This window comes from Heterodontus francisci, chromosome 11 (assembly GCF_036365525.1).
Source record: "Heterodontus francisci isolate sHetFra1 chromosome 11, sHetFra1.hap1, whole genome shotgun sequence".
Taxonomy (NCBI): Eukaryota; Metazoa; Chordata; class Chondrichthyes; order Heterodontiformes; family Heterodontidae; genus Heterodontus; species Heterodontus francisci.
Genome location: NC_090381.1, coordinates 104,224,814 through 104,368,992, shown reverse-complemented (window position 1 = coordinate 104,368,992; position 144,179 = coordinate 104,224,814). Strand labels below are relative to the sequence as shown.

Here is a 144,179-nt window from a genome sequence, read left to right as displayed (position 1 = left end):
ATGTGCCCCCCCTCCGCCTCCCCGCTCACTGGAACATAGAAACATAGAAAATAGGAGCAGGAGTAGGCCTTTCAGTCCTTCGGGCCTGCTCTGCCATTCAAACAAAGAACAAAGAACAAAGAAAATTACAGCACAGGAACAGGCCCTTCGGCCCTCCAAGCCTGCGCCGATTCAGATCCTCTATCTAAACCTGTCGCCTATTTTTTAAGGGTCTGTATCTCTTTGCTTCCTGCCCATTCATGTATCTGTCTAGATACATTTTAAAAGACGCTATCGTGCCCGCGTCTACCACCTCCGCTGGCAACGCGCTCCAGGCACCCACCACCCTCTGCGTAAAGAACTTTCCACGCATATCCCCCCTAGACTTTTCCCCTCTCACTTTGAACTCGTGACCCCTAGTAATTGAATCCCCCACTCTGGGAAAAAGCTTCTTGCTATCCACCCTGTCTATACCTCTCATGATTTTGTACACCTCAATCAGGTCCCCCCTCAACCTCCGTCATTCAAAAAAGATCATGGCTGATTGTCTAATTCAGTACCCTGTTCCTGCTTTCTCCCCATATCCCTTGATCCCTTTGGCATTAAGAACTTACTTAACGCTTACACATAACAACTAGTTCCTAGCTAATTAGTTCCTAACATTTCACAGATAGTATAACAATATATAACATATATAGCAGGTTGTAACCTGGCAGAATGAATCAGTCAGGATGGGCTAGCTGCTTTTTCTCTGTCCACCCTTTCCCTGTGTTCTTATGCTTGAGCAAACTGACCTTGATTCACAGTGCAGGGAGTTTGGTTCACTTGCTGCAGACTAATATCAGAAGCTTTGAGAGATTACTGTCAATCTAGAATTTTTGAAAATGTAAATACTCAGAATTTGTGTCACCAAAAAGACAGGAAGCGGTTGCAAAATGTATCCGAAAGCAAATGACTCACTCGCTAACTCGTCTCACATCAGCACAAAAATAAATTACTGTGCTGTGGCTGTGAATTTAGAGCTGCTTTGCACTGAGTGCTGGTCAACAAGTGATCAGCATTGTGATTCGTTTACAAATCATAATTTATGTCGTTTGACAGCAATTTAATATCCAACAGTCCAGCAATGAGTTACAGCTAGAAATGTTAATTTCATGCTAGAAATGGCGACTAAAGGTTTCAGGGCTTCAAATTATTCCTTAGTACCGATGGGTGACAGCCTAGCATCACTGTCAGCCATTCTCCTATCTGCTATTTTAACAAAGGTAAGAAATGCATGCCCAGACTTTAGGCCTGTTTGTCAGGCCTACTAAGTCCTTAAGATGGCAGGCAGGAAGCATGTGCATCAGCAGCTAAATTGGGGAACAGCATGAGGCCTCCTTTACCCATGCCTGAAAGTTTTGTATATGCAGTTAAGGGTCATGTTTATAGTCCTCTCTCTAAGATTGAGCTACCCTGAGGAGGCAGCCCTCAGAGAAATAGACCTCGAGATCCATAGCACCAAAGAATAATTTACCTCCCTCACTGTCCCCCTACCGACTGCCATTGTACCTTATTCTCCACTTCCCCTACCCCTCACTCCCCACTGGCTTCGTCTATCCTGGTGCTAGGCCCTATCCTACCCTGGATCCTGAAACTGAGGGGCACTGTAATGCTTTTATAACCAGGGCCGAGGCCCAAAACCGGGAGCCTTGGGCATCTCCATTTTGGTGCAGGGTATTCACCTTGCACCCTGTCCATCACGATGCCACCCTTCCCCACCATCCCCTGCTCCCATCCCCAAATGGGTGGTCCTGAATTTTTGGGCCCCCGTGTTTTCGGCAGGTTAAGATCTCCACTAAGAATACATTGGGTGTTCATCAGGTGTCAGTGCTTTTAGCCTTTGCACAGTGGGTTCTGATAAAATGACAAGCTTGGGCTATAATTAGTGTCGTATGAAAAGCATTGATATTTCTTACTTATAAAGGACTTAACACACAACATCTGTTGCCATGAATGTACAGATAGATAGGAGGCCATCTGGCAAACTAGCTGAAAGCAAATGTTGTGCAGAAAGCTGTCTCATGAGTGTTAACAGAGCATTTGTTTTTACAAAGTGTGTTTATAATGAGGTTGTTGTGTACATAATATAAAATGTAGATAAAACAGTTGACAAAATTAAATTTTGATTTGGTCCGTCAGGCATCTGGTAGTTCCAGAAACCCTTCGGCCATGTTTGAGAATCTTATAGCAAATAAAAACTGAAGCATCTCCTTACCCAATATGCTGGGCACTCTTTATTTCTTGCTCTCTCTCTTTGTCTCTCTGTCTCTTGTAGGTAAGCCTGGGCAGTTTGATTTTAATCCACTGTAGGTCAAGGAAGCCATTTTAATACTAACATGTGACTAAAGAAGCCATTTTATATCTTGTATTAACTACTAAGTAGTAACCAGTCATGAAGCAGTAATGAACCTTGATTGAGTTATAAGTAATGAATCAATAATCGTATTAGAAAGAGTGGCTTGTCATTTAAAGTTTAAGTTTAATTACTGTACGTTTATTTGTCTGTGTGAGAAAGTGCAGTTTCAGCTAAGACTGTGCAACACTGGGATAGTACAACATGGCCTTGCAGAGTCTGGCTTAGTGAATAGATAAGCTGTTCAAAATCAGATTAAGAGACAGTGTGAAGCATCTCCATTGTATTCCTGTCTGAGATACTTAGGTCAGGTGGCCACTCGAGAAAAACATGATTCAGAACCAATCAAATTTACCTAGCAACAGCTAGAGCCAATTATTAAATTAACAATAGTCTGACACTGAGGTGGTGTGATGGTTAACCAGGGGTTAAAAACCAGGGCTCCATAAGGGTTCATTGCCAGCAAAATTCTGAAGATTCTCTTGCCAAGATTCAAGTGTCAATTTCAAGTCGGTTCAAGTCCGCGACGGAGCCTTGAGAAAGTGAATCCTGCCCTACACTTCAACAGACTGTGCAAACTGGCTGAAGCTGTACAAGTCATTGTCCTAACTTTATTAAGTATACCTCTTTCCTTTAATAAACTTTCTAAAATTTACCATACAAATAGTCTTGTTTTTTGCCTTAATTGGTTAAGTCTTGCATGAACAAAAGTACATTTATTAAGTCACTTAGGAATTTCTGGCAAATTGGCTGAAATAAATCAGGAAATTAATTAAGTTACAGATAACAAAATTAGATAACACTCTTCCTTTGTTCTTTTCTTTCTCTCCCTCTCTGTCTCTCTTTCTCATTCTTCCTCTCTGTCACCCTCTCTCTACTTCATTCTTTCTTTCTCGTTCTCTGTCTCTCTTGCTGTCTTCTCTCTCTCTCTCTATCTTCCTCTCTCTGTCTCTGTCTTTCTCTGTTGGCCTCTCTCACTCTCAGTGCCTCTCTTTCTGTCTCCCTCTTTCACCATCTCTGTCTCTCTCTCTCGCTATCCCTCCCCCCTCCCCCTCTATGTCTCTCTCTGTCCCTCCTTCTTTCTCTCTCTCCCTCTCTTTCTCTATTTATATCTGTTCCTTGTGCTCTTGATCTCTCTCTGTCTCTCTCTGTACTGCAGTGACAGCTCAAACACCTAAGTCCAGATGTTTCATGTGAAGGTTGGCAAGAGTCAAAGTTTGGGGAGCCTCAAGTGTCTACAAAGCTAGAGTTAGGAGTCACATAGCTGACAGAGCACATCCTCTGCACATCCAGTAAGGAGCACCTTGCCCATTAGACATTGGCTTGTAGCGTTACTGTGAATTGAACAGGGAAAATCCCAGCTCCCATCGACTTCTGATGAGTGTATACCGTAGCCTTAAGCTTGAAGCTATAGGAATACTTAGTAGAATTGGCATTCAACATAAGTTATTATTTTGCAGTCAGCGCTGGGAGAGGTCAGAGGCAGAATTCACAATAGCTTTCAGGGCACTATGAGAACTTTTGATTCATTCAATTCTTTCTCTTCAACATCATAGCTGAGCTTTTCTTTCCACTTAACCCGTCTCCCATCTGGTGAATCTGTGCTGTACCTGATATATCTTCCCTGAGGTCCGGTACCCAGAATCTCTTGGGAGTGCAGGATTTGGGAATCACTCCACTGACATAGGTGTATGTTTAAACCTGAGTCTGTCTGTTGTTGATGTTCATGTTGGCAGCTTTCAAAGCTGATTACAGCAGATACTGCTGACAGAATCAGCAGAGATGAGCACATGCTGCTTTCAGCCTTTACCCCTACTGCTGGCAGCTGGGAGCTGCTGGGCATTAGCGGAGTGTCAGGTGGATGCACAGGGGAGCTTGGTGCCAGCAGAGGAACTGAAGGACATCCCCATCCACACTGCTGCAGAGGAAATTCCACACCGCCAGCGTTTAAGTCTCTTATTAAAATAAAGCAGAAAATTCTGGCCTATTTCCCAGTTACATAGTTGCCAACCTCCCCCCTCTCTTCCCCTCACCAGCAACCCAGGATTTACCTGGACTCTTCAGGAATTAAAGATTCATCTTTTGGGCATTACTGCAAGCAAAACCCAGGGGAAAAAAATCACTGGGGAATTTTTAAAAATTGCATGTTTTTATTTTCTTCAAACACTTCTGTTTGTTCGTTAGAAAAATATTGGAGTTGGAGAAAGGAGCTGGTTGACTGACAGTCAAGAATCATCCAATCAAATATTTTAGAGTCTTTTTGCTTCCAATTGGCTGTTGGAATATGGGACGGCGTGTGGATGGATGTGTTGGGTGCCCAATGGCGGGAGAGTGGGGGTTGGGGTGATTAGTGTCAGGAGGTCATATGATGAAGCCTCCAGAAATCTATTCAATTGAGAGTAGAGCAAGAAATTATTATAATCTGCCATTTTCTATAATCAACTGGCAGTTGTTGTCCATTCTGGCAGATGGCAGAGGCTCCAGTTGAATTTAAGTTGTTAATCTATGTAACAGTGCTGATTAACTTGTTGAAGTTGATGTGGAGTTGAGGTGTCAGCTTCCCCCGCTGCCTCCCCAAAATTAACATAATTAAAATGTATAATTATCCGAGAAGGACCAGGGCAGCAGTTGCATGGGAACACCATCACCTCAAAGTTGCCCTCCAAGTCACACACCATCCTGACATGGGAATACATCCAGCACACCGACTGCAGAAGTTCACGAATAAGGTCCATCACCACCTTCTTAAGGAGAATCTAGGAATTCGCAATAAATGCCCACCTTGCCAGCCACACTCACATCCCCAGAATTGATTTTTATGAATTAAATGTCAAAAATCAAGATTGCTTTGGGGTGTTAATGTCCCCCTGAAGCCCTCTGTAAAGAAATCTCTCACCATGGGTCCTTACATCACCTTTTAGACCTTTCCAAAACTGGCTGGAGCACGTGTGTCCAAGATGCCTATGTATCAGGCCTGAGATTCCCAAGGCCTGCTACTGACATGGAGAGTCACTTGCTAGGCTGTGTATTCCGAAATCACCTACATGTCCCCCATGAATTTTCTGTCGAGTCAAATGACGGGGATTGTGCTTGATTTCCCGATACATGCTCTGAACAAGAGAGGCCCTGCTCCAGACCGATATGGTAGATCCATCAATCATTAGGTAGGCCTGTCAATCAACTGCGACTGGAAAATCCTACTAGATTAAAAGAGAGAGCCTTGCCTTTATACAGCACCTTTCACAATCTCAGGACATTCCAAAGTACTTAGAGCCAATGAAGTATTTATGAAATGCTGTCACTGTTGTAATGTGGGAAACATGGTAGCCAATTTATGCACAGCAGGATTCCACAAGCGGCAAGGTAATGACTGGACAATCTGTTATTGATGATGTTGGTTGAGGGATAAACATTGGGCAGGTCACTAGGGAGAACGCTCCTGCTTTCCTTCAGAATAAGGCCATAGGATTTTTTTTATGCCCACCTGTAGAGAGCCTCACTTTAGCATCTCATCAAAATCATGGCACCTCCCTCATTACAACATACTGGAATTACTAACAGAGATCATGACCTCAAGACTCAAACCCACAAACTTCTGATTCAGAGACAAGAGTACAACCACTCTGCCACACTCTGTTTCTAGCAGCTGCTACCTGTCCCCTTTTGAAAGCTTCAATTAAATCTGCCTCCACCACACTCTCAGGTAACGCATTCCAGAACCTAAACAATCACTGCATAAAAAAGATTTTCCTTATGTTGTCTCAGGTTCTTTTGCCAATCACTTTAAATCAGTGTCCAAGGGGAAGGAATGTCTGGCTAACCTCATTTATTGACTTTTTTTGGCTTGCCCGAATGTTCCTAGAGACACAGCTATAATCACTTGTCATGGTATCCATCCCAGCTACTGTTATAGTTTTAGAGCTGCTTCCTGTCAGCAAAACCTTCTTGCATTTCTCAATTGCTTACTGGAAAGGGCCAGCACTCCTTTTTAAACCTCATGTCTTTTTTTAATAACATTTTCTTTGGATATTTAACCCATTTACACCAGCTTTATGAATCAGTGCCTCGGTAGGAGAGGAAGTGACAAAGAATGGGAGGGATCCAAATCATATTGGGAGAAAGCAGTCAAATCAGATTGGTCACAGTGCAATAATTGCACTGCATTGTTTCAATACTTTTAAGATATGTTGACATATATATGAGGGTGTTGAACCATAGTTATTAGTTTCCCAATATCCTGTTCCTCATCAGAAAAGTAGGACAGCAATGAAATATTTTGAAACATTTTCATTGCTCAGAAATGTGACACAGCAAGATAGCTGTAACTTTGTAAAATTTCATCATCAGGAAGTGGTATCTGAGATCCCAGTCATACATGTCAAGCAACTGACGTAGATATTCTGTGAAGAAAAACTGTTGGACATTCAGCCTATAATTAACAGATTTTATCATTAGCAATATATCATGCAGAGAATTGCCTGCACAAAATCAATAGGTAAAAAGACTGAAGAATTACAAACTTTCTGAAAAATTATGGAAAATTTCTGGGTGCTGCACTTTGGGGAGGAGGTGAAGGCTTTGGAGAGGGTGCAGAAAAGATTTATGAGAATGGTTCCAAGGGTGAGGGATTTCAGTTACGTGAATAGATTGGAGAATCTGGGATTGTTCTTAGAGCAGAGCAGATTGAGAGGAGATTTGATAAGAGTGTTCAAAATCATGAGGGGTCTAGACAGAGTAGATAGGAAGAAACTATTTCCACTGACAGAAGGGCCGTGAACTAGAGGACACTGATATAAGGTGAATGGCAAAAGAATGGCAATGACATGAGGAAAAGTTATTTTACACAGTGAGTGGTTAGGATCTGGAATGCACTGCCTGAGCGTGTGGTGGAGGCAGATTCAATCATGGCTTTGAAAAGGGAATTGGGTAAACACCTGAAGAGAAAAAATTTGCAGAGCTATGGGAAAGGGTGGAGTGTTGGACTAGGTGAGTTGCCAAATGGCCTCCTTCTGTGTTGTAACCATTCGATGATTCTATGGGCTGCATTTTAAGGAGCCTTTGACGTCAGGATCTGTGGCGGGGGTGGCGGGGGTGGCCTGAAGATGGCCCTAGATGAGGCCCGCCATGGACCTTGACGCCGGCACGGCTCGGCCTGATATTACTGGAGGCGGCAAGGCCTTGTGGCGGACCCCTGCCGCTCGGTGACGGGACCACAATCTAAATATATAAATAAATTAAAATAATTGAATTAATGAACCTTAATTAATTAATCCTCCTGAACTCCCGCCACATTCGTCAGCCCAGCGGCCAGCACTGCCTTGCCTTCAGATCCCCGTCTGGGTAAATGAGGCAGTGCACTTGTGGGGGAGGGGAGATTTGTTTATCAGTGCAGGGATGAGGGGAAATGAGGTCAAATCAACCTCATGGGTGTAGGGGATGGTGGGAAGGGTTGAAGTTGAAAGTTTGTACAGTTGGAGGGGGGGGAAGGTCAGATGGTAAAGGTGAGTGGGGGGGGTGGTGGGAGAGGGGCAAAAGAGATGTTATTATTTATTTCAATTCCATTTTGTAATATTTAAATTTCCCGGTAGGACTGACTACACTTTAAAGATGGCGCCAGCGCCTGCACAGAGGCAACTGACGCCATTGCCGGGGATGGACAGCCTGCCCCCTCCGCGTGATTGGGGGTATGTGGCAGGGGCGGGGTAGGGGGGCGGACGGCCTGCCCAGCTATTTAAACGAGCTGCCATACTTGGACTCATGCCAGCTGTTTGGCATGCGGCCCACACGATGTTTTTCGCCCGCTGCCAATTTTGGCAGGGGGTTTATAGAATTCAGCCCTATGATTCAATTCTATGTATGAAAGAATTGGCATTTATAAAGAGCCTTTCAAAACCTCAAAATGTTCCTACGCAATTTACAACCAGTGGAAGTACCTGTGAAGTGTAGTCACTTTTGTAGTAAGAATAGCAGCAACCAATTTGTGCACAGCAAGCTCCCACAAACAGCAGTGAGATAAATAGCCAGAACATCTTTTCTAAGGTATTGGTTGAGAGATAAATCTAGGACAGGATACTGGGAAGAGCTCCCCTGCTTTTATTCAAATAGTACTGCGGTATCTTTTGCATCTACCTGAGAGGATGAAGTCTCACCTAAGTCTTGCATGGATTTAAATGAATTTTGCTGGCAGAACAGTTAAGAAATTTGATTTGATTTGAATAAATTTAATAAATAAAATTGACAAGATTAGTTCTGATCAAGGAGATGTATTCAGCATTTTTAATCTCAACCTTCCATGTTAAAAATGTGAAGCTCTTTCAAACAACTGAAGAGGAAAGCACAGGATCATGAGGCATGGAAAAGTGAGCAAAGGGCCTTGGGCAGATCATCACTATTGCTACTACTTCTACGTACCTGTACCTTGCCTTCTCGCTGCAGTATCATAGCTGGATCATTGCAGTGCCCAGTACACTAGTCTCAACTGCCGTTGCCTGGCAACCCATCCCAGATTTTGATATTCCCTTACATTTACCCTAAACCTCACCCTTTACAACCCTGAACCTGAGCCTTCCTGCTCTGCTGCACTGACATATGGGTAAGTACTGAGCAGTTCCAATTTATGCTGTCTTAATTAGACCAGGAACTTCAAATGTATTTCAAGGGATACGCAGTTAATGCACTTATCTGAAAGTCCTCTCATTCCTATTCATACAGAAGGGCTAAATTGTTTAAAATAAATGGGTTAACACCATAGAGGAGTTACATACAACTGCATTTGGAGAAAAACTCGCATTTATATAGCGCCTTTCTCAACCTCAGGATGTGCCAAAGCACTTTACAGCCAAAACAGTACTTTTGAAGTGCAGTCATTGTTGTAGTGTAGGAAATGTGGCTGGCAATTTGCATATAGCAAGGTCCCATAAACAGTAGTATGGTAATGAGCACACAGTCTGCTTTTTAGTGATATTGCTTTCCCCTACCCTTTTTTGAGATAGAGCCATGGGATCTTGTACATCAAGCAGGCCCTCACAGTTTAATATACTATCTGAAAGATGTCACCTCTGACAGCACAGCACTCTCTTAATATTGGATTGGGGGACCAACCAGAATTGGTTTGCTCAAACTTCATGGAGTGGGACTTCAACCCACAAACCACAGCCAGAGCTAACATTGCCAAGAACATGCTAACGGTGCCCCATTTCCCGGCACCATGTATTCAAGGTCTAGATTTAAAAAGGGGAAGAGGAAGAAAGCTGCAGGGAAATTAAAAAGCAGAACTTGAACTATTCACAGGAATGCAGTAAGATTTGTTGACAGCTAACCTTCCTTATTAGGGCAAAAAGAATACAACCAAACTTAAAAGACTGTAAAATGGAAATGTGTAAGTATTGTTCCTCTGCAGCTGTTGTGAAATCTTGTTTACTGACTGTCTTATTTGTCTGGAACCTGCCCCCTTTTTATTTTGCTGGTATATTTTAGTCAAAATCAAGCAGCTTTCTTTTTCATGATGTGTGGATTCTAAGGAAAAGCCTGCAAGATACTCACTGCAATGAAGGAATAACTTAACTTTTAAAGAGAAAATTAGCTGTCTAGTTAGCTCTGGACACTGATCAGTTTGTGCTTCAGGCATGGGGCTGTGAAATTTGTACATGTGTCTGCGTGGTTTTGACAATTCACTAGCTTTTCTTTACTTCTCTGCAGCATATGGCACTCCTGATATGGTGTACCCTGGTAACTGTTGCTGTGTGTGGGTGGAGACTGCACTGTTGACCACACTGCTATTACTCAGATAAATAGCAGTGCAAGAAGTCCTGGGGTGGAAGTAGAGCTGTAATTGATTTCAAGCAGGAGGATAGACGTCAGCGAGCAGCTGTCCAACATATCTATTCACTTCGAGATAACCTGAAACGTGAGTGTTGGCTTTTACCCTGTGTTGAATATACCATAATGTTAAGTAGGCTGCTCTTTTGAACTCGAAAAGGATTGCTGATTAACTTGTATTATTGATCGTTGGAAGCTGGACGCTGACATGGATTTTAGAATCAACGACTCTCACAGGATCGAAGCAGGACATTTGGCCCATCGTGCCTGGGCTGGTTCTTTGAAAGATCTTCCGTATAGTCCCACTTCTCCTGCTGTTTCCACATATTCCTGCAAAATTTACCTTTCCAATTCCCTTTCGAAAGTTAGAATTGAATCTGCTTCTGCCACCCTTTAAGGCAGTGCATTCTAGATCATTATAATTCACCTTGTAAAAACAAATATATCTGCTCATCTCCCTTCTGGCTCTTTTGTCAATTAGCTGAAATCTGTATCCTTTGGCAACTGAGCCTCCCATCATTGGAAACAGCTTCTCAGGTCGAACTCAAGTGAACTTGTCTTTGTTTCTGAAATTCAATGTTCCTCACCTTTCTGGAATGTTCCAGAAGCCTGTATTTTGTCATATTCTTTCCTACTAGACAGCTTAACATTTGTTTTGAAATCGCGATATGAGTAACGAATGACTTAACATGTATCGTGTGGCATGCCATTATCAGCTGTGGCATCCCACTTATTTTCAACATCACAATTAATAAGCAGAACAGCGGTTTCCATACAAATGGCTTTGTGCGCTTCTTAATATTGACCCAGCTCTGACACCAGCTCTCCCAGCTGTTAGATCGCATTGTTGCGACGACGACAACCATTTTACATCTGGAAAGCTGGTTAACTGGCCAAAAGCTGCAGTGAAAAGACTGAAGAGAGTAGGAGGGAGAGCAGAGGAGGTGCATCAAGATGTCCATGGTTAGATGATGCCAACCTTGGCTCCAGCGGAACCTGTTGGCTGGGGGAGAAAGCGAAGACCGAGTGAAGTAGGAAGTTTCACAATCTCAAGGTCCTGGTAAAGAATGTGTTAAAAGCATCAGCTCCTACTAAATCTGTGACCTCTACCACCCAGAAAGACAAGGGCAGCAGGTGCATAGGAACATCTCCAAATTCCCGTCCAAGTTGCACACCATACTAACTTGGAAATATATCGCCTTCCCTGCATCGTCATGGGGTAAAAATCCTGGAACTCCCGCCCTGGCAGCACTGTGAATGTACCTGCAACAAATGGACTGCAGAGGATCAAAAAGGTGGATCAAGGGATGGACAATAAATTCTGGCCTAGCCAGGGATGCTCACATCCCATGAGCAAATGAAAAAAAGGGATTCTGTCTGTCAATATCTCCCCTTATCGGCACTAAAATTTAACCAGCTGCGTGTTTAACAGGGTTGCCTCTCTTCACCTTACCTAAGCTTCTGACCAGTTACTGGAACCATTGGCGTGTTCAACACTTTGCCACCATTTAACATTGCACTTTGAACTAAAGTGCTTGGAAGCTGAGAGAACATGAATGTGTGATGACTGCTTCAGTCACTACAACTGTTAGAGTTGTTCTAATCCGCAAACCCAGTTGTTGAAGGATAGTACAAGAGCTATTCTTTACTCGGTGTTACATTTACTTACAGAGTGAAACATTACAAGCTTTCACCACCTAGCTCAACTACACCACAATTTCAGTAAGTATCTCTTTATATGTGCTCAAGTGAAACCCCAATTAATGCCCTTCACCTACATATTATTAAACACTGTTAATAGACAATTAACAAGAGAAACCAGCTGAACACTTCCTTCATCTGGGAACTGGGTGATACAGTGTATTGGATCTCTGAGATTTGGGTTCTGCTCCATTCCAGACTAATGAGATGAAAGTCTCCTCTCTGTCAGATATAAGAGCTGCCAAGAGTTGGGATAGTTTCAACGGGTTGTCTTGGACCTATGATACAAAATTGTAATTATGCACCAATTCACTCAGTGAGGCCACAAGGTGAGGAATTGGGAAAAAAATACGTGAGGAGGTAGGGGGTGCATGTTCTTGGGTGAGAGATAAAGTGCGATGTTACTACAGAGTCGAGAGGGCTTTATGCTATATCTGGTTTTACTTTACTTGACCCTGTTTGATGTTGATACTGAGTGCCTGAAGTGGGATTGATTCCATTTCCCAGGATTAACCTTCCTCACCATGCTCTGTGCAACTTGTTTCTTTAAATAAAAGTAATTAATTGATATGTCTGAGAGCTGTGAACATGCATTATGTAAACACAAATCTTTCTTTCTCATTTAACATAAAGTAAAGAAATTAAGAAATTACATTTCCATAACATCTTACAGGACATCCTAAAGTGCTTTACATCTAATGAAGTACTTTTGAAGTGTGGTCACTGTTGTAATGTGGGAAACAGAGCAGGCAGTTTGCACACAGCAAGCTCCCACAAACAGCAATGTGATAATGCCAAATAATCTGTTTTAGCAACATTGATTGTGGGATAAATATTAGCTGGGACAGAGGGGAGATCTCCCCTGCTCTTCTTTTGACATAGTGCTGTGGGATCTTTTACATCCACCTGAGAGAGCAGATGGGGCCTGTATACTGTACTGGGAGTGTTGGCTTGGATCAGGTGCTCATGTCTTTAGATTGGAGCTTGAACCCACAACCTTCTGACTCAGAGACTGAAGCATGACTGGCACATATATTACTGGTGACTAATAAAATATCTGATGCTGTTTCCAACAGAAACAAGAAGATGCCGACCACCGCTGTCCCTCACGAGAGTTCTACCATCCCCAGCACATTGTCCATGAATGCATCAAATGGATCTCTCTGCCCTGTAAATGATGAGTATAAATACTTGGTCTACTCCACCATGTATAGCATTGTGTTTGCAGTTGGCCTGCTGTCAAACATATTGGCTCTGTTCGTGTTCTACCGCATCGCTAAGAGGAAGAATGCCACCACTGTCTACCTAATGAATCTGGCTGTCGCTGACCTCCTCTTTGTCCTCAGCCTTCCCTTGCGGATTGTCTATTATCTTAGAAATGGTGACTGGCCATTCAGAGATTTTCTGTGCCGGATCTCCACCTACATTTTCTATGTCAGCATGTACTGTAGCATTTTTTTTCTGACTTGTTTGAGCATATCTCGCTACTTGTCCATTGCGCACCATGCAAGGCATCAAAGAGTGTTCACTTTCCGGCGATGCATAATAACATGCGTCAGCGTCTGGATATTTGTATGCGTGACAGCAGCACCCTTCCTCAGAACAGGAAGCCAGGACTTCAACGGCAAAATCAAATGCTTTGAGCCTGTGCACGTGATTTCCTGGAGTCGCATCGCAAAAATGAACTACTTTGCACTGGCCATTGGATTCCTCGTCCCTTTCACAATCATTCTCATCTGTTACTCTCTGATAATAAAGCACTTAATGGGAGTCAGTTGGGAGTCAAAGCGAGTCAAAAGGGACATTGCCATGATCATGTTAGTTCTGGGGGTGTTTTTTGTCTGCTTTCTTCCCTATCATGTGCAAAGAACAGTGCACTTGCATTTCCTGGTGCACCATCACAATAACTGTGACCTTGAAAACATCCTGCGTAAGTCTGTTGTGGCTACATTGTGCCTGGCTGTGGCTAACAGTTGTTTCGATCCCCTGCTTTACATTTTTGTGGGGCAAGGATTTAGGACATTTGTTAAAGCTTGGCTGAAGAAAAAGGAAGCCAGTACCATGTATAGCTCTTCCAGTAGCAAGCTTTTCGTTAGTGTGTCTTTTGTTCAGCAGGGCAGGGAACTGGAGCTGTCATCCACAGCACAAATAAAGGCAAGCCAAACTTTAATCGATGGAGGAGATATGGGAGACCATAATGTGTCAAGTGAAGCAGAAAATGTATAGAACACCAAGCAAAACAGTTCGCAGTAACTTCTCAACATTCTCCATCATTCTAGTTAGATTAGGAGAGAATTTTGTTTTTGGGCAGGGCAATCAAGGCTGACAAAGATCTTGTAAAAAGTGTTTTTAGCAGAAACCAGCAGTGTAGCATGATGGCGACAATTGAGAGAATTTGGATTTTTCCACAATTCCCCAGATGCCCACAGACCAATCTTGCCTGTACCGTCAAACAGAGGTGTCAAGACGTGTGAGGTGAGGGGGAGGAGGAGAATTTGAATGGACTGCCATGTTCTATTGGTCGTACAGCCACATAAGCAGAGGCCGTGGTAGGGTGTGGCTTTACAAAGAAGGAAGACCAAGGTAACTCCTTAATCGGATACGTTAAAATGCTTTGAAATGTAAAAAAGACTAACACATAAATACTTTTCTCTTACCTGTCTGGTCATTCTCATGTTTCAGCGCTCCAAAGATATTTAATCAAATACCTTTGTTGACCTTTTAAAGAATTTTTTCAACTGTGTTATGAGGAAAACTCACTATGTGCTTTTGTTATAAGCTATACAAGGCCAGGAGTTCCAAGGTTGAATACCCTGTCTGTGGTGATGCTGCTGATTGCCACTAGCAGTTGGGTGGAAGAAGGTGAACATGGACTATAAATGTCAGCATAGACCTGTTGGGCTGAATGGCCTGTTTCTGTGCTATAATATCAATGTAATTCTACGTATTGCTATGCAAAAGTGCTACCATCCACAAGTCATTGCCAGACATTGGGGGGGTGAATAAGTTACAAATGAAGAATGAATCATTGTCTAAATGATGTGAGGACTAAGGACGGAGGAGAAATGACAAGCAGAGCAAAAGGAGCCCAGACCCCAAAAACATTAGTCAGGCCTACACCACAGAGAGGAACAAACAAAATGAAAACATGTCATTCTGTCACAGAATTAAACACTGTTGCCCTATCAGCAGTATGCACCAATTAATGATGTACGATGTCCAATCAGTGCCTTTTTTCTGAAATGCTACAAATGTAACTGAAAAAGTATTATTTTGTATAATTGTGACACAGATCATTACTCAATTATTTAAATATATTGTCAATTTAAAAAGATTGATGCACTTTTTTCTAATTGTTCCTGTAATATGAAAGTGTCATGTATTTGTTTTATAAATGTGACATCTAAAATATTGTTGCTTCCTTGTGTAATTTATTATATAGTTTTATCAGAAAGGTCATAGACCTGAAAAGTTAACTCTGTTTCTCTCTCCAAGGATGCTGAGTATTTCCAGAACTTTCAGCTTTTATTTCTGAATGTTTGAGTGACTGCTTGAAAGTTATGCAATAAAAATAGTTTCTGGACACAGACCACAGGGGATGAACTTTGATTTAGGTGTTCCACCACACAGGAGGGGTGTGAAACAGGCTGACAATTCGGTATCATCTGTTATGCACAGCTGCTGAAGTACAACTTCATTACTCCCGCCCCTGCACACACATTCCTTTGCAGCTCCGCACTCCTTTCTAATTTGATATTACTGAGCTAAATAACATACACCACACTGACAAGAAGAGAAAAGAAGTATAAGTAGAAAGATCAGGGACTGCTAAAGACATAATTGAAAGGTAGGAGGCTTCTCGAGGGAGGGACAAAGATGGCAGGGTGGATAGTTTGAGGGCGTTCCAGGGTGTAGCAACACAAGTAGATCAGATTTTTGTTTTTTACATAGAATATACAGCACAGAATCAGTCCAACTAATCTGTGCTGCTTTTAATATGCCACACCGGATCTCCTCCCATTCCAACTACTTCACTTCAGCCTTGCAGCTTGGGTCTTGATTGTGCATTATATGAGTGTCTTTTTTTCTCCTTTTTAGCACATTCGCATGAATATCCCTGTTGGAGATGTTGACTTCCAGATGAAATGTTAAACTGAGGACCCGTCTGCCTTCTTGGGTGGACATGAAAGATCCCATGGCATTCTCTTAAGAAAGAGCAGGGGAGTTATCCTTGGTGTCCTGGCCAATATTTATCCTTCCACCAACATCACAAAAACAGATTATCTGGTCATTGTCACATTGCTGTTTGTGGGAGCTTTCTGTGTGCAAAGTGACTGCCACAGTGACGACACTTCAAGAGTACTTCATTGGCTATAAAGTGCTTTGGGTTGTCTTGCGGTCATGAAAGGCATTATAAGAATGCAAGTCTTTTTTTTCTCTCCTATGTAAGAATATTATATATTGTTAAGAACTGGTATTGTGTCTAAATACTTTCTAATGAATAATAAACTATTTTAAACAAACTTGAAAGCTGAAAACAAAAGCAAAATACCACGGCTGCTGAAATCAAGAATAAAGACAGAAAATGCTGGAAATGCTCAGCTGGTCAGGCAGCATCTGCAGAGAGTGAAAAACAAAGTTAATGATTTAGGTTGATGACCTTTCAATGAAAGTTGAAAAATTGGTTCTGACACATTGGCCGGAATTTTACACCACCCCAGTGGGTCAGATGGTGGCATGGGGGCGGCGTAGAATTGAGCGGCAGGCTCCGGGAGGCCTAACCGCCCCGATTCCGCATCCAACCAAGTTTATGGAGGTCCGGTGGGGGGGCGAGGGGTGAGAAGCGGCCCGCCTGCCCGAGGCCAATCAAGACCCTTAAGTGGCCACTTAAGGGCCCTCACCCGCCTCCACGGGTATTTTACCCATGGAAAACAGGTGTGACGGGGACGTGAAAGGCCGCCCAGCAATAGCTGCCGGTCTTTCTGCACCCCGGGGGGGACCCTGGCAATCGGGCACAGGGTGCCTGATTGAGGGCCGCCCCCGCCTCCCAACCCAACCCCGGGATCCAAGACAGCCTCCTCCCCCCAAACAACCACCCTAGCCTCACCAGGGCATGACCAATTGCCCTGGTGAGACATCCCAAACTTACCTTCAGTCCTGGCTCCTTGGTATCCTCCTTGATCGGCTGGGCTGCAGTTCCAGCAGTGGCCACCGCTCCCGATGGTGCTGCTCAGACTAAGAGCTGTCGGTCTGCTGATTGGCCGGCAGCTCACTGAGGCGGGACCTCCTCCCTCAAGTGGGTAGAAGTCCCGCCTCGGGCCAATTAAAGCCTGGGTATCTGTAAAATACGGGACGGAACCCCAGGCTGGGCGGAAGCGGGTTCGGCACCGACATTTACGTCGGAGTCCGGCTCCTGTCCGCCCAATGTAAAATTCCGGCCATTGTGGATCAAAGGGCTGAACATGCTGATGGGAACCACTGTGTCGGGCGCTCATATTTAATCCATAAATGCTGTCAAATTTCAGGGCATTAAGTTTCACTTGGCAGAATATGTGATGAGTGAATCTTTCCTTCAAGGGCTTTGAAAGTGCAGAGTTTCACAGAAGTAGAGAAAAGCAGGAGAGAAGAAAGAGCATTTATTGAAATAATAGCACTCCTGTTTTTCCGGGTCCACAAGGAAACCTGAAATTAACATTAATGACTTACTCACCTTCTGGCCCACAATACACCTCCTAACAGGTCTGGCCTGACGGAGAAGACTTGTCACTGCTCCCCAACTCAGGATCCAGACTAAAATGGCAGATCAGGTCCCGATGATAAAATGGAAGACAAAGGAATTTCACATGTGCTGACCACTCGTGCTGGCACAGTGTCATTTCAAGGCCCTGTTCACTTATCAGAACAAATAGAACAAAATAAGGTTGAAAGCACAGCTGTCAAAACCAGGGTGGTGATAAGTTTCCTGTTTATTTATAAGGGTGCAATATATTGACATCGGGTTCATTTTAAACTGCAGAAAGTTAGAATTGGCAGCCTTGGGACAGGATAGGGACATATACACTGATATGGACACCTCCTGCTCCACCAGCAGAGTTAAATATCCAAAGGTAAAATCTGAAGCAGGAGAAGACGCTTCTAACTAACCATTGAAGGAAATTGAGTTCCAAAGGAGGCAGCTGAGTGGGAAATTTACACAAGTATTTACATAGAATTACATTGAATGCACAGCACAGAATCAGGTCACTTAGCCCAACTGGGCCATGCTGGGGTTTATGCTTCACGCGCGCCTCCTCCGACCCGTCTTTATCTCACCCTATCAGCATAACCTGCTCTTTCTACCTCATGTGTTTATCTAGCCTCCTCTTAAATATGTCTATGCTATTTGCCTCAACCACTCCATGTGGTTGCAAGGTGCACACTGCAACCACTCTCTGGGTAAATAATTTCTTCCTGATATTAGATATTAAACTGTACAGAAAAAATAAAAATGTGGGACATCAGTTCAAAATGTGGCAAAAATGTGGAACCATTAATGAGTTAGATGACAGCAATGAGGACAGAGGGCACTGAAGAAAAGTCAATGGCAGAAACCTGACAGTTCCTCACATACAGGTTAGTTAATATTAAGAATAAGCTTTTGAGAAGGGCAATAGAGACATAAACTCTGTATTCATCTAAGACACTGTGGATATTCTGATAGGAAGATCCCAAACCAACTCTATTGTCACTCTCTATTCACTGGTATACATACAGCACTTGTCAACAGCCCCTGCCAGATTTTCCACTTCCCTACATCAAGATCAGTAGCATAGCTGCATTTAAGAAGAAGTGAGATGAGTACATGAGAGGGAAAGGAATAGATAGAAATGTTGACAGGGTGAGATAAAGTAAGGTGAGAAGAGGCTTAAGTGAAGCACAGACATTGGAATGGACCTTTTGGGCCAAATAGCCTGTTTCTATCATGTAGACTCTATGCACATAGCTCAGTCCCACACTGGTAGACAAGGGAGCCCTTGATATGTAGTTTTATTGGCATAAGGTTGAATCATTTGCCCAGACACAATCCAAACCACAAGAATGACTTGCACTTATACAGCACCTCTCACGACTCAGGATTACCCAAAGAAATTAAATGATTTTCAAGTATAGTCACTGCTAATTTTTTTTATTCTTTCATGGGATATAAGCATGACTGGCAAGATTAGCATTTGTTGCCTATCCATCAGTACCTTTGATCACTGAGTGGCTTGCTCGGCCATTGCAGAGGACAGTTAAGAGTCAGCCACATTGCTGTGGGTGTGGAGTCACATGTCGGCCAGACCAGGTAAGGACGGCAGATTTCTTTCCTTAAAGGACATTAGTAGACCAGATGGATTTTTATGACAATCAATAACAATTTCATAGCACCTAGCTTTCAGTTCCAGACTTGTATTAATTAATTGAACTTAAATCCCACCAACTGCTGTGGTGGGATTTAAAGCCATGCTCCCTGGGCTTCTAGGTTACTCATGCAACAATATTACCACTACACTACCAAGTCACCTCGCACCATCGAGCAAGTTCCCACATGTGATAATGTTCAGATAATTTTTTTTGTGTGATGTTGATTGAAGGAGGTTCTGATGAAAGGTCAGAGACCTGAAACGTTGGGCTGGATTTAACGTCGGGTGAACGGGAGCTGGCCACTGATGTAAAAGTCGGTGGCGAGCCTGCTACTGCCCGGCCCGGGGATCCAGCCCGCATTTTATGGGTCCCGGGCTTTAACTGTTCCAAGGCGGGACTTCCACAAGCTTGAGGGAGGAAGTCCTGCCTCATTGAGCTGCTGGCCAATCATCTGGCTGGCAGCTCTTAGTCACAGCAGCGCCACCGGGAGTGGTGGCCACTGCTGGGACTGCAGCCCAGCTGAGTACATGGAACCAGGAGTCCAGGGAAGTTAGGGTTGCCTCACTGGGCTAATTGGTCAGGCCCTGGCGAGGCAAGGATGGTCGTTTGGGGGGAAGGGGGCATCTCAGGTCCTGGGGGTGGTTGGGGAAGTGGGGGTGGCCCTCAATCGGGTACCCTGTGCCCGTTTGTCCGCGCCCACCCCCCCACCCCGGTGCGCTGAGAGGCCACTAGGTATCACTGGGCGACCTTTCACGTCTCCCGGACGCCCACTTGTCACAGGTAAAATCCCCGTGGAGGCGGGCGAAGGCCTTTAAGTGGCCATCAAGTGGCCACTTAAGGACCTTGATTGGCCTCAAGCGGGCGGCCCCCCACCCACCCCTGCCCACGTAAAGTGGGGCGGAGGCAGGAGCGGGTCGGGAAGGCCTCCCAGAGCCCCCCTCTCAATTTTACGCCACAATCCGGCTCGCTTGGGAGGCGTGAAATTCCGGCCGATAACTCTGCTTCTCTCTCCACAGATGCTGCCTGACCTGTTGAGTATTTTCAGCTCTTCCTGTTTTTATTTCAGATTTCCAGCATCTGCAGTATTTTGCTTTTATTTAGGAAGATGGAATAAATATTGGCTGAGACACTGGGGATAACTCCCAGGCTCTTCTTTGAAATAGCACCATGGGATATGCATACTCACTTGACAGAGCAGCCAGGGTCTCAGCTTAACTTCTCACCAGAAAGACAACACACTCTTGGTACTGCAGTGGAATATCAGCTGAGAATTTAGCACTCAAGCTTCTGGAGAGAAATACTAGAATCCGCAACTTTGTGACTCAGAGATAAGAGTGCTATTAACTGAGCCTTGGCTGATGCTCCAAAAGGTGATGCCAATACAGAGTTAAAATAAAAAGAATGGTGCCAACAGTTTCACATATGAAGACAATGGTGGACTTAAATATTACAAACTAAGCAATGTGATCTTAGTGCTGCACGCACTGCCTGCAGGTCAGTGAGAATGAGGAACTGGAGAAGGTGACAGGAACCAGCACTCAATAAGGCACAGACTTTATAAAGAACAAAATGTTGGGTAATAAAAACAAGAAATGCTGGAAATACTCAGCAGGTCTGGCAACATCTGTGTAGAGAGAAGCAGAGTTAACGTTTCAGGTCAGTGACCCTTCATCAGAACTCATGATCTCAGTTCTGATGAAGGGTCACTGACCTGAAACGTTAGCTCTGCTTCTCTCTTCACAGATGATGCCAGACCTGCTGAGTATTTCCAGCATTTCTTGATTTTATTTCAGATTTTGAGCATCTGCAATATTTTCCTTTTATTAAAGTGTTGGGTAAACCAGTTCTAGTTTGGGAAGGAAGAAAAGCCACAAGTCATGTGCTATTTTCAACATAGTGACATCAAATAAAGTGGCACAATGATGGGAAGCCATGGTCACACAACACACAGGACACCTATGTGAACAAACCTGTTTAATCCCATGAGTGTTGTTACGACGAGGTGAGAGAGGTGTTTAGGGGTCTTTTACTGTCTTCACCTGGTCTTATTGTAACAGGGTTTGATTTTTAAACACACTTGTGTTTTGAGCTCTCCCTTGGTGAATCCTTGTTCACCACTTTCCAATTATAAGGCAAAGAAATGAGCACACCAGGTTTTCTTAGGTTTAAAGAAGAAAAGTGAAATTTATTAAAACTTAAACTTAAACTCTAATTCGGTTAACGCCTACGGATATACAACACGCCCACGCTAGCATGTACATGCCATACGCACCTGCAAATAGGGACTGAAATGAGAAGTAAAATAGAATGGAAAGATTTGAGGCAATCTCTGAAGAGGGTTTTTTTTACTGTGCTTCGAGCTCGCTGTAGGGTCCTTGATTGTAGGTAGTCTTGCTTTTCGTTGGGGCCCAGTATTCATCTTAAACATTGTTCACTATAGGAAACTTTTCTTTCTTAGGGTTCATATGGCTTTAATGGTTTCTGAAGCTGGTGAGAGCGAGATGAGAGCAGACAGGAGAGAGGTCTTTTTCAGTTCAGGAGCAAACAGCTTTCTGAGTTTCTTTCTCTCAGCCAGTTCAAATTCAAACAGCCAGTTACTCTTGTGACTAAACTGGCCTGACCAGGTCTTCTGTGTATTGGAGAAGCAGGGACTGGGTCCTTTTGTCCAGTGCTGTCTGCCAGCATGCAAATGTCTTTCCAGTCAGGCGCTTGGCAATTCCTTGTGCGAGGCTCTCTTTTCTTCCCAGCCACAATTTTATGTTTTAATGTTCATGTGGTGAAATAATGTGTGCCTCAGTCTTGGCAGATGGTGGGGTGGGGGGGCGGGGGTGGCTGCATGACAATGTCTCCAAGCATCAATGTGCAGCTTGTCACTTCTGTAAAAGTATAAACTCCCGATTGTTATCAAGCATTAATAGGGCCCCACTACATTTAATGTAGCTCTCCGCAAATTCTTAGTCTTTATAGCTTCTATACATGCTTGAGGTAAAGATATTTTTCTCATTTTGTGTGTGTGTCTTCATCAAGTTTAAGGATGATAGTGCTGGTGAATGTAATTTGTCACATTCCAGGTACCTACCAGCAGGACTAAGAGCTGCAGCTTGATGCAGAATAAAACTTCCTCTACTTTGCCCTTCAGAGACGCACCAATCCCAGACCAACACCCACCACCTAACTACACCTTCTTGTACCTTGATCAAGTGGGAAATTATCCACGTGTGATCCCTTTGTGTGAGAGATGTTTGCTATTGACTGTGAAGTGAATGACATCTGATCCCCCAATCCTGTCTTCACCTGAAATCAGATGCGCATTTTCAGCAGTTGGGAGCAGAACAGAAATCATGGCTTATTTTCCCCCCACTATTACTGAAGACCTGTGCTCCAGAATTTGCCGCGTCCCTAGCCAAGCTATTCCAGTACAGCGACAACACTGGCATCTACCCGGCAATATGGAAAATTGCCCAGGTATGTCCTGCACACAAAAAACAGGACAAATCCAACGTGGCCAATTACTGCCACATCAGTCTATTCTCGATCATCAGTAAAGTGATGAAAGGTGTCATCGACAGTGCTATCAAGTGGCACTTCCTTAGCAATAACCTGCTCACTGACGCTCAGTTTGGGTTCCGCCAGGGCCACTCAGCTCCTGACTTCATTACAGCCTTGGTTCAAACATGGAAAAAAGAGTTGAACTCAAGATGTGAGGTGAGGTGAGTGACTGCCCTTGATATTAAGGCAGCATTTGACCGAGTATGGCATCAAGGGGCCCTAACAAAACTGGATTCAATGGGAATTGATGGGCTGAATTGCCTTCTTCTGTGCCACAATTTTTCTATAATTCGATGGTTCTGTAGAATCAAGGGGAAAACTCTCCGCTGCTTGAAGTCATACCGAGCGCAAACGAAGATGGTTGTGGTTGTTGGAGGTCAATCATCTCAGCGCCAGGACATCACTGCTGGAATTCCTCAGGGTAGTGTCCTAGGCCCAACCATCTTCAGCTCCTTCATCAATGACCTTCCTTCAATCATAAGGTCAGAAGTGGGGATGTTCGCTGATGATTGCACAATGTTCAGCACCATTCACGACTCCTCAGATACTGAAGCAGTCTGTGTAAAAATGCAGCAAGACCTGGACAATATCCAGGCTTGGGCTGATAAGTGGCAAGTAACATTCGCACCACATAGATGCCAGACAATGACCATCTCCAACAAGAGAGAATCTAACCATCTCCCTTTGAAATTCAATGGCATTACCATCGCTGAATCCCCCGCTATCAACATCCTGGGGGTTACCATTGACCAGAAACTGAACTGGAGTAGCCATATCAATATCATGGCTACAAGAGCAGGTGAGAGGCTAGGAATCCTGTGGTGAATAGCTCACCTCCTGACTCCCCAAAGCCTGTCCAGCAACTACAAGGCACAAGTCAGGAGTGTGATGGAATACTCTCCACTTGCCTGGATGGGTGCAGCTCCAACAACACTCAGGAAGCTCGACATCATCCAGACCATAGCAGTCCACTTGATTGGCACCCCATTCACCATCTTCAACATTCACTCCCTCCACCACCGATGCACAGTGGCAACAGTGTGCACCATCTACAAGATGCACTGCAGCAACGCATCAAGGCTCCTTAGACAGCACCTTCCAAACCTGTGACCTCTACCAACTAGAAGGACAAGGGCAGCAGATGCATGGGAACACCACAACCTGCAAGTTCTCCTCCAAGCCACACACCATCCTGACTTGGAACTATATTGCCGTTCCTTCACTGTCGCTGGATCAAAATCCTGGAACTCCCTTCCTAACACCTCACATGGACTGCAGCGGTTCAAGAAGGCAGCTCACCACCACCTTCTCAAAGGAAATTTGGGATGGGCAATAAATGCTGGCCTGGCCAGCGATGCCCACATCCCATGCACAAATAAAAAAAAACACAGGAATAATGGAGCCAATTGTATAATTTCTCCTGCCACCTTGGGTCAGAACAGTTGGGAGAGTCAAGGACAAGAAGACATAACCTTCAAATCAGAGCCAGGCCATTCAGGAGAGGAGTTAGGGGACACTTTTTTCATGCAAAAGATAGTGGAAGTGTGAAGCTCTTTTCCACGAAAGCAGTTGGTGCTGGTTTGATTCAAAACTTTAAATCTGAGATCAATAGTTCTTTGTTCTTTGGTTCTTTGTTCTTTGTTCAGTCATGGGATGTGGGTGTCACTGGCAAGGCCAAAGGGTGTTGCCCATCACTAATTGCCCTTGACACCTGAGTGGCTTGCTAGGCCATTTCAGAGGGCAGTTACGAGTCAACCACATTTCTATGGGTCTGGAGTCATATGTAGGCCAGACCATGTGAGGAGAGTAGATTTCCTTCCCGATAAAGGGCATTAGTAAACCAGATGAGGTTTTGCAACAATTGGTTGCATGGCACCATTATGGTTACTAGCTTTCAATTCCAGATTTTTTTTTACTAATTGAATTTGTTAATTAAGTGAATTTAAATTCCACCAGCTGCCCAGGGCATTAGTCTGGACCTTTGGATTACTAACTCTTCTTTCTTTGGCCTGTTTGTCTCGAGAGACAATGGGTAAGCGCCTGGAGGTGGTCAGTGCTGTGTGGAGCAGCGCCTGGAGTGGCTATAAAGGCCAATTCTAGAGTGACAGGCTCTTCCACAGGTGCTGCAGAAAAATTTGTTTGTTGGGGCTGTTACACAGTCGGCTCTCCCCTTGCGCCTCTGTCTTTTTTCCTGCCAACTGCCAAGTCTCTTCGACTCGCCACACTTTAGCCTCGCCTTTATGGCTGCCCGCCAGCTCTGGCGAACGCTGGCAACTGACTCCCACGACTTGTGATCAATGTCACAGGATTTCATGACGCGTTTGCAGACGTCTTTAAAGCGGAGACATGGACGGCCAGTGGGTCTGATACCAGTGGCGAGCTCGCTGTACAATGTGTCTTTGGGGATCCTGCCATCTTCCATGCAGCTCACATGGCCAAGCCATCTCAAGCGCCGCTGACTCAGTAGTGTGTATAAGCTGGGGATGTTGGCCACCTCGAGGACTTCTGTGTTGGAGATACGGTCCTGCCACCTGATCCAAGTATTCTCCGGAGGCAGCGAAGATGGAATGAATTGAGACGTCGCTCTTGGCTGACATACGTTGTCCAGGCCTCGCTGCCATAGAGCAAGGTACTGAGGACACAGGCTTGATACACTCGGACTTTTGTGTTCCGTGTCAGTGCGCCATTTTCCCACACTCTCTTGGCCAGTCTGGACATAGCAGTAGAAGCCTTTCCCTCGCGCTTGTTGATTTCTGCATCTAGAGACAGGTTACTGGTGATAGTTGAGCCTAGGTAGGTGAACTCTTGAACCACTTCCAGAGCGTGGTCGCCAATATTGATTGATGGAGCATTTCTGACGTCCTGCCCCATGATGTTCGTTTTCTTGAGGCTGATGGTTAGGCCAAATTCATTGCAGGCAGCCGCAAACCTGTCGATGAGACTCTGCAGACACTCTTCAGTGTGAGACGTTAAAGCAGCATCGTCAGCAAAGAGGAGTTCCCTGATGAGGACTTTCCGTACTTTGGACTTCGCTCTTAGACGGGCAAGGTTGAACAACCTGCCCCCTGATCTTGTGTGGAGGAAAATTCCTTCTTCAGAGGACTTGAACGCATGTGAAAGCAGCAGGGAGAAGAAAATCCCAAAAAGTGTGGGTGCGAGAACACAGCCCTGTTTCACGCCACTCAGGATAGGAAAGGGCTGTGATGAGGAGCCACCATGTTGAATTGTGCCTTTCATATTGTCATGGAATGAGGTGATGATACTTAGTAGCTTCGGTGGACATCCAATCTTTTCTAGTAGTCTGAAGAGACCACGTCTGCTGACGAGGTCAAAGGCTTTGGTGAGATCAATGAAATCAATGTAGAGGGGCATCTGTTGTTCGTGGCATTTCTCCTGTAGCTGGCGAAGGGAGAACAGCATGTCGACGGTCGATCTCTCTGCACGAAAGCCACACTGTGCCTCAGAGTAGACGCGCTCGGCCAGCTTCTGGAGCCTGTTTAGAGCGACTCGAGCAAAGACTTTCCCCACTATGCTGAGCAGGGAGATTCCACGGTAGTTGTTGCAGTCACCACGGTCACCTTTGTTTTTATAGAGGGTGATGATATTGGCATCGCGCATGTCCTGAGGTACTGCTCCCTCGTCCCAGCACAGGCATAGCAGTTCATGTAGTGCTGAGAGTATAGCAGGCTTGGCACTCTTGATTATTTCAGGGGTAATGCTGTCCTTCCCAGGGGCTTTTCCGCTGGCTAGAGAATCAATGGCATCACTGAGTTCCGATTTTGTTGGCTGTACGTCCAGCTCATCCATGACTGGTAGAGGCTGGGCTGCGTTGAGGGCAGTCTCAGTGACAACATTCTCCCTGGAGTACAGTTCTAGGTAGTGCTCAACCCAGCGGTCCATTTGTTTGCGTTGGTCAGTGATTATGTCCCCTGATTTAGATTTGAGGGGGGCGATCTTCTTGATGGTTGGCCCAAGGGCTCTCTTAATGCCATCATACATTCCTCTGATGTTTCCGGTGTCTGAGGCCAGCTGAATATGACTGCATAGGTGTTGCCAGTAGTCGTTTGCACAGTGCCTGGCTGTTCTTTGTGCAGTGCTTCTGGCTGCTTTAAGAGCTACGGATGTTACCTCGCTGGGGGCTTTCTTGTAGTTCAACATTGCAATGTGCTTAGCGGCTATGACAGGTTCCAGCTCTTCATTGTGAGATTGAAACCAGTCTGCATTTCTCTTCGCACTTTTCCTGTAGGTGGTCAAAGCTGACTCATAGGTGGTGTCTCTGATGTGGGCCCACTTGGTCTCAGCATCCCCTGTGGGAGTGTTTTGAAGGGCTGTTACAAGTGAAGTTAGAAATTTTTGTAACAGCTGTGGGTGAGACGTTTTGCTTGTGTTGATGCGTGGGCGGTCCTTCTGCTTGGAATGATGCAACTTCTTTGGGCTGCGTCTAATCTTGCTGCACACCAGGGAGTGGTCGGTGTCGCAGTCCGCACTGTGGAAGCTGCGTGTGATTTGAACACTGTTTAAGGCGGCTCGCCTTGTGACGATGAGGTCTAGCTGGTGCCAACGACGCAATCTTGGGTGCCTCCATGAAACCTGGTGACAGGGTTTAGTGTGAACGAGTTGGTGATGCAGAGGTTATGATAGGTACACAACTCAAGCAGTCTCTGCCCGTTCTCATTCATTCTTCCAACGCCATAGCTGGAGGGCCATGAGTCATGGTCGGCCCCAACCCTGGCATTAAGATCCCCCAGCAGGAATAGGTGTTCGGTGTTGGGGATGCTGCTAATGATGTTATGGAGCTCCTCGTAGAACTGATCTTTAGCTGCAGGTGGGGAGCAGAGTGTTGGAGCATAGATGCTGAGTAGGTGTACTGGACCAGAGGTGGTGAGCAGTCGGATGGACAGTATGCGTTCCGAGCCATTTGAGGGAGGCTCTATCATGCTGAGCAAGGAGTTTCTAAAGGCGAAGCCCACTCTATGCTGTCTTGGTTCTTCAGGACCCCTACCCTGCCAGAAGGTGTAGTCTTGCTCTGCTAGAGATCCACTCGCGGGGAGGCGTGTCTCCTGAAGTGTTGCAATGTCTACATTGAGTATACTGAGCTCGTTGTTAATGATGGCAGTCTTCCGAGAATCGTTGATTTGTGTAAGGTCTTCCGACAGGCCAGGACACTTAGTTCTGACGTTCCAGCTTGCAAAGCGAAGGGCTGGTACCTTCTTTCCTTTTTTCGTGTTGCTTGGTGCAGTGTTTCAGTCCACCTTTCGGGCGATGACCCTGAGCTCCAAGCACCCATTGAAGCAGGTAGACTGTGGCGGGACAGAACCTTATTGACCGGGGGCTGCCCGGTTTGAGGCGGGCGGTAGCTGACCAGTGAGGTGCGATGACCTCTCCCACCGACAAATGCAACCCGTGGCGCCCAGTTTCTACTCCAATTTATCTGGACTTATAACCCGTAACTGCTGCCTTCCGTGTTGTTTCAGTCGCTGTGAGGCAACTATGGAGTGACCTCTCCATGGCGCATGCCTGGGCAAATGTATGGAGGTTGAGAGTCGCCCAGTTGTCAAAACCCCCCTCTCGGCCTTTCTGGTGGGGTCCAAAGGAGTGCAGAGCACGACGTTTGGCACTGGTATGGCTGCAGGAACTGCCGGAACATGCCAAAGGTGACACATGACGGTCGACTGGGTTCCGCTCCGGATTTTCTGTTAGGGTTTACTCCCTTAGCCTTGGTCTCTCCCGAGACGCCCACAAGGCAGTGGGGTTGTTAGGGCCCCTACACAGGGGTAGGATGATGCCGGTGGGAGGAGGGGATGCAAGGGGGAGGGGTGGAGGAAGGGGGGTGCGAGGGGGAGCTGGGAAGGGGGCTGTAAAGGGGTGGGGGTGGTGCAGGGGAAGGGGGTGGAGGGAGTGGGGTGCGAGGGGGAGCTGGGAAGGGGGCTGTAAGGGGGTGGGGAGGGTTGCAGGGGGAGGGGGTGCCGGGGGAAGATGGTGCGAGGGGGCTGCTGGGACGGGGTTGTGAGGGGGTGCGCTGAGAGGGTGGAGCAGGGAAGGGGGGGGTGGAAAGGGGGGAAGGGGAAGGGGAAGGTGGGGTGGAAGGGGGGGGGGAGAAGGGGAAGGGGAGGGAAAGCAGGTGCAGATAATAAGCCATTTCCTCAGCCTCTGGAAAGACTCTGTGGCAAAAATGTTCGAGGAGTGGCCACCTTAACTGCCACATTTCCTACTGCAGCCAGTCACATCATTCACAGACTAAATCCATGGTGCAAAATCCAGAAAGTTGTGTTTTATATTCCTTTAAATGTTCTTGATGTGGTTTAAATAAAGGCATACCGCATTGCCGACAGTGCGTTGCAGATGCTCTCCGAGCCATCTCCCGCGGGCACTTTGAAGTTGTGGCCGAGGAGCCGTTCATGGATTTTCTGGGTGTTCGGAGCACCTTTTCTCAAGGCTTCCCTGGAGTCCCGCTGCTCCTTCTTCTCCTCAATGGACTTACCGCACGCTGTGGCCGCAGATACTCTGGGCGGTGAAGACAGCAGGATCGGAGATTGAAGTATCGATTACTGACTCAGTGTCATTAATACTACACCACCATCTTCCCCCAGTATCGGTAATTGTGACCATGAAACTGACAGATTGTTATAAAAACCCATCTGGTTCATTTACGTCCTTTAGGGAAGGAAATCTGCCATCCTTACCCAGTCTGGTCTCTAGGTGACTCCAGACCCACAGAAATGTGTTTGACACTTACCTGCCCTCTGAAATGGCCTAGTAAGCCACTCAGTTGTATTCAAGAAGGTGACTTGCCAGAACCTGCTGATGGGCAATAAATGTCGGCATTGCCAGTGATCCCCACACACTTTGAACATAAGAACATAAGAAATAGGAGCAGGAGTAGGCCATTCAGCCCCTCAAGCCTGCCCCGCCATTCAATAAGATCATGGCTGATCTGTCCCAGACCTCAACTCCTCTTTTGTGCCTCAACTCCCCGAGATTTCAAAAATCTATCTACCTCCTCTTTAAATACATTTAGTGACCTAACATCCACAACTCTCTGAGGTAGAGAATTCCAGAGATTCCCACCCTCTGAGAGAAGAAATTCCTTCGCATCACGGTTTTAAATATGTGACCCCTTATTCTGTAACTATGTCCCCTAGTTTGAGATTTCTCCACTAGTGGAAACATATTCCCAATATCTACCAAGCCCCCTTAAAATCTTATATGTTTCAATAAGATCACCTCTCATTCTTCTAAACTCCAATGAACAAAGGCCGAGCCTGTTTAGCCGTTCTTGATAAGCACTGGAGTGCTGACTTGGGTTGCATTAGAGAGCTACAGTGGAAGTTTGGTAACTGAAGATAATGAAGGGTTAATTTTATCTTAAATCTAATCCATCTTTTAGTTAGCAGAGTAACTTAACAGTTACTGTTGGGGTTGGAGAAGGTGAGTTTTTGACCAGCTTTAAACAGGGCTCACTCAGGCTCTACTTGCAGCTGCACCTTGTTAATTAGAGAATTGGCTTAAACCAGTTTTCAGGGGGCTAGAGTCAGTCAGTTTAAAAGTGAGCCATCTTACAGTGCTCACTTTGTTTGCATTGGAGTGCTGACTTGGGTTGCATTAGAGTGCTGCAGTGGAAGTTTAATAACTGAGGAAGTTCGGTAAGGAGGGAGCGAGGAGCTCCTTTCATTTCCTAACTGTCCTCAGAGTGAGGGGAGCCGAGAGCTTCCAAAGAGCACAGCTGACTGGGAGAAGACTCGGAGGGCGGAGTTCCGGACCGGTAAGTATAAAAAACTTACATCTGGTAAAAAATTCTGAAAGTGACGTCACAGGAAAGCTGTGACCTGATCGGCTGGGAGGGAATTTTTTTTTTACTGAATTTGAAAATAAAACATTGATGAAAATTGATTAAAACCCTAATTAACTAATTAATAAGTAGAGTAACTAAACCAGAGGGAGGGGATTACTGTATTTAGTTAGCATTTAACATTTATAGTAGGAATCGAGCACCAGGGACCATATAGTTAATTGTAACAATTTAATAAGGATTTAATAAGTATTTATTTATTTTAAATTAATTTATTAATTAGTGCTAGAAATGTCAGTTAGAGGGTTGAAGTGCTTCACCTGTGAGATGTGGGAGGTCCGTAACGCTTCCAGCATTCCGGATGACTACATCTGCAGGAAGTGTACCCAGTTGCAGCTCCTCACAGACCGCATGGATCGGTTGGAGCGGCAACTGGATGCACTTAGGAGCATGCAGGTGGCAGAAAGCATCATAGACAGGAGTTTTGGAGAAGTGGTTACACCCAAGGTACAGGCAGATAGATGGGTGACCGCTAGAAGGTGCAGGCAGTCAGTGCAGGAATCCCCTGTGGCTATCCCCCTCTCTAACAAGTATACCGTTTTGGATACTGTTGAGGGGCATGGCCTATCAGGAGAAAACAGCAGCAGCCAGAGCAGTGGCACCACGGCTGGCACTGTTGTTCAGCAGGGAGGGACAAAGCGCAGAAGAGCAATAGTTATAGGGGACTCTATAGTCAGGGGCACAGATAGGTGCTTCTGTGGACGTGAAAGAGACTCCAGGATGGTATGTTGCCTCCCTGGTGCCAGGGTCAAGGATGTCTCTGAACAGACAGGGGACATTCTGAAGGGGGAGGGTGAACAGCCAGAGGTTGTGGTACACATCGGTACCAATGACATAGGCAGGAAGAGTGATGAGGTCCTGCAGGGGGAGTTTAGGGAGTTAGGTAGAAGGTTAAAAGACAGGACCTCTAGGGTTGTAATCTCTGGATTACTCCCAGTGCCACGTGCCAGTGAGGCTAGAAATAGGAAGATAGTGCAGCGAAAAATGTGGCTGAACAGCTGATGTAGAAGGGAGGGTTTCAGATATCTGGACCATTGGGATCTCTTCCGGGACAGATGGGACCTGTACAAGAAGGACGGGTTGCATCTAAACTGGAGAGGCACAAATATCCTGGCTGCGAGGTTTGCTAGCGTCACTCGGGAGGGTTTAAACTAGTGTGGCAGGGGGGTGGGAACCAGAGCAGTAGGACAGCAAGTGAAATAAATGAGGCGGAACTAGTAAATAAGGCCAGTAAGACTAAGAGGAAGAGCAGGCAGGGATATGTTGCGGAGCACAGCGGGACTGGTGGTCTGAAGTGCATTTGTTTCAATGCGAGAAGTATAACAGGTAAGGCAGATGAACTCAGAGCTTGGATTAGTACTTGGAACTATGATGTTGTTGCTATTACAGAGACTTGGTTGAGGGAAGGACAGGATTGGCAGCTAAATGTTCCAGGATTTAGAAGCTTCAGGCAGGATAGAGGGGGATGTAAAAGGGGTGGGGGAGTTGCATTACTTGTTAAGGAGAATATCACAGCTGTACTGCGGGAGGACACCTCGGAGGGGTCGTGCAGCGAGGCAATATGGATGGAGCTCAGGAATAGGAAGGGTGCAGTCATGATGTTGGGGGTTTTCTACAGGCCTCCCAACAGCCAGCGGGAGGTAAAGGAGCAGATATGTAGACAGATTTTGGAAAGATGTAAAGGTAACAGGGTTGTAGTGGTGGGTGATTTTAACTTCCCCTATATTGACTGGGACTCACTTAGTGCTAGGGGCTTGGATGGGGCAGAATTTGTAAGGAGCATCCAGGAGGGCTTCTTGAAACAATATGTAGCTAGTCCAACTAGGGATGGGACCGTACTGGACCTGGTATTGGGGAATGAGCCCGGCTAGGTGGTCGAAGTTTCAGTAGGGGAGCATTTCGGGAACAGTAACCATAATTCCATAAGTTTTAAGGTACTTGTGGATAAGGATAAGATGGTAGTCCTCGGTGAAGGTGCTAAATTGGGGGAAGGCTAATTATAACAATATTAGGCAGGCACTGAAGAATTTAGATTGGGGGCAGCTGTTTGGGGGTAAAACAACATCTGACATGTGGAATTCTTTCAAATGTCAGTTGAGTAGAATCCAGGACCAGCATGTTCCTGTGAGGAAGAAGGATAAGTTTGGCAAGTTTCGGGAACCTTGGCTAACGCGGGATATTGTGAGCCTAGTCAAAAAGAAAAAGGAAGCATTTGTAAGGGCTGGAAGGCTGGGAACAGACGAATCCCTTGAGGAATATAAAGACAGTAGGAAGGAACTTAAGCAAGGAGACAGGAGGGCTAAAAGGGGTCATGAAAAGTCATTGGCAAACAGGATTAAGGAAAATCCCAAGGCTTTTTATATGTATATAAAGAGCAAGAGGGTAACTAGGGAAAGGGTTGGCCCACTCAAAGATAGAGAAGGGAATCTATGTGTGGAGCCAGAGGAAATGGGCGAGGTGCTAAATGAGTACTTTGCATCAGTATTCACCAAAGAGAAGGACTTGGTGGATGATGAGCCAAGGGAAGGGAGTGTAGATAGTTTCAGTCATCTCATTATCAAAAAGGAGGAAGTGTTGGGTGTCTTGCAAAGCATTAAGGTAGATAAGTCCCCAGGGCCTGATGGGATCTACCCCAAAATACTGAGGGAGACGAAATTGCTGGGGCCTTGACAGAAATCTTTGCATCCTCATTGGCTACAGGTGAGGTCCCAGAGGACTGGAGAATAGCCAATGTTGTTCCTTTGTTTAAGAAGGGTAGCAAGGATAATCCAGAAATTATAGGCTGGTGAGCCTTACGTCAGTGGTAGGGAAATTATTAGAGAGGATTCTTCGGGATAGGATTTACTCCCATTTGGAAACAAACAAACTTATTAATGAGAGGCAGCATGGTTTTGTGAAGGGGAGGTCGTGTCTCACTAACTTGATTGAGTTTTTTGAGGAAGTGACAAAGATGGAGGAAGGGCAGTGGATGTTATCTATATGGACTTCAGTAAAGCGTTTGACAAGGTCCCTCATGGTAGACTGGTACAAAAGGTGAAGTCACACGGGATCAGAGGTGAGCTGGCAAGATGGATACAGAATTGGTTCAGTCATAGAAGACAGAGGGTAGCAGTGGAAGGGTGTTTTTCTGAATGGAGGGATGTGACTAGTGGTGTTCCGCAGGGATCTGTGCTGGGACCTTTGCTCTTTGTAGTATATATAAATGATTTGGAGGAAAATGTAGCTGGTCTGATCAGTAAGTTTGCAGACGACACAAAGGTTGGTGGAGTTGCGGATAGTGATGAGGATTGTCAGAGGATACAGCAGGATATAGATCGGTTGGAGACTTGGGCGGAGAAATTGCAGATGGAGTTTAATCTGGTCAAATGTGAGGTAATGCATTTTGGAAGGTTTAATGCAGATGGGAAGTATACAGTAAATGGCAGAACCCTTAGGAGTATTGACAGGCAGAGAGATCTGGGCGTACAGATCCACAGGTCACTAAGTGGCAACGCAGGTGGATAAGGTAGTCAAGAAGGCATTCGGCATGCTTGCCTTCATTGGTTGGGGCATAGAGTATAAAAATTGGCAAGTCATGCTGCAGCTGTACAGAACTTTAGTTAGGCCACACATAGAATATTGCGTGCAATTCTGGTCGCCACACTACCAGAAGGACGTGGAGGCTTTGGAGAGGGTACAGAAGAGGTTTACCAGGATGTTGCCTGGTCTGGAGGGCATTAGCTATGAGGAGAGGTTGGATAAACTTGGATTGTTTTCACTGGAACGACGGAGGTGGAGGGGCGACATGATAGAGGTTTACAAAGTTATGAGCGGCATGGACAGAGTGGATAGTCAGAAGCTTTTTCCCAGGGTGGAAGAGTCAGTTACTAGGGGACATAGGTTTAAGGTGAGAGGGGCAAAGTTTAGAGGGGATGTGCGAGGCAAGTTCTTTACACAGAGGGTGGTGAGTGCCTGGAACTTGCTGCCGGGGAGATGGTGGAAGCAGGTACGATAACGACGTTTAAGAGGCATCTTGACAAATACATGAATAGGATGGGAATAGAGAGATACGGTCCCCGGAAGTGCAGAAGGTTTTAGTTTAGGTAGGCATCAAGATTGGCGCAGGCTTGGAGGGCTAAATGGCCTGTTCCTGTGCAGTACTGTTCTTTGTTCTTTGTAACCCCTTCATTCCAGGAATCAGCCTAGTGAACTTTTTCTGAACTGCCTCCAATGCTAGTAGATCCTTCCTTAAATATGGGGACCAAAACCTCACCAACACCCTGTACAGTCGTAACAAGACTTCCCTATTTTTAGCAATAAAGGCCAATGAATAAACAAAAGCAAGAGAAATCCAGCATTTTCTGTTTGTATTTTAGGCTATTAATTGAAAGTAGGCTGTTTGGGGCATTTTATCCAGCTAAATCAATGGGGTCATTTTTGGAGGAATATTTTATTCTGTAATTCTTCCACCTTCCTCTCCTGGGGAATGCACCACATAAACCCACGATCAGGTGAGCAAGAGAAACTTGTTTCACCTTCATCAGACCCAGCTTATCAAATCATTCCACAAAGCCCTGTCCTCCGATGCTCTTCTCTCCTCACCATTGTCTTTACTACATGTACTATTACATTCAAAAGCACCATTAGAATTTTCAGATATCTTTCTTACCATGTGTCAATAGTGGTCTATTGTGCTTTTTTTATTAGAAATGTACAGTAGGATAGAACTCTGCCTAATTCATGACGTCACTAGAGTGAATCTAACCATGACTTGGAATCATAGTATCATAGAATGGTTACAGCACAGAAGGAGGTCATTCGGCTGTCGTGTCTGTGCCAGCTCTCTGAAGGAACATTTCACCTAGTGCCAATCATAGAATCATAGAAGTAGAATCATAGAAAGTTTACGGCACAGAAAGAGGCCACTTGGTCCATCATGTCTGTGCCAGCCAAAAAACGATCCACCCATTCTAATCCTACCTTCCAGCATTTGGTCCATAACCCTGCAGATTACGGCACTTGAGGTGCATATCCAGATTCATTTTGAATGAGTTGAGGGTTTCTGCCTCAACTACCTTTTTAGGCTGTGAGTTCCAGACCCTCACCACCCTCTGGGTGAAAAAAGTTTCCCTCATCTCCCCTCTAATGTTTCTACCAATCACTTTAAATCTATGCCCTCTAGTCACTGACCTCTCTGCTAAGGTGAATAGACCCTTCACATCCACTCTATCTAGGCCCCTCAAAATTTTGTACATTTCAATTAGATCGCCCCTCAGCCATCTCTGTTCCAAGGAGAACAACCCCAGCCTATCCAATCTTTCGTCATAGCTGCATTTTTCTAGTCCTGGCAACATCCTCATAAATCTCCTCTGTACCCTCTCTAGTGCAATTACATCCTTTCTGTAATGAGGTGACCAGAATTGCACACAGTACTCAAGTTGTGGCCGAACCAATGAGTTATTCAGTTCCAGCATAACCTCCCTGCTCTTATATTTTATACCTTAGTTAATAAAGGAAAGGATTCCATATGCCTTCACTCCCCCATCTTCTCCCTGTCGGAAAATGTTCAATTAACCAGTGCAGGGCACAAGAAAAGATTCCCGGTATTTGTTTATGTAGGACACCCTGCTCCTTGTCTGAAGCTGAATGTGAGGAATTTTAGCACCCAGTAGCAGGTCTACTCCTGCAGGTTCAGTCAATGAGCTAGGCTGGCTAATCACTTATCAATGCCCTGAGGTACCATGGAGGTGTCTAGCTCAGACAATGAGTCCGCCAAAGATAATCAACATGATTCTAATTGCCAGGCATCTCACCTCCACAATCAACTTGACTTGACTTACCTACCCCAAAGAGGATAGTCACGAGTAACATGAGTGAGTGGGCAAGGATCTGGCAAATGGAGTATGATGTGGGAAAATATGAAATTGTCCATTTTGGCAGGAAAAATAAAAAAGAAGCATATTATCTAAATGGTGAGAGATTGCAGAGCTTTGAGATGCACAGGGATCTGGGTGTCTAGTGCATGAATCACAAAAGGTTTGTATGCAGATAATTAGGAAAACTAATAGAATGTTATCATTTATTGTGAGGGAATTAAATACAAAAGTAGGGAGGTTATGCTTCAGCTATACTGGACATCGTTGAGAACACATCTGGAGTGCTGTGTACAGTATTGGTCTCTTTATTTAAGGAAGGGTGTAATTGAGTTGAGAAGGTTTACTCGACTAATACCTGGAATGGGCAGGTTGTCTTACGAGGAAAGATTGGACAGGCTCGGCTTGTATTCGCTGGAGTTTAGAAGAATTAGAGGCGACTTGATTGAAACATATAAGATTCTGAGGGGTCTTGACAGGGTGGATGTGGAAGGGATGTTTCGTCTTGTGGGAGAATCTAAAACAAGGGGTCACTATTTTAAAATAAGGGGTCGCCTATTTATATTAAGACAGAGATGAGGAGAATTTTTTTTTCTCAGAGGGTCATGAGTCTTTGGAATTCTCTTTTTCAAAAGGCAGTGGAAACTGAGTCTTTGAATATTTTTAAGGCAGAGGAAGATAGATTCTTGATAAGCAAGGGGTGGAAAGTTATTGGGGGTAGGTGGGAATGTGGAATTGAGGTTACAATCAGATCAGCCATGATCTTATTGAATGGCAGAGCAGGCTCATGGGGCCAAGTGGCCTACTCCTGCTCCTAATTTGTATGTTCGTAACATGACTTGTTCTGCAGTCCTAAGACAAAACCTGGTCAAAAATGATGTTGAAAATAACTTTTGCATTTCAAAGAAGTGCCTCAAATTCCATTGAGGCCTTTGCTCAGTTCAATATTTATAACCAAAACCCACTTGAGGATATCCAGTCCAGGCTAGCCACAAACCACAAGTTATACAAATACAAGAAATGAAGCAGTCGCCTTGAATTTCATTTTTGTATTCTGGATTTATGCCACTGTATTGCTGTTAATGGGCTGAAAGGATGGAGGAAATTTGTATTCACATGCTGTTGGCTGCATTTGTGCCATTATTGCTGGAAGCACACATTTCCATGATCTTTTAGACAATGTAAATCTTAGGCCTGTCAGGCATCATTTGCGTGGTCGCACAGTTGAAGTACGCTGATGTTTCCTGGGTTTGCTCTCGGTGTACCTTTTAACCCTGGAAAACACCTGGTCCAGCAGCTTCCACATAACATGTCAAACCAGTGTAAGTGAAGAATTGGTGAGCTGAAGAGAACACCAGCTTCGCTTAACTTATTACAGTCATCTGAGGAACATTTTTTGAGCCCTTTCATCACACTGTTTAGCCACTGACATCTGCACTTCATTTTAACGTAGCATTTTCCTCTCTTCCCAGATAAAAATTTTGGAATGTCTGCCCAACCCCGACCCCCAAACCCAGAGTCTGATTGACTTTGGACAAGGGACGTCTTTTCCTCATGGGTGCACCAGTCTGTGTTGTCATAATGGAGGAACGGCAGCAGCAGTCTGTCCAAAACCAGGAAATTAGGCAGTGTGGCCAAGGATAGAAGTCCACCCTCCTCAATAATAAAAGTAAAATAACACAGGTGAGACAGTGGCGTAGTGGTAGAAGAAGATGTCCTGTGCACAAAAAGCAAGACAAATCCAACCCGACCAATTACCGCCCCATCAGTCTACTTTCAATCGTCTGTAAAGTAATGGAAGTTGTCGTCGATGATCAGTTTGGGTTCCACCAGGGCCACTCAGCTCCTGACCTCATTACAGACTTGGTTCAAACATGGACAAAAGAGCTGAACTTAAGAGGTGAGGTGAGAGTGACTGCCCTTGACATCAAGGCAGCATTTGACCGAGTATGGCATCAAGGGGCCCTAGCAAAACTGAAGTCAATGGGAATCGGGGGGAAAACTCTCCGCTGGTTGAAGTCATACCTAGCGCCAAGGGAGCTGGTTGTGGTTTTTGGAGGTCAATCATCTGAGCTCCAGGAGATCCTCAGGATAGTGTCTTTGGCCCAACCATCTTCAGCTGCTTCATCAAAGACCTTCCTTTAATCATAAGGTCAGAAGTGGGGATGTTCGCTGATGATTGCACAATGTTCAACACCATTCATGACTCCTCAGATACTGAAACAGTCCGTGTAAAAATGCAGCAAGACCTGGACAATATCCAGGCTTGGCCTGATAGGTGACAAGTAACATTCACGCCACACAAGTGCCGGCCAATGACTATCTCCAACAAAAGAGAAACTAACCATCTCCCCTTAACATTCGATGGCATTACCATCGCTGAATCCCCACTATCAACACTTTGGGGGTTACCATTGACGAGAAACTGAACTTGAGTAGCCATATAAACACCGTGGCTACAAGAGCAGGTCAGAGGCTAGGAATCCTGCAGTGAGTAACTCACCTCCTGACTCCCCAAAGCCTGTCCACCATTTACGATGCACAAGTCAGGAGTGTGATGGAATACTCTGCACTTGCCTGGATGGGTGCAGCTCCAACAACACTCGAAGCTCAACACCATCCAGGACAAAGCAGCCCGTTTGATTGGCACCCCATCTACAAACATTCACTCCCTCTATCACTGACGCACAGTGGCAGCAGTGTGTACCATCTACAAGATGCACTGCTGCAATGCACCAAGGCTCCTTAGACAGCATCATCCAAACCCGCGACCTCTACCAACTAGAAATACAAAGGCAGCAGTTGTATGGGAACACCACCATCTGCAAGTTCCCCTCCAAGTCACACCATCCTGACTTGGACTGATATCGCCGTTCCTTTACTGTCGCCGGGTCAAAATCCTGGAATTCCCTTTTGAACAGCACTGTGGGTGTACCTACCCCGCATGGACTGCAGCGGTTCAAGAAGGCAGCTCACCTTCCTAAGGGCAATTAGGGATGGGTAATGTTGTCCGAGCCAGCGATGCCTACATCCCATGAATGAATAAAAGAAAAATTCTGGAAATCTGGAACAAAAATAGGTTCTGATGAAAGGTCACAGACCTGAAACGATGGCTGGAATTTTACCTTCTCAAATTGGGAATTCTCGGAGGCAGCTGCAGTGAAAAATGGCGGGCGATGATGTCGGAACAGGTCCCCGACGTCATGATGCCGGATCGCCATGTTACGCGCGTCGGATGGCAGGTGAGATGGGGACGCCACTCGCCATCCGATTTAAAGCAATTGACGTCCAATTGAAGTGATTAGAAAAGCCAATTGACAGCCATTTTAGGTTGCCTGTGCCATTTTACGTTCTGGTCACAGATCACATGGTGGGGGCAGGGTAGTCGCACACCCAGCAGCTTTAATGAGCGGCAATCAGTGTCTCACTGAAGGATTAGATTAGATATGCAGCACTGAAACAGGCCCTTCGGCCCACCGAGTCTGTGCCAACCATCAACCACCCATTTATACTAATCCTACACTAATTCCATATTCCTACCACATCCCCACCTGTCTATATTTCCCTACCACCTATCTATACTAGGGGCAATTGCTAATGGCCAATTTACCTATCAACCTGCAAGTCTTTGGCTTGTGGGAAGAAACTGGAGCACCTGGAGGAAACCCACGCAGACACAGGGAGAACTTGCAAACTCCACACAGGCAGTACCCAGAATTGAACCCGGGTCGCTGGAGCTGTGAGGCTGCGGTGCTAACCACTGCGCCACTGTGTACTGGCATTTTCTGTTTTGTGCTTTATTTATCAGTAAATTCCAAAGCCAAAGCTGATATTGCTGGCTCACTAGGTCCCATCTGAGCGAGTAATACTCCTGGTAGGGCCACAGCTTCTGTGATTTATCCCAGGTAGGGGAGGGGGGGGTTGTGAATGCCTGTCCTTGCAGCAGGCAGCAAAAAGATGTCCCCTCTACATCTTTGGGGCATTGCTGCCATGGGCATTGTCCACTCTGTAGGAGGGTCCTCCAACGTGGAAGAGCACAAGGAGGGACAGGGGGACAAGTGGCCAAGGAAATCAGTGACCTGCTGGCCAGCTACAACCTGGTTATGGGGGATGGGCAGAAGGCCACAGAGTTCACCGGGAGCAAAGACATATGAGGAGACGAGTCTACCCAGTAGGCAGGGTGTACCAGCAGCGGCTGAGCTTCCTGCAGATGTCAGAACTCCAGCACCTTAGAAGACTGCGCCTGTCCCGAGAGACTGTCGCACCTCTCTGTCAGATGATGGCAGTGGAGGTCAACTCTAGCTGTGTGGGTGGCCATCCAATGCCAGTGGCACTAAAGGTCACAATCGCTCTGAACTTCTATGCATCAGTTTCCTTCCAGGCTTCCACAGGAGACATGTGCAGAATCTCACAATCAACAGTACAGTACTGCATAAGGGTGGTAACTGACACCATATTCAGGCAGGCCAACCAGTTTATCAAGTTCAAGACTGATTCTGCCAGTCAGGCCGAGAGAGCCAGAGGCTTCAGCGCCATCGCTGGGTTCCCCATGGTCCAAGCATGATTGACTGCACACATGTGACCATCAGAGCACTTGCAGGTCAGCTAGGAGCCTTCATTAATCGAAAGTGATTTCACTCGATGAATGTGTAACTTGTCTGTGACTACCATAAAAGTATATTGCAGACGTGTGCTTGTTATTCATTCTCCAGAACTCCCAGGTGCCAACGTTTTTCAACCACCCTGAGTGCCTGCAAGGATGGGGGATACCTGGCGACAGGGGTTACTCGCTGAAGAGATGTCTGATGACACCTGTGAGGAACCCACATAATGAGGCAGAGGAATGGTACAATGCGAGCCGTGCAATGCCCAGAGTCACTTTGAGCAGACCATCAGTCTGCTTAAGATGAGATTTAGATGCCTGGATCGCTCGGGTGGTGCCCTTCAGTATTCGCCAGCAAGGGTATCTCGCATTGTTGTCTTCTGCTGTGCCTTAGATAACCTGGTGCTGCAGAGGGGGGTGACCCTGGATGCCGAGGAAATTGTTCAACACGAGACACTTTCAGACGAGGAGGACGAAGGATTTGAGGAGGAGGAGGGGGCGCAGCCACTGAGACGTCCGGGGGAAGTTGTTGGAGGTTTGCAGGCGTTGGGTGCAAAGGAGGCTGGGGAGGCTCTAATACTCCGGCGATCCTCCTGACCTGAGGTTCATGAGCCATGCAGTCTGCCAGCGACTGACCTGTCAATCTAACTTCAGGCGTTCATGTCTGCTGGAACCCCAAAAGCACTCACCTGCAATCACTAATCTCAGCTGCTATGGTCCACCTTGCCCTCTGACAACCCAGGGTCCGTTGGTGCACCTCACCAAGTCTCCATCTCATGCAGAAGAAAAAGTTTGCCTCATACATCATCAGGTACTTGAGAACTTTAATAAAGTTTGTGGAAAGTTGCACAAAAATCAACATGGATCAAAATCACACCAGTGAAACCTAAGTGCAGTTGCAGTGATTTCTTAAATTGTTTCCAAGTGCTCAAGCGTGTCGAATTCCCCTCGCCGCCAGCGATGGCAGAAGCAGGTGGCTGATCAGGCTGCCCCATGGCTTGGGATGACCTTGGTGGGCGTCCTCTGGCTGCCCGAGGCCATGAGGGCCCCGGCATGTTGAGGTGACCCTGAGCAGTCTCAGGACCACCCTCTGTCATCCTGGCATTCTGAGGTGCTAGTGTCACTGGCAGAGGGAACAAGGAGCCGCTGTATGCATCAGGAGCGCCCAGAGAGGAGCCACCAGTTGCAGACTGCTGTTGCTCCTCTACCCTCACGAGGTTCATTTGGGCCTCCCTGCTGATCTGAGAGGGATGAGCACCTGGAGGAGATCCCAGGCACCTTGTCCCCCTCTCGCATTGCCACAGATACATGGAACTCACTGACACTGCGATGGTGTACAAGTCTCTGTGCATCTCCGGCAGGCACTTGAGGGCCTGCTGGAGCTGGCTCTCCACAGCACTCGCCAATCTGTCAATGGAGGAAGCCACTCACTCAGATGACAGGGACTGTGCTGAACTCATGGCCTGGAAGGACTCCTCCAAAGTCCAGGCCAGAGTACACTTCGTCTCTGGTAATTCTAACTGATCTCCACACACCTCACGCTGCACCTGCAGCTGCACCTGCAGCATCTACCAACAAATCGATGACCTCAGAGGTTCATCATTAGCATGGGGCTCAGTACTGGCCTGGCCTCCCACAGTCTGAGTGTCAGAGGCATTGGCCGATACTGCCTCTGACATTTGGTCTGGCATTTGTGCTGGCACCAGGCTGTGACCACGAATCTGAAGATGCAACCAGCCCAGCCGAGGTGACTGTATCTGAGCTGGTGCTTGGTGCGGGGAAAGGATGTGTCGCTGCACCCTCTGAGGTCCCCTCCTGCACCTCAGAAGTGAATGGATGTCCCCCAGATATGTCGCCTGGCAGCAGCTGTGACTCACCTGCAGTAGAAAACAGAATGATCAAGTCTGAGCGGCACTCCGGACTGAAGCACGTCATAGACTGCAGTCTGGCCACATGTCTGTGAGTTTGAACACATGAATAACCTTCATTGTTTGACGCCCATGCCCCCACACTCCGGGAACTCACCCTCCTGGACTGGTGCTCCGGCCTCACCATCAGCAACTGTGACCGGCCTCCATTCTCACCAGCCAGTAGCAATGCCTCCTCCACCACAGCAGTAAGAATGGCAATGATTGGCACTCCGCCACTGGTCCATGCCCTCTCACAGGCATTCTGGGCCTTCTTCTCCCATGACAATCATTTCAGACTTGAAGGAGCACCCGCTCATCCGTCTTGCTACATGCTGCCTCTGGGACTATTGTTATTCAAGTGGAAGGTTGGTGCACTTCTGCACCCTTGTGTGGATCAGATTTGCCTGGCATATGCCCCACGTCAGGGCTACAGCCATTCACCTCAGATGGACGGCTTCTATTTTGCAGCATCAACATCTGGATACCCACCCATCTGAGTAAAAGGTAACGAGGACTAAGACATGCCACTCACCCTGGCAGGGAGGTGAAGGTCGTTGATCCATGTCCTCCTCACAACCCCACAGCTGCTGACCTCCTCCTCAACTTCCATCCAAGCCTTCCTGGTGATCTGGGTAGGCCTCCTCCTTCTGTCTGGTGGGAAGAGGACCTCCCGCCTTGCCTCAGCCAAATGGAATCAGTGAACGGTGGGGCCACCCGGTTGGTTCTCTCTGCCATTACTGCAAGTGGGTTCTGGTCCCCCAAGGTCTCAAGTTGGTTTCAGACAAGGTCCGGTGGGTCTCCCCTTTGAGTCAGAGGACAGCTCCTGTTCCCCTCAGCCTGCTATATGTCAGCGATGTCACTCTTGCTCCTCCCACTGTACTCTGAGAAGCAAGCAGCATTCTCAGAGTCACTAAAGGTGCTGAGAGCCCTTTTAAATGGCTGTCAGCACCTTCTTCCGGCTCTTGCCCCGCCCCCACCAATGCAGACCTTCCTGCCAACGCACGCCTTTTCTATTCAAAAGTGCGCCGACGAGACGCTAATTGATTAGCTAGCATCGATCGCGGCGGACGCCGAGTGGGAGTGCCATCCCAGACCGCTGCCCCACTGGGTCGCATTAAATTCCAGCCGTTAACTCCGTTTCTCTCTTCACAGCTGCTGCCGGACTTGTTGTGTTTTTCCAGCACTTTCTGTTTTTACTCCCTTCCTCAAACTGTGTACAGGCCACACTGGCCTACAAGCACCTCTCTGTGCATTCAATCTGCTGCACCGCTGTTAGGAATAAAAGGTAATTTTTATTAAAGAATCTGTTTTATGTTCAGGACTCCATTTTGTAGTTCAAAGACAATTTTTGCAGAATCTGTTGAAATAGGTGATGTCTGTAGGACGTCAACAAATCAGCAAGTCATGTTGGAGTAGCTTCCAAACACTCACTGGTACCTCAGGCAAAAGGTCGTTGTCAGTGCAAGAGCCTAAATAATGAGTAACTGCTGAGCCCAATCTTTTCCTCACTTGACATAGTGCAGTGTTTTGTTTCTATTTGTTTGCGGGCTTTTCTGACTAGGCTAGCATTTGTTGCCCAATCTCAACTGAATGGCTTGTTAGGCCATTTCAGAGAACATTTAAGAGTCAACCACACTGTTGTGGGTCTGGAGTCACATGTAGGCCAGACCAGGTAAGGATGGCAAATTTCCTTCCCTAAAGGACATTAGTGAAGCAGATGGGTTTTTACAACAATTGACGATGGCTTCATGATCACCACTAGCCTAGTTTTTTAATTCCAGATTTATTAATTAAATTCAAATTTTACTAACTACCTTGGTGGGATTTAAACTGCTAGCTCCAGCATGTTAGCCTGGATTACTAGTCCAGTGACATTACCACTACACCACTGCCATCCCTTAAGTATGAGACACGTCTCAGTGGATAGCATTCTTGCCGCAGAGCCAGAAGGCCCTGGGTTTAAAATTCCACTCCAGAGACTTGAGTACAAAATCTAGGCTGACACTCCCAGTGCAAGAACGAAGGAGTATTCCATTGGCAGAGGTGCCATCTTTTAGATAACATATTCCTGTATTGTAATTGCCTTTGAAATTTGCATTTCCTACCTTACAGCAGCAAATACACATCATAAGTACTTCCCTGGCTTTAAAGCACTGTGGAAGGTCCTGAGGTGTGTAAAGTGCTGTAGAAATGCAAATCTTTCTTTCTTTTGACTTTCCAGGAATCAGTGGATAACAATCGACATTGGAATATATGCTGAAGGTATTCCCCTTCCTGGCTCAGGAGAGGTGCAGCCAACGGTAGCAACCAACTGCTGTTCTGGCTGAAATGAGCTACCTCAGAGCAGACCAGGGATTCGCCATGTGATTATCTAGGGTTGTGAAGCCTTTTGCAATACTGCACAGTTCAGGACTCAAGTACTAACAGGACTGGTCTCTTTTTGCAGGTCTAAATGGAGAAAATCTAACCAGACTTCAAAGGATCATTTGACCATCATTTTCCAGTCCTCCTGGATACAGGTGTGGTGCCAGAGGATTGGAGGATTGCTAATGTTGTACCTTTGTTTAAAAAGGAAGCGAGGGATAGACTGGACAGGCCAGTCAGTCTAACCTCAGTAGTAAGCAGATTATTGGAATCAATTCTGAGAGATGGGATAAACTGTCACTTAATCAAGGACAGTCAGCATGGATTTGTTAAGGGATGATCGTGTCTGACCAACTTGATTGAATTTTTTGAGGAGGTACCAAAGAGGGTTGATGAGGGTAGTGCGGTTGATGTGGTCTCCATGGATTTTAGCAAGGCTTTTGACAAGGTCCCACATAGCAAACTGGTTAAAAAAAAAAAGCCATGGGATCTAGGGAAATGTAGCAAGCTGGATACAAAATTGGGTCAGTGGCAGGAAACAAAGGATTGACGGGTGTTTTTGCAACAGGAAGGCTGTTTCCAGAGGCATTCCGCAGGGCTCAGTACTGGGTCCCCTGCTTTTTATGGTATATATTAACGGTTTGGACGTAAATGTACGGGGCATGATCATGAAGTTTGCAGACAACACAAAAATTGGCCATGTGGTTGGAAGCGGGGAGGGCAGCTGTAAGCTGCAGGAAGATATCAATGGACTGGTCGGGGGGTGGGGGGCAGAAAAATGGCAAATGAAATTCAACTTGGAGAAGTGTGCTGTAATACATTTGGGGAGGTCAACCAGGCAAAGGAATACACAATTAATGGGAGAATACTGAGAGGTGTGGAGGAAGTGAGTGACTTTGGAGCGAATGTCCACAGATCCTTGAAGATAGCAGGACAGGTCCATAAGGTGGTTAAGAAAGCATATGCAATCCTTTCCTTTATTAGCCGAGGTTTACAGTATAAGAGCAGGGAGGTTATGCTGGAATTGTATAAACTGAGGACTGTGTGCAGTTCTAGTCCTCATTACAGAAAGGATGGAATTGCACTAGAGAGGAGATTTATGAGGATGTTGCTAGGATTGGAAAAATGTAGCTATGAGGAAAGATTTGTTATAACCCGGTGAGAAAGGGGTCTAGGGTTCCCTCTCAGCCATCACCTGGTCTTACTGTAACAGGGTTTAATTTTAAACACGCCCCATGTTTTTACCTTCCCCTTAGTGAATCCTAGTTCACTAACTTCCAATTGTAAGGCAAAGGAACTAGCCAAACAGGTTTTCTTAGGTTTAAAGAGAAAATGTTGAACTTTATTGAACTGAAACTCCAATTCAGTTAACGCCTACAAATATGCGTTGCACCCACGATAGCATGCATACGCAATACACACGTGCAGATAGAGACAGAAAAGAGCAGAAGAAATAAAGTGGAAAAGTTTGAGGCAATACTGTTCTTTGAGCTCGCTGTAAAGTCCTTGATTGTAGGTTTTGCTTTTCGTTGGGGCCCAGTATTCTACTTAAATCTTGTTCGATGTAGGAGACTTTTCTATCTTGAAGTTCATGTGTCCTCAGTGGGTCCAGAGGCATGTGAGAGATATGGGAGCAGACAGCAGAGATCTTCTCATTCCAGGAGCAAATAGTCTTTTCTGAGTTCAAAAACTCTGTGGCTAGTTCAAAAAACCCTGAACCAGCCAGTTAGCCATGTGACCAGCTGGTTTAACCAGTCCTGGCTTTTGTGGATTGTATCACTTTAGTAGTCTCTGTAAGGCTCTTCCTTACATTTTCAATGTCTTGTGATCAAAATCCATTGTGGCTTGAATGTGTCAGGGAATGGTCCTTTTGTCTCCACAAACACTGTCTGTTAGTATGCAAATGTTTTTCAGCTAAGTGTCTGGCAGCCCTTGTAACAGGCCTTCTCTTCTTCCCAGCAAGTTTAAAATCAATGTTCATATGACAAAATTAATATGCCTCATTTGTTGGCAGGCGGGGGCCTGCGTGACAGATTGGATAATCTGGGGTTGTTTTCCTTGGAACAGAGAAGGCTGAGGGGTGATTTGATTGAGAAGTACAAAATTGTGAGGGGTCTGGATTGAGTGGATGGGAAGGGTCTTAATTATCTTAGTAGCGAGGTTAAAGTGATTGGTAGAAAGACTAGAGGGAAAATGAGGAAACATTTTTTTACCCAGAGGGTGGTAGGTGTCTGGAACTCACTGTCTGCAAGGGTAGTAGCGGCAGAAACCCTCAACTCATTTAAAAGGTGTCTGGATGTGTACCTCAAGTGCCATAACCTGCAGGGCTACAGACCAAATGCTGGAAAGTGGGATTAGGCTGGGCGGCTCGTTTTTCAGCCGGTGCAGACATGATGAGCGTAGTAGCCTCTTTCTGTGCTGTAAATGTTCGATGATTCTATGATTCATTTAACGAATTATGCACATCGGAAACAATATGCAACTCTCGCTATATGGCGATAAGGCCATCACTAACAACTTGCATTTATGTTGTGCCTTTAACATAGTAAAATGTTCAAAACATCTCATTGGAGAAAGAGAAGTTAGGTAAGGTGAGCAAAACCTTGGTCAAAGCTGTGGGTTTCTTGAAGGAAGAGAGGGAAGTTGAGAGGGGTTTAGGGAAAGAATTTCAGAGCATAGAATCAAGACAATTGATTATTCTCAGGATAACAACAATACACAGGGAATTTGAAATGAAGAAAGGATTTTTTACTCAAAACTTTATTTGTTATGTTGTGATACAAATAGGACAAGTGATCACATTACATTACATGCTATTCACAGTCATCACAAAAACAGAGAACAAGGTTAATACATAACATGGCACTTGATTATTATCCCATAATGTTACAGGTACACCCAGAGCACAGTGATAGTGCTAGGACAGACAATATATAATAGAAGGGGGCAGTAATTGTTGGTTTGAGGATGAGAGGTGAACATAAAGGATGAGGATACAGAGGTATTTGACTAGTTTTAATGATCAGACAAAAGGACAATAAGATTTTTGAAACAACGACATTTAGCAGCTCACCTGATGTGCAGGCAAATCTGCTCAAAGTCTGGGCATCAGAATCAGTTCTGGGCACTGCACTCTGGAAAGGATATATTGGCCTTGAAGTGGGTGCAGTGGAGATACACCAGAATAACACCAGGGCTTCGAGGGTTAAATTATGTGGACAGGTTGATAGACTAGGCTTCTATCCCTTCAGTGTAGAAGATCTAATCGAGGTGTTTTAGCTGTTTCAAGGATTTGCTAGGGTAGTTGGGGAGAAACTATTTCCTCTGGTGGGGGAATCCAAAACAAGCATTAAAATTAGAGTCAGGCTGATCAGGGATGATGTCAGGAAGCACTTCTTCACACAAAGGGTAGTGGAAATCTGGAACTCTGTCCCCCAAAAATTTGCTGTGGCTGGGGGTCAATTGAAAATTTCAAAACTGAGTTTGATAGATTTTTATTGGGCAAGTAGGTGGTCTAACTGAATGGAAGAATGGGCTTGAGGGGCTGAATGGCCTGCTCCTTTTCCCAGGCATGGGCGAGGTCCTTGTGCAGGATCCAAGTAATGACAACTTCCCTGTTCCTCACACAGTGATTATTCTTTAAATCTGTCATTTCAAATGATAACAAGCCCCAATCAAACGAATTTCAGTAAAGTTTACAGTTAAATACAATGATAATTGGGTGGAAAGAACATTTAAAAAAACACTTGCCAATAATTCACAGGTACAGAAGTGCCGTGGGAGTTTTAGTAGAATGCCAGTGGGACGTTTAAAGTTTATTTACAAATTCTTTCGCAGCCAGTCAATATAATGGCTCATCATTTTCTGACCAATGGCGAAATCCGTCGGCCACGTAATGAACATCAGGGCGCCGTGAAAGGAGTCCTCGTAATGCTCGTGCGTGACCTTGACGCCCGCCTTCTTCAGTCTCGTGGCGTACATGGCCCCGTCGTCCCGCAGCACGTCATACTCACAGGTTGCGATGTACGCCTGCGGCAGTGCCTTGAGCTTCTCGTCGCCCACCAGGAGAGGAGCGGCCCTCGGGTCAAAAACCCCAGGAACCCTCACGGAGGAGTCCACGTTCTCCCGATCCGGGAGGGTGTACTTGTACTCCTTTCTGAATTTCTCCGGCAGGAGGACACTCCAGTTTGCAAAGTTACTCAAGCCCCCTGATTCGAGGGTGGTGTGGCTGTTGGTCATCATATTCTTCAGTAGCGACTTGTCGCGGCTAAAATATTCACTCCAAAACCTGATCATTAAGGTCTTAGGTAGAATAGGCATGTTCTCATTTTGCTGGTAGGAAGGAGTTTCAAAGTCAATGGTCTGAAGTGCAGGGTAGATTAATGCTTGAATCTTGATCTCAACTTGAACCTCTGGATCCTCCTGGATCTGTAAGGCATTCCCTGCATTAATCAGTACTCAAAATTGCTATGTACAAGTATTAATGGACAGATATAAAAGCAAAATACTGCAGATGCTGGAAATCTGAAATAAAAACAAGAAATGCTGGAAATACTCAGCAGGTCTGGCAGCAACTGTGGAGAGAGAAGCAGAGTTAACATTTCAGGTCAGTGACCCTTCATCAGAACTGACAAATATTAGAAATGCAAAAGGTTTTAAGCAAGTAAAGCAGGGGGTGGGGCAAGAGATAACAAAAGAGGTGTTGATAGGACAAGGTCACAGTGAATAGCTGACCAGAAGGTCACGGAGCAAAGGCAAATGGTATGTTAATGGTGTGCTGAAAGACAAAGCGTTAGTATAGAGAGGGTGTGAATTGACTGGAAAGCACAAAGCACTCCAAGCACAAACATTAAAATTTTTTTAAAAACTGGAACAGTGGGTAGGCACAGTAGAAACAAACTAAACAAGCTTAAAAAAAACTATAACAAAATAAAAAGGTAACAAGAAGAAAAATAAAAAATAACTAAACATAAAAAGGGTGGGGGGGCCGTCATGCTCTGAAATTATTGAACTCAATGTTCAGTCCAGCAGGCTGTAGTGTGCCTAATTGGTAAATGAGATGCTGTTCCTCGAGCTTGCGTTGATGCACACTGGAACACTGAAGCAACCCCAGGACAGAGATGTGAGCATGAGAGCAGGGGGTGGGGGGATGGGGGGGGGGGGGGTGGGGGGGGGGGGGGCGGGTGTGCTGCTGTTGAAATGGCCAGCAACTTGAAGCTCGGGGTCATGCTTACGGAAATTTTTTAAAATTCATTCATGGGATGTGGGTGTCGCTGGCCAGGCGAGCATTTATTGCTCATCCCTAATTTCCCTTAAGAAGGTGGTGGTGAGCTCCCTTCTTAAACTGCTGCAGTCATTGTGAGGTAGGTATACACACAGTGCTGTTAGGAAGGGAGTTCCAGCATTTTGACCCAGTGACAGTGAAGGAACGGTGATGTAGTTCAAAATCAGGATGGTGTGTGACTTGGAGGGGAACTTGCAGGTGGTGGTGTTCCCATGCATTTGCTGCCCTTGTCCTTCTAGTTGGTAGAGGTCACGGGTTTGGAAGGTGCTGTCTAACCAGCCTTGGTGTGTTGCTGCAGAGCATCTTGTAGATGGTACATACTGCTGCCACTGTGCGTCGGTGGTGAAGGCAGTGAATGTTAGTGGATGGGGTGCCGATCACGCGGGCTGCTTTGTCCAGGATGGTGTCGAGCTTCTTGAGTGTTGTTGGAGCTGCACCCATCCAGGCAAGTGGAGAGTATTCCATCACACACCTGACTTGTGCCTGGTAGATGGTGGACAGGCTTTGGGGAGTCAGGAGGTGAGTTAATTGTCACAGGAGTCTAGCCTCTGACCTGCTCTTGTAGCCACGGTGTTTATATGGGTACTCCAGTTCAATTTCTGGTCAATGGTAGCCCCTAGCATGGTGATAGTGGGGGATTCAGCGATGGTAATGCGATTGAATGTCAAGGGGAGATGGTTAGATTCTCTCTTGTTGGAGATGGTCATTGCCTGGCACTTGTGTGGTGCGAATGTTACTTGCCATTTATCAGCCCAAGCCTGGATATTGTCCAAGTCTTCCTGCATTTCTACACAGGCTGCTTCTGTAGCTGAGGAGTTGCGAATGGTGCTGAACATTGTGTAATCATCAGCAAACATCCCCACTTCTGACCTTATGATTGAAGGAAGGTCATTGATGAAGCAGCTGAAGATGGTTGGGCCTATCCTTAGGAACTCCTGCAGTGATGTCCTGGAGCTGAGATGATTGACCTCCAAAAACCACAACTATCTTCCTTTGCGCTTGGTATGACTTCAACCAACAGAGAGTTTTCCCCGATTCCCACTGACTTCAGTTTTGCTCGGGCTCCTTGATGCCATACTCAATTAAATGCTGCTTTTGATGTCAAGGGCAGTCACTCTCACCTCACCTCTTGAGTTCAGCTCTTTGGTCCATGTTTGAACCAAGGCTGTAATGAGGTCAGGAGCTGAGTGGCCCTGGCGGAACCCAAACTGAGCGTCACTCAGCAGGTTATTGCCAAGCAACTGCCGCTTGATGGCACTGTTGATGACACCTTTGATCACTTTACTGATGATTGAGAGTAGGCTGATGAGGCGGTAATTGGCCTGGTTGGACTTGTCCAGCTTTTTGTGTACAGGACATACCTGGGCAATTTTCCACATTGCAGGGTAGTTGCCAGAAGGGAATGAGCAGAGGTGTTCTGCAAAGCGGTCACCCAATCTGCATTTGGTCTCCCCAATGTCGAGGAGACAACATTGTGAGCAGTGAATACAGTATACTAAATTGAAAGAAGTACAAATAAATCCTTGCTTCACCTGAAAGGAATGTTTGGGGCCTTGGATAGTGAGGAGAAAGGAGGTAAATGGGCAGGTATTACACCTCCTGCAATTGCAGGGGAAGGTGCCTTGGGAAGGGGACGAGGTGGTGGGGATAACGGAGGAGTGGACGAGGATGTTGTGGAGGGAATGATCCCTTGGGAATGCTGACAGAGGAAGGGAGGGGAAGATTTGTTTTGTAGTGGCATCACGCTGGATGTGGCGGAAGTGGCGGAGGATGATCCTTTGGATCTGGAGGCTGGTGGGGTGGAAAGTGAGGACAAGGGGAACCCTGTTGCGGTTTTGGGAGGGAGGGGAAGGGGTGAGGGTAGAGGTGCGGGAAATGGGTCGGACACGGTTGAGGTCCATTATTAATTGACAGATATATTTGTATAACAATACTTTGCAATCTTAATCACACATGATCATTTTCTTTGCTGAAAAGAAAAAGCACAAATCTGAAATAAAAGCAGAAAATGTCAAATATCCAATAAGCCCATCACGTAGAGCTGACATAACATTAACCTCACTTTTCTCTGTGCGGCAAGCTGTGTATCAAGCTTGGTTCAGTTGGTCATCAAGCGAATATAGACACAAGCCTCGCTCCAGACCTTTCTCATATAATCTAAACAGACAAACTACTGAGGGAGTTCTACTTTGTCAAACATGAATGAGATGTTAAATTGAGGCCCTGTCTCATTACATTGACATTACATGACACTATTTGAAGAAGTGCTGGGTTCTTCTGCTCCCTTGCCCAGAAACACTCCCACAATCTACTGTGCCTAAGACAGATTAATTGGTCATTTGTCTCAGTGTTGTTTGTGGGACCTTTAATGTGAAAAATGGATGCCTTGTTAGTGTCACTGCAGATCAAAGTAATTGGCTGTGTGAATGTTCTTTGGGACATTTCTGGGAAGTGTGCTTGGGCACTGTACAAATGCAAGTCTTTCTCTTTCAGATGCTAATGGGCCTGTTGACTATTACCAGCATTTTGTGCTTCTCTTTAACATTGATATGAGTTAAGTTTACTTATTGTCCAAATGGGAGCAGTTTGGATTGAACAGGAACTGGGTTAGTGCTTGGTCTACTTTTGTTCTTAATCTATACAAATGACTTCGAAATTTATTGGAAAAACCATCTTGAAATTAGCTGATGACACAAAGCTGTGGACACAAAGATGACACTGTTTAGTAAACAGTGAGGAGGACTGTAAAAGACTTTAGGAAGAATGGAGGGGCAGAGTTGTGTGGCAGCGAGTTCAAGCTGGTGAAGGTTGGGAGTCTTCAGAAATTTCAAAAATAACTCTCGCCAGATCTCAACTGGCATGAGTTCCACTGAGGCCTTTCAAAGACGTAAATGGCACAATTGCCGGAGTAAATCAGGAAGAGCCTTGTGACAAGCCCTCTTAACACTGGGAGGTGCGGGGTGGGGGGGGGGGGAGGGGGGGTGGAGTGGGGTTGGTCACTGGCAGAAGACCTGCCTATGGATCCTCCAACTAGGATATAAAAGGTGAGAGCAAATGGGGCAGAAACCTGGTGTAACTGGAGTCAAGCCCATATTCAACCTCTAACGGGCAACAATTGATCATTCCACCCTTTCCGGTTCTTGGAACTGCAGGGACAACATGCTTAAATACCCTTGAACTCATAAACTGTGAGATGAGAAAAAAAGTAGTTATGCATATTAATCTGAATGTGATACAAAATACTTGTGATACCAATGGCAGCAGTTTTGTTCGATATCTATATGGTGTTCATTACAAGACTGACAATGCCTATTTTCCTTATAGTTAACAACATTCGCATCATATTGTGCATATAATAATTGTTATGAATAATATGGAGGTGAACAGACCCAATAAGGGTGCTCCCTGTCAAAGGTCAACACGCACATTTACCATATTCCTCCACCTCTGGAAACAAACCAATTCTTTCATGGATACTTTGTGATGTTCATATTATTGAACAGTGTTCATTCTTTATCTGAAGTTGCCCCCATTCTCTCAATTACTTTAAATGGAGGGTTTCAATATTGTGTTACGAACAGAGGAAAGATAGAAACTGCGAGAACCTCGTTAAAACCTTATAGCAAATGGGATTCAGTACTATTGCCTTAAAGTCCCCAAGTGACAACCATTTCCAATTTCATGTTGCTTCATCCTCTCCCTCGTACAACAAAAATATAAAGTAATCCAAAGTCTGTTCCTTGAGTCTCATTCAGCACAGACTAAGACCCTGTCCCCTAATTACTGAAACAATGCCCAGCAGAGACAGCAGATCAACACAGGAATGCAACCAACAGGACCACTGGTGAGCAGCACCCTTTTGTTCCCCAACGCATTTGAATTGCAGAGATCCAGATCAAACATAGACTTGAACAGGAAAAATGTACAGGGCTTGGGGAGAGGGGCAGAGGAGTGGGACGAATTGGATAGTTCTTTTGAAGAACACGATGGGCTGAATGGCCTCCTTTTGTACTATATGAATCGACACCAAGCTAAGAAGAGCAGTCCCCAATTTGGCATGAGCCATGGGAGAATAAGTAAATGGTCCCTTTAGATGAACCAGTCATTTCAAAAATATTATAAGTTAAGCAAATCAAAAACATGCAGGGTTGAGAATTGTCACAAGCCATTGGTGGTATTTGAAACTGTACCTGTTGGGCTACTGCAGCAGCCAAATTCCCACCAGCACTGTCTCCTGACACAGCTACTCTGTCTGGATCCACTGAGTATTGTACCAGCACATCCCGCTGTAGGAAGTATTTCACCACAGTGTAAACATCATTAAACTGATCAGGGAAATGATGCTCCGGTGCTAAACGGTACCTGGAAAATAAAATGGGTGTAAGACATAGCTGATGCCAATCAGAACTCTGCACAGTATTGACAGGAAATATTACATGCTGGCTCTCTAGGGAATATCACTTTGGACTTGAGCACTTCATCATCTTTCTATTTAAAAAAACAAATTGGGCGCAAAGGATTCAGGATTCAGCCACCTCAGCCCTAAACTCTGGAATTCCCTCCCTAAACCTCTCCACCTCTCTCTCCTCCCATAAGTCGTTCCTTAAAACTGACTTCTTTGGCCATGCTTTAGGTCGCCTGTCGTAAAATCTATTTATGTGTCTCAGTGTCAATTTGTTACTGATGGCACTCCTGTGACGTGCCTTGGGATGTTTTATGATGTTACAGGAGCTATATAAATGTAAGCTGTTGTTGTTGACGATGATGGACTTTTGCATTCACAATTTGAATACTGTAAATGAGGACATATTCTAGCGATTTGAAGTATTGTGTGGTGTCCAGTAGAATGTTTTATGGAAATCTTACAGTCGATTTTCAACTTCCCACCTCAATGCAAAACTGGCTTTGTAGGTCAATTGATTATTAAAGAATGTGTATTCAATAGATACCCGAACTCGCTTGGGGCTGTGTGGCTGATTAACAGAAAATAGTAGATATAGGGAGTGAGCTAAAGACCATAATGTAGTGTTGATAGTCACATGATCTTCGTACATCCAGAGATTGAAAGAAGGATCAACTGACACTCATCAATTAGTTTGTTGAATAAAAATGGTAAAGATTTAATAATAAACGTAATACAATAGACATCTTTAAAATTTTGAAGGGGTTTGATAGTGTAGATGTAAAGAAAATGTCTTCCACTTGTGGTGGATGCAGGGGGGGTTGGAGTCCAAAGCTATGGCCCATAGATGGTCATCAATAAATCCAACCAGGAATTCAGGAGAAACTTCTTTAGCCAATGAGTGGTGAGAATGTGGAACTCCCTACCACAAGTAGTAATTGAGCATAGGTGCCTTTAAGGGGAAGCTAGGTAAGTACATGAGGGAGAAAGGAATAGAAGGATTACTGATGAATTAAAGTTGGCGGAGACTAAACACTAGCAGAGACCAGTTGGGTTGAATGACCTATCTCTGTCCTGTAGATTCTTTGTAATAACAAAAACTACATGTTAAATAAATATGATACCTGTCAATGTGGTAAAGCCGAGGGAAATATTGATATAAAGCATAAAGTGAGATGACAATAATAGCAAAATACTGCGGATGCTGGAAATCTGAAATAAAAACAAGAAATGCTGGAAATACTCAGCAGGTCTGGCAGCATCTGTGGAGAGAGAAGTAGAGTTGACATTTCAGGTCAGTGACTTTTCATCAGAACTGGCAAAGGTTAGAAATGTAATAGGTTTTAAGCAAATAAAGTGGGGGTGGGGGAAAAGAGAACAAAAGGGAAGGTGTTGATAGGACAGAGAGCCGGAGAGATTAACTGACACGGACTGAAAGTTCACTGACCTGAAACATGAACTCTGCTTCTCTCTCCACAGATGCCGCCAGTAAGAGCATTTCCGGCACTTTCTGTTTTTATTATCAAAGTAATTCATGACAACGCTACTTCATCGGACAACGTCATCAGGATGCGCCGCGGTGCGCACATGCGCAGACGGTCTCATCCCCCTGCGCATGCGCTGCGGTCTGGCTTACCAGGACCGCTTTGCGCATGCGCAGACGACACGGTACGCGAATGCGCACACAGTCTCCTCATCACTGCGCATGCGCTGCGGTCCGACCTGCCGGTAAGGTTGTGCGCATGCGCAGATGACGTCATCGCGTTATTTCGTCTTCCTCGCCGACGCGCCTGTTTGGCCTTTGCGCATGCGTCAAAGCTTCGGCGCGACTTTTTGAAAGTGGAAGGAGGGGAGGTTTCGTCGGGCATTTTATCTGAATTATTTATTCGTTTTGGAGACTTGCTTCATTTTTATTTGACACAGGAGATTGGTCCAAGGTAAGTTGCTCTGCCTTTGTAAGTTGCTCTGAAAACATTTCCATTGTCTGGGCCACCACATGTTCTCCAGTCCCTGTTGTGAGTTGCTCTGAAAACATTTCCATTGTCTGGGCCACCGCATGTTCTCCAGTCCCTGTTGTGAGTTGCTCTGAAAACATTTCCATTGTCTGGGCCACTGCATGTTCTCCAGTCCCTGTTGTAAGTTGCTCTGAAAACATTTCCATTGTCTGGGCCACCGCATGTTCTCCAGTCCCTGTTGTGAGGTCCTCTGAAAACATTTCCATTGTCTGGGCCACTGCATGTTCTCCAGTCCCTGTTGTGAGTTGCTCTGAAAACATTTCCATTGTCTGGGCCACCGCATGTTCTCCAGTCCCTGTTGTGAGTTGCTCTGAAAACATTTCCATTGTCTGGGCCACCGCATGTTCTCCAGTCCCTGTTGTGAGTTGCTCTGAAAACATTTCCATTGTCTGGGCCACCGCATGTTCTCCAGTCCCTGTTGTGAGTTGCTCTGAAAACATTTCCATTGTCTGGGCCACCGCATGTAGCAGGATGAAGGCACAGTGACTGTGATTTCTGGCGCCAAACAGTACACACTGCAGATACATGATGGCCAGGCTACCTGCAGCTGCATCTTCTCCATTCAGACTTTGTTGCCCTGCAAACATGCTGTTGTTGTGCAGAGGCATCTGGGTCTGCCTTTGGACAGGCTCGCCCCCAATTGTCGCTGGCGTGCATCTCAGACACCAACGACGACGACAGGCATGGCTGCTGCCATTGTGATTACAGAGGAACAGCCAAGGCCCCTCAGCCACAATGAAAAATACCGCTTGCTTTCAGATCAATTGTACCAGCTACAACAGGCCGTTCTGCAGAGTGGAACGGCAGCATTCATGAGGAGACTGGACTGGCTGCGGCAACAGACTCTCCGCTGGCAGCAAGGACTGGCTGATGAGATGGAGCCACTTACTATGCCCAACAATTGCCCGGAAGCACCTTCGGATGGAGGTGGCCGCGCGCTGGACATCAGTCACGTGTCACAAACCCTAAATCCTGAGCGTCTCACCCCCTGGCCTAATGATCTGATGGACCATACATATGCCTGCCTGTTCAAATCTCCACTTCCCCTACCTGCGGTACCCTCTCCTTGCTGCTCAGTTACACAGTCACCTGCTCCTACACCCATCAGGGCAGTGCACATGGACACACAGTTACCTGCTCCTACACCCATCGGGGCAGTGCTCATGGGCACATAGTTACCTGCTCCTACACCCATCAGGGCAGTGCTCATGGACACACAGCCACCTGTTTCCCCATCCGACGTTGAAACAACCATGCAGAGCCTTGTGAGACTCCGCAATTGCCAGTTGCTGCCTGTCAAGCAGAGAGGGCGTCCAAAGGGGTCAAGCACTTGGGGAACATTCAGCAAGAAGAGACTGAGCACTAAAAGAAACAAGCATGCCGTGTCCAGTGGTAGCAGAAATGTGAATGCTCTTGCTGTGAACACAACTGGTGATAGTAGTAGGCAGGATTAAATGGGAATGGATGGAAAGACGCACGAGTAACATAACCACTGGCAGGGAACTGCTGGGCTAAATGGCCAGCTTTATGTTCATAGACCAAAACAAATGTGCTTCTTTTCCAGCACCCTCACATCATTCATGTTTTCCCTGAGAGCAGCATTGAACCATCACGAGATAGGGGCAATAACATCATCCTGCCTCCTACAGCTGAGGTGGGTACTAAGTGATTCATTGGCGGTGTTATCAGTACATGCCTTTACCGCAGAACACAAAGCATGCTCAACAGTAATTCCATTGGAGGGAGGGAAGCTCTGACACTGATGTTCTTTCCTTATTTTCTTTCATGTAAAACGTGCCCTTGAGAAAACCATCCTTGACACTTAAGGACGGCATTCAAGCAAAGGAGGCAGTGCGGGAGAGGACGCAAGGATGTGATGATTCCTGCATCTGAGGTGGGTAATAAGTGCTTCATTGGCGACGTTATCAATTGGTGCCTTCACTGCAGAACTTAAAAAGGTGTGCGCAACAGTAATTTCAGTGGATGGAGGGAGGCAGCTCTGACTCTGATTTGCTTTATTTCTTTTCATGTAAAACATGCCGTCGAGAAAACAATCCTTGAGACTTAAGGTCAGCATTCAAGCAACGAAGGCAACTGGATCATGCTGCGGAGCTCATCACGATGTGGAAAGGAACATTGTATTTATGGATGAATTGGGAATGCACATTGGGATGCACTTGGGGAACATTCACCAAGAATAGACTGAGCTCAGACTCTTGTGACTTTGCCTTCTTCACATGGACAATACAGTAGTGGAATAGAGAGCCAAGCTTTTATTCACCACAAGGCTCTCCAGGAACAATCTCTTTAGCTGTGCATAGCAGAGACTCGGCCTGTCTGTCTAACGGGAATGCTGGACACAACACTCATGTATCCATGCACAGCAGTTCCTCGGATACTTAATGAACTTAATAAAACTTTTCAATAATTAAACCCAGAATTGTTGAGGTTTTGTTTTGCATGCTATTTCCCCGATTTTGCAACTGCACTTCAGATATTCAACTATGGTGGGGGGGTAGAGGGAGGGGTGGGTGAAGAGGGGGAGGGGTGGGGAGTGCGGGGAGGGGAGGGGTGGGGAGAGGGAGCATGCAAAATGCAGGGACCAAACAGTTGCAATGCCTGAAGTACTGAGGAGAAGTAGAGAAAGCAACTGGGTAGGGGAGAAAGCAACTGGATTGGGCATCCGCAGCTGGAGGGAACGGCTGAATGGAGAGGGCCGGAAGCGAGAGGCCGTGGAGAGCCGCGGGGAGCGAGCGTGCGAAAAGCTTGGTGTCGCCGGGTAAGTCTTTTGCTGTTGTGTTTATGGCGCATACACAGAAAAAGGCATTCCCCTTCCGTTCCGCTGCTCCCCCCCCCCACTCTCTCCCCTTCCTCTCTCTCCCCCCAGCTCTCCCCCTCCCCCCTTCCTTACCCCTCCCTCTCCCTCTTTCACCCCCCCTCCCCATTTCTCCCCCCCTCCCTCTCCCTCTTTCTCCCCCCTCCCTCTCCCTCTTTCTCCCCCCTCCCCCTTCCTTACCTCTCCCTCTTTCTCCCCCTCTCCCCTCCCTTTTTCTCCCCCTCTCCCCTCCCTCTTTCTCCCCCCTCCCTCTTTCTCTCCCTCTTTCTCCTCCCCTCCCTCTTTCTCCCCCCCTCCCTCTCCCTCTTTCTCCCCCCCTCCCTCTCCCTCTTTCTCCCCCCCTCCCTCTCCCTCTTTCTCCCCCCCCTCCCCGGCACCGCTACCGCTGGTCTCCCCGCGCTGCTGTCCCCGGCCCCCGCGCTGCTGTCCCCGGCCCCCGCGCTGATCTCCCCGGCCCCCGCGCTGATCTCCCCGGCCCCTGCGCTGATCTCCACAGCCCCCGCGCTGCTGTCCCCGCCCCCCGCGCTGCTGTCCCCGGCCCCCGCGCTGCTGTCCCCGGCCCCCGCGCTGATCTCCCCGGCCCCCGCGCTGATCTCCCCGGCCCCTGCGCTGATCTCCACAGCCCCCGCGCTGCTGTCCCCGCCCCCCGCGCTGCTGTCCCCGCCCCCCGCGCTGCTGTCCCCGGCCCCCGCGCTGCTCTCCCCGGCCCGCTCCACTCTCTCACTCCGGCCATTGTATTCTGCCACGTGTTTGTCAGGTTTCATCTCTGTGATTTTTTGAGCAGCGCCATCTTTAGTCCTGGCAGCTGCAACAGTCGCAGGCTGTGACGTTATCGTGGCACATGCTGTATCTGCGCATGTGCCAAAACAGCGCCACCTACCGATCGCGTTGTCAACAATTGCGGTCTTTTATTATACAAGTGAGATGACAAGGTTGGTTGGTGTGAGAAATGGGAACTGTCACACTAGTGAAGTAGGATGTGCTTGTCTGAGGCTGTTTCTGAAGCACATCACTGGCAGAACAGAGGGAGTATGCTCCCAATCCCCTGCCCAAATCTAGCTGGAAGTGCAGTGGAAATCCCATTTACGCATGGAGCAGCTCCAAGGAAATTCCTGACCGTGATCTCAGAGTGCCGAATGCTGTCTGAAATACGCAAATGTTATGAGTTCCCCACACTAACACGTCCCAGCTTGATCAGTGCAAAATTTATCAGTAGGGAAACAGACACACGGGCGGAATTTTATGGACCCCCTCGGGATGACAACAGAGGCAGGGGGGCCCATATATCCCAACATTAACTGGGATAGTTTTAGTGTTAAAGGAATTGAAGGAGCAGAATTCTTGAGATGCATTCAGGAGAACTTTTTTGCCCAGTATGTAGCAGGTCGAACAAGATAGGGTGCAGTTTTAGACTAAGTTTTACGAAATGAAGATGGGCAGGTGGAAGGGGTGGCAGTGGGAGAGCATTTTGGTAGTAGTGACCATAATTCAGTCAGTTTTAACATAACTATGGAAAAGGACGGAGATAGAACAGGAGTTAGAGTTCTCAATTGGGGCAAGGCCAATTTTACTAAACTGAGGAGTGATTTAGCAAAAGTGCACTGAAAACAGCTACAAAAGGTAAATCAGTGTCAGAACAGTGGGAGGCATTCAAAGGGGAGATTCAAGGGGTTCAGGTTAAACATGTTCCCACAAAGAAAAAGGGTGAGACGGCCAAATCTAGAGCCCCATGGATCTCAAGCAGCCTACAGGATAAGATAAGGCAGAAGAGGAAAGCTTATGTCCGACACCAAGAACCCATTACAACAGAAAGCTGAAAGGAGTATAGAAAGTGGAGAGGTGAAATCAAAAAGGAAATTAGGAAAGCAAAAAGAGGACATGAAAGAATATTGGCAAGCAAAAGCAAGGTGAACCCAAAGATGTTTTCTCAATACATTAAAAGTAAGAGGATAACTAAGGAGAGAGTAGGCCCCATAAAAAACCAAAAAGGTAATCCATGTGTAGGGGCAGAAGATATTGGTATTGTTTTGAATGAATACTGTGCATCTGTCTTCACAAAAGAGGAGGACAATGCAGATATTGCAGTTAAGGAGGAAGAGTGTGAAGTATTGGATGTAATTAACATAGGGAGAGAGGAATTAGCGTCCTTGAAAGTTGCTATATCACCAGGGCCAGATGAAATGTACCTGGCTGTTAAAAGAAGCAAAGAGAGGAAATAGCAGAGGGTCTGATCATCATTTTCCAATCCTCACTGATACAGGCGCGGTGCTGGAGGATTGGAGAACTGCCAACATTGTACCTCTGTTTAAAAAGGGAGCAAAGGATAGATCAAATAATTACAGGCCAGTCAGTCTAGCCCCAGTAGTGGGCAAATTATTGAAATCTATTCTGAGAGACAGGATAAACTGTCACTTAGAAAGGCACGGGTTAATCAAGGATAGTCAGCATGGATTTGTTAAGGAAGATCTTGTTTGACCAACTTGATCGAATTCTTTGAAGAAGTAACAAGGAAGATAAATGAGGGTAGTGCAGTTGATATGGTCTACATGGATTTTAACAAAGCTTTTGACAAGGTCCCACATGGCAGACTGGTTAAAAAAATAAAATCCCATGGGATCCAGGGAAATGCAGCAAGGTGGATACAAAATTGGCTCAGTGGTAGGAAACAAAGGGTAATTGTTGATGGCTGTTTTAGCGACCGGAGGGCTGTTTCCAGTGGCATTCCACAGGGCTCAGTACTGGGTCCCCTTTTTTTGTGGTATATATTAATGATTTGGACATAAATGTATGGGACATGATCAAGAAGTTTGCAGACAACACAAAGATTGGTCGTGTGGTAGATAGCAAGAGGGATAGCTGTCGGCTGCAGGAAGATATTAATGGTCTGGTCATGTGGGCAAAAAAGTGGCAAATGGAATTCAACTTGGAGAAGTGTGAGGTGATGCATATGGGGAGGTCAAACCAGGCAAAGGAATACACGATTAATGGGAAAATACTAAGAAGTGTAGAGGAAGTGAGGGACCTTGGAGTGAATGTCCACAGATCCCTGAAGGTAGCAGAACAGGTTGATAAGGTGCTTAAGGAGGCATATGAAATCCTTTACTTTATTAGCCGAGGTATAGAATATAAGAGCAGGGAGATTGTGCTGGAGCTGTATAACTCATTGGTTAGGCCACAACTTGAGTACTGTGTGCAGTTCTGGTCCACTTCATTACAGAAAGGATGTAATTGGACTAGAGAGGGTACGAGGAGTTTACAAAGATGTTGTCAGGACTGGAAAAATGCAGCTATGAGGAAAGATTGGATAGGCTGAGGTTGTTCTCCTTGGAACAGAGAAGGCTAAGGAGAGATCTGATTGAAATGTACAAAATTTTGAGGGGTGGATAGAGTGGAGGAGAAGGGTCTATTCACCTTAGCAGAGAGGTCAGTGATGAGGGGGCATAGATTTAAAGTGATTGGTAGAAAAAATAAAGATGAGAAAAAACTTTTTCGTCCAGATGGTGGTGAGGGTCTGGAACCCACTGCCTGAAAGGGTGGTTGAGGCAGAGACCCTCAACTCATTCAACAGGAGTGTGGATATGCACCTCAAATGCCGTAAGCTGCAGGGCTGCGGACCAAATGTTGGAAGGTGGGATTAGAATAGGTGGATTGTTTTTCAGCCGACACAGACACGATGGGCCAAGTGGCCTCTTTCTGTGCCTTAAGTTTTCTATTATTCTATAAACTTGCGTGGGAAGGCAGGAGGGTGGAGTGCCCGTCGACTTCCCAATTACTTCCAATTTAGTCTGGAGCGGGGAAAGTGGAGGACGGCCCTCCTGCCCCAGGCCAATTGAGGCCCTTAAGTGGCCAACTAATGCCCACTTGAGGGCCTCTTCCTGCCTCCACTTGAATTTAATTGAAGGTGGCGGGGCCCACCGCCAAGGGGAGGCGCTGCCAGGTAAAAGCTGGTGGTCTCCTAGCTAGATTGGTTGAGGGGGGGGTCCCTCCTTTGGAGGTAATCCAAGTTCGCCAGAGAGGCCCCCCCATCCCCGGCAGCGATTACCATTCGCCCGGGAAGACCACCCGCCACATTCATGAATCCCATACCCCTCCCACCCATCACCGGGGCCTGCCTGAATGGCTCCAACGATCCTGACCCCACTTACCTCTCCCTAGGTCTCTCTCTTCGGTACTGCAGGACCCCCTGCAATACTGGCAGTGGCCACTTCATCCAGGGGCACTGCCAGTACTGCAGAGCTGCCAGCCTTCTGAATAACCAGAAGATCTGGGAGGCGGAAGCTCATCCCTTAAATGGACGCCATCCCCGAAGGTGGGCAGTTAATTGCCTGCCCGCCATGGAATTGCAATGGGGGACGGCCGGAGGGCCGAGGCGGGGTCTCCTCCCACCTTCTGACCCACCGCCAGGACCCCCATCGCGAGAATAAAATTTAGCCCATGGGTTCAGATAGTAAGTCAGGTACTGAGGAAAACATGAGGTACCCACTGAGGTTGTACAATAATAGGGAGGATGTATGTTGAGCAATACATGTTGCAGCAAATCACCACTCATCAATGACAGAATAATGGGCTATGGAGATAGATTCTAGGACACGCTCCCTGGGATATGGTCGTGTAGTGGTGGCTAGACTAGTAATCCAGAGGCCTGGACTAATAGTGCAGAGAATGTGAATTCAAATTCCACTGTGGCAGTTTAACAATTTGAAATAAGTTAAAAAATACTTTCGAAATAAAAAGCTGCAAACAGTAAAAGCGATCTGTCATAAAAACCAACTGGTTTACTAATGTCCTTCAGGGAAGGAAACCTGCTGCTAGGTCTGGGACTATTTGTGGCTCCAGTCCTACACAAATGTGGTTGACTCTTAATTACCCATTGACGTGGCCTCGTTAGCCATTCAGTTGTGACAAACCATTACCGGCAGCTTAAAAAGGCGGTTCCACCGCCACCTTCTCAGGACAACTAGGCATGGGTAATAAATGCCAGCAACGCCCACATCTCAGCATGAATAATGAAAGGATGTCTAAATAGCACGAGCATTGACCTGTCATTTTTATAATTCGACATTTAACTGATCAACAAGATCCCTTTTCTGAAGCAGCTTTTCCCCGTTCTGAAACTCTGTTCTTCACGTTTGTTTTGTTAATTCCCCAATACACCTTGTGCTGTACAATAACAACAATTAGTCTGTCGAAAACATCCAGAGAAATTACAATAAGCTCATCAAAATCCCCTCAACAATCTTCATCAATCTATCAAAACTACTCCTTTTCTTATTGATTAAAATTGACTTTGACAATCCCAAGAGTGTTTTTAAGTACTTTGCACAGTTACAGGGTCCAAACATAATCAATCATCCTCTCTTCCAATGGCGTCCCATTATGAGAACAAAGGGCAGTAACAGTTCTTACTCAACAGAAACTATGACTGCATTCAGTTCGGTCGCACTTTTTCTTGACAGGACATCATATGGTTGCATTTCTGAAAAAGAAACAAAAGATCAAATGATCTGCAGCATCAAAACCATTTAAACTGCTTCAGTTCAAATAACTTACAAAGAAAATATGGAGGAACACCCCCTGCCACCACCTTCCCTCCAAACTCAAGAGGAACAGCTGGCTCGACACAAAGAAAGAACTTGGATTTGTAATTCATTTTACCACAACCCTGAAGCAATTCACAGATAATAAATCACACTTAAAACGTTGGTACCAATACACCAACAAACACAGCAGCCACTTTTTCACAGCAAGGTCCCACAAACAGCCAAAATTGATTACTGGCTGGTTGATCACTCACAGGTTGTAGGCATCGCTGGCAAAGTCAGCATTTATTGCCCATCCCTTGAGAAGGTGCTGATGAGCTGCCTTCTTGATAACTGAGTGGCTTGCTAGGACATTTCAGAAGGCAGTTAAGAGTTAACCGCATTGCTGTGGGTCTGGAGTCACGTGTAGGCCAGACCAGGTAAGGACAGCAGATTTCCTTCTGGACTGAATTGTATGGGCCCCCGAGGGACGGGAATGGAGGCGGGGTGGGGCCATAAAATTGCATGGGAAGGTGGGGGTAGAGTGCCTTCCCGATGCCTTTGAATTTAGTCTGGGGCGGGGAAGGCCGAGGACAGCCTTCCCATCCAGAGGCCAACTGAGGCCCATAAGTGGCCACTTAAGGACCTCTTCCCAGCGCCACTGGTATTTTATCAGCAGCGGTCGGTGCCTCTGCCATGTGAGGTGGCTGTCCAGTAATCAACGCAGCCTCCGTATAACTTGGGCAAGGGGAGGTCCTCTTCCATGGGCAATCATGGTCCAATGAGGGCCCACAGCATCAAAGGCCACCCCTGTGCCACTACCCACCACTGGCCTCAGAAACCTCCCCCCACCCCCACCCCTTGCCAGGCGCTTGCCTGAGTTGCCCCAGCAAATCCACCCCCACTTACCCTGCAGTTCAGGCTCCATAGCTGCTCTACTTCAAGTGACAGCTGCAGTTCCAGCAGTGGCCAATGCTCCTGGTAGCGCTGCTGAGACTACTGAGCTGCCAGTCCTCTGATTGACTGGCAGATCCTGGAGGCGGAATCCCCGCAGTTAATTGCCCAAGTGCCGTGAAATGCAGCCGGGGCAGGGGAGGATCCTTCAAAGGGATGAGGCGGGGTTTCCCTCGCCTTTTGGGCTCAGGGTCGGGACCCCCACTGGTTACATAAAATCCAGCCTGGTGAATCAGTTGGGTTTTAACAGCAATCCAGTAGTTACACGGTTATCATTACTGATACTAGATTTTCATTCCAGATGTATATAATTATCTGAATTTAAATTCTCCAGCAGCCATGGTGGGAATCAAACTCATTTCTCATTATTCCGAGCCTCTGGAATATGAGTCACATAAAACCACTATGCTACTGTTCCCACAATGTTACGATCATGCCAATTTGGGGAGGGGCGTCAATCAGGAGACTGGCAAAGCTTGATATTTTTAACAGTTTAACATAAACTAGGGTTGCCAACTCCGCTTGGAGTTATTCCTGCAGGTTTCAGCATATGACCAACGCCCCTGTAACTGTCCCACCCCAACGCACGTCCATCCTCACGGCACTCTGCCTTTGCACGGCCAATTGGAAAGCAAATAGACTCTTTGTTACCTGATTGGCTGATTTTTGAGTCAATCAAGTAGCCTTTTGTCCCATCACCAATATTTTTTCCTTTTATAAATGGAAGAGTTCAAAGAAAATGAAGAATAAACACAGAAATCTTTTTAATGGCCCTTTGATTGTTCACCAGAGTTGTTCGCAGCAGTGTCCTGGAGATTAGTATTTAATTCCTGGAGACCTCAGGGGTTGGCAACCCTATATTAAATCCACAGTCTGTGAGTCAGAACGGAAGTGTTACAGCAGAGCTGAGCTGATGTGAATTAAATAATATAATGAGAATTAAATAATCAGATATCATGTAATACTTTCTACTGCCACCAACTAGCACTGTTGCACTTTACAACAACTGCAATGAACAGTTTGTCAAGTACAATGGAGTTATTTGCTAGCAGTTAGATAGCAGTATGCAAGGAATTTTTAATGCCAAATAGCTACCAAATCAGATCAGATTGTTGTTTCCAAATAAATGGAGTGGATTCAATAAAGGCTACATTATTCAATAAATAAAGGATTGTTCAATTCGTTATTTACTGAGGGTGATGGTTGCTCATTTCCGAGAAGGGATAATGAAGTCTGGGAGCTGGGGCTATAGGGATAATGGGGCCTAAGAGAGGGAAAGGTTGGTCGAAAGGGTCACAATCTGGATTTATGGTAGAGTAGATCTGAGATCACTGCTCAGCACATGACTCATTCACCCAAAAGAATGCTGCAGTTACGTAACACTATATGATATAGCTGTATCTTACCATACCAGCAAAGTTGAGGAGGAACTAAGTGCCTAAGACATCACAGCTCTCCAATTTTGCTGTTAAGAAGGATTAAAATTCTCTTCAGGTTCTAGTTTTCTTTTCCAGCTGATCTTACCTTTCACTGTTTATACCCATTCCACAGAATAAGGATTGGTTATTGCAAAGTTCAGAGACAAGAGTGCTACCACTGAACATAGCTGCCATTTCTGAGTTAGAAGGTTGGGGGTCAAGTCACACTCCAGAGACTTGAGCATGTAATCTAGGCTGATACTCCCAGTACAGTACTGAGGGAGTCGTGCACTGTTGGAGGTGCTATCTTTCAGATGGGACATTGAAACAAGGCCCTTGTCTGCCCTCTTATCTGGATGTGAAAGATCCTACAGCACTGTATCGAAGAAGAGCAGGGAAGTTCTCCCCAAGTGTCCTAGCCAATATTTATCCTTCAACTAACATCATTAAAACAGATCATTTTGTCATTATCACATTGCTGTTTGTGGGACCTTGCTGTGCACAAATTGATTGCTTATTTCCTGCATTACAACAGTGACTTCACTTCAAATAAAGTACTTAATTGGTTGTAAAGTGCTTTGGGACATCCTGAGTCTGTGAAAGGTGCTATATAAATGCAAGTACTTTCTTTGAAACTGGTTTCAACGCAACATCATATATAACAAAAAAATATTTTCTAAAAACATCAGTTTGTGCTCACCAGAGTCAGGATGACTTAATTATTTATTACGGATAAGTCATAAGTGGTGTGGGTGGCTTCCACTTTTCACTTGACCACAGTTCGTGTTTTGTTAAAAATATGGTGTGTTAGTCCCTGAGTGTTTTAAGGGTCAAATAAACAGACAAATGACTGGTTTTCTCGTAGGTTTAATAAAGGAAGGTTAAATTTTTATTTGAACAGCAAATGCGAATTCTTCGCAACCTTCACCCACTCATGCATTCACACACACATAAGAACAGATAGATAGATAGAAGGGTAAGATGCAATTAAAGTCCAAAGTGATATAAGAGTTTGTGGTTCAAAGGTGCAGGCCTGGATTGTTGTAATCATGAACTTGCTGACGTGTTGTAGATTTCTGCTGGTTAGTTCTCTGTTGCAGCAAGTTGAAGTATAGTATCAGCAGCAGGGCTTTTTCCTTAGCTGCACCAATCTCACAGCCTTTGGCTGGACTGGCTTTCTGTGGTCTTTTCTTGACATCTCTCTTTCTCTCTCCAGAGGGCTACCTTTTAAAGTAAAACATCTACCACATTAGTGGTTCTGTTAGGAGACATGTGGCCCTCTCCCCTGGTGTGGCCACACAATGGTCCAGGATATGGAAACCATGGCTATCTGTTGGTATCTGAATGGGACCATTCTGTTACAATAGTGCTACTTCACACCTATTCATCTTGGTTTGGGCTGTGAGTCAGTCTGTCTACAGAGCTTTTATTAGTTCATTCCTGTAGATAGGAGTCATCAATATGTAATGGTGCTCCTCTCAATTTCAATGGGTTCTCCGCAGATCTAATTCAGATGAGGTTAACGAGTTTCATCCTCAACAGATGGAAGTGTTTATTGCCAGTACATGAGTGATCACCTGGCCACTACTCCATTTTGTCTGTGATACAAATGTGCCCATTTTCTTGTGGTTCAGTTCAAAACTTGACGTTTTATTTCATAATTCCTCCAACTCATTGTTCAGTTCATCGCAGCTTTTTCCGAGCATAACAGAACTGACAGGCTCTTCTGATTGTTCGCACTGAGAGGTCTCACAACCTGTTCACCTTGTTCCGTGCCAAACCTGCAATGCCCTTCATGAATACAAAATGAGGATGATTTTCATATAAATTCATCAAAACACTGCAGCAAAACTTGTTATGACCAAGTGAGAAAGAGGTCTAGAGTTCCCTTTTAGCCTTCACCTGGTCTTACTGTAACAGAGTTTAATCCTTGTTCTCCACCTTCCAATTATACGGCAAAGAAATGAGCACAATAGGCTTTCTTAGGTTTAAAGAAGAAAAGTGAAATTTTATTCAACTTAAACTCTAATTTGGTTAACGCCTGTGGATACACAACGTGCCCACGCTAGCATTCATACGTGATACACAGATGCAAATAGAGACAGAAAAGCGCAGAAGAAATCAAGTGGAAAAATTTGAGGCAATATCTGAAGAGTTTTTGTTACAGGTCTTGGAGCTCTTGCTTTTCATTGGGGCCCAGTATTCTTCTTAAACCTTGTTCACTGTAGGAGACTTTTCTCTCTTGGGGTTGATGTGTCTTCAATGCATTCAGAAGCTGCTGAAAAAGAGATGGGAGCAGGCAAACAGACAGGAGGTCTTCCTCAGTCCAGCAGCATTCTGCTTTTTCTGCCTTTCAACTCTCTGTGGCCAGTTTAAAAGAAAACTCTGGAACGGCCAGGTAGTTATGTGACCAGCTGGTCTAACCAGTCCTGGCCATTGTGTATTGTATTGGAGCAGGGGATAGCTCCTTTATTCCAATTACTGTCTGTTAACATGCAAAATGTCTTTCCAGCCAGGGGCCTAACAACCCCTTGTCACAGGCCTTCTCTTCTTTCCAGCAACAATTTGGAATTTAGTGTCCATGTGGCAAAATTAATATGCCTCATTCTTGGCAGGTAGGGGCCTGCATGACAACTTTTTAGATACAAGAGAACTAATGGGCAGAATTTTGCCATTAGCTTCAGGATCCCCACCTTGGGATCAAATGGGGGACCCGAGCCTGCACTTGCCAGAGGGAGACTGGCCAATCAATCTTCCAGGAGTTGGCCTCCTAATTGGCTGCCTTCGAGCTCGCCATCCTAGTAAGGACATGGGGGCGGGCTCCAGATGTTGTTGGTCCTATCAGTGAGTCGGGAACTCTAGAGCCTCGGCAGCCCCACAGGAGAGGTCGGAGAACATGTGGGTGCCTCAATGTGGAGGCACCCTCAGAGGCGTAAATCTAAATGAAATTTTCAGAGGCGCCAAGCCAGTAGCTTTGAGTGGAGGGGAAACCCCTCCAATGGAAGCGTTTGGGCGGTGGGTATGGTATGTCCTGCTGGCAGCCCCCACTTTGAGGCAGTGAGTCTTCGATCTTCGGCTCTGATAAACCCCAGCCTGCCCCCAGGAGGCTGCCTCCACGAAGCTGGTAACCCCGCACGCAGACGGAGGGGCACATTTTGCTGGAGCAAAGGAGATTGAAGAGAGATTTGACAGGGGTGTGCAAGATTATGACAGGTTTAGATAAAGTAGACAAAGAAAAGCTGTTCCCATTAGCTGATGGTACAAGGCCCGGGAGACACAGATTTAAGGTTTAGGGCATGAGATATGAGGGGATGTGAGGAAGAATATTTTTATGCAGCAAGTGGTCATAGAGTCATTGAGTTATACAGCACAGGAACAGGCCCTTCGGCCCATCGTGTCTGTCCCGGCCATCAAGCACCTAACTTCTAATCCCATTTTCCAGCACGAGGGTGGTGGAAGCGGAGACAATGAATGATTACAAAAGGAAATTGGATGAGCACTTGAGGAAAATAGCCTTGTAGGGCTACAAGGATCGAATGGGAAATTGGGACTGACTGGATTGCTCCACAGAGAGCTGGCATGGATTCAATGGGCCAAATGGCCTCCTTCTGTGCCATAATGCGTCTATGACTCTAATTTAGAGGAGTTCTGGGTTATTGTAAGAGTTCAGAAAGGTTGGTAAAGTCTGCAGGGAGTGATGCTGGATTTTGGGAAGGAGCTGAGTGCTACTGAAAGGCCTCTGAGTACACCACTTGTTCCCAGTCATGGGGACTATAGCTGCAGTTCCTTTGTGCTGCAGCATCAGAAGGAGATGAAGCAGAGATAGCAAAGAAGACAAGATGCTTGCAGAGGAGGAGGGCTGTTCGCAGCAGGCTTTACTCACCTTGCCTCTTCAGAGAGCACTTCTCCTGCGTGCACCTAAGCCAGAAACCGTGTGTTCGGTGGCAGCATTTCAACAAGAGAAAAGGCCACAGAATTGCACCAGCACTTGGAGCCTCACAGCAGGTTGAGGGCAGCGCTGCCATTGGCCATCAAAGTGACGGCGGCCCTGAATTTTTTTGCCAGTGGATCTTCCCAGGTTGGAACAGGTGACATAGCAAATATCTCGCAGTTCGCCATGAATTGCTGCATGTGGGAAACCACAGAGGCTCTGCACACCAGGACAGGGGACTTCATTGTCTTCTCTCTAAACAGAGAGAAGCAAGAAGAGTGCAAACTTGGCTTTGCCAGGATAGCAGGCTTCCCCATGGTCCAGGGTGCCACAAACTGCTTACACTTGGCTTTGCGGACACCGTATCTCAACGGTGAGATGTGCCGAAACTGCAGAGTACAGTTGATATGCGACCATGCCCAGCACATCAGGTGAATGCCTGCTATTCTGGCAGCAGTTATGATGCACTTATTTTGCAGCAGTCCACCAGTCCATCAATCTTTCAGCCACCACGTCAAACCAGAAGCCGGTTACTTGGCAGCTCTAACCTGATTGATGACTCCCCTCCACAACCCAACCGCACGTGGCCAACACTCATACAGTAACTGCCATGTTGTAGTGAGGAACATCATCGAGCAGACCATTGGGTTTTTTTTATTCGATCATGAAATGTGGGCATCACTGGCAAGGCCAGCATTTATTGCCAATTCCTAATTGCCCTTGAGATGAGTGCTGAAGCAATGGTTTCATTGCCTGGACCACTCGGGAGCAGCCCTCCAGTACTCGCTGGAGCGGGTGTCCTGATTCATGGTGGTCTGCTGCATCCTCCACAACTTGGCCATCATGAGGGCGTGGCCTTTGTCACCATGGGTTCGGTGACCACCTCAGGAGGAGGAGGATGAGGAGGAGGATGAGGTGGAGGAAGTGGAGAAGGAGGAGAAAAGCTGGAAGAGGAGGAGGAAGAGGAGGAGGAAGGATGGGGGTAGCCAGCACATTCACATTCCGGATTGTCTATCTGTGAGCGCATCATCAGACTCCGGTTCCCTGAATGAAACCCCAGATCCCGGTTGTTCAACAGTTCCCCACCTTACCATCCCTCTGTTATAGACCATCACAAATCCTCTTGGTCAAAATTCCAAATGAAAGACACCACAAAATAGCCATTCCACACCAACTTTATCCAACAACACATCTAATGCTCCATACAATACTCAACTAATTACCCTTCTACATTCCCGTGGTGCCTGTCTTGCAGATGCATTTTGCCTGGCATAGTGCTTCTACACAGTGCTATCCCAGTGGCTGCAGCATGACCTGTGAAAGGCTGCTGAATTTCAGTGGGGGAGACTTCAGATGGTCTTGTAGGACAACCTCAAGTAGCTCTGGGCCTTGATGACCTGGCTTTGGAATGCACCACCTCAGCATGGGCGGAAGCAGTCTGGGTTGGTTGGCTGAGAGGCAACAGCAAGGGCACTGGTGGAGTGGCAGTGGTGGGAGCACGAATACTCTCATCCTGAGAGAGGGCAGTAAGTTTATGCACCATGGAGCGACTGCCACTCCCCTGGAGTGACACCTCAGCAATCCTAGTAATCTACTGGAGCACAGATTGCTGGACTGCTCTTAAAGTCTGCAAGTCCCTTTGAGCACTGGTATTTGCAGCCATGATGGGAGCAGTCTGAGCCTGTATGGGAGCAAGCTGGGCTTGCCTGGCCATAAGGAAAGAGCTCATGGCCTCACTGTGGCTTCTGCTTGTGCTGCAATAGAAGCTGATCACTGATCATATGCTACATAACGGCTGAGTCCACAAATGCCATCATGGAGTTGGCCACCACTTTCACTCTGGAAAGGATGAGCTCCATGCTCTGCACAACGCCCTGTGCCATGTTGGAGCCGGACCCCTCCATGCCCCTTGACAGTAACTACAGGCTCTCTGGCAGACCTGCCAAAGCACCAAACATCTCATTGTGCACATCCTGATCACTGCCCCACTGAAATCCTTATCAGAGTTCCCTGCAGCAGAACTCATCTGCAGTCACACCCTTCAGGAATTTGGCACACTCACCATCCTTTCCCCCCTGGCCTGGCTGCACTCGTTCCCAGTGACTCACCACTTGCAGATCCCAAATCTACACTCCCGTGTAAAGTTTGCGCAGGGCCTGTTTCTGAGCTGGTGGCTACGATTGTGAGATCAACTGCTGGTGCTTCTTCATCAAAGGTCTCATGTGACTCTCTCCCTTCATACTGAGGCCTCGGTGTTAGATTTTGGGTTTCTGAAAGCAAACATGCAGAAAGGGAGGGTTAGAGGGAGGGGTTGAAAGCAGGAGGTCCATGGTCATACCACCTACAGCTTGCCCTTCACGCCAGAAAGCAGGATGAGGGTGAAGTGTGATTTGAAAAGGGCCATAAAGCAGGAGCATACTGATATCCTCAATATTCTCATCAACAGCCGATACGACAGGCTCAGTGGCAGCCGGCCCCATGATACAGAGCATTGGCCCCTCCAGAGGGCTTAAGACCTGCAGGTGTGTCTGTTTCCCACCAGTTCTCTGTTGCTCCCTGCAGTTGCAAGCAACCTTGTCCTGCAAGAGAGAGGGCAGAATATCAGTGAGTGTGTTGCAATGTGCCTGCGATAGTTGAATAGCTCAAGGTATGTAAAAGCAGTGAGAGCTAGGTGTGAGGCTGGCTGCATTGTGTGAGGGTGATTTAGAGTATCTGAATGTTGGTCATGAGTACTGATTGCTGCTGGGTGAGTGATGGGTGTGTGGTGCATTGAGCAGCGTGAGAGGCTGCTGGTGTGGTGGGTAGGAGATGTAGTGTGAAGATGCATTCACGGAGCTTCACCACTGAACAACATTGAACTTCTTGCAGGACTGTTGCCATGTCCTCAGAGCTAGGCTACAGGAATTGACTTCCCTGGTCACCTGCTCCCATTCTCTTCTCTTTGCCTTGAGAGCCCCCTGGCTCCCTGTGGAAACATGGTGTCTCTCCTCAGTGTGACCTCCATCACTAATGGCTTTCGTGCTGCATCAGAAAACCTGGGAGCACTCTCTCTTGCCTGTTGCTCCATTTGCTGCGCTTTTCTTTCCAGCTAATCCTTCTAGACGCATTTGCATCAGCTCCTGTTGCATGAGTGCAAGAAGGGGCAGGCTGCCTTTAAGCCAAGCAAACTAGCTGAAACATGTGCTAGCCATGCACGCTGCTGGTCCCCCCCACTGACGAGGTGGTAGCAGGAGGTTTGCCGTTGCCTGCTTCAACAGGACAGGGTGCCGGGGCGATCACACTGCACGAACCCCAGGCCAGAAAACAAGACTTATGGAAATTTTCCTCCATCTACTTTCATCTTGATTTGCGGGTGGTCTTTCAATTTTGATCACTTCTTTCTCATTAAGGGCTTCCTTTAATAATAGACAATTTTTTTAGCTTAAATTGTCCATAAGAATGTTGATTTCCTAGTGAGCTTTGCACTGCCGCCATTTTGACTTCAGCCACCTTCCCATTCTTGTCTCCGTCTAAAGCATCTTGGACAATGTTATTCTCTGCATCACATGAAGCATCAAATACTCTGGCAGGGGGAGTAACGTTCTGGCTACTCAATGGTGGAAGGGAACCCTGGCAACACATATCAGAAAAGCATGGGTACTCTGTGATTTTCTGCCGCTTGATTTCAATGAATATAAAATCACAGATAGTGGGCCCATAGGCAAGTACCTCACTGCTAGCGCTCACTCAGAAATTTGATATATCTGCCTTGGAGATATCCCAATAGGAGTTTTTAGGGTTTTCTTCCAATATTTTTGATTCAGACTTCTACCTATTGATCACATGTTGAGTGTGTGTAAAATAAATATCCGGCTTGCGGTTATTATTACCACAGATGAGCCATTTCCTTTGGCCTGTACTTTGTTCACTACAGCTCGACCCTGCTTCTTCCTCTGTGTGTGGAGCAACCTCTGCTGTTTTGTGAAGGTCCAACTGTTTTCAACCAGAGGCTTCCATTGAATACCATTTGAGCTTAAGCGACAGACCAATCTAGCTCTCAAAACTGTCCAATTTATTTCTGATCATTTCCTCAACTATGTGAGAAATAGGGAGATTGAAACTCGCTTCTTCATGTTTCGTTTCAAAAGAATTAGTGATGGCTAGTCACTTTTGACAAGATGATCTTTCACGAGGCTTATCTTTTCATAGGTTTGGCTGCCATCTACAGCAGGTAGAGCCGTCAACTAACATCTTAAAAAAGAAGCTGGATGAATATCTGTTTAGATTGACGGTTCGACCTTTTAGCTAAGATCAGTAAAGTGATGATTGAAACCTCTGCAGGATAAGTGGCCTGCTGAGATTCCCAGGCCATGGAAAGATATAAAGTTCAAATCTCCTGCTTCCCCCTCTCTTTGTAATACATTCTCAGGATATGGAGGTCACCTAGTTGCCCTTAAGAAGGTGCTGGTGGGCCTTCTTCTTGAACCGCTGCCGTCCATGTGCTGATTCCAGCATACAAAACTCTTCTGCCCATATCCTAAGTTGCACCTAGTCCTTTTCATCTATTAGCCCTATGGTCACTGGCCTACATTAGTTCCCAGGTCTGGCAATGCCTTGATTTTAAGACGTTCATTCTTATTTCCAAATCCTTCTAATGACGTTGCCCCTCCCTGTCTCTGAAACGTCTTCCAGCCCTACAACCCTCCAAGATATCTACGCTCCTCCAATTCTGGCCTTTTACACCTTCCTCAATTTACATCACTCTGTGATAATGGTGTTTCTATGCACCTGCTGGCTTTGTCCTTCTAGATAGTACAGGTCATGCATTTTGCAAGTGCTGCTGACGAGACCTTAGCAAGTTGCTGCAGTACATCCTATGGATCCTGTGGATCGTACACACTGCAGCTACATTGAGTCAGTAATGGAATGAGTGGGTGTTTAAAGTGGTAGATGGAGTGCCGATCAAACAGCCTTCTTTGTCCTGCATGGTGTGAAGCTTCTTGAGTGCTGTTGCAGGTGTACCCATCCAGACAAGTGGAGAATATTCTCACACCCCTGACTTCTGCATTGTATGTGGTGGAGAGGCTTTGGGGAGGCAGGAGGTTAGTCATGCTGATCTGCTCCAATAGCCTTGGCATTTAGGTGACTGGTCCAGTTGAGTTTCTAGTTAATGGTGACTCCAGGATGATGACAGTGGGTGATTTGGTGCTGGTAATGTCATTAAATTGTAATGCCAATACAACTGGGTGGAGAACACTTGAATCATGTGCTGCCTGAGATAAATGAGCCTGCCTGCATTTGAAAGTTCTGGTCATTACCATGACCCTGATATTCTCTCAGCAAGGGAGCACCCCTTGGAAGTGGCTTGAGCCCAAAAGCATTCAGTTTATTTTCAGACAATGAATATCAGACATCAACTTATTCACTTTAGCTTGTATGTCATGCAGTTAAATTGGAGTTTGGATTCCTTCACATGAGTCTGGGCCCTTCCCAAAGCTCTCAAGCTCTGTCATGCTTTCAAAATTCTCTTCAGCCATGCTTTCAGTCATTGCAACGCCATTCCCACCAACTCCACCGCCCCCCACCACCACTCCCTATGCCCCTAAACTCAGTGTTCAATTCATCTTTGAGGTTTGGCTATGTTGAAGGTGCTATGGAGGTCAACGTTGTTAAAAGTCTACATCTTCCGATTGTAGATGTCACCAGTAAAAGGGCACCTGTTCACCAGGAGCTTCCATTGTAGCTGGGAATTGGGCTCGGCAGTAGGGCTCGCCCAGCTCTCACTGAGCACCAGCACAAGGGATGGGTCATTCCAGTTCAGGACACGAACGTCCACATACACTCTGAGCAGAATTGATAGAGACGCAGCAAAAAAATCCGTCATGGGGAGCAAAGAATAAACTGCGATGATGATGGGGCAAGCGATTTTACCTGGTCAAACAGGTGATTTATTTTTCAAAATGTATCACCTGCTGGGTTTACCAGTACTGTAGACACTCTTACTACCACCCACCAACCCCCCGCTAGCACTGCCAGGACTTACAACACATTGGGTGCCGGCCTCATATTAACCAGCTCCGAGGGGTACCATTCATTCCAAAGCTCATACACTATCTAATCAGTATATAAGCAAACAGCACAGCAAGGGAAAATTAGCATCATCGTAGAAGCAAGTGAACATTGCACACTGAAAAGAATTACTTCCCCATTGGACAAATTCCCAGATTGCTGTGATAACTAATTATTCAATTTCTAAGTGTGATCCATTATGCACTTCACTACAAAGTACCCTGAAAAAGTCAGCACAACTAATGGAATCAAACTACGACCTTTGATGTTCTGACCTCGAAATTAGTCTGTGTGTACATGCAAACACTTCAGGACATTTTACCAGACTTTAACCCGTTCATTTCAAAGTAAATGGAAAAAGGCCTCCCTTGAAATAGCAAAGGAATTTCATACAAAATGCTTGAAGTGTTTACGTGTTAATAGGCAATATCTATCCCTTGACCAATATCACCAAAACAAATTAACTGGTCACTTATGGAACTCAATGAATGTGGGATCTTACTATGCATCAACAGAATAGAAAGGCGCTACAAGTTCTTTCTTTCCACTTTCAGTATGAGCCTCCTTTTCAGAGAGGATAGCACTCTCACATTCGAGTCAGAAGGTCATGTGGTCGAGTTCCACTGCAGGACTTGAGAACATAATCCAGGCTGGCATGCCAGTGCAACACTGGGGGAGTACTGCACTGTTGGAGGCACTGTCCTTCAGATGAGGCTTTAAACTGAGGCAACATCTGCTCTCTCTGGTGGAAGTAAAAGATCCCATTGAACTATTCCAAGAAGAACAGGGGAATTCTCCCCATTGCCAACTTTTATCCCGCGACCGACATTGTCAAAATAGATTATCTCATCATTTAGTTCATTGCTGGTTATGGTACCTTGCTGTATGCAAACTGACTGCCTATACTGAAGAACTGACGACATTTCAAAAGTTCTTCATTGGTTATAAAGTGCTTTGGGAGATACTGAGGTTGGGGAAGGTGCTATACAAATACAAATCTTTCTTTTGTTCTTTAGAGGGTGATTTTACAACTTACTTGCACTTCCTAAACACCATCCGCCACCATGCATGTAAATCACTGCTCGCCTCAGTCCCGGGTGACGGCTGCTTGGCTCGTAGACACGAACTGGGACCTTGTTAAACGTGGAGTCCATCACAGTGACATTTTCATCGGATAAGGGACCCACCGACTCTGCCGCGGTGAGGATCATCATCACCTCCATGTAATGTTTGAACCCAATGAGTTCAGTCAGCTCTGCCTAGATTTAGACAAAGAGAAGCAGATATGCAGGTTATCCTGACCATTAGAACAGGTGCATTAACCTCCTCCAGTCCTACATGCCTGCAAGATGTCTGCGCTCCTCCAATTCTGGTCTCTTGCGCATTCCCAATTTTGTTTGCCCTATCACTGCTGGTCATGCCTTCAGCTGCCAAGGCCCTAAGTGTTAACTGTATATCAATTGTGTTTAATTATATGCAGGTATAGGGCATTATTTTGGGTTATACTTTAGCACATATAAAGAGCCACTTACTGAAACAATGGTCTGAACTTTATGCCGACAGTGGGGCTCCTGGCTATAAGCCAACGTATTATTTTACCTTTTAATGTCCAATCACTTTTTAACCATGTAACTGTTCTTTTATTTCTTTTATATTAATGAATGTAGACCGGTTGTGGTGGAGTCCTGTGTATGTGTGGAGTCTGTCTCATGGTGGCAACATGGAGCATCGGAGTACCCAGACCGAAGACATCTAATGAACTGTATTGTGGGCTTGAAAACACAAGGCAAGATGGTCAATTCTGGTCATGACACTGCCTTGTCAGAATTAGCAAGGTCTGCAAAACTTATTAAATTGCAAAACTGCTAGCATTCAGCCTTGCTCGTTTAGAGCTAAAACAAATGTCTGTCTGTGCCAGTCCGATGATTGGTAACGGTACTAGAGATAACGAAGCAGAGAAGCTGTCATTGTTATCTGAAGCAGTGGGCCTTGAAACCCCTACATGAGGCCCTAGCCTGTAGCCATATAACTTGTTTTTCCAAAAGGATAGTGAGGTAATCGCAGACCAATTGAAGGAGTTAAAAACAGGTTTTACCTTAAATGAAACAGGGCTATAGCAAAAAAAGGGATCAAGAAAGAGCCCACCGAAGCATCTTTGCCGCAGTGTTTAGGGTGGCTTGGTCAGGCATCCGGAAGTCACGCACAGAGGATTCATTGGTGGATTGACGACCGAGATGGACTCCGGCTCACAGGGCTGCTAAGCAACCAGTATTATTATGAGCATGTACTATTGCTTAGTTGTGTAATAAAGGTGTACCACATCTAGTGGAACAGTATCCAAGTTGATGTGTGCCAAAGATACCCGGAGTAAAGCTAGAACCTTTAGACCAGGTAGAGTGTCCTACACAGTACCTGGCTGAAACGGCAGGGGGAACTCCGCCTCGGCCATCTGGAGCTCTCCCACCCCCGCCGACCCCCCAGCACTGTCTAACAGCACCGGGAGCCCCATTCCTTTAAAGATAGGACGTCGCATCCAAGAGCTGCTGGCCAACAGCTCAGTAGTATCAGCACCACCACCAGCAGCGGTGGCCACTGCCGGTACTGCACAAGGCCTTGAACCTAGGCCCAGCACTGGAGTCCAGACCCAAGGTAAGTGAGGCGGGGTTGCCGAGGCCAGACCAGCAAGCCCTGGAGAGGGAAGGAGTAGGGTTGGCATTTAGTGCAGGGGGAGGGGGATTAACATATGTGGAGTTTTTCCCAGATTGCCCATGGAAGAGGGCCCCCCAACCCCAAACCTGCAGACAGTTCGCCTCATTGTACTGGGAGACCTCTCTGAGTGGCAGAGGCACCCCCCTCCGCCCCCAACCCCGCCACTGGTTAAACCCCAGTGGCGGCAGGAAGAGGCCCTAAGTGGCTGGTAATAGGCCACTTAAGTCTTCAATTGGCCTCTGGGCAGAAAGGCCATCGTCGTCGTATCCTGCCCCAGACGTAATTCCGATGCAATGGAAAGGCAATGGGCCTTTCGCCCTCCATTTCAATTCTTGGGCCTCCCCTCCCCCCGCCTCCGAACCCGTCTCAGGGGATCCATAAAATTCAGCCAAATGTGTGGTTATGTTGGGAGGTATACACTTGCAATGCTTCACTCTGTAAGTAAATATAAGACTGAGTAAAGATTAGCTCCAGTATCATCCTACACCAGCTGACCTTCTGGAATAGAACACTAATCTCTGGAATTCCATCCCTAAACCTCTCTGCTCCTCTATCTTTCTTTCTCATCCTTTAAGTCACTCCTTAAAACCTACCTCTTTGGCCAAGATTTTGGTCACTAATTCTATTATCTCCTTATGCGCCTCAGTGTCAAATTACATTTGACAATGCTCCTATGAAGAGCCTTGGGACATTTTACTTTGTCAATGGGTCTACATAAATCCAAGCTGTTGTTGACATGACCTTTTGGCATCAGAGCTGATCAGAAACAATGTGGCTTGTTTTTCATCCCACCTGATTTGCTTTTCCACTGTGGTGTAAAACGGGCTTCGAATCCGCTTAATGCTCATATTGCACTACTCATAAAGACCCATTTCACACCCACTGTCAGTTTCACCATAGCACCATAGAACGAAAGAATGTTACACAAAGCAGCCATTCGGCCCATTAAGTTTGGGCTGGTGTAATCTAACTTTGCTGTCTATGCTTGCTCTCCCTGCCCTTCAATTTTCCTCCTTTTCAAGCAATTCTCTAGATCCCTTTTAAAAGAGTGCGCAGTTAGTGATGGAATATACAATTTCTTGCACACTGTAAGCTCCTAGACCTTGACCTGACAGTGAAGGGAGACTACATCACAGGCTGGGGCTGAAACAAATAGAAAGCAAAAATGAATAAGCCGAGAGTTAGTGGCAGAGTCAAATTACTCCTTAGAAAACAAGGGAACCTAAATATAAGTTAATGCCTAATAAATTCAAGGAGAGTGGTTAGAATTTAGAACATATTACCACATCAATTAGTTGGGGTGAATAGCAGATGCATTAAAGGGGAAGCTGGATAAGTACATGAAGGAGAAAAGAATAGGTTGTGCTGATAGGGTGACATGAAGTGGAAGGAGGCTCGTATGGAGTATCAACACAGCCATAGACAAGTTGGGCCGAATGGCCTGTTTCTGTGCTGTAGCTTCCATGTCATTTCACGATTCATAGGGTGTTTGAAAGGGAGAGTCCTGGAAGTAGATTGCTTACCAGTTTTTCTCACTTACAACTGAATTTAGAATATAGTTGTTTCAGTAATGTAGGCCAGGTCTCACGAGAACACTAAAGTGCCACTGATTTACCTACATTTACAATCAAATAGCATAGTTGGAGTTCATATGAGCTGGTTGCAGAGTGGATCCAAATACATGGCACATTGCAGACTGGTTTGGCAAAGTTGGCAAGTTGCGTGTGCAAAGTATTGGTCTTGTGATGTCACTAGTGGGATCACACTGCCGCTGAAATAAACGGTGAGGTCCTGGCGATTGGCTGCCAGAACCTCAGTGGAAGATCAACAGAAGTCCTGTTCATGTGTCTATCCACAGAACCATACAATGGTTACAGCACAGAAGGAGGCCATGCAGCCTGTCGAGCCCATGCCACCTCTCTGTAAGTTTCAAAGAAAGAAAAGGGAATAAAAGTAAAAGGAACTTGCATTTATACAGCGCCTTTCACAATCTCAGGACATCTCAAAGCACTTTACTGCCATCGCAGTAACTTGGAAGTGCAGTCACTGTTCTCATGTAGGAAATGCAACAACCAATTTGCAGACAGCAAGCTCCCACAAACAGCAATGGGATAATGACTAAGTAATCCGTTTTAGCGATGCTGGTTGAGGGAAACGATTGACCTGGACATTGGCGGAACTCTCCTGCGTTACTTCAACAGTGCCAAGGGATTTTTTACTGACTGGGCAGACGGGGCCTTGGATTAACATCTCATCCAAAAAGTAGCACATCTGGCAATGCAGCACTCCCTCAGTACTGTTTTGGAGTGTTGGCCTGAATTATGTGCTCAAGACTCTGGAATGGCGCTTGAGCCAATGACATTTTGACTCAGAGGAGTGGGTGCTACCAACTGAACCAGGGCTGACACCTTGGCTCAGTGACTTGCCTCTCAAGCCTGCTGCAACCAGGACTCACTCAACATTTATTCTGCAGAACAGGTATAAAGGGAGAAAGGTGACATAAGCTGAAAATGAAAACTAGAGCCTCAAGTGCATTTAAATCCTTCTTAACACCAGGAAGATGTCCCCTGCTCTTCTTTGAAAAAGTGCAGTGGGGTCTTTTACATCCAACTGAGAGGGTATACAGTGTGCAAACCTGAGGGAATTCCCAGAAAACAGATTCACTGGTCCCAGAATTACTGACCCACATGCCGCGCGGGCTGCATCTGACTCTATTGACCCAATGCTGTCAGTTACACACAGATGGACCTCTGCTTGTAATTGAAGGTAACTGAACGGCAACCTTGGTCCCCACTGCCCACCCTCCCCCACCCTAACCCCTTGCATCACCTATTGTCTTCTTCCTCTAAGAAACGTCTGGGAAGTTCCCACTGTCCCAATAGAATAGTTACACCAAATAACATAAGCTCAAAAAGCATCTTGACCTACAAAGTGGGAACTGGAAACAAAGCAAAATAAACTCCATGAAGAACGGTTCCAAATTAGCCTTAAAATGCCATTTCAAGTCTTACTCTAGGGCTCTCTAAACGCATTTCATAAACTGCAGTATTCCAGCAGCCTTGGACAGATGGTTGACTTAAGCATTTAAACAGTGTAAATATCAGATGGCCACATGAATATCCATATGATGCAACTGGAATCTAATTTTAATATAACAAACTGCCAACCTGTTGTTCCTTCCAGCACTTGTACAGCTTAAATGGCCTACTTGTTTGGTTACTCCCAGTTTTGGTACATTTATCGGGCTGGTGCTGCCTCTCGAATTAGCTCAGCCCCAGATAGACAGAAATGTTATAACCTTGAGGACCCCTGGGGTCCATGGTGCTCAGAAAGAAAACTAGTGCTTTAAACATTTTGTCTCTGCGATCTCTGTCTTTCATGTACTTTTTGCTTGTTTTTTTTTACTCTGACCTCTCAGTTGGTCATGCTTCTCTTCCTGCTCCTGCACTGTTACCTCTGGTGTCCTCTCAAGGATCTATCCTTGGTCCCCTGCTATTTCTCACCTACATGCTGCCTCTTGGCAATATCACCCAAAAACACAGTGTCAGTTACACATGCACAGTGATGACACTCAGCTCTAACTCATCACCTTCTCTCTCAATCTTAGTTTAGTTTAGAGATACAGCACTGAAACAGGCCCTTCGGCCCACCGAGTCTGTGCCGACCATCAACCCCCCATTTATACTAATCCTACACTAATCCCATATTCCTACCACATCCCCACCTATATATTTCCCTACCACCTACCTATACTAGGAGCAATTTATAATGGCCAATTAACCTATCAACCTGCAAGTCTTTGGCATGTGGGAGGAAACCAGAGCACCCGGAGGAAACCCACGCAGACACAGGGAGAACTTGCAAACTCCGCACAGGCAGTACCCAGAATTGAACCCGGGTCCCTGGAGCTGTGAGGCTGCGGTGCTAACCACTGCGCCACTGTGCCGCCCCAAATCTCTCCACTATCATTGAATTGAACATACAAACATATGAATTAGGAGCAGGAGTAGGCCACTAGGCACCTCGAGTCTACTCTGCCATTCAATAAGATCATGGCTGACCTGATTGTAACCTCGACTCCACATTCCCTCTGTCATGCTAGGCCCTCACCTGCCAAGAATGAGGCACATCAATTTTGTCATAAACATTGTCCCAATAGAATAGTTACACCAAATAACATAAGCTCAAAAGGCATCTTGACCTACAAAGTGGGAACTGGAAACAAAGCCCCCAATAAAAATATTTGATTCGGATTGTGGAGGAAGAAATGCTCTGGTAATTCAATCCCATCCCTCCACAGATCACCTAACATATCATTTTAACTTTCCAAATTAAAGAAAGACCCAGCCAAATTGTACCAGCTATTAACCTCTGAATGAGGCTAACCAAACCAGGTGTCTTTAAATCAACAAATTAAATGTTTAATTAGAAAAACTAAATTCTTAAACACTACTAAGACATAAACAACATTTAAATATTAAAAATTAGAGTCCTTGCATATTTACGCTCCTGCCGAATGTGGAATAGTCTAAGGTTGCTTGAAGTCCTCACAGCTGTCCGATGAGGACAAACAGTAGAACAGTCCGTAGTCTAATTCAGAAGTTGAAACTGATACTTTCCTTCCCCAGTGATGAATTTCAACAATTAACAATTTGCAAACACTTTTTAATGAATCAATTTGCTTTAGAATTTTTGAAGGGTAAAAGATTGTCACAATCTATCTTCCCTTCCTTTAGTATAAGTTATCAGAGATCTTTGTTTTGGCTTGACTTTTTTGAATTTTGAAAGAGAATAATAAATAAACAGACTAAATTCTCTTCCTTCAGTTTAACTGGTCTGAGATCTCCTTTCAGGTGCTAACACACAGCTGTCTGTCTGTTTCTCTGTGTTAGAACAGTCTGTTTCCACTATAAGCCAGTTCAAAATTAAATTGTAACAATATATCTCTCAGTATCTGGTCCTGAATGGCTATATCCCGGGCAACGGGAATGCACTCTTTTAATCACAGTCTCCAAATGGCTGTATCCTGGGCAAGCAGAATGCATTCTTTGACTCCGTTTTTAGATCTTGCTGCCTCAAAGCTGTACGGCTCCTTTTCCAGCCTTAAAGGCACAACACATTCTTCCTGAAAAAAAACTACAGGATCATAACACCTCCAACCCTGGCGGAACGAAACACCATTCCTGGAATGCGTTTCATTACAATGTACAAAAAATACAAAGTGAAAAAAATGCCAACATATTTTCTTTCGCATTTACAGGCATACACTTTTCTAAAATGTTAAGACTACAGCAACAAGTTCCACCAGAACATTTCAGCTTTAAATTTGCAAAAACTTGTCCCAAATAACCCATTTCAAATTTCCAAGCATAGTCTTCAAGTGTCCCTATTGTCCATCACCTCAGTTAGGTGAACTGCACAGCTAGCAGCACTGATCACTACTGGGTTCATTACTCTCTGAGAAGCTTCTCAAGCACCCTTTAACCTATGTGCCATCACTTGATACTGGAAACCCTGTCTGGTGTAACAGAAGCTGATTTTTTCTTATTCTGGGCTGTCAAAGGAATTTGACAGGTTTCCTCCAACACAGTTGACTCTTTAAGACACATGGTATTACCCACTCTGTCCTTACAGTCCTTTAAATAAGAATTTGGGTAGGAGTCTGCCTTCTTTACCACAGAGACTTTTCTAGAGTCTATGTACATTTGAGCTGACCCACCAGGTTTAAGCATCGAGACAATCTGCAAATTCCAGCTATTCTGACTAGGTTCAATGAAGCTGCCCTTCAGCATGCATTGTACCTCTGCTTCCACTTGGGCCTGTCTGTCTGGACCTAAGCGACAAGGATGTCGTTTTAAAGGAATGGTTCCCCCTAAACCCACATCATATGCGGCTAAGGTTGTACATCCTGGCTTATCCCTACAAACGTTTTGAAACGTTGTGAAAACCCTGGTTAGGACTTCAAGCTGTTTTGCCTCTAAGTGTAGAAGCCTATTGTTTAGTTTTTCTAGCCATTCTGTATTCGCTAATTGGATAGTTGGAGGTTCAATCTGAGAATTTCCTAGGCCTACTTCTACCTCATCCTCATTAGCCTTTTCCTTCTCAACAGTCCCGATTACCTGACATACCTGTACTGGCTTATCCTCCTCCCTGCGGTAATATTGTTTGAGCATTTTAATGTGACACAACCGGTTCTGCTTCCAGCAATCAGGAGTGTCAGTCAAGTAATCTACCTTACCCACTCTTTTGATCATTCTATATGGGCCACTGAACCATGTTTTTACTGGTTCTCCCTGCAATGGTAACAACACTAATACTTCATTTCCTGGTTTTATGGTAGGTTGTGGTTTTCCCACCATTTGACAGGTATGGCATGTCCTACAAAATTGTTTCACATCCTTTGTAAGACCTGACCAGTAATAAGGTTGGCTTATGCATGATTTGGTCTTCCGAATTCCCCATGTCCTACAAAACCAATGTCATGTGCTAACCTTAATAATCCTTGTCGATATTTAGGTGGTACTACTATCTGTTCAACATCTGTCCAGTCTTCGTCGGCAGGTCTATGAGATGGTCTCCTTTTCCTCCTCAAAACCCCATTTACCATATATTAGCCTTCCAGAGCTCCTTTTGCCTCAGCTTCTGACAGAGTCTTTGCTATTTGGTATATCTCTGGATCAGCTTGCTGTGCTTCAATGATAGACTATCTGTTAAACATCTCATCTGGATTATCTAAATCCCCAAATAAGGTTTCAAATACTTGGCTATGTATTTGTGGTGCCCCTTTTACCTGCAACAATGGATCCTGTTTAGCCATTGCTCGGGTAACAACATACGCAGGAAATATTCCCGGAACTTGTTCCTGTTATTACTCCGTTACCTTAATTTCACTTGGTTTCTCTGTAACTGTAGGAGAAACTGATACTTTTGATCCAGCCAAATCATTTCCTAGGAGTAGATAAATTCCCTTTACTGGTAAACTGTGGACAACACCTACAGTTACTATCACAGATATTAAGTCACTCTCCAGGCGTACTTTATACAAAGGTATGGGTATATACTCCCCGCCAATTCCATTAACTAAAACTTTAGCATTCAAGGCACTCTCTGGTGGAAACCTCATATCTTTCCCCAGCAAGAGTGTTTGGGTTGCTCCTGTGTCCCTGAGTATAATGATATGTTTTCCTGCCTCACTTACAGGATACAGAGTTACTCTCCCCTTTGACAAAAATTCATTATAATTTTCCGGTATTTTATTCTTAACCTCTATACTCTTTTTAGTTTTAGTATCTGGTTTCATATTCACAGCTGTCATTAAAGCTATAGCCTGGTCTGCTATGCTCTCAGTCAGAGTCTTTTCCTCTGCATTATCTTTGCATACCCCAACAAGTCCTATGGGTTTACCTCGCAATTTCTAGCACTCTGAACGAAGATGACCCGTTTTGTTGCAATGATAACACTTTGGTTTGCGAACCTCACTTCTACCCTCAGCACCTTCCTTTCTGACCTGAGGAGGTGATCCTGGGGCATTTCCAGATGTTGCTTCTTGTCCCCAGCTACTTGCCTTCCTTTCACTCTCCCACTTTCTATCCTTCTCGGGTTTATTGGGGTGATGGACAAAATAGGTTGGCTTATTCACAAGCTCAAAATCATCAGCAATCTCTGCTGCTTGCCTAGCTTTCAAAACTTTCAGGTTATCTATACGAGTTCTCACTACTGAAGGAATGGAGTTTTTAAACTCTTCTAAGAGAATCAATTCTCAAATGTTCTCATATGTGGTTTCTATCTTTAATGCCCAATTCCAACAGTCAAAATTCATTTGCTTCACCCTCTCAAATTCTAAATATGTCTGCCCAGCCAATCTCCGTAAATTCCTAAATGTCTGACAGTAAGCTTCAGGCACTAACTCATACGCAGCGAGAATAGCCTTTTTTGCCATCTCGTAATCTGCAGAAGCCTCTTCAGAAAGCATGGCATAAGCTTCATGAGCTCTGCCTACCAATCTACCCTGCATGATCAATGTCCAGCTTTCTTTCAGCCATTTCATCTGTTTGGCTATTTTTTCATAAGATATGAAAAATGCCTCTACGTCCATTTCATCGAATTTGGAAGAGGCTGTAAAAATTTAAATAACTTCTCGCTGGGTCCTGAGCTAAATTCAGATTCTTCCCGACCTGAATTTTCCCTGGATTCAAGACTACCCTTTTGTCTTAGTTCCACCTCTTTTAACTTAAATTCCCTCGCTTTCACTTTCTCTCTGAAATGCTCTCTCTTTCTCCCTTTCCTCTTTTCCTAGTTCAAGTTTTCTAAATTCTTTTTCCTGCTGAAGCTCCAGCTTTTTCATTTCTAGCTGAATCCTAGCCAATTCCACTGCATTACTCTCGGACCTACTACCTTCTTGTCTCTCGTATTCCCTTTCTTGCTCCTTGTATTCCCCTTCATCTGTATCATCATTATCATCTACTAATTCCAGATGTTCGGCTATTATGTCAATTATCTCTGCTTTTTTGGCACCTGATTTCAATTCCAACCCCAATTTCGCTGCCAATTCTTTTAATTTGTTCTTAGTTAAAGTTATCAAGTCACTCAGGGAAATATTCTGCTTTCCCAAAAACTCTGCTACAACCACCAATGCCATCACAATGGTATAGACTGTACCTTATTATACAAGAGACCTGGTTCTTTATTTCTTTGTAATTGTTGTTAGATTTAGATCCCAACAATCGAGTTTCCAACTGATATAATCCCAGACTCGAGAGAAATTAAATATGATGCCAAACGCAAGACCCCAACTTAAATATCTCAAATATCTCAGGAACAAGTAATTAATATGATTCCAAATGCGAGCCCTCCAAATTAGTCCCAGACGCGAGCCACTGAATTAAATCTCATTCAACCTCGAGCGAGCCCCCAATTAAGACATGATTCAAATCCCAGACGAGAAACCCAATTAATATGTTACGACCAAACGCTCCAGTCAAAGACCCAATCAAAATATATGATTCTGATTGTGGTGGGAGAAATGCACTGTTAATTCAATCCCATCCCTCCACAGATTGCCTAACATATCATTTTAACTTTCCAAATTAAAAAAAGACCCAGCCAAATTGTATCATATATTAACCCCAGAATGAGGCTAACTAAACCAGGTGTCTTTAAATCAACAAATTAACTGTTTCATTAGAAAAGCTAAATTCTTAAACACTAATAAGATGTAAACAACATTTAAAATAGAAAAAATTAGAGTCCTTGCAGATTTACACTCCTGCCAGATGTGGAACAGTCTAAGGTTGCTTGAAGTCCTCACAGCTGTCCAATGAGGGAAAAAAGGTTGTTCAACCGTAGAACAGTCCGGAGTCTAATTCAGAAGTTGAAATTGATGCTTTCCTTCCCCAGCAATGAATTTCAACAATTAACAACTTGCAAACACATTTTAATGAATCAATTTGGCTCTAGAATTTTTGAGGAATAAAAGATTGTCACAGTCTAACTTCCCTTTCTTCAGTTTAAATTATCAGAGATCTCTGTTTTGGCTTGACTTTTTTGAATTTATAATAAATAAACAGACTAAATTCTCAAGGTTCCTTCAGTTTAACTGGTCTGTGAGCCTCCTTTCAGGTGCTAACACACAGATGTGTGTCTGCTTCTCTGAGGTTAGAACAGTCTGTTTCCACTTTAAGCCAGTTCAAAATTAAATTGCAACAATGTATCTCTCGGTCTCTGGTCCTGAATGACTGTATCCTGGGCAACAAGAATGCATTCTTTGACTCTGTTTTAAGAGCTTGCTGCCTTAAAGCAGTACGGCTCCTTTTCCAACCTTAAAGGCACACCGCATTCTTCCCGGAAAAAAAAAAACTATAGGATCATAACACTGCATACTAACCTTTTGAGATTCATGCACTAGGACACCAAAACCCTCTGCATCTCAGAGCACTGCAATCTCTCACCATTTAGATAATATGCTTCTTTTTTATTCTTCCTGCCAAAATAGACAATTTCACATTTTCTCACATTATACTCCATTTGCTAGCTCTTTGTCCACTCACTTAACCTATCTACATCCCTTTGTAGCCTCCTTATGTGCTCTTCACAACTTGCTTTCCTATCTATCTTTTTATCATCAGCAAATTTAGCAACCATACCTTCAGTCCCTTCATCCAAGTCATTTATATAAACTGTAAAAAGTTGAGGCCCCAGCACTGATCCCTGTGGCACATCACTCATTACATCTTGCCAACAAGAAAATGACCCATTTATGCCTACTCTCTGTTTCCTGTTAGCTAGCCAATCTTCTATCCATGCCAATATGTTATGCCCTACACCATGAACTTTTATTTTCCGCAATAACCTTTGATGTGGCACCTTATCAAATGCCTTCTGGAAATCTAAGTACAGTACATCCACCAGTTCCCCTTTATCCACAGCAGCTGTTACTTCTTCAAAGAACTCCAATAAATTGGTTAAACATGATTTCCCTTTCACAAAACCATGTTGACTCTGTCTGATTACCTTGAATTTTTCTAAGTGCCCTGCCATGACGTCTTTAATAATAGCTTCTAACATTTTGCCTAAGACAGATGTTAAACTAACTGGCCTGTAGTTTCTTGCTTCCTGTCTCGCTCCCTTTTTGAATAAAGGAGCTACATTCGTTATTTTCCAATTTAATGGAACCTTCTGAATCTAGGAAATTTTGGAAAATTAAAAGCAACGCATCAACTATCTCACTAGCCACTTCTTTTAGGACCCTAGGATGAAGTCCATCAGGACCCAGGGACTGTAAGCCCACAGCTCCAACAATTTGCTCAGTACAATCTTCCTGGTGATTGTAATTTTCTTGAGTTCCTCCCTCCCATTTCCAGATTTACAGCTATTTCTGGGATGTTACTTGTATCCTTGAAAGTGAAGACAAATGCAAAATACCTGTTCAATTCATCTGCCATCTCCTTATTTTCCATTATTAATTCCCCAGACTCACTTTCTATAGGACCAACGCTCACCTTGTTAACTCTTTTCTTTTTCAAATGTATACAGAACTGTTTCTATCTGTTTTTATATTTCTAGCTAGCTTTCTCTCATACTCTAATTTTTCCCTTCTTATCAATCTTTAAGTCATTCTTTTCTGTTTTTCGTATTCTGTCCAATCGTCTGACCTGCCACTCATCTTTGCGCAATTATATGCTTTTTCATTAAGTTTGATAATATCTTTAATTTTTTTAGTTAACCTCCCCTTGGAATCTTTCTTTCTCATTGGAATACATTTATTCCTATATTCTGAAATAACCCCTTAAATATCTGCCACTGCATCTCTATTGACCTATCCCTTAACCTAATTTGCCAGTTCACTTAAGCTAGCTCTGCTTTCATGCCCTCATAATTGTCTTTATTTAAGTTTAAAATAATAGTCTTGGACTCACTCTTCTCTCCCTCAAACTGAATGTAAAATTCAATGATATTATGATCACTGCTACCTTCACTACGAGGTCATCAATTAATCCTACCTCACTGCACAATACCAGGTCTAGTATAGCCTACTCTCTGGTTGGCTCCAGAACATGTTGTTCTAAGAAACTATGCCAAAAACACTCTATGAACTCCTCATCTAGGCTACCTTTTCCCACCTGACTTTTCCAGTCTTTATGTAAATTAAAATCCCCCACGATTATTGTCGTACTTTCTGACATTATTTCTTCTTTTATACTCTGTCCTACTATGTGGTTACTGTTAGGGGGCCTGTACACCACTCCCACAAGTGGCTCCTTGCCTTTTATCATTTCTCATCTCTATCCAAACTGCTTCTACATCCTGGTTTCCTAATGCCCCTCTCTAATATGTTAATACCATCATTAATTAACAGAGCCACCCCTCCACCTTTTCCTAGCTTCCTAAATGTCATGTACCCTTCAATATTCAGGTTCCAATCTATGTCTTCCTGCAGCCATGTTGCTGTAATAGCTATCAGATCGTACTTATTTATTTCAATTTGCACTATCAGTTCATCTGTTTTGTTTCAAATGCTAAGTGCATTCAGATACAGAGTCTTTAGTTTTGTCCTTTTATTATTTTTGTAACGTCTAGCCTTGACTGCAGATTTTCTCTTAGATTTGTACTCTATATCCCTTCATCTCATGGTCTGTTTATCATTTCCCATATTAATACCTTTCTCTCTTGCCTCGTCTCTACTTTGATTAACCACCTCTTCCCAAATTTTATTTGTCGAACTGCTTGTCTGACATCCGGTACCAGATGAGCAGAAATTTTCTCCACATATATACTGGGAACGCAGAAGAACAACGAAGTTCAGTCCCCGCTACAATCTTTGTTCCCTAACCACCGACTCCATCCTTCCCCCTGGCAACTGTCTGAGGCAGAACCAAACTCTTCGCAACCTTGGCATCATATTTGACCCAGAGATGTTCTTCCAACCACATGTTCACACCATCACTGAGACAGCCTATTTTCACCCATATAACATCAACCGATTCCGGCCCGCCTCAGCTCATCTGAGATGAAACCCTCATTCATGTCTTTGGCACCTCTAGACTTGACTAATCCAACAGACTCCTGGCTGACTTCCCACATTCTACCCTTTGTAAACTTCATCCAAAACTCTGCTGCGTGCATCATTTCTCACACCAAGTCCTGTTCACCTATCATCCCTGTGCTTGCTGACCTACATTGGCTCCCAGTTAAGCAATGCCTCAAATTTAAAATAGTTATCTTTGTCTTCAAATTTCTCTATTGTCTCGTCCATCCTTATTTTTGTACTCTCCTCCAGCCCTACAACCCCCTGAGATCCAATTCTGGCCTCTTGAATAACCCCGATTTTAACCATTCCACTATTGGTGGTAATGCCTTCAGCTGTTTGGGCTCTAAGCTCTGGAATTCCCTACCCAAACCTCTCTGTCTCTCTTTCTCTCTTTCCCCCTTTACAATGTTCCGTAAAATCTACATCTTTTACCAAGTTTTTGGTCATCTGACCTAATATCTATCTCCTTATGTGGCTCTGTATCAAATTTTGTTTTATAATGCTCCTTTGAAGCACCTTGGGACATTTTGCTATCTTAAAGGTGCTATATGAATATATGTTGATTTTCCTACACTTTGTCGTTCCTTTTCTAGGCAGTCAGTTGGAAAATTATGAATATTTTTATCTGCAGATCAACAGTGACAGCCCATCCTATTTAATCCAGAGGCAGTAATGTGCACTGGCTTTCCTTGTATCATAGAATCTTACACCAATTATCTTCAGGGGTGAGAGTGACCAAAGAGCACAACGTCTGAAAATTAGTGGCCGAAGACAAAACAGTCTGATTTTCTTTTTACAAGGAATCATGTTATTATAGCACTGTTAATGATCTGGAATGAATGCAAAGCTTCCAAGCCATTTCAAATGTGTAGAAACATTAGTTTTTTCTTTGTTTACCTTTGATTACCATCAAGATGGTGGACCAATGCAGTTGTATAAAATCACCAAAGTGACCTCAGCATTCCAATATTTCAGCATTTAATAGTTTGTACATCACGTAATTTTGAAGGATGAAGTAAATTTTAACACCAGAACATGGCCGTGAAAACCTATTTGTAAATCTGATGTTATGACTAGGTGAGAAAGAGGTCTAGGGGTCCCTCTCAGCCTTCACCTGGTCTTACCGTAAAAGGGTTTAATTTTAAAACACCGTGTTTTAACTCCCCCTTGGTGAATCCTTGTTCACTGGTTTCCAATTATAAGGCAAAGAAACCAGCCCAAACAGGCTTTCTTAGGTTGAAAGAAGAAAAGTTGAAATTTATTAAACTTAAACTCTAATTTGGTTAATGCCTATGGAAACATGACGCGCCCCATGCTAGCATGCATACATGATATACACATGCAAATAGAGACAGAAAAGAGCAGAAGAAAAATAAAGTGGAAAGGTTTGAGGCAATATTTGAAGAGTTTGTGTTACGGTTCTTTGAGTTCACTGTTGAGTCCTTGATTGTAGGCAGATCTTGCTTTTCACTGGGGCCCAGTATTCTTCTTAGACTTTGTTCGCTGTAGGAGACTTTTCTCTCTTGGGGTTCATGTGTCGTCCGTGGATTCAGAGGCTTGTGAAAAAGAAAGGGGAGCAGACAGGAGAGATCTTCTCAATCCAAGAGCAAACAGACCATCTCTGAGTTCAAACTGTTTGTACAATTCAGAAAACCCCAGGTTGCCAAGCAGGTTAGTCATGTGACTAACTGGTCTGACCACATCTTGGATTGTATCACCTTAGCAGTCTCTGGAATGCTCCTCTGACACACAATACCCGGTGATCAAGGTCCATTGTGGATTGAATGTGTCAGGGAATGGTCCTTTGTCCTTCCAAACACTGTCTGTTAATATGCAAATGTCTTTTCCAGCCACGGCTAATCTGTTTAACGAGTCCTCCCCTCACTCCTGCAACAGTTTAAAATCAATGTTCAGTACAAAATTAATGTGCCTCATTCTTGGCAGGTGGGGGCCTAGCATGACAATGTGCTTGTCATTTGTTGTTACCATAGCCTTAGTGGGGCTGTTGGTATCCTCTTGCTTCTTCTCTGGCATTCTACAAACCTCCCTCAGTCCACATCTCAATTTCATCCACCCATTTGATTTTTCTCTTCCTCTTCTGTTTTTTCTCTCAATTTCTTCTTCAATTGTTGCCAAGACAAAGCTGTCAGGTCTTCGTTTCCGATGTCCATACTTGACTATCTCTCTCTAACTGTGTTGAGCAACCCTTTGGATTACTGAACTTCTACTCTTGATTGAACACACTCATTTGTCTTTCTTTTCATCCAGCTGATTATGAGCATCCTCCGCCATACGCATATTTCATAAGCTGTTATCGTCCTCTCATCCTTTAGATTCCAACGCTCGCACCCATAGAATGCAACACTTCACACCAGTGACTGTACTAGACGTTTTTTCAACTTCGTGCTGATGCTTTTGGACTTCCAAGTCACTTAAGTCACTGGTCACACCTCTTGCCATAGCTAATCTAACCTAGATTTCATTTTTGGATGTAACTTTGTTGTTTATCATTGAGCTAATTTGTCCACTGCCTCTATCTCGGTGCTTCTAACATTGACTTTGCCACTGTCATTTGGAGCCATAACGTTGGTCTTTGCTTCATTTACGTTCAGTCCAAAAGACTCACTGTGTCTTTTGACTAGGCCTCCCATCATCTCTAGCTGTTCCTCTGTTCTGGCTATGAATGTGGTGCTGTCTGCATACCTGAAATTCCATATGCTACAGCCTCATAAGATGCAGCCACAGCTGTCTGGTAACTTTCTTCCTGCCCCATCCTCATTATCTTCTCTCCCATAGCATTAAACAAAATGGGTGACAGAAGACACCCCTGCCTGACTCCCTTCTCAAACTGGAATTGGTTTGTATGCTCATCACCAACTCTTGACGACTCATAAAGCACTTCTGTATAGCTCTTGTATTAGCCACACAAGATGTTTGGGCACACCAAAGTCTATAGGTGTCTTCCATTGAGCATCTCTCTGGACAGTGTTGAAAGCTTTGGCATAGTCTATGAACATGAGTCAAAGCTGGGCTTCCTGCTTGTTTTTACATTTCTTCATGAAATTTCTGAGCATAGCGTCAGCTGTACCCTTCCCTGGAGTAAAGCCAAACTGCTCCTCTGTCACTGAGGACCGCAGCAGGTCCGGAAAATTGAAGATAAGTTTTATTGATTTGAATATGTAGATGCAGGTCCCATTGCCCAGCAGCCGGGGTGCCGCCACGGAGGCTCGCCGCCTCCGGTAGGATTGGGCTGGGCCGTCCCGGCATCGGCCTCCTTGGCAGGCCACTGCCAGACCCATCTTCCAGTGCCCCACCCACCCCCCGTCATGCAGCCCAATGTCGTGGGCTTGGTAAAATCCAGCCCTTAGCGTAAAATGTTTTGGACAATACTGTGTGCCTGCTATCTTGGGCATTGTGACCATTTCAGATATAGTCCACTTGTAAGCCCATTCACTTGTTGTCCATATATCACCAATAATTTCTTTCATTGCATCTGCTATTGTTTCACCTCCTGCTTTTAGTGCTTCCACTGGTATCTGATCTTGCCCTTCTGCCTTTCCAGTCGATGTTCTTTACAGCTTTTCATATCTCATCTTTCAGTACCTCGGGGTCTAGTTCTACTTCTTTTAACTTCCAATCTTTGTTGTTTATCTTTTCTGGTACGTCATCAAATAGTTTCCTGCAGTCATTTTCCCATCTCAGCCTGATCTTGTGCTTATCCTATAACAAGTCTCTGTTTTCGTCCTTGCTACCTGCTCCTGGGTTTACATATTTGTTTCAAGCTATGACCTTGACCAGTGAATATACGTTCCTGGTGTTACTATTCTTGAAAGCTTCCTCTTCAGCTCTTTCACTCATCTAGTTGTTTTTGGCTTTTATACAGATTCTGCTCCACACACCACTGACCACCTCCAGGCGCTTACCCATTGTCTCTCAAGATAAGGAGGCCAAAGAAGAAGAAGATTTTCTTTACATCAGCACACAGTTTGAGGTATTTTCTCCTTTGTGCACAAATCTGTACTAAAGTTTTACAAACACTACAAACTGACTGTTTAGGTTTTCCATTTAGCTGATGAGTACAGAGCTGTAACATGGGCCTTTCCAGCTTTCTTAGCAGCGACATCATAATTGCTTTGGCAGAGAGTTTTGTGGCCAGTTTCCCGTGTGTGATTTCCAGTCTTTTCCTCTGTTCCCCTTTTTCTATTCTCCCCTGATGATTCTCCCCAGCATACATCTTGTGGGCCTCTTGCACACACTTCACCAGCTTGCCACTGACAGAATCACTAGTCTTGTGTCTTCCTGCAAAGCACTCCAAACTTGACTTACCCACTGTATGTGCTAACATTCATCAGTATAGACCCTGGCCTGGATTTTACAGTGTGCGTGCAGGAGCCATCCACTGGCTGAAAGGCCGGTGGTGATCCCGCCTCGGCCGGGCCTGGGGATCCAGACGGGATTGTACGATCCCCAGGTCCTTAATTGGTCTTGGGCAGGACTTCCACCTCCTTGAGACAGGAAGTACCGCCGAATGGAGCTGCCAGCCAATCAGCGGGTTGGCAGCTCTTAGTCCCAGCAGCGCCACCGGGAGCAGTGGCCACACTGGTGGCGGGCGGAGGCCCTTAACTGGCCATTAATTGGTTGGCCTGGAGAAGGCCGGCCATTTCCCACTGCTGCCGCCCCGCGTAAATTGGAGGCAGGAGCGGGCTGCCACTCCATTTTCACCACCGCCCCCCCCCCACCCACCCCCACTGCACCCCCTCCCGCCGCTCCCCCACCAGCCCACTCTTTTGGCGGGCGTAAAATTCCAGCCCCTGAGTCAATGATATTAGCCAAGGTGCTGAAAGAACCTTCAACCCTAGGTCCATGGAAGCAGCTCATCAAAGCAAATACAAGTCCACAGAGAATATTGTACTTGCCACCCCCCCCCCCACCCCTTACTTGTGTACTTCATTCCACCATAAGACTAACCTTCCTTCCTTTTTGTACGAGGATAACTGTTTGTCTGTATGGAATTGTCTGACCCCCTAGATTGAAGCTGACTGAAGTTTTCCCTCAGTGTCCCTATCCAACACCTCAGACACACACTGAACCCCATCCAACTCCATACATACACACACACAGGGTACCCCATCCAACTCCCCACACACAAATTGTACCCCATCCAACTCCCCACACACACACTATATCCCATCCAACTGTGCCAGACACACACTATACCCCATCCAACACCGACCTCCACACACACTGCACCCTGTCAACATCCCCACACACACACACTGTACCCCAGCCAACTGCCCGCTCCTTACCTACTCTATCAAAACCCCTCAAGGTAGTGGTTAGGTGCTGGAGTGGAGTGGTTGAGGCAAATAGTATAGATGTATTTAATGGGAATCTAGAAAAGTAAATGAGGGAGAATGGAATAAAAGGATATGCTGATAGGGTGCGATAAAGTGTGTGTAGGCTCGTGTGGAGCAACAACACTGGCATAAATCAACAAAAGGCAAGTTTCTATATAATTCTATGCATATTAATAGATGTTTGTTCTTTTCTTTCTGTTCCAGTGTTAAATATTGTTATTATAAAATGTCACTTAAAAATAGATCATAGGCAGATTTCAGATCAAGACAGCTGAGTCTCAAAATATACAATTTTCTTTGAAATGTCACTATTGTTCCTGGTCCATGAGCTGGCAATTCAACCTGAATCTTCACATAAGCATTTGGGAGTGCACTCCTCCTAATCCAAATAATACAATGCCCTGTGGCACAAACCTAACCCAACAGGCATTAACACAGCAGGAAAACACATTTGCACCACTCTTCAATTTCATTTCTTGGAACCAGCCCCTGATCCTAGTCACACACTAAAGCTCACAAGCCACCATAATATATTCTGTATGCAAAACCATGCATGCTGTATAATGTGATATACCAATGGAGTGTGAAGGTAAAAATAATTGCAATTAAAAATGACTTCATTGCATCTGGTAAAGTGGATCACCCATCCCTATAAAATCTGCCTGATTTTGATTTCATTTGTTCAATCTCATTAAATTTCTACTCAATAAACACCGCATAGTCTTAAACATCATTTTAAAAGACAACCCATTGGAAAGGGAAAACAAAATGCTTTTTACGTGTCTAGCTTTCTACCGTTTTGGAGGAATTCTTTCAAATATCAAATGACGATAACATATTGCAAGCCTCCCCATTATCTGTTCACTTTAACAATATACTAATATATATGCTGCAGAAATGGCATTCCCAACTGTTTTTTAAACTAGAATGAAATTCTTTAGCAAAATCAGGAAGGTCACTCATTGTTTTCACTGCACAAGATGTAAAGCCTGACTACCCGACCCGTATCCGACCAAACCTGACGACATGTGTTGGGGTCGGGTCGGGTCTATATTCTGTGTCCAGCATTCGGGCTCAGGTCGGGTCGGGCTGGACTGTACTGTTTAGCTTTGGCAGTCTTGGTGCCACTTGTCATGTCCGCTAATGTGGAAACCCCAATATAAATACATATTATGTATTAAAACTTAAGTATGACATTTTTAAACCAAACTTTGCAGTGTTATGATTTTAAAAAAATATTTTAAAATGTGGGAACACATGTTTTATTTTTCCAGACCGGTTTCAAGTCTGGAAATTTTGGTGAATTGCATTTCTAAGGCAATTGTATTTAAAATGACTTTAGAATATGAAATTCAATAACATAAATTAGAGGCTGCCTTCGCTGCTCAAAGGAAATCCAGGAGTAGATTGTAAGGTCTGTTCATAATTCTGTTACAGTCGCTGCCAAAATGGTATGAAATTTACTGGATAATTTGAGTCACCATCGTGTGAGTTAAAATTAGCCTCTAAAGGAACACTAACTTCTCATTTTATACATAGCACATGCTTAAAATATAATTTATGAACTTGTTTATTTTAACATTGCAAATACAGACTTGGAAAGTTAGTTGTAGTGCCCTGCCCAGACCACCCTGGTTGTAAGCATGTTGGCGATTTGTCTTAACTTAAAAAAAAATTCAAGAATTAGATCTACCCAGTGATTGAAAGAGGACAAAAAGATAATCTACCATGGAATTCTATGATGGAATTGTTTATGTAGAAAGTCATGCTGTAGTTGTTGTGTGATGTACATCTGGAAAGCTGCCACATTACGATTGGGCGGCACATTGGCGCAGTGGTTAGCACCGCAGCCTCACAGCTCCAGCGACCTGGGTTCAGTTCTGGGTACTTGCAGAGTTTGCAAGTTCTCCCTGTGACTGCGTGGGTTTCTGCCAGGTGCTCCAGTTTCTTCCCACAGCCAAAGACTTGCAGGTTGATAGGTAAATTAGCCATTGTAAATTGTCCCCAGTGTGGGTAGGTGGTAGGAAAATGGTGGGGATGTGGTAGAGAATATGGGGTTAATGTAGGATTAGTATAAATGGGTGGTTGTTGGTCAGCCCAGACTCGGTGAGCCGAAGGGCCTGTTTCAGTGCTGTATCTCTAAATAAAAAAAATAATGATTGAAAGCGAGTGCTATTGACCACATCAATGGACCCTGTGGAAAAATACACTCGTAATTATGAGATAAGACAAAACACAGGATCCAGCTTACTTAATTCTCATTACTGAGTGGGTGACAGACTAACTTATACTCGAATTATCTTAGTTTTGATAATCCAGTGTTTCAAATGCAAATATTAAAAATGAAAATGCATAGAACCAATAATTATTGTATCTAGTCTAGACATTAATTGTCATTGTGCACACTGTTTTTTTCCGTATATATGGGGTGGGGTTGGGGAGGGGGGTTGTGGTTGAATAATCACCACTGGCCATCTAAGTATAAATCCTAAATCTCCCACAGTAATGAATTAAAACACCCTGACATATTAATCTTCCGTTGCAGTCTATATTAGTCAACCTAACAGCTTGTGTTCCTTGAATGAAGTATTCATCTGATCTCAAAGGGCTGGTGTTCTGTTCCATGGGAGTGAATAGAGAGTTGGCTATCTCGAGAAACTTCGGTTCAAGAACAAAGAACAGTACAGCACAGGAACAGGCCATTCGGCCCTCCAAGCCTGCGCCAATCTTGATGCCTGCCTAAACTAAAACCTTTTGCACTTCTGGGGACCGTATCCCTCTATTCCCATCCTATTCATGTATTTGTCAAGATGCCTCTTAAACATCATTATCATACCTGCTTCCACCACCTCCCCTGGCAGCAAGTTCCAGGCACTCACCATCCTCTGTGTAAAGAACTTGCCTCGCACATCCCCTCTAAACTTTGCCCCTCTCACCTTAAACCTATGTCCCCTAGTAACTGACTCTTCCACCCTGGGAAAAAGCTTCTGACTATCCACTCTGTCCGTGCCGCTCATAACTTTGTAAACCTCTATCATGTCACCCCTCCACCTCCGTCGTTCCAGTGAAAACAATCCGAGTTTATCAACCTCTCCTCATAGCTAATGCCCTCCAGACCAGGCAACATCCTGGTAAACCTCTTCTGTACCCTTTCCAAAGCCTCCACATCCTTCTGGTAGTAGATGGTTCATGTCAAAACTATTTTGAAGACATTAAACAGTGTAGCATTATTAAAGCAATATTTTCCAATCAAATGTAGATAATTTCAAACAAGCTATAATGGCTGTAGAAGTAATGTTGATTGATTTTCAAAAGCAAACCTTTGCCCCATTACTTGCTTCACAGTAGCAGACAAATAACCTTGCAGAGAGAAAACCATCTATGAGCTTAACTAAATAAAGTATATCAAACCACGTACGCATAGGAATAGACAGGATGTTAGGTGGTTCATTTCCCAGAGAATGTAGAGCCTCTGGAATACATTGTCAGCTGGTGTGGTGGGTGCTGACTTTCTCAGCGGCCTCAAGAGGGAGTTCTTGACTGTGAGAAAGATTGTGTCATATAGAATGTAAGTTTCTTTATAGGTAACACATGGTCCACGTAATCTCCTGGACAGGTTTTCAACTGCCAGGGCAGCAGGGCATCGGAGAGGGAATTTATTGAGTTTTTCCCCCCACATTGGCCAGGGGTTTTTATGTTTTCTGCCATTCTTAGTAGATTTAGATGCAAGTTAGGGAGAGGGAAGACGTGTTTAGCCATGATGGTCCCGCTATCTTGGTGTGGGGCAGTCTAGATGGGCCAGCTAGCCTTCCTGCGTCATTTCCATAAGTTTGTAAGCCAGAACTTTCCCTCTATGTCTACTCAAATTGTACAGGGACCTGAATGCAATAAATGCTACAAGTACCTCCTTCCTCAATATTGTAGACAAAGAAGTAGCAGAGGATCTAAAACAGACAAAAGTTGGTTATGCTCTCTGACAGCACCATGCTTGGGTTCCTGAACTGTCTGATAATGCAAGAGTAATGTGAGTGGCTCATCCTCACACTTGTTGACTTATCTTGTCTACCTTAGGCACCCTAGCAGAGTTTGGGAACTCTCTGACACAGTACTACTGATATAGATTTCCCAATTGCACCACTAATTGCTGTTTCCATTAGCTGGTGGTATTGTTTTCTTTCTAATCTACAATTTTTTTCTGTTTCAGTAATATATTTTAGGTCGGGTCGGGCATGAAAAGAAATTAAAGGACTTGGACCCGGGACGGGTTCGGGTTGGCTGTTGTCGGGTCAGGCCTGGGAGGGGTTTTAATTTTATACCCAAGCCAGGTTTTAACAGGAAGGGAACATCCTGTCACCCCTCAGCTAAGCAAGCTAATCAGTTTTCCTGATAACTTAGTAGATAACAGCTATCCAGTTAGTCCCACTCCCCTCACTCTGATTGATGTAGTACAAAGATGTACAAGCTAGGAAAGTTCTAGATTCATAACCTGTACTGGACTAGCTGACACCCTTCAATTGGCCTCAGCACCTCTGATATGGGGGAGGGAAACATTGGCATGTTTCCTGGGTCAGATGGCGAAATGAAGCTAAATGACAACAACTGGAAAGTGTGCATGTTTGGACATCAGGTGAAGCTAGACTTGTGCTTGTCTTCAATATCCTTCACGACTAAATTGTGAGGAAACATGGGTAAGAGAGTTAATAATTCAAAGAACAGCAGAAGTTGTATTTCGTATCTTTACCTTCTCCACTAAAAGCTAAAGAGGACCTCCAAAGGCCAATAACAGCTGCAAAGCAATTATGCTGCAGACCCCAAGAGAAACCCATACTTAATTAAAACGTCATCTGGTCACTTCACTAAAGGGAGATGAGGAGCCTGAGAAAGTGGAAAGCGAAATGTTTGAGAAATGGAGTATTGCAAGTGCTGTTGGGAAGAGTTTAAACTTGTTTGGTAGGGCTTTTGGAACCTGAGAGTAGATTCAGAAGAAAAGTTGGAAATGGAAGGCAGAAAATTAGTAAGCCTGTTCGGAAGACAGAGGAAACAAAGGCTAGAAAATAGACACGGTAGTTTGGCAGTGCTAAATAGTATACACACAGATTTACACGTGGGAGTATGATCTAGCAATACTGAGACATGGCTGAAAGGGCAGGAATGGCAGCTCAACATTATTGGCTACTGGGTTTCCAGACATAATAGAGAGGCACATAAAAAAGGGGGGGTTGCAGTTGCAATATTGATTAAATAAACAATTATAGCTGTGAGGAGGGATGATATGGTAGAAGAATCATCAAAGGAAGCCATATCAGTTGAACTGAAGAACAGAAAAGGGGCAATCACTCAACTGGGAGTTTACTATAGACCCCAAACATTCAAGCAAATCTCTGAGAAGTACAATAACAATAGGGCAGTAATAGTGGAGAATTTCAACTACCCTAATATTAACTGGGATAGAATTAGTGTGAAAGGCACAGAGGGAGCAGAATTCTTAAAATGTATTCAGAAGAACTTTTTTTGCCAGTGAGTAGCAAGGGCAACAAGACAGGGGGTGGTTCTGGACGTAGTTTTAGGGAACAAAGCTGGGCAGGTGGATGGGGTATCAGTTGGGTAGCATTTCGGTGGAAGTGATCATATTTCAGTTAGATTTAGGGTAGTTATGGAAAAGGACAACGACAGACCAAGAATAAAAGTTCCCAATTGGGGAAAAGCTGATTTTGCTAAGCTGAGATGTGATGCATCTAAAGTGGACTAGAAGCAGCTACTTGAAGGTAATTCAGTGCCAGAACAGTGAGAGGCATTCAAGGAAGAGATAGTGAGGGTTCAGAGCAAGTATGTTCCCTTTGAGAAAAAGAGGCTAACAAATCCTGAGCCCCCTGGATGTCAAGGGGCTTAAAGAAGAAGATAAAGAAAAAAAGGGAAGCTTGTGACAGATGCCAAGGGCACAATACTGCAGAAAAGCTAGAGGAGTATAAAAAGTGTAGGGGTGAAATTAAAAAAGGAAATTAGAAAAAGAAAGAGTTAACATGAAAAAATATTGGCAAATAAAATCAAGGTAAACCTGAAGATTTTTTATAAATACATAAAGGCAAGAAGATAACTAAAGAAAGAATCAGACCTATTAGGGACCATAAGGGTAAACTGTGTGGAGGCGGAGAACGTTGGTATGGTTCTTAATGAATACTTTGTATCTACTTTCACAAAAGAGAGATAATAGACATTGCTATCAGAGAGCAGGCGTGTGAAAATTAGATGAAATTTACATAGTGATAGAGGTGGTATTAAGGGGTTAACATCTTTGAAAGTGAATAAATCCCCAGGCGTAGAGGAAATTTATCCTCGGCTGTTAAGGGAAGCAAGAGAAGAAATAGTGGAAGCTCTGACCATGATTTTCCAATCCTCTCTGGCTAAAGGTGTGGTGCCAGAGGACTGTACGACAGCTAATATTGTACCATTGTTGAAAAACGGAGAAAGGGATAGACCGAGTGATTACAGTCCAGTCAGCCTAACCTTGATACTGGGAAAATTATTGGAAAAAATTCTGAGGGACAGGACAAATCTTCATTAGAAAGACAAGGATTACTAAGAGCTGGGAGGCTATGCTGGAACTGTATAAAACACTGATTAGGCCACAGATGCAATACTGTGTACAGTTCTGGTCACCACACTACAGGAAAGATGCGATTGTACTCGAGAGGTTACAAAGGAGATTTACATGGATGTTATAAAAGCGAAATACTGTGGTTGCTGGAAATCTGAAATAAAAACAGAAAGTGCTGGAAAAACTCAGCAGGTCTGGCAGCATCTGTGGAGAGAGAAGCAGAGTTAACGTTTCAGGTCAGTGACCCTTCTTCAGAACTGGCAGGTATAAGAAATGTAAAAGATTTTAAGCAAGTAAAACATGGGTGGGGCAAAAGATAAGAAAACAAAAGGTATTGACAGGACGAGGTCACAGAATAGCTGACGAGAAGGTCATGGAACAAAGGCAAACAATATGTTAACGGTGTACTGAAAGACAAATAATTAGTTGATAGGGTGTTAATGGACTGAAAACTGAACAGTCACAAGCACAAACATGAAAAAAACACAGTGGGTAGGCACAGTAGAAACAAACTGAACAAACTAAAATAAAATAAACACAAAAAAAAAGAAAAAAGAAAAAATAACTAAAGAATACAATGTCTTATTTATGAAGAAAGATTGGTGAGGCTATTGTTGTTTTCTTTGGAACAGTGGAGGCAGAGGGGAGACCTAATTGAAGTGTATAAAATTATGAGGGGTCCAGATAGAGTGGATTCTTTTGGGCCTCCTTATCTCGAGAGACAATGGATACGCGCCTGGAGGTGGTCAGTGGTTTGTGAAGCAGCGCCTGGAGTGGCTATAAAGGCCAATTCTGGAGTGACAGGCTCTTCCACAGGTGCTGCAGAAAAATTTGTTTGTCGGGGCTGTTGCACAGTTGGCTCTCCCCTTGCGCCTCTGTCTTTTTTCCTGCCAACTACTAAGTCTCTTCAACTCGCCACAATTTAGCCCTGTCTTTATGGCAGCCCGCCAGCTCTGGCGAATGCTGGCAACTTACTCCCACGACTTGTGATCAATGTCACACGATTTCATGTCGCGTTTGCAGACGTCTTTATAGCGGAGACATGGACGGCCGGTGGGTCTGATACCAGTGGCGAGCTCGCTGTACAATGTGTCTTTGGGGATCCTGCCATCTTCCATGCGGCTCACATGGCCAAGCCATCTCAAGCGCCGCTGACTCAGTAGTGTGTATAAGCTGGGTGTGTTGGCCGCTTCAAGGACTTCTGTGTTGGAGATATAGTCCTGCCACCTGATGCCAAGTATTCTCCGAAGGCAGCGAAGATGGAATGAATTGAGACGTCGCTCTTGGCTGGCATACGTTGTCCAGGCCTCGCTGCCATAGAGCAAGGTACTGAGGACACAGGCCTGATACACTCGGACTTTTGTGTTCCGTGTCAGTGCGCCATTTTCCCACACTCTCTTAGCCAGTCTGGACATAGCAGTGGAAGCCTTACCCATGCGCTTGTTGATTTCTGCATCTAGAGACAGGTTACTGGTGATAGTTGAGCCTAGGTAGGTGAACTCTTGAACCACTTCCAGAGCGTGGTCGCCAATATTGATGGATGGAGCATTTCTGACGTCCTGCCCCATGATGTTCGTTTTCTTGAGGCTGATGGTTAGGCTAAATTCATTGCAGGCAGCCGCAAACCTGTCGATGAGACTCTGCAGGCACTCTTCAGTGTGAGATGTTAAAGCAGCATCGTCAGCAAAGAGGAGTTCTCTGATGAGGACTTTCTGTACTTTGGACTTCGCTCTTAGACGGGCAAGGTTGAACAACCTGCCCCCTGATCTTGTGTGGAGGAAAATTCCTTCTTCAGAGGATTTGAACGCATGTGAAAGCAGCAGGGAGAAGAAAATCCCAAAAAGTGTGGGTGCGAGAACACAGCCCTGTTTCACACCACTCAGGATAGGAAAGGGCTCTGATGAGGAGCCACCATGTTGAATTGTGCCTTTCATAGAGTGGATAGGAAGGCCCTATTCCCCATGATTGAGGGGTCCATAACCAGGGGGCATTGATTTAGGGTAAGAGGTCAGAGCTTTACAGGGGATTCAAGGGGAATTTATTTTTACCCAGAGGGTGGTGGGAATTGGAACTCACTGCCTGAAAGGGTGGTAGACGCAGAAACCTTCATAACATTTAAAAAGTGCTTGGATATGCACTTGAAGTACTGTAAACTACTAGGCTACGGACCAAAAGCTGGGAAGTGGGATTAGGCTAGATGGCTTCTTCTCAGCCAGCACAGACACGATGGGCCGAAAGGCCTCCTTCTATGCAGTAAAGTTCTCTGATTCTATGATCTTCACCCAAGTCAATAAGTTGAAATTCTGCAGAAATTACCCATTATTCATGTAGTCTGTACTTTAGAGTGGCAGAAGATACCTGTGAACAAGGGATGAGCATGCTGAACCTGCCATATAAGGGCATTTGATTAAAGATCCATTTGCAGTTAAAGCTATATAAACCAGTGAATTGTAATGGGAATTTCGATTCAAAGGATTCGATCAACCTGATTACTGATGTATGACAGGTCTTATTGCTTTCTTCAGCATTAAGGTACCAAACAAACTGGAGCTGTATGATAATTAAATCGTGGGTTCTTTATTGTGAAGTAACAAGTTTACAAGAAAGCTCTATCATACATGTGTGAATAGGTAACTAACACAATTCCAACTGCTTTGTTACATGTTGGTTGACATCACTTCCTGTAATGATGGGTGAAGCACTCAAACTGTTAAAGTGATATCACAACATCCCCCCCTTTCCTTAAATTGAAATACACAAAAGATAAACTATGTACATAATGAAGCAAAACAGTTTAGAACAATATTTACAGATGCATTTACTCTTATGTCCTTTAATCAAGTGTCTCTGAAATATACAGGTGGTCTGCAGACTCAACCTGATCCTGTCATAGTGCAGATTGGTCAAGAACTAGATTTGTCAACTTTTTTCTGTTGACATGTATGTATGTTCTGACTGTCATCCCGTGCTTGACCCTTACACTTGTCACTTTTCCTCACCACATTCTGTGGATTCAAACGTGAACGTGTTCTTGAACCAATAGGGTTGTCAGGCACAATGTTGTTAGCTAGTTCCCTCAGCTGACAGCTGTTTCTTCTTAATACTGCTCCATTAGGGAGTGGTTACTTCATACGACCTTGGTTCATTGCCAATTTTGGACACTTCCGCAGGGAGCCATGTCTTTTCTTGCAGATGAACCACTCTGACCTCCTGTCCAATCTGTAACAGTGGTAGTTCCACACCCTCATGCTTATCGTGTGCAGCTTGCATCTTTTCTTGTTTCGCCAACAGTTTGTCCTGTATTGAAGATTTCATGAGATGATGACTTGGAAGAATTGTCTTGACTTGCCTTCCAAATATGATTTCCACAGGTGATGGAAATCTTGTGTCAATTGGTGTTGCCCTTAACTGTGACATGGCTACATGTAGATCTTGTTTAGTTTCTCGACACTTCACAATCAGTGACTTGACTGTACGTAGCATCCTTTCTGCTAGGATATCCGACCTAGGGTAATGCGGTGATGATGTAACATGGTTCGCAGCCCATTTCTTACACATGTCTTTGAATGGTTTGGAGGTGTATTGCAGGCCATTATTTGACACTATCTCCTCGGGGGACGAAGTAAACTGAAGATTGCACTGATAGTGTTAGCAACTGATGCACTTTATGTGTCTCTCAATTGACGGATTATAGGGAGCTTGGAGAAGTAGTCAGTAATTAACAGAAAATCATCGCCAGTAACATAGAAGAGGTATCCTTGAACAAGGATTTGACGGAAATTCGTAACACTGAGGTGGCTCTTTATGTTGGCTTGGTTAATGCTCACTAACCTTACCGCTCACTAAATGCCACTGTTAATACCCGGCCAGTAAGCTGTTTCACGTGCAAGTCTTCTGAACTTCTCAATGCCCATATGACCTTCGTGCAACTGTGAAAAAATGTCGAGGCGAAGCATTTGGGGAATTAACACTTGTCTTCCTTTGAAAATGATGCCTCTAGATACCGTCAATTTGTCTCAGTATGGCCAAAAGATTCTGAGTTCTGTTGGAACTTCTTGTATTGCGTTGGGCCATCCTTGACAATTAGTTGCCATTACTCCTTTAAAACTGGGTTTTTGAACATCTCTTCCTGTAGTTCTTCATGCTTCCTTGGTCCAAAATGCATCAAATCTATCTGGTGTACGTCTTCCAGCTCTATGTTGACTTCATCAACTTGGATGTCTAGTGGAATGTCTTCAAACTTTCTGGGATTGGGTAGACTGCTTAGTATGTCAGAAGTCACCATAAGATTTCCAGACTTATATCTGACCTCGCAATCGTACCCTTGCACCTTGATTAATGGCCATTGTAGTCGAGTGGTATTTACCATATCATCGCCAATGGTTTGTGATCCGTCTTGACTGAAATGCTTGCCAAAGAGATGAGTGTGAAACCTGATGATTCTGAACACCAGTGCTAATGTTGCCCTTTCTATGTTGAAATAGTTGGCCTGTGGGGACGATAAACTTCTCAAACCAAAAGTAATTGGACGACCTTCTTGCAATAAGCATGCTCAAAGACCTTTTAACGAAGCATCTTCTTCAAGAATGGTATCTTTATTTGGGTCATAATACTGCAAACAAGCTTCTGTCAACAGTGACTGCAATCGAGTGCATGCTGGTGATCCTCATGCCACAGGAATGGTGTATCCTTTTTAAAGAGTTCCTATACAGATGAAGACTTCTCAGAAAAATTTGAGATGTAGGGAGCTAGGAAATTAAATAAACCAACACATCTCCATCAGTCTTTCCTGTCTTGTAGACTAGGCATGGACTGAATACCCTCTACCTTGCTGGGAACTGGTCTTATGCCTGTATCTGAGTAGACGGAGCTGAGAAAGTTGATGTGGCTCGCATTAATGGCACATTTCTTGCTGCTGAATACAAGGTCTTCCTTTCTGGCCGTTTGCATTAGGATGTGCAGATTCCTGTCGTGCTTTTTCTTTGTGCTGCCAATGACTGCTATATTGTCTGCAATATTTACACAGCCTGGAACATTCTCAGTGGTATGATCCATATGCTGAAATAAATCCTGGCTTACTGATAGATAGTCAGCGCAAAAAACAATATTTTCCAAATGGGGTTCTGAAAGTTGTTAACTCCTGTGAACTTTCCGAGAGATGGACAAACCAGTATCCGCACTTTGCATGTAGCTTCAAAAAGAATCTGGCTCTCACAAACTTTGGATTTAACTCTTCCAAGGTGGGGATTTTATGGCAAGATCGTTTAACGCCCGATTGAGCCTTCTAGGGTCTCAACATACCCTGATGGTGCTGTCTTTTTTGATTACAGCTGTTACAGAGCTGCAATCTGTGTATAGCTGAACACGCCAAATAATTCCTTGCCTCTCCATAGTATCCAGCTTGGCTTTCAGTTTGTCCTTGAAGTGACGGGTATTTGGTAGCTATAGTGCCAAATTTGTTGTCTACGGGAATGCTTAGCTGGAGCTTCCCCTTTTGATAACTACTTTTTTTGAGGCTTTACCTCAAGGGGAAAAAAAAAATGCAGGTCTGCTGTGTCTACAGCTTAGCGCGGGATTTCAGCCTGCGATTGGGAAGACTCTGCCCACGAAGCGATTATGGCGGGAAAGCACACAGCACGCAATGGCGATGCTGTTCCGCAGCCCTGTCGTGAACCAGCTCTGCTTGCTCTTCCTGAGCCCAATTCCACCTGATTCCTGCCTTTTTTTGTTAGCCAACGTCGAAAAAAATAGAAGTTGTGAAGATTATCACAAGTTTAGACAAAGTATACGTGAAAAGCTGTTCCCATTAGCTGTTGCTACAAGGACTAGGGGACATAGATTTCATGTTTTGAGCAAGAGACGCATGGGAGCTGTGAACATAAGTAAGAACATAACAAGAATAGACTCCTTCTGTGCTGTAATGAGTAAAAGGACTCTATGATCAAAAAATGTAATTGTGGAGGCTGAGAGTAAAACTGGGGCCTGGGATCAGTAACTGCTTAGAAAGATTGTTGGCAAACTTGTGGTTTTTTTTTAGTGTAGTGGTTTTGTTACTGGACTAATAATAAAGAGAACATAAGTTCAAATACTATGGAAGCAGTTTGAGAATTTGAACTCAGTTAAACAAAATCTGAAAATGAGAAGCTGGGATCAGTAAAAGTGACCAGAAGTTATTGAAATTTTATAAAAACCCATTGGTTCACGAATGTCCATTAGAGGAGGAAACCAGCTGTCCTTACCTGGTCTGGGGCTTTTTGTGACTCCAATCCCACACCAATGGGGTTGACTCTTAACTGCAATCACTAGCCACTCAGCGGTATCAGGAGAAGGACCCACCAGCATAGTCTAAGCGCAACTAGGGATGTGCAATACATATGACTTACTAATGAAACCCCCCGCGACCCTCTCCCCTGACTCCGACCATGGATAACAAAGCTAACAGGCATTTGAATCACTGTTCAATTTTTTAAAAGTTCATCGAAAAGCCTACCAGATTAAGAGTAAGTGCAAAATTGCTGCCAACAATGCAAAGTAGAAACTATTTTGATTAATAGAAAATGATAATGTGCGGTAAAAATAGAATTGCTTCTCAATAAGTTCAGCATGAGGTAGAGGCACAGGTCTTGTTAGCTGTTTAGCTACATATTTTGCAGCTTCACTGGTATCTGCCATCTTTCAGTACTTTCAGATACAAAATGATGTTGACGCTTTGTTGGCAAGATGGAAACAGACTCCGTGTCTCTTCTCTTTTAATGAAGAAGGAAAGCTGATCGAAGAGTTCTTCATAAAACCAATGATCAGATTACAAAGTTTACATCCGCTTCCAGAGTGATGTGCTAAATTTAGCTGTGTGTAGTGGATTATAGTCTTATGAAATGTCTTATAAAATCCTTGTGCCTAATTCCAGCACCAGAAAGCCATGTCAGTTTTTCCAGTGACATTGCCCCCTCTCCTAATACTGTTATGCTGCATTTTAGAGCTGAGATAAGAAACAAAATAGGCTGAGATTCAACCTCAAAAATGCAGTATGTCGGCTATTTATGAATTCTGAACATTCCAAGTGCATAAAAGACTAATTCACTAACTAGTTTTGCAGGTGTTAACTGTATATCAAATGTGTTTAATTATATGCAAATGGAGGGCATTAATTGGGGTTTCACTTGAGCACACATAAAGAGACACTTACTGAAACTATGGCATGGTTGAGTTAGGAGGTATATGCTTGTAATGTTTCACTCTGTAAATAAATTTAAGACTGAGTAAAGATACGGTCCAGTACTGTCCTTCACCAACTAGCTTTCTGGAATATAACACCAGAGATTGGTTTGGATGCATTTTGAATACCAGTCAAGTACTGGGAGGGAACGCTGCAGTCGGAGATACCGTCTTTCAGATGAAACATTAAACAGCGGCCCAGTCTGCCCTCTCAGGTGATGTAAAAGATCCCATGTCACTATTTTGAAGATGAGCAGGGGAGTTAACCCTGGAGTCCTTGTCAATATTTATCTCTCACCAACACCACTAAAACAGATTATCTGGACATTATCACATTGCTGTTTGTGGGAGCTTGCTATGTAAAAGTTGTCCTCCACATTTCCCATGTTACAACAATGACTACACTTCAAAAGGTATTTCATTGGCTATAAAGTGCTTTGGGAAGTCCTGGGTTGTGAAAGGTTCTATACCAATATGCTGCTTCTCTCTCCACGGATGCTGCCAGACCTGCTGAGTAATTCAGCACTTTTCGGGATAGGCTTGTATCCGCTGGGGTTTAGAAGAGTAAGAGGTGACTTGATTGAAACATATATGATCCTGAGAGGTCTTGACAGGGTGGATGTGGAAAAGATGTTTCCCCTTGTGGAAGAATCTAGAACTAGGGGTCACTGTTTAAAAATAAGGGGTCACCCATTTAAGGCAGAGATGAGGAGAATTTCTTTCTCTCAGAGGGTCGTGAGTCTTTGGAACTCTCTTCCTCAAAAGGTGGTGGAAGCAAAGTCTTTAAATATTTTTAAGGCAGAGGTAGATAGATTCTTGACAAGCAAGGAGCTGAAAGGTTATTGGGGGAAGACGGGAATGTGAAGTTGAGGTTACAATCAGATCAGCCATGAGCTTATTGAACGGTGGAGCAGGCTTGAGGGGCCGAGTGGCCCACCCCTGCTCCTAATTCATTCAAATGTATGTTTTGTTCTGTTTTTATTCTATACAAATACAAGTTCACTCTTTCTATATGAGATCTGGATCATCTCCCTGGGTCAATGAAACTAGGCAGACAAGGCCTTACTTTGTCACATCTAAAAAAAACAGCACTTTCTATTATGCAGTACACTTTCAGCATTGCACAGGAAGGTCAGCCCATGTGCTCAATTCCTACAATGGAGTTTAAACCCACAACCATCGAGCTCAGAAGCATAAGCACTACCAACTGAGCCAAGCTGAATCATTATTCTATTGTAACAGTAACAATGGATGACTTTGAATTTATGCTGTGGGTTATTAGTGTAGGATACAAAATTGGCTGGCCCATAGAAGTCAGAGGGTGGTAGTAGATGGAAAGTATTCAGCATGGAGCTCGGTGACCAGTGGTGTTCCACAAGGATCTGTTCTGGGACCTCTGCTCTTTGTGATTTTTATAAATGACTTGGATGAGGAAGTGGAAGGCTGGGTTAGCAAGTTTGCCGATGACACGTAGGTTGCTGGAGTTGTGGATAGTGTGTAAGGCAACCTAGTGTGCAGGTTGCAACGGGACATTGACAGGATGCAGAGCTGGGCTGAGAAGTGACAGATGGAGTTCAACCTGGAAAAGTGTGAAGTGATTCATTTTGGAAGGTCGAATTTGAATGCGGAATACAGGCTTAAAGACAGGATTCTTGGTAGTGTGGAGGAACAGAGGGATCTTGGGGTCCATGTCCATAGATCGCTCAAAGTTGCCACCCAAGTTGATAGGGTTGTTAAGAAGGCATATGGTGTGTTGGCTTTCATTAACAGGGGGATTGAGTTTAAGAGCCGCGAGGTTATGCTGCAGCTCTATAAGGCCCTGGTTCGACCACACTTGGAATATTGTAAAAGCAAAATACTGCGGATGCTGGAAATCTGAAACAAAAACAAGAAATGCTGGATTCACTCAGCAGGTCTGGCAGCATCTGTGGAAAGAGAAGCAGAGTTAACGTTTCGGGTCAGTGACCCTTCATATTGTGTTCAGTTCTGGTCGCCTCATTATAGGAAGGATGTGGAAGCTTTAGAGAGGGTGCAGAGGAGATTTACCAGGATGCTGCCTGGACTGGAGGGCATGTCCTACGAAGAAAGATTGAGGGAGCTAGGGCTTTTCTCATTGGAGCGAAGAAGGATGAGAGGTGACTTGATAGAGGGGTACAAGATGATGAGAGGCATAGAGTGGATAGTCAGAGACTTTTTCCCAGGGTGGAAAGGGCTATCACCAGGGGGCATAATTTTAGGGTGATTGGAGGAAGGTTTCGGGGAGATGTCAGAAGTAGGTTCTTTACACAGAGAGTGGTGGGTGCGTGGAATGCGCTGCCAGCAGTGGTAGTAGAAGCAGATACATTAGGAGCATTTAAGCGACTCTTGGATAGGTACATGGATGATAGTAGAATGAAGGGTAGGTAGTTAGTTTGATCTTAGAGTAGGTTGAAGGTTCGGCACAACATCGTGGGCCGAAGGGCCTGTACTGTGCTGTACTGTTCTATGTTCTAAATACATTAAGGGTTTCTATGCTTAATTTACCCGGCAATTTTCTTCGGCCTTTGAGACTGCACAGTAAATTCAATGATCCTGGGCTGAATTTACGGGGCCCCCCGAAGTTGGGAACAGAGCCGGGGCGGGTGAGGGCTGAAAATACTAGTGCAGGATGCCGTGTCAATTACAGGACGCCGTTCCCAGTGCCAGCAGCAATGATAACCACAGAAGCAGGGGGGTGGGGAGGGGGAAAGGTGACAAGAATCCCTCTCCTCCTAAAGGAGTCCAATTAAATCAGTTAAAAAGCTCGTTAAGAATTTGTCAAGATTGACGGTGGAATTTTTAAAGGGGCACATAGGTTACCCGGGAGGCAGGTAAAGAGTGGGGAGTCAGGCATGGATGTCCCGGGGCATTACACCGGCCCCATAGTAGGGTCAGCAGGACAAAAGGGGCACTCGGTACTTGGTAAGGGGGTGCCCTTGGTGCTGCACAGGTGGCAGAGAGACTGGGCACTCAGTGCACAGGCATTGAATGGGGTCGCACCCCCCCTGGCATCACAGGGGCAGAAGAGCAGGGGGTAAAGCTGCCAAGGACAATTGGGCGGCCACCTGTCCAGAAGCAAAGCTTCAGATGGCAATGGGGGCACAACTGTCAGATTTTGGGCCTAGTAGCAATGAGAGGCAACACCTTCCGCGGAAAGGGCAGAACCCTGGGCATCAGGAGGGCACATGAAAGCTAAGAGGGGCAGGAAAGCAATGGAGGCCAAAACCTCATCACAGGATCCACCGCTGAAGATGAAGCTACCTGGAGATGACCAAGAACCAGTGCTACAGGACTGTGACTCTGCAGGCAGATGTTCACAGACATCTGTGCCCTTGTTGCCAAAGACTTCACAGCACTGGTCACCATGCCCTGCCAGTGGCCCTCAAAGTCATTGTGTCCTTGAACTTCTTCGCTTCAGGCTCCTTCCAAGGATTAGCTTCAGGCCTAAGTGGTATCTCAGCAAACGGCTGCACACCACTGCAACTCATTGGTCACTGATGCCCTCTGTGCCAGAGCAGGAAGCACATTCTTTTCACACCAAACAGAGCCTTCCAGGCATCGAGGGCATTGGGTTTTGCCTCCATCCTGGTTTCTCCCAGGTCCAGGGCATCATTGATTGCAACCATGTGCCCATCAAGACACCCAGTGACCACCGAATCAGATTCATCAACAGGAAGGGCTTCCACTTCCTCAATGTCCAACTGATCTGCGACCACAACAAGAGCTTCCTCCATGTGTGCGCTCACTTTCCTGGCAGCTGCCGTGACTCCTTCATCCTCTGCCAATCAACTCTGCCTCAGCTCTTCACTCCAACCCCCAAAGTGTATGGATGGATCCTCGGGGACAAGGGATGCCCCCTGAAGAGATGGCTACTGACCCCTCTACGAGAACCCCTGAGGCACAGAGGCGATACAACCAACGCCACCTGCTCACTAGAAAAAACACTAAGCGGGCCATTGGGCTTCTCAAAATATGATTCCGGTGCCTGGACTGGGTGGGTGGTGCCCGCCAATACCCTCTTGCATGGGCCTCGGTCATTGTGGTGGTCTGCATGCTCTCTCCATAATATGACCCTCCAGAGAGGTGTGGACCTTGAGGGCAATAAGGCCCTGGAGGAATACAGCTCATCTGGGAAGGAACAGGAGCAGGAGGTGAGCAAGGAGGAGGGAGAGGAGGTGGAAGGAGATGACACTGAATAGAGAGGTGCTCATTCTGCACGACGAGGTGGCTACCTCCTGCCACCCTCCGGGAAGAGGCCTTTCCTCCGCTTCCTCACAGCCTCCAGCATTAGATCCAGGTCAGCATCGATAACGTGATGGGCTGCCCTACGCTGGGTGCCAGGCCTCCAGCTCCCCCCGAGGCATCTAACTTCCCTCTTGTGCAGTGGACGGTTTTGGCACAATCAGCAGATTTTTCCCTTGGGACAACTAGTAGCCACAGTGATGGCTGCCATGGGGAGTCTAAATCAGTCCCACACTTCAACTGACCTGCCTCTATTCCTGCCCCCACTAGCTCGAAGTGGACAGGAAACCCATCTCCATTTCATTTAAAGGCTTCAATTAATCAGTTTCCCACCAGAGACGAGCTTTTGACCCAAAACAAAGCCAGCTTCTGTTTGCCACCTCCATGTCAAAAATTCAGCCCCCCCATCTTCTCATTGAGTTTCCACATCAGAGACGCCATCTATGACTCAGCAATGACCATCTATGGCAAATGTGTGAAGCAGAATGTAGACTGGTTTCGATCTCACTTTGAAGAGCTGAAACCTGTCATAGCCGCTAAGCGCATTGCACTGCTGAACTACAAGAAAGCCCCCAGCGAGTTAACATCCGTAGCACTTAAAGCAGCCAGAAGCGCTGCACAAAGAACGGCCAGGCACTGCGCAAATGACTACTGGCAACTCCTATGCAGCCATATTCAGCTGGCCTCTGAAACCAGAAACATCAGAGGAATGTATGATGGCATTAAGAGGGTTTTTGGGTCAACCATCAAGAAGATTGCCGCCCACAAATCTAAATCAGGGGACACATTCACTGACCAACACAAGCAAATGGACCGCTGGGTGGAGCACTACCTAGAACTGTACTCCAGGTAAAATGGTGTCACTGAGACCGTCCTCAATGCAGCCCAGTCTCTGCCAGTCATGGATGAGCTGGACGTACAGCCAACAAAATCGGAACTCAGTGATGCCATTGATTCACTAGCCAGCGGAAACACCCCTGGGAAGGACGGCATTACCCCTGAAATAATCAAGAGTGCCAAGCCTGCTATACTTTCAGCACTCTACGAACTGCTTTGCCTATGCTGGGATGAGGGAGCAGTACCACAGGACATGCGCAATGCCAATATCATCACCCTCTATAAGAACAAAAGTGACCGCGGTGACTGCAACAACTACCGTGGAATCTCCCTGCTCGGCATAGTGGGGAAAGTCTTCGCTCGAGTCGCTTTAAACAGACTCCAGAAGCTGGCTGAGCGTGCCTACCCTGAGCCACAGTGTGGCTTTCGAGCAGAGAGATCCACCATTGACATGCTGTTCTCCCTTCGCCAGCTACAGGAGAAATGCCGCGAACAACAGATGCCCCTCTACGTTGCTTTCATTGATCTCACCAAAGCCTTTGACCTCGTCAGCAGACATGGTCTCTTCAGACTTCTAGAAAAAATTGGATGTCCACCAAAGCTACTAAGTATCATCACCTCATTCCATGACAATATGAAAGGCACAATTCATATCCTGAGTGGCGTGAAACAGGGCTGTGTTCTCGCACCTACACTGTTTGGGATCTTCTTCTCACTGCTGATCTCACATGCGTTCAAGTCTTCAGAAGAAGGAATTCTCCTCCACACAACATCAGGTGGCAGGTTGTTCAACCTTGCCCGTCTAAGAGCGAAGACCAAAGTACGGCAAGTCCTCATCAGGGAACTCCTCTTTGCTGACGATGCTGCAGTAACATCTCACACTGGAGAGTGTCTGCAGAGTCTCATCGACAGGATTGCAGCTGCCTGCAATGAATTTGGCCTAACCATTAGCCTCAAGAAAATGAGCATCATGGGACAGGACGTCAGAAATGCTCCATCCATCAATGTCAGCGACCACGCTCTGGAAGTGGTTCAAGAGTTCACCTACCTAGGCTCAACTATCACCTGTCTCTCGATGCAGAAATCAACAAGCACATGGAAAGGTGTCCGCTGCTATGTCCAGACTGGTCAAGAGAGTGTGGGAAAATGGCGCACTGACACAGAACACAAAAGTCCGAGTCTATCAAGCCTGTGTCCTCAGTACCTTGCTCTACGGCAGCGAAACCCGGACAACGTATGTCAGCCAAGAGCGACATCTCAATTCAATCCATCTTCGCTGCCTCTGGAGAATGCTTGGCATCAGGTGGCATCATCCAACACAGAGGTTCTCGAGGCGGCCAACATCCCCAGCATATACACCCTACTGAGCCAGCAGCGCTTGAGATGACTTGGCCATGTGAGCCACATGGAAGATGGCAGGATCCCCAAGGACACATTGTACAGCGAGCTCGTCACTGGTATCAGACCCACTGGCCGTCCATGTCTCAGCTTTAAAGATATCTGCAAACGCGACATGAAGTCCTGTGACATTGATCACACGTCGTGGGAGTTAGTTGCCAGTGATCGCCAGAGCTGGCGGGCAGCCATAAAGGCGGGGCTAAAGTGTGGCAAGTCGAAGAGACTTAGCAGTTGGCAGGAAAAAAGACAGAAGCGCAAGGAGAGAGCCAACTGTGTAACAGCCCCGACAACCAATTTTATCTGCAGCACCCGTGGAAGAGTCTGTCACTCTCGAATTGGCCTTTATAGCCACTCCAGGCATTGCTTCACAAACCACTGACCACCTCCAGGCGCTTACCCATTGTCTCTCGAGATAAGGAGGCCAAAGAAGAAGATTTCCAGACCATATTTTCATCAAACAAAAGTCCTTGCAAAGAAAACAGGATTGAAGTCACAGAAGAGAGGAATGAATGTGGCTAGCCAATTTAATATAATTGTGGTATTTTATAATGAAAATATTAATAGATTTTTTTAGGAAAATCAGCTATTGACTATGTTATTGAAGTGCCTTATTGTGCAATTTGCAGTCATGCTTCACAGCGTCTGTGGCAGCAGCCAAATGTATTATTTTCAGCAAATTAAAGGCTTGCAGTGTATCACATGATATTCCAAGTACAAGAAGTGAAGTAAAAGCAAGGAAACTTGGAGTGAATGGAATGGGACGGTCCATTGGAATGCGATACAATGCAAATGAATGGGAAGAGAACTGTGCATTAGGGATTTATGCAGTGAGGTGAAGAAGAACTATCTGGCTACCGAAAATCCATGAACAGGAAGGAAGTTGGTCTATTGGGAATCTATACAAGAGGAATAAATGGGATGGTTTTGGCCCATCCAAAATTTGTGCCTTGATCAGAACTATGGCATGATAACTCAAAATCATGATGAGTTTTGGTAAATTAAATAAGCAAAAACTGTTCGAAATGTTATAAAAGGTACCTGGACCTGCACCTGAAGTGCTGTAACCTGCAAGGCTACGGACCAGGTGCTGGAAGGTGGGATTAGATTGGGCGGCTAATTTTTATGCTCAACGCAGACACAATGGGCTGAATGGCCTCCTTCGGTGCCGTAATTTTTCTGCGGTTCTCTGGCAGAAGGGTTGGAACCACAGGACACAGACTTAAGTTAACTGGCAAAAAAAGAGTCAAGATGAGGAGAAATGTTTTCACGCAGTGAGTTATGATGATCTGGAATGCACTGCCTGAAAGGGTGGTTGAAGTAGATTCAATGGTCACTGTCAAAAGAGAATTGGATAAATACCTGAAAAGGAGAAATTTGCAGAGCTACAGGGAGTGGGACTAATTGGATAGCTATTTCAAAGAGATGGCACAGGAATGATTGGCCAAATGGCCTTTGTCTATGCTGTATCATTCTAATGACTAGTCTTATCTTTAACTTCAGTTGATTGCCTTGCATTTCAAACATCTATTCACTTCTAACGTTGCCTATTGCGAAGATCCGCATAAGCAACAGATAATAAGATCTTCAAGATCTTTCAGACAGAGCTGCAAACCATGGAGCAAGATGTATTTAATACTGTAGTAACTGGTGGCAATACTGCCAATCAGCAACGTCAACAGCCCTTTACTTTCCGGTTTCCCCTCAGTACTGCCCCAACAGAACCTTTTGGCATTGACCTTATATACTTCCTCCTCCTATTTCTGAGGGGTGGAAGCAGCCACAGCTCCACCTATGTTGCTGTTGGCAAGCTGGGCAGCAACAGGAACAAGATTTTTTTTAAATGTCAAATTCTGTCTGGGCGAATACATGATTTTCTGAACTTGGCTATCTTCCATATTACCTCAAGCCAAACTGGCCAACTAAGAGGGTCAGTTCTCCTGCAGCCACTTCAGGTAGATCCACCATGTGGCCGAGTTAGGAGGCTGCCCAGAATTTTGCTCACGTTTAGGCAGTCTGTGGAGATAGCACAGCAAGGGGGCCCAGGCAGCAGTTTGATTGTCCTGGATAATTTTTTTTTGATGTCATGCAACATCACCTACAAACTGGGTTGGAATCTTGGGAGGCGCCCCCGAGAAGAGTTCAATATTGTTCTGTCTCTGACATAGCTATCTACAGTGATTTAGGAATTCTGCTTAGGGAGATGAGGAAAAACTTTTTCACCCAGAAGTTGGTGGGTGTCTGGAATTCGCTGCCCGGATTGGTGGTGGAGGCAAAACCCTCTGCTCATTTGAAAGGTATCTGGACCTGCACCTCCAGTGCTGTAACCTGCAAGGCTATGGACCAGGTGCTGGAAGGTGGATTTGGAATGGGCAGCTAGTTTTTTCAGCCGGCACAGACACGATGGGCTGAATGGCCTCTTTCTGTGCCGTAACTTTTCTACGTTTCTAACCATGCACATTTTACAAGGATCCTTGTTTTAAACATTAGAGGCACAGTAGAAACTGCCAGAGAGGGAGCTCAGGCATACCTTTTCTGATGGTAATGATTTGGGACTCATCTGCAAAGCAATCTCAATTTCAGTTCTATTTTCAAAAGATTTCCTTCGTGGACATTCTTTATAATATACACATGTGTGGATGAATGTGTAATGTACTCTGCCTTTCCCTGCAAGTGTAGATTTGTCAATACACGCGGGATGGGTGGGAATGTTTGCTAGTGCCGAGGCCCTCAGAGGTCATTTTATTAATTGAAGCTCCTGCTGTGGAGTTTCGCCTGTTTGGGCATGTACTTGGGTTCGGATTCAGCAAGCCCCGCAGGATGGAAATGGGTAGGAACTCTTGGGGGGTCCACTCGCCTCTGCATTCAGATTCCAGACACGGTGCTCCTGAGAGTTGTTAACTCTGGTTGAACGCATTTTTGGAGGTTTCCTGCCTCCAACTATCCTGCCCCCACGATCCCACCATTGGTCACCCATCACCAATTGGGAAACAGTTATCCAATTGGAAGATTCTTGATTCTGAGAATCATAGAATGGTTACAGCACAGGAGGAGGCCATTCAGCCCATCGTGTCTGTGCCATCTATCTGCAAGAGCAACTCATCTAGTCCCACTTCCCGCCTTTACCCCGTACTCCTGCAAATCTTTTCTCCTCAGATAATTATTCAATTCTCTTTTGAAGGCCTTGATTGAATCTGCCTCCACCACATTCTCAGGCAGTGCATTCCAGATCCCACTTCCTCATGTTGCCTTTGCTTCTTTTGCTTCTTTTGCCAATCACCTTAAATCGGTGTCCTTTGGTACTGATCCTTCCACTAATGGGAACAGTTTCTGCCTATCTACTCTGTCCAGACCTCTCATGATTTTGAACACCTCAATCAAATCTCCTTTTAATCTGCTCTTTTCCAAGGAGAACAGTCCCAGTTTCCCCAGCCTATCCATATAACTGAAGTTCCTCATCCCTGGAGCCAGTCTCGTAAATCCTTTCTGCACCCTCTCTAATCCTTCACATCCTTCCTAAAGTGTGGTGCCCAGAACTGGATACAATACTCCAGTTGAATCTGAGCAAGTCTTTTATACAGGTTTAGCATAACTTCCTTGCTTTTGTACTCTATGGCCCAATTTACAAAGCCCAGGGTACCATATGCTTTATTAACCGCTTTCTCAACCTGTCTTGCAACCTTCAATGATTTCTGCACATATACACCCAGGTCCCTCTGCTCCTGCACCCCTTTAGAATTGTACCCTTTAATTTATATTGCCTCTCCTCATTTGTCCTACCAAAATGAATCACATTGCACTTTTCTGCATTAAATTTCATCGACTACTTGTCCACCCATTCCACCAGCCTGTCTATGTCCTTTTGAAGTTTATCACTATCCTTCTCACAGTTCTCAATACTTCCAAGTTTTGGGTCATCCACTAATTTTGAAATTGTGCCGTGTACACCCAAGTTTAGGTCATTAATATGTATCACGAAAAGCAGGGGTCCTAACAGCAGCCCCTGGGGAGCCCCATTTTATACCTTCCTCCAGTCTGTAAAACAACCGCTCACAACTATTGTTTCCTGTTGCTGAACCAATTTCAAATCCATGCTGCTACTGTTCCTTTTATTCCATGGGCTCTAACTTTTCTGACAAGCCTGTTATGTGGTACTTTATCAAAAGCCTTTTGGAAGTCCATGTACACCACATCTATCGCATTACCCTCATCAACCTTCTCTGTTACTTCATCAAAAAACTCAAACAAGTCAGTTAAACATTATTTTCCCTGAACAAATCTATGCTGGCTTTCCTTAATTAATCCACATTTGATAAGTGATTATTAATTTTGTCTTAAATTATCATTTCTAAAGCTTTCCCACCACCGAGGATATACTGACTGGTCTGTAGTTGCTGGGCTTGTCCTCACCAATGCCAGTCCACCATCTACAAGGCACAAGTCTGTAGTGTGATGGAAGACTCTCCACTAGCCTGGATGCATGCAGCTCCAACAACACTCAAGCTGCTTGACACCATCCAGGACAAAGCAGCCCACTTGATTAGCACACCATCCACCAACATTCACTCCTTCCACCATTGGCGCACAGTGGCAGCAGTATGTACCATCTACAAGATGCACTGCAGCAAAGCACCGAGGCTCGTTAAACAGCACCTTCCAAACCTGCAACCTCGCTCAACGAAAGGAACAAGGTCAGCAGATGCGTGGAAACATCACCACCTGCAAGTTCTCCTCCAAGTCACACACTGTCCTGACTTGGAAATATATCACCATTCCTTCAGTGTTTAGGGTCAAAATCCTGGATCTCCTGCCTAACAGCACTGTGAGTGTATATACACCACATGGACCACAGTGGTCCAAAAAGGCAGCTCATCACCACCTTCTCAAAGGCAATTAGGGATGGACAATAAATGCTGGGCTTGCCAGCAACACACACATCCCACGAATGAATTAAATAAAAGTCCCACTCCCCTGCTTTTTCCTCATAGAAATATAAACTTATCCTTTTTAAGTAGAAATCCAATTTCCTTTTTGATATTTGCTATTGAATCTGCTTTGACATCCTTTTGGGCAATGCATTCCATAAAAACTCGCTGAGTAGGAAAATTTCTCCTTATCTCCCTCTTGGCTTTTTTGCAAATTATTTTAACTCTGTCCCCTCTGGTTACCAACCTTCCCGCCAATTCTCTCCATATCTACCCTATCAAAACCCCTCTTAATTTTGGTAATTCCCCTTAATAAATGGAGAGGAATTACAGAAATAAAAACAGGAAATGCTGGATAACTCAGCAGGTCTGGCAGCATCTGTGGAGAGAGAAGCAGAGTTAACGCTTCAGGTCAGTGACCCTTCATCAGAACTGACAAATATTAGAAATGTAAAAGATTTTAAGCAAGTAAAGAGAGTGTTGGGGCAAGAGATAACAAAAGAGAGGGTGTTGATCGGACAAGGTCACAGAGAATAACTGACCAAAAGGTCATGGAGCAAAGGCAAACGGTATGTTAATGGTGCGCTGAAAGACAAAGCGTTAGTGCAGAGAGGGTGTGAATAGACTGTAAAGCACAAAGCACTCCAAGCATAAGCAATAAATTTTTTTTAAAAAACAGAAAGTGGCCACAGTAGAAACAAACTAAACATACTAAAAAACCTAAAATAAAATAACCAAATAAAAAAGAAAAAAGAAAAAAAGAAAAAATAATTAAACATAAAAAGGGGGGCCCGTCATGCTCTGAAATTATTGAATTCAATGTTCCATCCGGTAGACTGTAATGTGCCTAATCAGTAAATGAGATGCTGTTCCTCGAGCTTGCGTTGATGTTCACTGGAACACTGCAGCAATCCCAGGACAGAGATGTGAGCAGAGAGCAGGGGGGTGATGAAATGGCAAGCAACCGGAAGCTCGGAGTCATGCTTATGGACTGAGGGGAGGTGTTCCGCAAAGCAGTCACCCAGTCTGCGTTTGGTCTCCCCAATGTAGAGGAGACCACATTGTGAGCAGCGAATACAGTATACTAAATTGAAAGAAGTACAAGTAACTCGCTGCTTCACCTGAAAGGAGTGTTTGGGGCCTTGGATAGTGAGGAGAGAGGAGGTAAATGGGCAGGTACTACACATCCTGCGACTGCAGGGGAAGGTGCCATGGGAAGGAATGAGGTGGTGGGGGTAATGGAGGAGTGGACGAGGATATCGCAGAGGGAACGATCCCTTCGGAATGCTGACAGGGGAAGGGAGGGGAAGATGCGTTTGGTAGTGGCATCACGCTGGATGTGGCGGAAGTGGCGGAGGTTGGTGGGGTGGAACGTGAGGACAAGGGGCACCCTGTCGCGGTTCTGGGAGGGTGGGGAAGGGGTGAGGGTAGAGGTGCGGGAAATGGGCCGGACACGGTTGAGGGCCCTGCCAACAACAGTGGGGTGTATCCTCGGTTGAGGAAAAAGGAAGACATATCAGAAGCCCTGTCATGGAAGGTAGCATCATCAGAGCAGATGCGTCAAAGACGGAGAAACTGGGAGAATGGAATGGAGTCCTTACAGGAGGCAGCGTGTGAAGAAGTGTAGTCGAGGTAGCTGTGGGAGTCAGTGGGCTTATAATGAATATTAGTAGACAGCCTATCCCCAAAGATCGAGACAGAGAAGTCGAGGAAGGGAAGGGAAGTGTCGGAAATGGACCATGTGAAGGTGAGAGAAGGGTGGAAATTAGAAGCAAAGTTGATAAAGTTTTCTAGTTCCGGGGGGGAGCAGGAAACGGCACCAATACAGTCATCAATGTACCTGAAAAAGAGTTGGGGGAGGGGGCCTGAGTAGGACTGGAACAAGAAATGTTCGACATATTCCACAAAAAGACAGGCCTAACTAGGTCCCATGCGGGTACCCATAGCAACACCTTTTACTTAAAGGAAGTGAGTGGAGTTGAAGGAGAAGTTGTTCAATGTGAGAACAAGTTCAGCCAGGCGGAGGAGGGTAGTGGTGGATGGGGACTGGTTGTGCCTCTGTTCAAGGAAGTAGCAGACAGCCCTCTAACTGTCCTGGTGGGGGATGGAGGTGTCGAGAGATTGGACATCCATAGTGAAGAGGAGGCGGTTAGGGCAAGGAAACTGGAAATTGTCAAAATGACATAGGGCGTCAGAAGAGTCACGGATGTAGGTGGGAAGAGACTGGACCAGGGGAGAAAAGATAGAGTCAAGATAGGAAGAAATAAGTTCACTGGGGCAGGAACAGGCTGAAATGATGGGTCTGCCAGAACAGTCCTGATTGTGGATTTTGGGAAGGAGGTAGAAGCGGGCTTTCCGGGGTTGCAGGACCTTGAGGTTGAAAGCTGTAGAGGGAAGATCTCCAGAGAAGATGAGGTCAGTGACAGTCCTTGTCAAGAAGCTTGTAGCTTGATGTTCGGTGGTGGGGTCATGGTCCAGGGGGAAGTAGGAAGAACTGTCTGTGAGTTGGCGCTGAGCCTCCGCAAGGTAGAGGTCGGTACGCCAGACAACAACAGCATCACCCTTGTCTGCAAGTTTGATGACAATGTCGGGGTTAGACCTGAGAGAACGGAGTGCGGCAAGTTCAGAGGGGAGCAGGTTAGAGTGAGTGAGGGGGGCAGAGAAATTGATACAGCTGATGCCTTGCAGAGAGTTTTCAATGAAAAGATCAAGAGCGGGTAAGAGGCCAGAGGGAGGGGTCCAGGTAGAGGTAGAATGCTGGAGGGGGTGAATGGGTCTGCTGGTCGGAGGGGGGGGGGGTGGGGGGGTGGGAACGCCTGGTCAAAGAAGTGAGCCCGGAGGCGAAATCGACGGAAGAAGAGTTCAACATCATGTCGAGCGCGAAATTCATTGAGGTGGGGGCGTAAGGGGACAAAACTGAGTCCTTTGCTGAGTACAGAACGTTCAGCATCAGAGAGGGAAAGGTCAGAGGGTATAGTGAATACACAGCAAGGAGTCAGATCAGAAGGGGTGGGGAGAGAGGAATTACAGCTTCTCTAGTCTCTTCTGATAACTCGCCAGATAAATTCCACATCCCTGACATCATTCTAGTAAATACCTTCCAAGGAATTGATGTTCTACCTAAAGGTCGGTACCGGGAATTGGACACAGCTCATCCTGAGAATGAATAAGTTAAAAATGCATATGCTAATTTGTGGCCCTCAAATTTCACACAATACAAACCTGATAAAATTTCCCTAAAACTACTGCAGTCTTAACTTTTGAAATGTAGTTTCTTATAATGATCAGTGATTATAGCCATCTTCTGCAGTGCACCCAAATCAAGGCATACAGCAGAACTGCAGCATAATCTCGCTGAATATGTAATTAACTTGACCAATAACCTCATCCATCCTTTTTTTATCCCCAGACTAGATTATTCCAAACCTCTCCTGGCTGACTTGCTATTTTGAACCCTCCATCAACTTCAGTTCATCCAAAACTCGGCTGCCAAGTCCAGTTCGTCTATCTCCCCTGTGCTCACTGACTTACATTGGCTCCCGGTCTCATTCTTTTGTTTAAGACACTCCATGACCTTGCCCCAAGCCTATCTCTGAAACCTCCTCCAGCTCTACAACCCTCTGAGCTCTCTGTGTTCCTCCAAATCTGATCTCTTCTGCATCCCTGATTTCTATTGTCCCACCTTTGGCAGCCGCACTTTCAGCTAGCTAGGCCCTAAGCTCTGGAATTCCCTGCTTGGTCCGCTCTGCCTCGCTCTCCTCCTTGAATACAATTCTTAAAAACTACCTCTCACCTATCCTAATATCTCTTTATGTGGCTCAGTGTCAGATTTACTTTGATGCCACTTCCGTGAAGCACCTTGAGACGTGACATTACACTGAAGGCATAATATAAATGCAGGCTGCTATTGTTTCAGTTATTGTTTGTCTAGCCATGTAATGCCATCTGAATTCCATCTATGTAAAATGAAAACTTTCAACATTAAAACTGAAAGCAGTTTGCTGGTGATCTTTTAGCTCTTTTGCAACATTAGAAACACTGCTGTCAGTCAGGGGCTGATGAACAGGACGACATAAATGCACTGGATTACAAGTGCAGAGCTCTACTTTGATCTGAGAGTGATGCAAATTGCACAGCAATATAGTAGTGTAGAAATTCATTGGCTTTGTTCCAAAAATGATTCGGCAACACTTTATGTGGCTCAGCAGTACTACTCTTGCCCACTGAATCAGAAGGTCATCGGTTCAAGTTACACTCCAGAGACTGGAGCACATAATTTAGGATGATGCAGGTTTCCACCAACACCAGCAAAAGATTAACCAGTACCTGTCCATGTTGTTGTTTGCAGGAATAACTGTGCACATGTTGACAGCTGTGTTTCCCTACAATATAAAAGGAAAGGACTTGCAATATCTCGCAGCTTTTGCTGGACCAAAACGCTTTACTGGCAATGAAATACTTTTGAATTGAAGAAAGGAAAAAGAGCAGCAAAGACAGAGTATGAGAAGAGACTTGCAGCCAATATAAAAGGAATCCAAAGGTCTTCTATAGGCAACAAACAGTAAAAAGGTAATAAGAGGAGGAGTGGGTCCATTTAGGGTCCAAAAAGAGGATTTAAGCATGGAGGCAGAGGGCATGGCCGAGATACTAAATAAGTACTTTTCATCTGTCTTTACCAAGGAAGAAGATGCTGCCAAAGTCGTAGTGAAAGAGGAGGCAGCTGAAACACTGGATGGGCTAAAAATTAATAAAGATGTCTAGAAAGGCTGGCTGCACTTAACAGTGATAAGTTACAAGAACTGGATCAGATTCATCTGAGGATACTGAGGGAAATAAGGGTGGAAATTGCAGAGATACTGGCCATAATCTTCCAATCCTCCTTAAATACAGGGGTGCTACCAGAACACTGGAAAATGCAAATGTTACACCCTTGTTCAAGAAAGGGTGTAATGATAAGTCCAGCAGCTACAGGCCAATCAGTTTAATCTTGGTTTTGGGAAAGCTTTTAGAAACAATAATCTGGGACACAATTAACAGTCACTTGGATTAACTAAATAAAGTCAGCATGGATTTGTTAAGGGAAAATAATATTTAACTTTTGATTGAGTTTTTCAATGAAGTAGCAGAGAGAGTTATTGAGCGTAATGAAGTTGATGTGGTATGCATGGACTTCCAAAAGGCATTTGATAAATTACTACATTACAGGCTTGTCAACAAAGTTGAAGGCCATGGAATAAAAGGGACAGTGGCAGCATGGATACGAAGTTGGCTGAATGACTGGAAGAGAGTAGTGGTGAACAGTTGTTTCTTGGACTGGAGGAAGGAATGAGTCATAGAGAGATACAGCACTGAAACAGGCCCTTCGGCCCACCGAGTCTGTGCCGACCATCAATCACCCATTTATACAAATCCTACATTAATCCCATATTTCTTACCGCATCCCCACCTTCCCTCAATTCTCCTACCACTTACCTACACTAGGGGCAATTTATAATGGACTATTTTCCTATCAACCTGCAAGTCTTTTTGCTGTGGGAGGAATCCGGAGCAACTGGCAGAAACCCACGCAGTCACAGGGAGAACTTGCAAACTCCACACAGGCAGTAGCCAGAACCGAACCTGGGTCGCTGGAGCTGTGAGGCTACAGTGCTAACCAATGCGCCACCCCAATGATTTCATGGTCTCTATTAGACTAGATTTTTAATTCCAGATTTATTAATTGAATTCACATTACACCATCTGCCATTATGGGATTCGAACTCGTGTCCCCAGAGCACTAGTCTGGGCCTCTGGGCTACTAGTCCAGTGACACTACCACTATGCCACCACCTCCCCATTAATGCTGTGGGTTCCCCCAGGGGTCAAGTTTTGGACCCCTGCTTTTCTTGATCTATATTAATGTCCTGGACTTGGGTGTGGAGGGCACAATTTCAAAATTTGCAGATGACACAAAGCTTGGAAGTAGCGTAAACTATGAATAGGAGAATGATAGACTTCAACAGGACATAGACAGACTGGTGGAATGGACAGACACATGTCTGTTCAAATTTAATGCAGAGAAATGTGAAGTGATACATTTTGGTAGAAAGAATGAGGAAAAGCAAAATAAAATAAAGGATGCACTTATAAAGAGGGTGCAGGAGCAGAGAGACATAGGGGTATATGTGCACAAATCATTGAAGGTAGCAGGGCAGATTGAGAAGCAGTTAATGAGTCATTTGGGATCCGGGGCTTTATAAATAGGGGCACAGAGTACAAAAACCATTTTAAAAAATGGTTTGACCTCAACTGGAGTATTGTGTCCAATTCTGGGCACCACACATTGGGAAGGCTTTGGCGACTGCAGAATAGATTTACTAGAATGGTTCTGGGATGATAGACTACAGTTAAGTGGATAGGTTAACAGAGCTGGGGCTGTTCTTCATGGATAAGGTTGAGAGGAGATTTGATAGAGGTGTTCAAAGTCATGAAGGGGTCCAGACAGGGCAGATAGGGAGAAACTTCACATTGGCAGAAGGGTCCAGAACCAGAGGACACAGATTTAAGGTGACTGGCAACAGAAGCAACAGCAACATGAGGAAAAACTTTTTTATGCAGCAACTGGTTAGGATTAGATTAGATTAGATTAGAGATACAGCACTGAAACAGGCCCTTCGGCCCACCGAGTCTGTGCCGACCATCAACCACCCATTTATACTAATCCTACACTAATCCCATATTCCTACCAAACATCCCCACCTGTCCCTATATTTCCCTACCACCTACCTATACTAGTGACAATTTATAATGGCCAATTTACCTACCAACCTGTAAGTCTTTTGGCTTGTGGGAGGAAACCGGAGCACCCGGAGAAAACCCACGCAGACACAGGGAGAACTTGCAAACTCCACACAGGCAGTACCCAGAATCGAAACCGGGTCCCTGCAGCTGTGAGGCTGCAGTGCTAACCATTGCGCCACTGTGCCGCCCTTGTGGAATGCACTGCCTGAGAGTGTGGTGGAGGCAGATTCAATCATGGCTTTCAAGGAGAATTGCATTATTATCTGAGGAGAAAAAGATTTGCAGGACTAAGGGGAAAAATGAGGGAGGTGAGTAGCTCTTACAGAGAGCCAGCACGGGTATGATGGGCTGAAAGGCCTCCTTCTGTGCTGTAACCATTCTATGGTTCTATGCTTCTGTAGTTGCTGTGATTTAAAAAAAATGATGTGAAGGTTACTTTACAAATTCTTGTTCTTTCCTTTGTTTTCTAACAAAGGCTGCATATACTCCCACAGCTAGCTCGACTACACTTCTTCACATCCTGCCTCCTATAAGGACTCCATTCCATTCTCCCAGTTTCTCCGTCTCCGACGGATCTGCTCTGATGATGCTACCTTCCATGACAACGCTTCTGATATGTCTTCCTTTTTTCTCAACCGAGGATTTCCCCCCACTGTGGTTGACAGGGCCCTCAACCGTGTCCGGCCCATTTCTCGCACATCTACCCTCACCCCTTCCCCTCCCTCCCAGAACCGTGACAGGGTTCCCCTTGTCCTCACTTTCCACCCCATCAGCCTCCATATCTAAAGGATTATCCTCCGCCATTTCCGCCACCTCCAGCGTGATGCCACTACCAAACACATCTTCCCCTCCCTTCCCCTGTCAGCATTCCGAAGGGATCGTTCCCTCCGCAACACCCTGGTCCACTCCTCCCCCACCTTGTCCCCTTCCCATGACACCTTCCCCTGCAATCACAGGAGGTGTAATACCTGCCCATTTACCTCCTCTCTCCTGACTATCCAAGGCCCCAAACACTCCTTTCAGGTGAAGCAGCAATTTACTTGTACTTCTTTCAATGTAGTATACTGTATTCGCTGCTCATGATGTGGTCTCCTCTACATTGGGGCGACCAAACGCAGACTGGGTGACCGCTTTGCGGAACACCTCCGCTCAGTCCGCAAGCATGACCCGGAGCTTCCGGTTGCTTGCCATTTCAACACTCCCTCCCTGCTCTCATGCTCACATCTCTGTTCTGGGATTGCTGCAGTGTTCCAGTGAACATCAACGCAAGCTCAAGGAACAGCATCTCATTTACCAATTAGGCACGCTACAGCCTGCAGGACTGAACACTGAGTTCAATCATTTCAGAGCATGACAGGCCCCCATTTTACTTGTATTTTTGGTTATTTTTTTAAAATATATTTTTTGTGTGTTTGTTTTATTTCATCTTAGTTTGTTCAGCTTACCCACTGGTTTTTTTTTCATGTTTGTACTTGCTGCTGTTGAATTTTCAGTCTGTTAGCACCCTATCTGTACTAATGCTTTGTCTTTCAACACACCATTAACATATTGTTTGTCTTTGCTCCATTACCTTCTGGTCAGCTATTCTGTGACCTTGTCCTATTTACACCTTCTCCTTTGTTATCTCTTGCCCCACCCCCACTTTACTTCCTTATAACCTTTTACATTTCTAATCTTTGCTAGTTCTGAAGAAGGGTCACTGACCTGAAATATTAACTCTGCTTCTCTCTCCACAGGATGCTGCCAGACCTGCTGAGTATTTCCAGCATTTTTAATTTATTTTTTTATTTAGAGATACAGCACTGAAACAGGCCCTTTGGCCCACCGAGTCTGTGCCGACCATCAATCACCCATTTCTACTAATCCTACATTAATCCGATTACCCTCTCACATCCTCACCTTTCCTCAATTCTCTTACCATCTACCTACACTAGGGGCAATTTACAATGGCCAATTTACCTATCAACCTGCAAGTCTTTGGCTGTGGGAGGAAATCGGAGCACCCGGTGAAAACCCACGTGGTCACAGGGAGAACTTGCAAACTCCGCACAGGCAGTACCCAGAATTGAACCCAGGTCACTGGAGCTGCGAGGCTGCGGTGCTAACCACTGCGCCACTGTGCCACCCCATGCGCCCCCATGCGTTTTTATTTCAGATTTCCAGCATCTGCTGTATTTTGCTTTTATTATTATGGCTGCATATACTGATTAGTCTCACAGTGATATTTGCAGAATGTACTGTATATCCAACAGCTCAAGTCTACAGATAACCACATTGTACACCAAGCGAAGCAACAAAGAAATACTTGCATTTATATAGCGCCCTGCATGACCACAGGATGTCTCAAAAGGGCTTTACAGCCAATGAAGTATTTCTGAAGTGTAGTCACTGTTGTAATGTGGGAAACATGGCAGCCAATCCAAGCTGAGCAACTCCCACAAACCGCAAAGTGACAATCATCCGATAATCTGTTTTAGTGATGCTGTTTGAAGGATAATTATTGGCCAAGACACCAGGGATAACTGCCCTGCTTCTCTTCGAAATAGCACTCATGGGATCTTCCCTGTCCACCTGACAGGGTCTTGGTTTAAAGTCTCAACCAAGACGGCATCTCCAACTGCCTCAGTGCTGCACTGGGAGCGTCAGCCTTGATGTTTGTGCTCAAGTCCCTAAAATGGGAGACGATGAGTCCACAACCTTCTGACTTAGAGTGCTACCAACTGAGTCACAGCTGAAACCTGCCTTGCTATTTATAGAGCCTCTGAGCAAGTGCAATTGCACCGAACTTGCATATGTGACTGTAACCTAGGGCAGAGCCAGGATTATGGGCGGAGATGCATTCGGGCGGAGATGATTGTAAAAGATCTTTTAAGCTGCATATTCGAGTCCAGATTGTGCAGGTTTTTGGACGCAAATACTCAGACCTGTGAAATCACCTGTTTCTAAGTCAAACTAAGCAATAAATAGTTCATTTGCTGGATTAAAGTTTGGAGAAAGTGCAGCAAGGAATTATCCTTGGGTATGTCTGTAGGCAGATAGCTGACACATATGTAGAGCAATTTAGTTGGAGGGTTAACCCATTTGAAATTCTGTTAACACCTCCCTTAAAATTGCAGACATGGGAGTATCCTTTGAACACATTACCCATTCATCTCCAATCATTGCTCGGCATACACATATGAATGCAGTTATATTAAACTTATTAAAAGCACATCATGACATCATCATCAACTCCTCCATATTTTGCATCAATTAAATTGTAGGAAAATATAATATAATGCCTTTGTTTTGTCGTTTCAGTGAACAAAGGGGCACTTCCACAGGTTAGGAGCAGACGCAAAACCAAAAACAGGTCGCAGGCAGAAAACAGTAACGTTGTCCTGGGACATCAGCTGTAAGAATTGTTCTTTCAAAAAATAAGGCAAAATCTTTCTGATCACGGTATGTGCTACTTCTGCACTTTAAAGCCCAGGAGTGTTCCCGAGCTGTAACAATAAAATATCAGGCATTTGTTATGTCGAGGTCGATCTGTTCAGCAGAGTTTATTTGGGCATTTTAACTCCTCAGGAGAAACTCAGTGCTGACTCAACGCCTTGTTTATACTCTCTGCACTTTGATCGTGCAGTTATTAAATAGAGAGAGGTTATAAAAGCAGACATGCACGTTATATAAAGAAATATATTTCTACCAGGATCTTACCAGGTGTTCCAAACTTCGAAAGCAAGCATCCACCACCATCAACTTGCACCTCTCGCCAATCACCTCCGGGAGTGGGATATATATATAATACGCCAACAACACGCTGACTATCGCAAACACAAGCAGTTTAGTTCCCATTTCCACCGGCGGCTTTCTCTGTGCTGGCGATGCGATAGTCTCAATCAACCAGTCCCTAAGATCAGAAGATGCAAAAAACCACAAATGAATTAGAACTCAGCGTGTCCGCGGATTCCTCCCGAGCTGCCTCTGGACGTGACAAAGTTTGAGGTCGAATTTTGCCAAACTGATATGACAACACGTGTTAATATCAGCTGATTGCATCGTTCAGCAGTTGATGTGAGTGCCCGGGCCATCAGTTATTGCTACTTCGTTCGGCTCCATGTTGCTCAATAGCGTCTCAGTTCCCCCTGTTACATTGCACAAAGGCGTCTCCAGTTCTGATCCGATGGGAAAGCAGGAGGCATGTTTAACGGGTTAAGAAGCAGTGCTGACTCTTTAAAACATCTTTAATATGCTTGGGGGGAAGAGGGGGAGGTGCAAAATGTTGACACAATCCTGGGACCCTCCGCGATTATTGATGCACTCACTGGCACCCTGCGAATAATCACACAAAGGTATTTCCTGCAAATAATAGTCTCCCCTATAGACCTATGCAAAGACTGACACATTCTCAGGAATCTCCTGCAAATATCCATACCATAAACCTGTCGTTACCTGAATTTTTGTTAATTTATTTAAAACAATTGTAGATCGTACAGATTAATAGAAATAGTAATTCAGGGAAGTTTAACTCGCCAGGGGTGGGTAGGTGGGTTTCTGTGCAGGCAGCAGGCTCAAAGACCAGAAACTGACACCATCTCAGGACACCAGCAGGAATCCACTGAATTCCGCGATTAACTCCAGCTCATTGATCAGTGTGCGGGAAACTCCCGTGGGTCAGACATTCACACATTTTAAAAGGCAATTAAGAGGAGTTTTAATAAAAAAAATTTAAAAATATATAAAAGGGGGGGGCAATCATACTCTGAAATTATTAAACTCAATGTTGAGTTCGGTAGGCTGTAACGTGCATTGAGTTCAATAATTTCAGAGCATGACTGCCCCTCCCCCCTTTTTATTTTAGTTTGTTTCATCATTCATTTTTTTTACCATGTGCCTGCCCACTTTTTTTTTCATGTTTGTGTTTTATTATTCCGTCATTTAACACCCTCTCTGAACTAACTGCTTTGCCTTTCACCACACCAATAGCATACCCTTTGCCTTTGCTGCATGACCTGGTCAGTTATTCTCTGTGACCCTCTGTCCTACCAACACCTTCCCTTTTGTTATCTTTTGCGCCCCCCCCCCCCCCCCCCCCCCGCTTTATTTGCTTAAAACCTATTACATTTCTAAATCTTTGCCAGTTCTGATGAAAGATCACAGACCTGAAATGTTAACTCTGCTTCTCTCTCCACAGATGCTGCCAGACCCGCTGAGTATTTCCAGAATTTTTTGTTTTTATTTCAGATTTCCAGCATCTGCAGTATTTTGCTTTTACTTTAAATATTAAGATCTGGCAGCTGTTTCCTTGCCTAAGTGAAAGGCTTTTGCTCAGAGGACCTATTCTGAGAGTGTGCTTTCACTGCTTTGGAGATGACTTCCAATACTTTGGAGCTCATTTCTTCAACCTTGGAGTATTTTGTCCGTGATCTGCATTTGCCTCCTGCCAGCCTTCACAGCAGTATGGTAGCTATTTCTACCTTGGACCAAAGACGGGAACAGGAGCAGCAACAGCAGGAACAGCATCAGCAGCAGTAGCAGCAGCTTTCTCCTCAACTACCTGTCACTCCACAGGACAGAAGAGTTGAGTACAGAGCTCCAGCTCGCAGCAGGCAATAACCCTAACACACGGTATTGCTGCCGAAGATTAGCTTCGACTGAGCATCATTGCCTCAGGCGGCTCAGACTTTCCCATCAGGACGTTGCTGGCATTTTCAGCCTCCTTGAAGACAATCTCCTTCCAAGTGGACTGGGTGGACATGCATTGCCTGTGATGGTTGAGGTCACCACAGCCCTTAATTTCTTCACTTCCACTTCCTTCCAGGAGATATTTGTAGAATTTCATAATCTGCTGTGCACAAGTGCACTCCTAGATGACAGATGCTGTGTTTAACAGGGCTGACATTATCGTGCACTTCACCAGTGACGAGGCCAGTCAGAATGAGAAGCTGCTCAGATATGCTGCTCTGGCTTGAATTCCCACAGGTACAGGGAGTCATTGACATGTGACAATCAAGGGACCCTCAGATCATCCAGCATTATTCATCAATCTAAATGGATTCTACTCCATCAATATTGAGCTGGTCTGCAGGCAATGAAAGATTCACATGAGTGGCTCCCCAAGATATCCAGAGAGCTGCCATGATGCATTCATCCTGCACCAGTCAAGACTCGAACATCTCTAAGCAGAGTTAGTCAATAACTCCTTGGAGACAAAAGCTACACTCTAATGACACGGCTGATAAGAATGACACCCAGGTAAAGTACAACAGAAGCCACATGAGCACAAAAGTGGTCATTGAGCAAGCCATTGGGGTGCTGAAGATGTGATTCAGGTGCCTGGACAGAGCTGGGGTGCCTTTCAGTCTGCACCAGCAAGGTTGTCCAGAATGATAGTGGCCTGCTGTGCCTTACGCAACATTGTGCAGCAGTGCGGACTGAAGCTGCAGGAGGAGGAATGTGATAACTGCTCTGCATCTTCAGAAGAGGAGGAACTAGAGAAGGAGGAGGAGGAGGAAGAGGAGGTGCAGGAGGAAGCGGAGGAGCCTGATGTGGTGAGAGCACCTGTAGCCGCTCACTTAGCTGCCAGGGATGCCCAAACAGACTATTCAGGCACACTTCAGTTAATCTGAGTCCATGCAGCCATCTGGCACATCAATTCTGTACTCACTGTGCCCCCAGCCCCCAGCACATAGCAGTCTCACAAGGAACAATCCGTCCATCTGACAGACACCCATTTGCTCATCGTTTACTTTTGTCATAATATTTTTCACAAGGCAGAAGGCCACGAGGCAGGCAGCAGGCAATATTGTGGAGGATGGTACAATGGAGCTTTGAAATAAAGTTTATGATTCATAAACATTAACCAAAAATGTAACAACTGTAGCACGGTTTTGAACACCCAATTGAATACCTTTGTGCAACTACAAATCCTTAATCTTCCTTTTTCTATTACTCTTACATGGTGCAGCCCCTGTGGTTTCAGCAGAGCTCGGGCCAGGCTGTTAATTTACCTGCAACTCAGATGCTCATGGCGGAAGCCCTTGATATTTTGGAGTCTGTGAGGAGCTCACCAAAGACTGTCCCACCTGCACCTCTGCAGGGCTAGACTGAACCATCAGGACAGAAGGCAGCATGTGGGCCTCTGACTAAGGTGTGGGCATGGTGTCAGGAATGGCCGAGCTTTGAGCAGAGCCCCCATTTCCATGTCCCCTTTTTCCATCTTTCCTCTCATGGCCCACCTGCCCTGCCCTGCTAGACATGAGCTGGAGACACTTTGCTGCACTTCAGAGGAGTATTGAATGGCCAAGGTGACGCTTTCCTCCATCCTGCCTATGGTGGCAGTCTGAGTGTGCAGGCCATTGGTGAGGGTCAACGTGCACTCGGTTGCCTTCTCCCTGCAGGTAGCCAGTCTTCCCATGGACGTAGACATCTGTGCGAATGCTTGAGATATCATGGCATTCATCCTAGAGACAGACTCCTTCAATCTCTCTCCAATTGTGTGTAGTGCCTCCGGAAAGGCTGACAGAACCTCACACATTTTCTGCTGCAGCTCCAGAACAGTCCTCTTCATGGATGATCCCCGACACTCAGCATCTGTTTCTGGCTGAGTCGTGCTTGTGGGGGTCCTGCGCCCTCTGACAGGAACTCTGCACTGCTGACCCTGTCTTCACCTGCTACTGTTCACTTGTCATGCGTGGCTCACAATGTGTGAACACAACTCTCTGTCCTGGAGGTCCCACCGAGGTGTCTGTATTGGAGCTGGTGGAGGGTGCACATGAGTTATGTGATGGTGCATCCTCAAGGTGGGTGACCTCCTCTGAGGTGTCATTGTCCTCATCCTGCACCACCTCCTGAGGGACACTTGCAGGACCAATGAGAGATGAAAGACATGAATTAGAACTGACAAGGTGAGAGGGTTCAAAGTCATTATTGTGTTGATTATTATATTTCAGTGGCTGCCGACATCAAATCAATTTGACTTTGTGTTACCTGACCTGTGGCTGTGTTAAATTTAATTCTGTCACCAAGTAACTGGGTGCCCCCCCAGTGGCCAGATATTCCAAACCTCATCCTGCACAGATGTCAATATGGCGATGACTGGAGGGCACTGCTGGTTCCCTGTTGTTCTGTGCACTCCTCCTCCAATGAGAGAAAGAAGAGACCACAGCAAGTATGAGAAGTGGAATGTTTTAAAAGGCTGGAAAGACAATATTTGGGTCACTGTGAGGGACGGGCGTGTAATTGTAATAAGATGAGGGCGAGTGTCAGTGGTGGCTGATCAGATGGTGATGTGAGGAGGTGCGCTGAGAGAGAAGAATGGGTTGAGCTGAAAGTTTTTTTGGTCTGAAGTGTGCTGTGCAGGAGAAGGCTTGGCAATGTCAGCGTGAGGGGGGTTTGCACTTGAATATGCCATGCCACTCACCTTTCCTGCCCTGATCAGGTCATTGAACCTCTTGCGACACAGTATCCAGGAGTGAGGCGCCACACTCCAGCTGCTCAACTCTTCAGCAACCTCCAGCGATGCATGTTTATTCTCTGCGGCAGACTTCTTCCTCCTGTCCATGGGGAAAAGAAACACGCTGCAGGCTCTTACTGTCCGCAGCATGACACTTGAGAACGCATCTGAGAACTGTGGTGAAGCCTTTGCACATTGACTGTCCATCTGTCAAGTTGTTGCCTCTGCTTTGACAGATCTATAATGCTTCCATTCTGACCCTCACAGGGTCCTTTTAAATAGTGGTGCTAAAACGGACGAGAGCAGGTTGTCATCACACCCACCTGCTCTAACTGATCAGGAAAAGTCAGATGCAAATATCAGCCAGTGACAATTGCACGGCTGAAATTTCAAGGTTCCCGACGCTGCCAGTCTCCCTGCTGAGCATGGGTTGGAACATTAATATTCATCCCAGATTCTGAGGCCAGAAAGATAAAACTCTAATGATTTCCTATAAGTTGGGAATTCTCCTCCAGATCTCTTCGGTTAAGGAACCCCATTCGAAACCTTGTGCAAAGATACATTTTGATAGTCATGGAATATTTCAGTCAGTGCTTGAAGTGAATGCATTCTGTTTAAGCAAAACCAAGTAATGTGTACAGATGCATAAGTGAATGTACCTGTATAAAGTACTCCATTTTCCAAGTAATCCACAACAGTTCTTCAATCTATTTACATGTGCTTTTGTTTAATTTTCCCTATTGAAGTTTTCCTATTGGCTTTTTACTTTCAGAGTCATCCTATTTTTCTTTTCTGCCCTTCTTTACCTGTCACTTTTCAAAGATTAGATTTTAAGTATTTATAATTTTTACCTTGTTTTTTTTTACTTTTAGCCCTTCCCCTGTGTTTCTTTTTCAGTGTAAAGCCTATGGAGCAATGGAATAAGTTATTAAAAAAAAATATTTTTTGGTATGGTACTTGTTGGGATTCGACTAAGCTAACAATAATGTGATTGTTTACTTTGGAAGTGTATTCTATGATAAAGTGAAAGCAACCACAGTATCAAAACAGCTCTTATCAAATTCATAAATGACATCCTATGTGACTGTGACAAAGATAAACTATCCCTCCTCGTCCTTCTCGACCTGTCTGTAGCCTTTAACATGCTAGACCACACCATCCTCCTCTAAAGCCTCTCCACTGTCATCCAGCTGGGTGGGACAGTACTCGTCTGGTCCCATTCTTTTTTAGCTAATTACAGCCAGAGTATCACCTGCAATGGCTTCTCTTCCCACTCCCACACTGGCGTCCCTCAAGGATCTATCCTTGGTCCCCTCCTATTTCTCAATTACATACTGCCCCTTGGCAACATCATCTGAGAACACAGCATCCGTTTTCATATGTATGCTGATGACACCCAGTTCTGCCTCACCACCACCTCTCTTGGATCCTCCACTGTCTCCAAATTATTAGACTACATTTGCGACATTCAGCACCGTATGAAGCCATTGTCTTTGGTCCCTGCTAAAAGCTCCAGCCCCTAGTCATCAACTCCAGCCCTCTCCCTGATAACTGTCAGCTGTACCAGACTGTTCACAACTATATTGTCATATTTGACCCCGAGATGAGCTCGTGACCATACATCCACTCCATAACTAAGACCACCCATTTTCACCTCCGTAACATCACTTGACTCCGACCCAGCCTCAGCTCATCTGCTGCTGAAACCCTCAGCCATACCTTTGTTACCTCGAGTCTTGACTAGTATAACACTCTCCTGGCTGGCCTCCCACATTCTACCCTCCATAAGCTTGAGGTCATCCAAAACTCTGCTGCCCATGTACTTACTTGCTCCCAGTCCCATTCACCTATCACCCCTGCACTTGCTGACCTACATTGGCTCCCAGTTAAGCAACACCTCAATTTTAAAATTTTTATCCTTGTTTTCAAATCCTTCCATGGCTTTGCGCCTTCCTATCTCTGTAATCTCCTCCAGCTCCACAATCCTCCGAGACCTCTGCCCTCCTCCAATTCATTCCTCTTAAGCATTCCCAATTTTAATCACAATCCCATTGGCAGCCATGCCTTCAGCTACTTGAGCTCTAAACTCTGGATTTCCCTCCCTAAACATCTCTGCCTCTCTACCTCTCTCTCCTTCTTTAAGAAGTGTCTTCAAATCTACCTCTTTGACCAATCTCCTGATCATCTGACCAACTATCTCCTTGTATGTCTCGGCATCAAATTTTGTTTCCTGTGAAGTGCCATAGGATGTTTTACTATGTAAAGGTGCTATATAAATATGTTATTGTTGTTGTTGTAGCAGGCAATCTCTATCAATTAGCCAACAACATGGCACAAGGAAAACCCCAGTGGTGAAGAGCTTTGGAAATCATAGGTCTAAAGTCTCTTGTTCCTCCCAAATATGCTTCACTTACCACATATCATGCCTCAAGTTGCTCCTAGATTGGATCCTGATGGAAACCAAGGTGGCAGCCAGGCAACCATGACCCTCATCAGCCAACTTCCCACACCAACCCTGCAGCTCCTGACGTTGAACTGCTCGTCAGAGCAAGCGAGAGGGACAAACATCAGAATGTGGTGGGATTCCTCTTCAAATAAGCAGATCAGGCTTCAATGATGTCATTAAGGCCCAACTGCTGCACTAACCAGAGGCCTTAGATGGAAAGCAGTGTTGTCATTGTCCCACTGACGAATCTAAGAGTTGGTGTGAGGTTTGCCAATTTTGATTGGACATTTTCCTGGGAGTTCCATCACATGACCTCCTCCCTCCAACTGCCCTGCCCCCACACTCCCGCCACTGGTTGCTCAACATGTCCAACCGGACTGTGCACAATTTTTCATTGTTTCTATGATCTTTTTCACCAGGGTTTTGCTCGCAGCAGTGCCCTTGAAACTCCAGCGCAATCCTAGAGGGTTGGCAACTCCAGCTGGGTCCAGAAGAGATGCGAGCAGGTAAGTCTTTCTAATCTTTGGAGGGGGGGGAATTTAATTGTGGGACCAAGAGGAACAGGATCATAAAGGAAGCTTAAAACCTCCCTTTCACTCCCTTCTAGCCCACAGGCAAGAGTGGTAATGACCATGGGCTGACACCTCATTCTGCAGCTTGCCTTTAATTAGTACAATTTTCATTATATCTCTCCATTCATTTCATCTTACAATGTCATTCTAATTAATAAAGTATGCCAGTTGAATTATAGCTGGTTTTTTAACATAATGTAATTCATGAATTCCACTTAGCAGTTGACAAAAGGGGTCGCATGCCTTTGCTTTTTTTGGCAAATCTTTTTCCGCATTAATCACTGAAGTGAATTAATTAACATTCTCATTCAAAATCTGATTACTTTGCAATGAGTTTCTGAACGCAAGTATTTGATGTGAATTTTAAACAATCGTAGTCTGAATACCAATCCCCGAGCAACTGACTTAGTCCTTCAGTGACTAGAACTTGCATTTATCGTTTTCCTTTTCTATTTTTTTGCATTTTCGAACTTGCATTTATATAGCACCTTTAACACAGCATTCCCCCAGTTTCATTGCCTCACCATTGGCCACCATGCCTTCAGCTGCCTCGGCCCTAAGCTTTGGAATTCCCTCCTTAAACCGCCTTGCCTCTCCACCTCTCTCTCTCTTTAAAACCTACCTATCTGACGAAGCTACTGATTACCCATGCTAAGGTCTCCTTCTTTGACTGGGTGTCACATGTTCTCTGGTAACACTACTGTAAAACACTATGGGATGTTTTACTATGTCAAAGGTGCTTTATAAATGCAAGCTCTTGTTGATAACACATTCACATTTATTCAGTTGACGATGAATTGCTGAATTCAAAGTGTTCACATAAATTAGAAAAAATAGGGATCACAATATTGATTCCTGGAGCACCTCATTCAATATCTCTCTCCCTACTGAATTTCAGCAGAATTCTGAACCTTCAGCCAGTTTTTTATCTATTCCCAATTTATGCACAGCACAGCAGGATTCAAGGTCTAATAGATTTGTTCTAATATCAGAAGCCACAACAGGCACAGCTTCTGATCCCCTGACTGAAAGACAGAAAGCTCCCAACAAGAGCCAGGAATAGCACAGGATTAATTACTATAGTGAGTTGCCAGTGTGAATCTAACTCTACCATTGCAGAAACACTTTGTTCATTTTACAAGGCTTGTCTATTGTTGGAGAGCGGGGCAAGCATAAGATGCTAACTATGAGTGCAATTAGGCTCATATCCAGACTTGAAAGCATTTTTTTATTCATTCCGGGGATGTGGGCATCGCTGGCTAGTACAGCATTTATTGCCCATCCCTAAAATAATAATTATTATTATTACAGGTACTGACTTGCTGACTGCAAACAATTTTCAAAAGCGTAATACTGGAAATCTGAAATAAAAATAGGGAATGCTGGAAACACTCATTAGGTCTGGCAGAATCTGTGGAGAGAGAAACAATTAATGTTTCAGGTCTGTGACTTTTCATGACCTTTTTTGATGAAAGGTCACAGACCTGAAATGTTGATGAACAGTTTGCAGTTCGGGCATTCTTACAGACTCTAAGTTGAATTCCAATTTCTTTAAGGTTGCACTTGAACATAAATACAGATGAAGGGGAGCCTCTGTTTGTCAGTTATGACTCGGTTGCACTCTTGCCTTTGCGTCACAAGTTTCCAGGTTGCAAATAAAAATAACTGGACAGCTCACACTCCCTGGACCCCTGCTCAGACTCTGCACATGACTGCTTGCATTTTCCCATTATATTTTCACTCTTCCCCCTGTATTTCGCCCTGCGATAAGAACCAAGAGCCAAAGTTCACTCCAGCAACACATCCCCAGTGCGTTGCCTCTCATCAGCACCGTGAGCCAGTCCATTTCCAGCCCCACCCCCACACTCTCATTACGTACACCAGTTTAGGAACCTCCACTCTCACCATTCCATGCCTTTCCATTGTTAATTCAGTCTCCTGAGGAGCACATTCCCTCTCCTACCTTTCAACCACTGTGGAGAATCATGAAGACATTAGCGTATTGTGCACAGTTCTGGTCTCCGTATTCTTTGGCTTCCTTATCGCGAGAGTCAATGGGTAAGCGCCTGGAGGTGGTCAGTGGTTTGTGAAGCAGTGCCTGGAGTGGCTATAAAGGCCAATTCTAGAGTCACAGACTCTTCCACAGGTGCTGCAGAAAAATTTGTTTGTCGGGGCTGTTACACAGTTGGCTCTCCCCTTGCGCTTCTGTCTTTTTTCCTGCCAACTACTGAGTCTCTTCGACTCGCCACACTTTAGCCCCGCCTTTATGGCTGCCCGCCAGCTCTGGCGAACACTGGCAACTGACTCCCACGACT

The 144,179-nt window shown here is 45.2% G+C and overlaps 2 protein-coding genes and 1 long non-coding RNA gene across 4 annotated transcripts; 2 read left to right on the top strand and 1 right to left on the bottom strand.

The window, feature by feature from the left end:
* Positions 1–9,555: 9,555 nt before the first annotated feature.
* Positions 9,556–15,304, top strand: LOC137375443 (cysteinyl leukotriene receptor 1-like). Of its 2 annotated transcripts, XM_068042674.1 has the most exons (4): positions 9,556–9,752; positions 10,073–10,280; positions 11,864–11,914; positions 12,970–15,304. In XM_068042674.1, the coding sequence occupies exon 4, from the start codon at positions 12,980–12,982 to the stop codon at positions 14,117–14,119; it is 1,140 nt and encodes a 379-aa protein (XP_067898775.1). In that variant the 5' UTR covers positions 9,556–9,752; positions 10,073–10,280; positions 11,864–11,914; positions 12,970–12,979; the 3' UTR covers positions 14,120–15,304. The 2 variants fall into 2 exon arrangements, with proteins under 2 accessions (XP_067898775.1, XP_067898774.1); XM_068042673.1 differs by lacking the exon at positions 11,864–11,914 and having other exon boundaries at positions 9,562–9,752.
* Positions 15,305–44,034: 28,730 nt separating this feature from the next.
* Positions 44,035–59,537, top strand: LOC137375442 (uncharacterized). The gene is made up of 3 exons (XR_010975998.1): positions 44,035–44,324; positions 45,486–45,558; positions 58,669–59,537. It is a non-coding gene; the product is annotated as an uncharacterized lncRNA (long non-coding RNA).
* LOC137375441 (arylacetamide deacetylase-like) lies at positions 48,161–134,685 on the bottom strand. The gene is made up of 5 exons (XM_068042672.1): positions 134,109–134,685; positions 78,847–79,069; positions 65,347–65,416; positions 54,878–55,049; positions 48,161–49,831 (listed from the first exon to the last, which is right to left on the bottom strand). Exons 1-5 carry the CDS (start codon positions 134,244–134,246, stop codon positions 49,223–49,225), a joined length of 1,212 nt encoding a protein of 403 aa, XP_067898773.1. The 5' UTR covers positions 134,247–134,685; the 3' UTR covers positions 48,161–49,222.
* Positions 134,686–144,179: the final 9,494 nt, after the last annotated feature.

Bases quoted from the DNA above. Each gene is read 5' to 3' on its own strand.
- LOC137375443 (XM_068042674.1), top strand. From the start codon at position 12,980: ATGCCGACCACCGCTGTCCCTCACGAGAGTTCTACCATCCCCAGCACA.
- LOC137375441 (XM_068042672.1), bottom strand. From the start codon at position 134,246: ATGGGAACTAAACTGCTTGTGTTTGCGATAGTCAGCGTGTTGTTGGCG. The intron at 65,417-78,846 runs GTAAGTTGTAAA...TTTCTTTTTCAG, and splicing joins ATGGTGTTTAGGAAGTGCAA to AAATGCAACCATATGATGTC. The intron at 55,050-65,346 runs GTAAGAACTGTT...TTTATTTTCCAG, and splicing joins GCAGTCATAGTTTCTGTTGA to GTACCGTTTAGCACCGGAGC.